The following is a 144,179-nucleotide window of genomic DNA, read 5'->3' as shown; positions in this document are numbered from 1 at the left end:
TACAGTAAATGATATTCGCCCCGCAACTCTCTAGCATGAGGTTGAAGAGGGAGTAGCATTGACAAGCGCTCTACACATACACATTTTGAATAGACCTGACCTATTCCACAGTGAGACAGTAATGTAAAGTTGATCCAGTCATTTATAGTAAATTAAATTAACCCAGGGCTGCCAACTGAGCTAGACTACTATCTTGCTTGTTTAAGCCATGTTTAATTGAATCCAAAAGGGACATCCATTTGGATTCACGAGTGTTAAGCACCAATGGTAAATTCCCTCCTCTTCTTCCCAAGGAGACCTTTTCTATTACAAACCATCTTAGATCGGAGACAACATGTCCTTTCTTTTGCCAGTGGTCAACTAAGGGAGCACCAACCACATTGCAGCGTAACCTGCTGGAGTGGGAGGAGATGCGTGACTTAATCTTCTGTTGTGTTTGGCCCACGTATACTTGTCTACAAGGGCATTGGATAATGTAAATTACACAACTAGAGTTGCAGTTGGTGTGATGTTTTAGTTTGTAGGACCGTTCACCATAGTCGAAGGTCTTCAACTGGATGGTGGTTTCACATGCGGTACAGTTACCACATCTGTGGTGTCCCAGTACTGGTGGTAAATTCCAGAGGCTTGCGTTTGATTTCATTGCTCCGTGTGGAGAAGGTGGTGACACAAATAATCCGATCTGCTTCGGATTGGTCCTTCTTGTCTGGTTTTAATAGAGACTCACGTGGATTATACCAAGCCCTTTTCATACGGACTATGAAAAGGGCTTGGTATAATCCATGTGAGTCTCTATTAAAACCAGACAAGAAGGACCAATCCGAAGCAGATCGGATTATTTGTGGCAATGAAATCAAACGCATCATCAACAAAAATTGGTCGATTGTATCAGATGAGATCATGCAGACCCAGCCCCCTCTTCATTCTTTCAAGAGAGCCAAAAACCTCAGGGACATGGTGGTACACTCATACCTGGAACCAGTAACCCAACCTACTCTCACAAGCCTCTGGAATTTACCACCAGTACTGGGACACCACAGATGTGGTAACTGTACCGCATGTGAAACCACCATCCAGTTGAAGACCTTCGACTATGGTGAACGGTCCTACAAACTAAAACATCACACCAACTGCAACTCTAGTTGTGTAATTTACATTATCCAATGCCCTTGTAGACAAGTATACGTGGGCCAAACACAACAGAAGATTAAGTCACGCATCTCCTCCCACTCCAGCAGGTTACGCTGCAATGTGGTTGGTGCTCCCTTAGTTGACCACTGGCAAAAGAAAGGACATGTTGTCTCCGATCTAAGATGGTTTGTAATAGAAAAGGTCTCCTTGGGAAGAAGAGGAGGGAATTTACCATCGGTGCTTAACACTCGTGAATCCAAATGGATGTCCCTTTTGGATTCAATTAAACATGGCTTAAACGAGCAAGATAGTAGTCTAGCTCAGTTGGCAGCCCTGGGTTAATTTAATTTACTATAAATGACTGGATCAACTTTACATTACTGTCTCACTGTGGAATAGGTCAGGTCTATTCAAAATGTGTATGTGTAGAGCGCTTGTCAATGCTACTCCCTCTTCAACCTCATGCTAGAGAGTTGCGGGGCGAATATCATTTACTGTATCTAATGAGCGTACTCCTGTTTTCAGCACATGAGCATAATGGTAATGTTTTTTCCCCATTCAGCACCTATGTGCGCCTTTCAGCCAAATAGACTTATGGACCCAGTGTTTCCAGCACATGAGCATAATTGTAATGTCATTCTTCATTTAGTACCTATGTGTGTTTATTAGCCATATAGACTAATGGACCCGCCTTCAACCTCTTGTTAGAGAGTTGCGCGGTAAGCCTTAAATTCCAGGAGCTATACTGTTACCTAATTGGTCCACCAATCCGCCTTCAACCTAATGTGAGAGAGTTGCGCGGAAGGGATTAACAGACTAATGCAATCCTCTTTATAATTGTTCCCAACTTTCCACTAAGATGCTTACAAATGTATATCGATCTACTGTGCGTTAACAAACCAAATATTTGAGTTCGAGTCATGATCCGTTCTGTTTGTCAACTTTGCCGTGAAGTAGCTCTCCTGTTTCCATGATCGGGTTGACACTATGTAGCGAGGCCCCGCCCACCCGAACTCCGCGTAGCAGTGCTTGCGGAGTTTTGGACCTGACAGCAGCATAAACGGTACGTGACCACAATGCGGCAACCCCTTTTTAGCATTTGGGTTATTTAATCGGCCCTTCCAGCCCCTTACCAGGTCTTGCACACTTAAATCTCTTTCAGACTATTGATCGAGCTCGTCGCCTCAGCCAACGAGCCCAATGGGCGTCTGACATAGAACGCGTGTACCGTGTACCTGAAACGGACCGGCTTTGGTTTTTGCCTAAATAAACACAAAATAGGTATGAGATGCAGCCGATGCGCTGCTTGTTTTCATAACAGTCATTTTGTCTTATTGAGTAAGTCCCATTATATTGCGCTGTACGTACCTACAACGATTCTTCATTTTTTCCCCTTTAAGACTCTTGATCCGGGTTACCGACCTAACCCCGACCTAACATACAGAGTATTCAGCTGCTGACGACTAATATTCAAAATTGTGGGCCATTACCCATCTGCTGCAATTCTTAATGCACAGGTATGCTTTTATCTCTTGAGAAAGTGTATGACGCCTACCAAGACTTCGCGTCTGGGCTTGACAACCTTTATAGACACATGTGATACATTACCGAGTTCTCCACCCCCATAGCTCTTATTACCTTAGTTTAATTTTAATTGTAAATGGCTTCCACCCCCACCCCTATGTATATATGAGGCTCTCTATTGCATACTCCCGCAGTGGAGTTATCCTTAGAGATCATCTTTTACATGGTTCCATTGGCTCCCAATTTAGTTTGGTTTTTTAATAAATGTGACAGAAGTATAGGACCAAGTCTCATCTGACTGGTTTTCCTCCATTTCTTTTTCTCCTCTGTAGCTCGTGTTAAGATTCACTCTCCTGGCGAGTGACCTGTGACCCAACCACAGTCCTTCGCTGTTCCACATCGCGAGCCAAGTAGGCCACGATTCCATGGTAACCCTTTTTTCATTAGCATTCCTACTCCCAACATAGTCTGAATGTACTGACTATGCTGTACTACTTTTAAATTCTTTCAATTTATTGTTACCAATTTATCCAACAGGACTGCCCCACACTCCCCCCACCTTCTTAGTCCTGATGAAGACCCCACTTAAGGACTGAACTGAGCCTACTTATAGGGGTCGAAACGTCGACGGTGTTTTCTACTCAACTTCCCGCACTTGCCCTTTACAGTTTAGTACTGACTTGGTGTCCGTCGAAAGTTTTGCTGTGAAAATCATTTATCATTTCATGCCTTTATTAACTAATTGGCTCATGTTTTTGTAATTGTTTTTGATCCTGTCCATATTGTTTGTACTTATCACCCACAACTGTGTTCATTCATTTCCCACTAACCCTTCCCTCGAGCACTCCTTTTCACCTCTCCCCCCTTTTCTATCGGGGCACAAATTTGTGACAATCGTATGAAATTCCTATGAAGTATCATTTCAAGGTATTGTGAATAAATTACAATACACACTTCTAAAAGTGAAGAATATTTTCTAGTTTTCCTTTCTAAAGTGTTTGAATTATTAATTGTTGGTTTTGCAACACAACCTTCTCTCCCTGACGGGGACCCCCTTTACAGGTACCATAGCACGGCCTCTTTCCGCAGTCAAATTATCTCGATGGTCGGTCAATACAGCAGGCTCCACCAGGTCAGGTTGCACCTTCCGGCAATGGATGGAATGTATCCAGTTCTTCTGGTTGGTGACTCGGACAGCTGTTCTTGTGGCGAGAAGAACCTGCTCGGGACCACACCATCTCGGCTCCAGACTGCTCGCCCTCTCAAAGGACTTCACAAGGACGAAGTCACCAGGCCGGAGATTATGGCCTTCTCCTGTGGACCGGTCCGGGAGTGCTTCTCGAACCTGTTGATGAATGGAAACCAAACTATCAGTTAATTGTGCCAAATAGTCATTCATTAATACACAAGGTACATTGTACACTGAGCTTGGTTTGGGCACCCCCCATATGTTAATGGGGCGTCCGAAAACAATCTCATAGGGGGTTAGGCCCGTCCGAGAATGCAGTACTGATCTGATAGACAATAATGCCAAAGGCAAAGCATCTGGCCAAGTCAGAGAGGTAGAAGCCTGTATTTTCGCTATTTTGAGCTTCAACGTACCTATTATACTTTTCCGCCACTCCTGCTGACTGCGGATGGAACACTGCATGGAACTTTTGCGTTACTCCTAATCCTGTTAGGACATACTTAACAACGTCCGCCACAAAATGGGGCCCGTTTTCACTCCACAACAATCTACAAACACCATAGCGAGGAAAAAATTCCTTCAACAGCACCTTAGCAGTAGTCATTGCAGTATTGTCGTTCGTAGGGTATGCTTCAAAACATTTACTGAATGCACAAACCACAACCAGAACATACTTTAGATTATTGCAGGGTTCCTGTTCGTGTCCCTTTTGCTGGATTGTATTAAAGACAAATCACGCAGGTCTGTACTAATCTCTTAGCCGTGCTAGCAATCTCCGGATGCTCCCAAACTTGCGTAAGCAATTACACAATTGCCGAAGCTCCAACATGTGCTAGCCCATGTGCCATCTGAACCATAGGTTGTACAAAGGCTGTGGGTAACTTCCATTTATCCATCCGTTTATTCCTCCAAAAACCTTCATCATCCAATTCTCCGTCTTTGGACCATTGCTCTCGTTCTTTGTCAGTAGCTGTCTTTTGTATATCTAACACCTCTTCCCTAGCATCGTGCCACCGCTCAGCTTGTGACTTCACAACATACATCGGAGTGGAGCCAGGCTGCATCGCAGTTTCACGTGCTACTCGGTCTACAAAAGCATTTCCTTGTCCCACTTTATCTGTCACTTTCTTGTGTGCGCTACTTTTCACAATAGCTATCTTGTTCGGATAGGTCAATGTAGTCAAGAGGTTATGTACTAATTCTCCATACATTATCTGTGCTCCATGTGATGTAAAAAAACCCCTTTCCTGCCAGAGCAGGCCGAAATCGTGCGCTACTCCGAAAGCATAGCGGCTATCCGTATAGACATTCACGCATAACCCTGCACTAAGCTCACACGCTCGTGTCAACGCTATCAGTTCTGCTGCTTGTGCTGATTTCTGCGGTATGCGTGCTGTCTCCACTATTGTGTGTAGCGTAGTAATTGCATATGCTGCTGAGGTAGTTCCATCTGGTAACTTCAAACAAGACCCATCCACCCACAGCTCTCCATCCACATCTGTAAAGGGCGTATCTTGCAAGTCAATATGACCCTTTGTATGTTCCTCAGTCACAAAGACACAGTCATGCGTCTCTTGTGCCTCAGGCCGAGTCACCGGAAAGGGCAATAACATAGCTTGGTTTAGTGTTGCACATCTCTTTAATGTAATATGAGGAGCCAACAGTGTCAGCTCATATCCTGTTAGACGAGCACTAGTGCTGCGTCTTCATTTGATTCAAAAGGGCATCGACAGCATGGGGGGCTAACACCAACAGCTTATGAGATAACACAATCCCTTCACTCTGGCGTATTGACACAGCTGTTGCTGCAACTGAGCGAAGACAACCAGGCAGGGCTCGAGCAACAGGATCAAGCATTGCCGAAAAGTATGCACAAGGTCACTGTTTGTCGCTGTGCATCTACACTAACACTGATAATGCACACCCATCTCTCTCATGTACGTACAATGTAAAAGGCGTTGTGTAATCAGGGGTGCCTAACACTGGTGCTGAACAAAGGGCCTGACGTAATTGTTGAAAAGCATTCTCACATTCATCTGTCCAAGGAAGGGGAATGGGAGTATCCTTTGTCAAAAGTGCTAACAGTGGTTTAACTATGTATGAAAACCCTAATATCCACTGTCTACAAAAGGAAGTGACACCCAGGAAAGCTCGAACATCTTTCTGCGTAGAGGGTGCTGGTGTATCCAAAATTGCTTGGATGCGATCTGGTGTAAGTGCACGCCCCTCCTTAGACAAAAGGTGACCTAAGTAGGTTACCTTTGGTCTACAATATTGCAATTTCTTTTTCAAGACTTTGTGATTGTGCGATGCCAAGAAAGTAAGTAAAGACACTCCTCACATTGTTCGGGGGTGTCGGCTGCCAACAAGATATCCTGAACATATTGTATAAGCGCCACACCTTCAGGTAAAATAAAAGAATCCAATTGTTGTTTCAATGCTTGACTATAAATGCTGGGACTCTCAGTATAGCCTTGAGGAACTCTACAAAATCTGTACGATCTATTATTCAAAGTGAATCCGAAAAGATATCGGCTGTCAGGATGAATAGGGATAGAAAAGAAAGCGTTCTTCTAGTCTATAACAGAGAACGTCGTTGCAGTTGGCGGGACCAGAGTAAGAAGTGTTGTAATGTCAGAAACCACTGGGTATTGAGGTATCACTATCTTATTGACCTCCCTCAAATCGATAATAAATCGATAAATCCTAGTGTCAGAGTCTTTCTTTAAAATCGGTAGTATAGGACTGTTACACACATTGTATGGAACTTCTTCAACAACCCCTACTTTAAACAGATCCTGCACTATCTGTATAAGCGCCTCCTCCCCCTCCTGTGAGATTTGATACTGAGGCAGGCGCGGCAACCCAGCTCCCTCCTTTACACTAATGTGTACCGGGGGGATGATCATCTGTCCCACATCAGTATCCGAAGTAGCCCACAGGGTATGAGGTAAAGAAGCCAATGCAGTATCTTCTTTAATCGTACACACCCTCTCCATTGTCGGATAGTTGTCATTCAAGATAACACGTACTCCTTCAGGGGAGCATCGTATCGTAGCCCGAAAATGCTTAAGCATATCCAGGCCCACAATGTTATTAGGCGTGTTCGGGGAGAGCAAAAATGGACATGGTGCAACAAACTTATCTACAATAAGTGCAAGAGGTTGTGATAGTGGGCTAAGAGAAGGCGTTCCATCGAACCCTATAGATGTGATTGTTAAGCCAGACAGGGGAGCCCTCGGAACCAATTCTTTAGACAAAGCGCTACGAGTAGCTCCTGTATCAACCAGGAGCAGATCAGTAGAACCCAAAACATGTGCTGTAACATAAGGACCCCTCTGATCTACTGGCATTTCGACTGATTCCTTACCCCATCCTACGCAATCCTATGCATACTGTGAATCGTGCTGCTCAGGAGGTACATACTCAGACATTTGATATTGATTCCGTCGATCAAAGACATTAGGCCCATCCTGCGGTCACATACCAGCGTCAAACCTAGCTCGATCATTCGTGTTGCACCTTGGGCCCGAAGAACCTCCCCTACTCCTCATTGGTCCCTGCCCACGCTATTGCCGCTGTGGCGCAACAATGGACACTCATTCGCCCAATGGCCTCTCTGCCTACAATATGCACATTGATCAGTGCGGCCCGAAGAAAAACCAGGGAAATTGCGACCGCCCCTTTCATTACCTCTACGAGGCGGTCTATACACTTGTGCTACCATAACCTTCGTTTTTAAATCTTTAGATTTCTTTTCATCATTATTCTTTGCTTCTAATTCCTGACGCTCATAATACTGAGCCATCGTCAGGAGGGATGCCGGCGACAAAGTCATCCGAGAGCTTTCACTCGCTTTCAATCGAGTTGCTACTCCCGGCAATAAATTCGAAACATAATTATCAACGAAAAGATGCCGACCTGTGTCGTCTGTAAGCGACTGGCCGCTGAAATCATTTAAAGTTTCCTCAAATCGTGTAAAGAAATCTGAGACTGATTCATCTACCTTCTGTTTACATGACGCTAACATAGTCCAATCAATCTTTTTAGGAGGAATGATCATTTTTAATTTAGTCAAAATGGCAGCAGGAAGATCTAGAATGGACTGAGATGGTTTCTGTGCAGGCTTCCTATCTCTATCCTCATCTTCAAGATCCGCCGATCTAACCTTAAATGTTACAAGATCGTCCACCCTCCGTACAGATCTCCACATATCTGGGGGTAATATGAGCCCGAAAAATAGATCAATATCGGCCAGGGTCATAGTGCTGGAATTTTGGGCCCCCTCAACTTCCTCATAAAAGGCGGCAGGATTCTTTCGTGGATCAGGTAATGCAGCCTTTAACGCCATAACATCTGCTCTATTCCAAGGAGTATAAACCCAGTTATAGATTAAATACCCTTTACCATCAGGAGACTCTTTATCCAAACTAGTACCCGCTCCTTTAGGAGGAACGTACAAAGGCGCTGCCTCCCGCATTGGTTTAACATGCACTGCATCAATCTTATCTGAATAAAAGATGGATGACTGCTTCCCATCGCCATTCGGATTTGTTTTCTCCTCGCCAGCTTTCCTTTTCCGCGCTTCGTCCCGTAGCCGAAACATCTTTTCCCGCAACGCAAATAGCCGTCGAACCTCATCAGGCACCTGAGAAGGAAGAAGAAAACCTTTACGCAGATCTTTGGAATCAGCTATTACATCGTCAGGTTCAAGAACATCGGAATATTTCAGAAAAGCTGTCACTGCTTCATTAGAAACGAACTCAGTAAAGTATAATTTCTCTCTATCCTCCCATACTTCAAGCTCTTTCAATAACTCTGCAAGGGAGACAGTATCCTTGTTGACCCAATAAGCAATCTTTCGGAGATCAGCCATACGGTCGGCCAATAACATGGACCGCGTATCCACTTTCTGTGCGGGTGGTCCAGAATCCTGATCTCCTCCTCTCGGAGCAGACAAGCCAGCGTACGGGGGCGGAGAGCGATCTAATAACGAAAAATCATCATCATGTTTATTAAGGACAGGATAAAGAGGCTGTCGAACAGGATACTGGCCAGATACTTGCAACCAACGTTCTTTCTCCTGTTTCTTTTCTAATTCCTTTGCTTCACACTTTTTCGACTCTTGCGCTCTCTCACGCTCACTCTTTCGTTGCTCTTTCTCAATCAGTACCTGCTCACGCTTCTCACGCTCTCGCACTTCCTTCACCCACATACGTATACACTCAAACATGTCTGGCCTCACTCGCCGCTTACACATACACTGCTCTACATACTCAATTTTCCGCAAACCAAACGGTCCATACAGAGGCCATCGTAAATCAAGATCTTTTTTGGTATATTTCCTCCATAACGTGCTGTACATTATAGGGGAAAGACCAAACTTTACATACATATCCCTATTCGGTGTCCCTTCCGGGGGAGCCGGCTGCGATTCTTCAAGTATCAACCGGTTATTTCCAAAGCAGCAGCACCACTTACGGAGTGTGCTAAAAACAGGCATGTCAAAAATAGTGCAAACTATGCAATATTATAATTAAAATGGCACTTAAAACGTTGCGCCGCTCAAATCCGAAGTTCAGGAGAAATATCTCCACATTGCCTGCCTATATGTGTTGCAACGCATATATATACAAATTCAAACCAAACAATATGACTAGTCACCTCAAACAAACAAACAAATTAGTCGTGGCAAGCGTATCCTAAAACTGCCTTGCCAATCAAGACTACCAAAGGCTCACGGCAAGTACCGTACAACGATTCTTACAAATCAAGAGCTTCCAGATTCCAACTGCCAAGTTCCAAATTCGCCCAAACGGCCACTACACGGCAAACCGACAGAAGAGGTCTCAGTCAAGGACCGGCGCCACCCAGATGGTCAGATTGGAAGGGAAGGAAGAATATCTCGGGATGCCAGGACTAAAGGCTCCGCTGGCAGTGATCACGTCCCCGGCAAGGTTCCAATCCTTCGTCACGACCAATCCTTCGAGCATCCGAGTTGCCGATGAGCCCCACGTGACGGGCGCCAATTGACGAATACAGGCCTCAGCCAGGCTTGTGAATGCAAAGGGTTTGCCCTTCTGTGCACGGAGTCCTCAGGCTACACAAAGAAATTGGCACGGAAACTGGAAATACAAAGACATAGTTCTATAAACCTTTAAAGGTGGTACTACAGCCCACACAACACTCTACAGTATTGTACAAGGTAGCACAAAGAACTCCGACATGCGGTCCCCTTTTATACACAAAGAAGGGGCTCATAAGTAGGCGGTTACAGCTCAAAACATGATTTACGACCATATATGGACATTTCTTGAACATGATCGATACATGGGTGGACTTAACGGCTCTTGAGACCGGCCGAAATGCACATTCCAATCTACGCTAATCAGAGACAGATGTGACTCCTACTGAGCATGCGCTAGACGCACAAGGAACTATTTATAGCCTGTTGCCAGGCAAACTCCAGAGGTGATAATCAACGAGGTAGGACTCGCCTCGTGGCGAGCACATGGCAATGTATGGCACACAAGATGGACGCCAGAAAACAAAATGGAGTCTGGCCGTATTTCAAGTATGAGCGGGAAAACTAGAATGAAGACATGATAGCATGTCTTCAGCGAATGCTTAATACTATCGCTGTTTTATTTACAACAGAGTGAGCTAAAGAATGATGATGGATTAAACCCAGATCAGTTGACTGGGGGTGAGTGTTTAATTTGCTCAAGCACTCCGTCCATCATCCCCTTTGGTATTGCTTTGTTCGCCGTAATTTGGCAGGGTATGCCCAGACGTGGATCCCTTGCTCACTTTGCCACTGGATTCAAGCTAACCTGGCTGATGACGGCTGATTAGCCAGAAACCAGTCCCAGGATGCTTGCTTCCGGTCCAGGGAAGACATGGCTTGGCAGTTCGGCTGAACTGTTCCCATGAGGCACAGGGTCAGACTGATTTGCATATGGCCATGTCTAAACTGGGGTGGTGGAGTGAGCTAAAGAATGATGGTGGATTAAACCCAGATCAGTTGACTGGGGTGAGTGTTTGATTTGCTCAAGCGTCCGTCCATCATCCCCTTTAGTATCGCAAATAGGAAGGGGCGTTCCAAGAGCGTCCCTTCCTAAGTGCGCCTCGCTACCCTATGTAAGAATGTTTTGCGACCGCAATTGCGGTTGCAAAACACTTTCAATTTACCGCCCTCTTCAAGAGGGTAGTAAGGCATTCGCAAATGGAAAGGCTTCCCCAGGAGACCCCTTCCCCTTTGCAAATTGCCGGGGGAAATATTTTTTAAGTGCAGGCAGTGGTCCCAGGGACTGTTACCTACCCTCAAAAAAATGAAATGAAAACTTTTTTTTTTTAAATGCCTCTCATTTTCTTTTAAGGCTTCATTTAAAAAAAAATGGTTTATTGAAAAATTGTCCCAGACATGGAGGTCTCCTGAGCCCATCAGGCCACCATACCTGGGAGGGCCAGCCATTCCTAATAGGATCATAAATTGCGAGTGCCTCATAAATATTGATGAGGCATGCAATTTGCTACCCCATTGGGAATCGCAAACAGTGTCTCTGACTCTGTTGTACATGGCATTTAGCGACTCGCAAATTGCGACTCACAATTGAGCACAATATTCGAGTCGCTAAATGCCCCGTTGTAGATCTGGTCCTTTGTTATTTAAGCAGCACTGTACACTCCTCAGGTAATATCTAAAAAAAAACAGACAACATTGCAGTTACAGCACACTCTATAAATCAATTCATCATTATCATCTTCACTGGGGCAGAGTTCTCCATACAATTTGGATAAGGGAAGACGAGGGGAGGTGAAAATCTCTGATCCTAGATTTCTTAATTGCAATTTTTAGTACATAAAATAATACCTGAATGCCACTTTGTGGACTTCAAAATGCCTTTTGTTACTCGGGCACATATGTCTTGGAGAACAAGTGCATGTATAAAGCTTCACAGTTGGTAAATTGTTTGTAAGTACTCTTGGATATTTTGTTAAGGTATTGAGTAGGCATAAACCTTCACATTGTTTAGGCGTACGCCACGCTTTCCAGTATTTACTACTTTTTTATGAATGTGGACTATGCAGCTATATAACATAATACAAATGGAGGGGTTTACACATTGGACGTTTTATGAGTGAAAGGGGAGGACACTACGTTTTTCCCCATAGTTTAAAGGATACAGATGTCATAATGTGTGTTTCCTAGCATTTTAGCAATTCCACCTGTGTGTTTTTGTGCAATGATAGAAAGTAGCAGGAGATGGCAGCAAAAGACTGGAAATCATTCGGAAATAGTAATCAGAGTGTTTAAATGCAACAACCACCACATTTTAAGAAACGTGATTGTATAACCGAACAGGAATGAATAGCACTGCAGCTGCCTGATGTTTGTTTTCTTTCTCTAATTGCTAGCACTAACCTTTCTTTGTAAAATGTTTCATGGCCTCACAGACCCATTACGGGAACGTGCAAAGCTCGCGCTTTAGCATTTAGCAAGTCCCTAATATGTGACATTTATGCAGTTTAAAACTGACATGCGTGTGTTTGTAAACACGGATACATTCCGTGATATCTGTCTGTGCTGAGTTTCTCATATTAACTTTTAATTCTGTCCTTGCGAGATTGTAATTCTATATTACGCTTAAATCAATAATTACAAAGTGATATTTGCTTGTGACAAGTGCAGGTCCCCTTGGAAAAATCCTCTAGAAGCGGTAATTGCAGTAACTGCAGCCAGCCACCTTCGATCAAAAATAATTCGCCTTATCAAAATGCATTTAGCTGGCGTATTTATGAAACCGCTACCAACCACCCTGTGGTGACCTAGAGTGCTGTTGGGGAAGACAACTAAAATAACTGGAAATTCATTAACATTTACGAGTATCTGTAAATATTACCACATACACTGTTATAAAATTTATAAGAAAGCAAACTATCGTGCTAAATATATGAAATTGTCTCGAGGTGTGAACAATATACCTTGACACAGTACTCCTAACAAGAGGTAGGTTATTGCTAAACTCTCTCACTCTAGAAGGAACAATAATATTTGAGTAAACCTGGATTGACCAAATATAGCTGTCACATATGTTGTGTGTTAAAAATCCCCTGGCTTCTGGTTTACATGGAATGTTTGTATCTGGATAGGTCCTGAGGAAGGTCCACCGAAACGCGCGTCGACCTTGCATTGAACCAAATTTAACAACTTATGGTTCAAAGTCAGGCAGAGAACCTTTCTGCCTTATGAATCAAGATTTGTTCAGATACTGCATATGTATGGTGTGTGTGGATGGTTATATATTGGAATGAATGACATTGAATGAGTGGAATTGGGTTAATATTGATGTGTTTTTATAGCCAAGGGGACATTTATTATGAAATTGTAATTGTATCTGTTGGAATATGAGTTTGCACAAAATAATGTATGTATCATAGATAAAAAAGATAAAAATATTTTATAAGAAAATAATTGAAAATGAAAAACAAAGAATGATGAAATAAAAGTGTTGTAATCTGCCCATACCTTTATGTATAATTACAGTGGTACATTCCTTCCCCCCCTGTCCCCTTCCTGATGGTATGTTCAACTGGAGTCTGCTGTAGAATGTTGACAGCCACCCAGCAGTCTTGGAGAGTGGGTGACAGAATAAAGACAAGTTCATACCTTTCTGCTGTGTCAAGAGTCCTCTTTACAACACTGGCGACGAGGGTCAAGAACGTGGCGCAGGGGGCCCTGCTGTCACCTCCCCTTTCAGTGCTCTATCTATTTTATGCGAGTTCCTGGTGAAGGTGTGAAGGAGATATCGTTCTGCCAAGGTTACAAGGACATGTGATTGGTCACTGGTGACGGGTACTTAATTGATAAACATACTAATTCAAGAGTTAGAGAAAATGGAAGAAAGTACTCAACTTTGCCTCAAGGAGGGGGCTGGCATCTTGAAACCGGTGTCGTCTCCTGTCTGAACCGGCCCTGGTGGTGCCATCCTTTTAGCATGTAAAAGGCATGGATTGCTGATTGGTTTCCAGTGCCTGAAAGGGATTGAGGACGCACTTGCTTATCTGTCCGTAGCGCACCTGGTCCGGACTGAACCTGTCGGGAGTAGTGAGTGAGGCGCAGACCTTTGGTGTGAAAAGGGAGTCAGTGTCTGCACCGGAGGAGCTGCATCTGCGCTCGCGGTTGCTGACTCCGCTGCGCTGACGAGAGCTGTCAGCGAGGAACCTGTGAGTTGCGGGACCTAGTTCGGTTCCCGTAGTCCTGTGGTGTAAAGTGTGGGGCAGTGTCCGGCGCTGGAGGAGGCATTTTGAGTTTACTGTGGTTACCGTTGTCGTGCTGTGGAGAACTGTCAGTGTGGAACCTATGAGTTGCGGCAGTTTGGTCAGGTTCCCGTAATTAAGTCTTACGCTGCCCTAGTCGCCTGCTCCGGTGGTGCTGCCCACTGTGGGGGCTTCATGCCTCGTAAATTACAACCTCACGTTTGGTCTTCATGTTCTGCGGCGGCGTTTTCCTTGACTGCGCTGAAGTGTTCCCTCAGACGGGGTCAGCGGGGGATCGCTGTCGCAGCCAGGAATGGTTTCCTCAGAGTGCCTCTCAGCCAGTGCCGACATTCAGAGTGCCGGGAGATCAGAGCGCCAAAATCGCTGTCAGGAATTTCTCCCTCAGCGTGCCTCTCATTTGGGTCTGTGAGCACAGGCGGTGCGCACCGGATGCTCCAGGGGCAGCTTTTGGCTCGCAAGGGCTCCTGTCAGAATCCATGAGTTAATTCTCTTCAGGGCACATCTTGTCAGCTTTCCGGCGCACCAGCCGCCTCAGCACCGGTCCTGCCTTCCAGCCATCAACATCCTCTGTTCAACCACACCGTGCTCGTCTATTTTGAGGGAACAATCGTAAGAGGCCTCCACTTCTTCAGGAACCATCCCCTGTGCTGGTACAATAGCCCCATCTTCTGAGTCTGCGGTGTACTTCAAGCAAGATGGTTCGGGAGTCAAGGAAAAGTCAGCTGGTTTTTCCCATATTTACAATTAACTTTTCTTGTGCTGCGTTGTGCAAGGACAGATTGTTTTTTGTGCCTGCGCAGAGTTTTCTATATATAGAGTTCCCTCCTCAAGTTCCCACTATGCCTTCTCTGTGAACAACTCAGCCGTGCACATATTCTCCAGAGAACCACGAGGAAATCTACTCTGGTCCTGACGTGCTCCGTCCACCGTTAATCAATACTCCTCAGCAGTGTGTCACTGCGTTATGTCGGTGATACACACACTATACTACTTGCCCCTTTATAGATTTACGTCAAATAAAAAAAATAAAAAAACTCCACACCCCCAGGCTAGAGTTGACTTCTAAGCGGTATCCTATTCTCTGGGACCCATTGTATGGTTATGTCATTGTTCAAAGGAGAGAAGTTTATCCTGTTTCCCTGTATTGTGTAAGGGGCAATTTTTCCTGCAGGGAGGGTGATGTTTTGGTGTTAGATGATAGTGTGCATTTGTGACTAAGTATAATACATTTACGGCCCAGCTGTTCCTTATACAGAGTGATTTCATGCTTTTAGGAGTCCGGATTTATGTTTTAACGTGCATTGGGGACAGGTCCCCTCCCCCAGTAAGGTGCATTTTACCTTATCCAGCCGATTGTATGTTCCTAGGGTGACATATCCTCAATAGGGCCTGGTATACGTCTGAGGTATTTTCTAGAGGGTCCTCCACTGTTCATTCTCCTTATCCCTCCACGTGCTCCATCCATAACTTTTTCCCCCTCCCAGGTGTGTCACAGCGTCCTCACGGAGATCCTCACTCCAGTCTACTTTACTCTCTTTTCAGGTCCTTCAACTGTATATATCCTGTTCCTACAGGGACACGCCACTCATACGTTTAGTGTATTTCAGCTATTCTTTGACCTTCAGTTCACCCTGTACTGAGCCATCTAGCTGTGCTTTAATGTATTACTGGGAATGGATTTCAAGTGTGTGCATTCTTCATGTTATCAGGATCTGCAGTGATATCGTACAATTTGTGACAGCTAGTTCCGAAAGCTTTTGCATTTTAACCTTATGCTTCACAAACATTGTGTTGTTCTGTTACTACATACAGTGTACTTAATAGTGTGCAATTGAAGTTGGCACCTCCCGCAGGAAAGGTACATATCTCAATCCATCCCTTCCCCTGCAGCCTGGGTTAGGCGCGTAAGGACCTACCACCTCTGGGTGCTTCTGTACCTCTTTCAATTTAGATAGTGAGCACTTTTATTGTACCCCTGCACCATCCTTAGAATTTAGGGAGACTTCCTGCTCCTTTCTCCATGGATGCTTCGTCCAATCCCCTCATCAGAGAGAAACTTAATGAGGTGATTTGTCGGGTTAGCCTTTCCATTCTTAATGTATCCAAACCCAAGGTATCCCTGACTAGCTATGCTGGCGGGTCCATACACCTTATGGGCATGGTGAAGATAAAGGCCTAACTCGTTTAAGGGAGTTTAGTGAGTGTTCGACTCTCTTTTCAGGGAACTCTGGTAAAAGGTACTGTCCATCCCCCATTAAGAGTAGCTATCAGTAGGGCAGTCTATTATTACACTGCTAGAGTTTGTTGGAGATGTATCCACCTGAAGAACCTGTCAGTAGGGTAAGCCATGCTAAAGGTACATTTAGGATAACCATAACAAGATTTTGCCTGCATAACAAGAACTTATGGAATGTTCTTTTCTTCAAACATTATGTATTTAGCCATGTGTCCTCTAGGGTATATATATATGATGCATTTGTGTTCGCTATTCTGTTGCGTGATCTCTGTTAACTTTATGATGGTATTACTTTTTGCATCTGTCCTCTATCCCGACTTTGCTATCCTAACTGGCATCCTGTCCGGGATGCTTCCTTAGTTTTCCTCCCTTCTGCACCCTTTCCTCTCTCCTTCTCCGAGGCTTATCTCTTTTATAGCCTAGGGGAGGTGTTGTAATCTGTTTTTACTTTTGTCTGACATAGATGTAAGGTCTCTCCCTCTTACTTCGTTCTTTCCTTCCTTCCTTCATTCTTACCTTCCTTCCTTCCTTCCTTCTTTCCTCTTTGTTCCTTCAATTACAGAGGGAGATGTGTTGTAATCAGCTTATACTGAAATGTTTAGTTATAGTGGTACATTGGGAGATGTGTTGTAATCTGCCCATACCTTTATGTATAATTACAGTGGTACATTCCTTCCCCCCCCCCCCCCCCCCTGTCCCCTTCCTGATGGTATGTTCCAGCAGTCTTGGAGAGTGGGTGACAGAATAAAGACAAGTTCATACCTTTCTGCTGTGTCAAGAGTCCTCTTTACAACAAAAAGTATTCTGAAGAAATGTCATATACTAGTCCTGATGCTGTTGTGTGTGAATAAATTGCAATATACAAACAATGTTGGTAACTAAAATTAGATAGGTCATGAGGGAACTTTTTTAGTATTATAAACTCCCTCACTCTCCACAAGTTAGTCCATCCTCACCCTACGTCTCTTCACTCTCATTATTGCTTCCAGTATTCTTCAGCCTCGCCTCTTTTCCCTTCAGCCCTTTTCTCTCCTCCACTTTTCCTCACCACTCGTTTAACCAATGTTGCTTCTTTCAACTCCTTCACCCTTCCTCTGCCTTCAATCTTGTCCCTTCGTCCCTTCTTGCTTCTCTACTTCACGTATTCTCCCCCAGTCACCACTTCTCCCTCCTCAACTTCCCTTTTTATTCTCTCTTCACCCTCTTCCCTTGATCTCTACTAGCGCATTCCCTTCTGCCAGTCTTTGCCACTTACATCTCATTTTCGTCTTCTCAAGCTCATGTAGTGCATTTTGTAAAGCACACAGCTGCCCCAACGGGGCGTCCGGGCGCTGTATAACGCTGTGGAACCCTTCCTGGCTCTCCCTGTGAGAAGCCCCTCCTGGGCACCCTCAAGGTGAAGCCAGGCATCCCAGTGTTGTAGAGACCGTTGTGGAGATTAAGCAAGCTATTGCCCAGAGTTACAGCGTGGGACCCATGATTAGAGTAGGCACCGAGGCAAGAATTATCGAGTCCGCGGACATTGAGATCAAGGCCCTGCCGCGTCAGGACTTGGCAGTTCCGAGGAGTGGCCTGGCTGTGATGTGAGGTTCTGCACCGAGGACTGTCCTACCAGGCAATGCCATATTTCCCTATTGGCCAGTCCTACACTGCTCACAGGCACTAATGTGCAGAAAGCCCACAGAGTAGAAGGAAAAGAATCTTAAGAATCCTAACCCATGGATTACAAGAGTCACCCATCCGAAAAATTAATAGCAAAATGCTTAAAAGACTGAAACTGCTTTTTGAGAACAATAGTCAAAAACACATTGTTGTTATCGCTTGTGCTGTTTAACAAAGTTTATTTGTTCTTGAAATGAATTTGTACTTGTATAGTGCACTTATACCCTGAGGTGTGTTGGCACTGTTCGCATACCGCTGTGGAACCCTTCCTGGCTTTTCCCTGTGAGAAGCCCCTCCTGGGCACCCCCAAGGTAAAGCCAGGCATCCCAGTGTTGTAGAGACCGTTGTGGAGATTAAGCAAGCTATTGCCCAGAGTTGCAGCGTGGGACCTAGGCACTGAGGCAAGAATTATCGAGTCCACGGACATTGAGATCAAGACCCTGCCGCATTGGGACTTGAACCCTGGTCCCGGGCCTGGTCTCTGGTTCAGAGTCTGCCACTCTAACCAGTGAGCCACACTTCTCCTCATGAATTTGAAGCCCAGCACGGCATGGTCAGCAGTGGGTAGCTGGACCTTTTGCCGCCCGCCGGTGGCGGTCCCATTGTCTGCCACCCTGTAACAGCCGTAGGTAAGAGGGAGGGGGTGTAATGAGGTTTGTTTACCGTTTATTCATTCTAGTCTGTTTTTTATGTTTATTGCTCTATGCTTGTCACTCATGGAAGCTTACTTTAAGATTCCAGGTTCCACGTGTTTATAAAGTTGTTGAGAGTGTATCTTCAAACATGATTATGTTTGAAGATGCATCTCTCGTGGTACGGTTCTCCAGTTGAGTTCACAGCTGTTGGTAGTTCATTCAGCAGTTGGACTTACTGGAGAACAGCAGCACTCCCGTGTTATGCTGATTTGAAGATTACACCTTAAATTTGGAATATCTCCTGTTCTTGCCTTCTTCTTCATTTGGATTACAAATACAATTGCTATACTTTACAAGGGGTGGCGGCGGTCCCTGCGTTTGCTGCCCCGCGAAGGCCTCAGGTACGCCACTGAAGCTCAGTCATTCATTCTTATGTAGTTGAGGCATCAAGTATCCCTAAACTGGGAAGCAATAGCCCCTGTCAATTACAAGTCTACCGCAGCCTTGGTGTTTGCCAGTTCACAGATATGGAATATCCTAAACAGTGCTCTACTTTCTAAGTCCATGTAAGTTGTGAAGGGATGCCCTATTTCTAGCTTGGGCAGTTTATAGTAATGTCAATCTAGGTATTTCCCTCCTGGCTCTTATTAATGCTTATGTTTTTATGTATTAAATCTTGATGGATTACTTAAAATCTTTACATGTAAACACCTTTAAAACAAATTTAGCAATGTATCATTATAAAACTAATCTAAGGTAGTAAAAAAAGGTTTAAAAACGATAATGGTTGCTTTTTGTTTTATTATTGAAGTCGGATTGATATGTTGCTTTGCTGCTCTTTCAGTCATTGTCGTTTAGGCTTTGTGGCCAGCTAGTTGCTGTTAATAACTATAACAGTTTGTGGCAGTGCGGCCCCGCTTGTGTCAATACATTCCCTAGTCTGGCCAGGATTTGTGTTGTGTTGGCAAAAAAACACAGATTTGAGACTTCTCTTCAGTGTCTAAGATGCTGCAGAGCCGATGGCTTGTCGAGCGCCTCTCTCTACCTCGAATGGAGCCTTAATGAGGTGGCTGGCTGCTTCCTTGAACACAAATGATGGTGAATTTGGAATGCGTGTTCGGCTGTGATCTTTAACACCTTAGGAGCGTTGAACATTCAGCGCCCAGAGCTGAACGTTTGAATAATGGGTGTGGCCCCGACGGCCAACGGTCGTGCGCAGCACTGGCAAGGTAGTGCTTGCGACGACCGTTGGCCGACGGCAGCACTTAAAGGGTTAAAGCATTCCTGCTTCGGAACATAAAGGAATACACAAAATGGCGGATCGCAAGTGTCCCCACACCAGACCTCCAAGCCCGCTGGTATGCTGCTAAAGTTCTGGGATTGCAACTGTTTGGATACCTACGGTCCTTGTTCTGTCTGCAGCAAGGTGTTTACATCGTGAAATCAAATCCTTTGCGGAAGCGGAGCTTTTTCTCGCAAACCCTGCCTGACTTTAAAATGGTGGTTCAGGCGCTCTGTTAATATCATGCCTCATGTACGTCTGCAACTGCATAGCGTATCTTTTCTTCTTTTTTGATGTTAGCTTCTCTGAACCCCATCTGGGTCCCAGCATTTATTGGAGTGTCGTTACTGCGCCCTTTATGTATGGGTTGACCCAGACTTGGTTGATGCCTGACACTGTGATGGTGGCGCTTGTTATCATGCGCTGATCGTTATTCTGATGGAACTATGCAACGCAAGGAAAGGAGGTCACGAGAATCCTGCTGAGCGCCCTAGATGCAAGCAATATGAGGATCCTAAAGACTGGATTTCTTGGTCTGTTTTTGCGGTTGTCCGTTTGACTGACCACAATCTGCTTTCTTTCATCATGGCCGCTTGGAGCTGAGGCTCCGTGTCGACCCTTCCCCTCGGCTTCCCAAGCAGGCATCCCACAGTGCTTTTTTCACACCTAGAATGGCGATCTTGCTGCCGGAATGCAATCAGATTACTGGAAGATCCTTGCCGCCTTTATCCGATCTGGCATCATGGAGAATTGAACCTTGATGTTTTCACCTGTGAAGAGGCTAAGATGGCACCTGTAGAACGGAGTGATCTTGCCCTTTGCCAGGGCATCAGCACCTGTGAGGCCGCCGGCCTCCGTTTCGTCCAGCTAATCAACTCCCCCTCCCCGGGGCCACATCTTAAGTTGGGGGCCACTTACTTTGGCGACTAGCAGCAGGAAGGGCGGGGCACCGAGAGTGATCACCGGGTTGTACAGTGATGAGAGCTCCGCCTGATCCGAAAATGGCGGCTGTCTCTCTCCCTTGTTGCCACCACGCAACAATATTCTCCTCCATAAGAGACTAGCGAACACTGACCCTGGCCTCTACCTGCTCCATTGCTCTTCAATCTCCTCCCCTTGAACAACAGATAATATTGGAGATGGCTGAATGTAACACTACAGTCAATTGTCCCCTGCTTGACCCCAAGATGGCTGCCATAGTGGTCCCCTCCATGTTGTTTTACTTCCCTGGGACAATATTTGGACATTGACCAGACCTTGAACCTATCCCCTAACCTGCTTACACATCAGGACTTGGAACCTGCAGAACCTACCCCTGACTGTGGAGACCAAGCGATTTGGCTGATGCCCGGTGGAGGTACCTGATAGCTAAAGAGGAGATTGGATGTGGACTCCCCCCCGCCATCACCTACCCAGCCGGACCTTGGTCAGATTTTCCCCTCGTCTCTACATCCTATCTACCTCCTACCCCTTCACCCTACCCCCTTACCCTTACTTATGTAATTTTTAACTGATATAAATTGCAACATTATTGCTCCTCATGTAAAGCGCTCTGATTCCTTCGAGTCTAGCCAGCGCTATATAATAACTCATTAATTAAGTATGTTCCCATTCAGTACTTTTTCTCTCTTTGTCTACTTCCCTAGTTCCTATCCCCTCTCCCCTGAATCTCTCCCCTAGATTGCTACTCTGCCTAGCCCACTGATCTTTGTGCCCTTTGACTAAGCACTCCTTCTCCCCTTTTTGGGGAAAGATCCAATATTTATACTCTGGAGTCTCAGCGAACCTGATGAGAGAGTCCACTGCGCCAAGGGAGCCACTCACAGCTGAGGTATGGTATGGCACCCCTTGCCAAAGCACTCCCGCTCACCTTTTTGGGGAAGGATCCAGTATGTAGGCCTTCGAGTCTCAGAGACCCCTCTGAGAGAGTCCATTGCATAAAGGGAGCCTCTCGCAACAGAGATAGGGAAGTGATACCACTTCCCCCGGGATCACAGCTTACTGGACTTTGGACGTTGCTTTGACTCGTCTACCGGTTTCTGTCCCCGTCGCCCTTCTGCTCCTTATTCCATGCTTTGTCTCTCACCCTCCCCTCCTCTTTCCCGCCTTTATTATCTGTCTACTTCCCCTGCTCCTACCCCTGTTCCCCATGAATCTCTCCCCTTGCCTGTTCTTCCCCTTACGTATTTGTGCTTATTGTTTATCTCGACCTTACAACACTATGCTGCCATGCTATAATAACTGTGTAACCTTTGTAACGATGTAACCTGTAACTATGATCTGATACTCATGTAAAGCGCTTTGATACCTTCGGGTCTAGCCAGCGCTATATAAAACCTTTAAAATAAATGATAGGCAGTGCAAGCAATCTCATGTAGGTGAGTTTCTACAATGCCTGGACTGCCAGTGCTTGCTCGAAATATGGCTGAGCTTTGCCCAAGGTGTAGAGGCATCAAATGCGGAAAGGTTTGATGTATGGCATAGACTTTCCATGCCCCTTTCAAATGACAATTTCTTAACCAGAGAGCTCACAATTGTTTTGCATGCTGTCACCAGAATGTCCCGGTTTTGCAGATTGCAAATTTCAATTTCAAGAACGCTTGTGGCCATTTCCAGCTGTACCTGCCGCTGGGAGCCTACCTCTTGGAAGATAGTTTTGATTTGTGCTTTCAGTGAGGATGCTGTTGCATGCAGGGTGCTGATGTAATTCCCAGAGCATATAATATCCAGACAAGCGAGTCCCAGCTCCAGCCTCACTCTGGCTCTCCTGGGCTGCTGAGGAAGCATTACAATTGTCTTGTAAGAAGAGATTTCGAAAATCATAAGCTACTTTTCACTGCTCTGGAGAAGCCTAGGTGACTGTAATTGAGGGAGTGGACTAGTTTTGCTCTCAAAACGTTAAGAACGGGTTCAGCGGTTGGACTGTATAGCTGCTGATTTAAATGTTTCGAGCTGTAAATTATACCGACTCCCTTGCAGTTTTCATACTTCCCAAAGATGACTATCGTGGTCTTCTTCTGGTTCACCAAAAGTTTGTTTATTTGATAGTCCCTATAGAGTACATTGAAAGCTCAATTAAAACTAATTTCATAAAACTCAGAGACTGGACAGTTGATTGTAGTTCATACAGGATGCATTATAATTCACTTATAATGCTTGACCCTCTTACACTCATAGAAGGCAAAACTGCTATTGGTCTTGTCCACTACCTAGTACTATACGAACTCACATCAATAAACCACCCATTACCAACTATACAGAATAAAGAGTAAATCTGGATTAGCAAGGGGTTTGTTAAAAAAAAACACAAGTAAAGTCAGAAAGGGAGTGAGAGAGTACAATATTGTGTTAAATGGGAGGTTATCTGAAGGGTCATACAAGGCAGGGAAGAGGGTCTTAAAAAAGAAGTACAGGAAGTTAGGGGGACCTTTCCCACCACATAAAGCCACAAAACAAAAATCAATCAGGAAGGAATATCATTTCCTTAAAGACTTGCTTTAAGTAGGTCGGAAAAATTCTTCAACAATGGATCGTCAAAGTAAATTTTCTTCATGTTTGATTTTAATCACAATCACATACAGCTGACAGCGTTACCCTGAAATTTCTGATGTAATTATAGGAGATTGCACATAGGGGACCTTGTAAATAAAAAATACTTCTATGCCTCTTTAATCAAGTGACATGAGTAGTCAATTAATATCTGCTAACAGACCTAAGACTTCTGGCATTATGGTGAAGAGCAACATTTTTTGGCAGGGCATTAGGTAATTGGTAATGAAACCTATTATATTGTCGTTTTTCTTTCTTTTACTAGCAGTTACTGAGGGTTTCAGGGCCAGTGCACTTTGTGGCTATGCAGTTTTCAAATAAATTACAGATGGACAACAGAGTTTTTTACTCTCTGGAGTTTAGTGGGAGTTTGCTGGGGAGGCATGCGCATAGGCTTTTGCAGTAATACAGGGGGAATATGATCATTGTATCTATGGGAACATTTTCTAAGGTGAGTGGAGCAATGGCAGAATCCTTTTAGAAGCCAATGGTGGAATCCAGGTTTTGAGACCACATTGAATTAAGGGGTGGTCAGGGGTCAATGATAGATCACTATAAAACAATGCTCTCAGGTTGGAGACATTGTCTGAGGGGATTAGAAAATAATCCAATTTGTCAGGCCACAATAAAAGGGAGGCTGTGTGGTTAATAGGGCTCGTGATCAGTTTTTCAGCTTTGACCCCTAAGTTTTTCTGCATTTAAGGATGGACCTGTAAAAAACAGCGAGACTCGTTGTGGCAGCTGCCACATTTCTCAAGTTTAATGTAGAACTGTGAATCATCTACATATGTGTGATGATCTATTTTATAGGAGTTACAGGTGGCAGCAGATGGAGGCATACCCATATTGACCTGGGATAGCATTGGTGACAGAGTTGAGCCAAGTGGGAAGCTGCACTTTATGTTTGTGTCAGAAAAGGTATCCTGGCTTGGACCTGAGAACTATCCTTTTTGCCCATCTAAGGTATTGTTTCAGCTGTTTCCCTAAGCTCACTTTACAATGATAGCATAGCCACATCAGTAGTACTTGTAGGGGGTATAAGGACTATGTAGACCAGAAAATGCATGGCACTTATCGAATGTAGTATGCAGATGACATTTTCTAGGCTACAGCCATCTGAAAGTCACTAATTTTAGATGTATTGGAATATTTCATAATATGTTCTCACACCACTCAAATAGGCCCCCACCAGGGCAGTTAGGAACAGGGAAAACAGGGCAATGTCCTCTTCAGAGTGGGTCACAGGAACCTGAGACAGCATACAAAGCTCACATGCATATTCAGGCAGGCTCTGGCAATAGCATGTGTAGGTGGGATTTACTTGCTTAAAGTTTAGTTTGCAACCAGCATATTCCCCCATTGGGTCCCTTTGGTGTTTTCTTTGCTTTCTTCTCTTTGGTTCCCATTTCTTTAGGGGTTTTCCTCCTCTTTTTCTTTACATCATTTTGACCTCAGACTGTGGTTGAACTAGCACTTTCTTTAGCCACACTATGGGGACACGAAAGGCTATTTAAATATAAACTTACATATAGCCGTACTTCAATACCATGTCTAACTTTGTGGCACGATCAATCATTGTCACGCAACGTCGAGAAACGACTACAGATGCTTAAATGTACCCTATGATTCAGACTGCCTTTAGTATCTCTAACCATGCGAGAACGCATTGGAGGCACTGTCCTTCCGCTTCTCACGTGTAAGCAGCAATAGGGCCTAGCCTACACACCATATTTACTCTGTGTGAGGTGTAAAAGTTTTGATTATGATTTGGATCATTTGAATTCACTTAATAGCAATTGAATTTCTGATATCATACCTTCTACAGCTATCTTGGATCCTGAGATTGATACCACAGGTTCCCCCACCATAAAGATTCAATACTTTTGTGGCCTGGATATTTGGACATAACTACCGGGCAGACTCGAAGCTTCCTTAAGGTAAATAGGTCTCCTTACTAATGGGGATACTTGCAACAATACACTTTGTTATCTGTCAGCTCACTCGTGGCTTTTTTCCACTTTCTACAGGCAATGAACTTTTAATTTCTGCTTGAGCTCACCAATAGTTTGGTCTTATACACTATATAAGTAAGTGTATTTGCTTCTTACGTTCCAAGTAAACCTTGCTAGTTAACTCTCTGGTCACCACACTGACTAGTCTGTTAGACTTTTGTAATGTGAATAATGTATAATTCACTGAACTTGCACAATGTGAATAATGTAAATACATGTTTAAATTGTCCATATATGCTTGCAACACGTTTTAGGATCAATTGTTAATTTTATTAAATATGTTTCTTGTAGGGGTCATCCTTATTGCATTATCTCCTTGTCCTGATGATGGTCTCTGGATTACACCACTGAGACCGAAACGTCGACACACCAATCCAAGTCTCTTTTTTTCGCATTTGGCTTTCTATTTATCATCTTTTAAAAGAAGTCAATTTTACTTATTTTGTCATAGACTGGATTGTTTTCTTCTGTATTTATGGATTGTTTTGTCAGCTCCATTTACATAAGACACACATGCAATTGTCAATAACTGTACACCCTTGATTTTCTTTGATGATTTATCCCCGTATGAATATAAAAAATAATAATTTTTTCTAAGAACAAACCTTTCCGTGTTGCTTCACCTTTATTCTTGTGTTCAATATTTCATTTACTGTTTGGAACCACAAGATTTTTGCTGAATCTGTTTAAGTCATTGTATTTCTATGGGGCTAGTGTGGTAGTTTCTATAGATTTTGGTTAACAGATTCAGAATACGTTGAACAGTTGCTGTTCCATTCAGCTGCTAAGTCTAATTAATACAGACTTCACTACACTATTAAACTCAGACTACCAAACAAATCCCTTGCTGGTAACTTTCTCCTTAAAACACTTTGACTGCCCAAGCCCGCAAGGGTATATTGGGTTACCCACCCCTACTACTAGTGCCTAACCAAAGAGCAGGGCCAGGAGAGTATGCTCTTAAGCGTTGCTGCTGTCCTGTTGCGAGGAATGCATGTTGGGCACACCCAGGTTTCAGCTCGGGCCAAGACCAGGCCCGTCTGCGCTCCTTCACACCTGATCAAGACCAGGCCAGGCCGGTATCCTCTTGGTTGCCATCTTTGCCTTCATTACTACCATGAGTAAGATACATTTTCTCTGGCACTCATCTCTCATAAGAGTGTCAGCAATAGACTAAAAACCTTGACTTTGTTCATCTCTGTGGTGGGAGCCATTACTGTGGAGATCACCACAGTGGAGGAGGAACTCAGGCTGGCCACCAGTCCTACTGTGTGTGTCGTCTACTGACCCGCATCCCAAGGATCTTATTAACTCATCAACAGTTCCTATCTTTGAAACTTTTAGTGCCCCTTCCACTCTCACTAGGGTTACCACTGATGTAATTGTCCACAAGCAGTGTGATATTACTAATGTAGACCCTGGTGGCCTACCTAAAAAAAAGATTACATCAAATTCAACTTGCAAGATTCCATTTCATAGCATTAGGGCTAATAGTGATTCCTGTATTTCATGTAATTCTCACCTTGGTTGCATAGTAAAGAACATAGAACATCTTATCACAACATCTTTTATTGAATGTCACAATAGACTTTACAGTATTGAAAGGGTCCTCAATGGCCTTCTGTCATTCTATCCACATCTCCTGTTAGCAATTTATTGCCTAAAATTCCAGTAATTTCTTTTCTGATCTATGACCTATATCTACCCTAGCCTGGCATCTAAGGAGCCTGTTTCTGAAGAATAGAGTGAGGACCCGAATGCCAAAGCTTGTATCCAACGTCTGACCCTCTCAATGTGTAATCATCTGGCCCTTCTAGTGTAGATCACTTGGCCCACCTAACGTGCGGGTGTCTGGAGAGTTTATTCAGGTTTCATTATTTTAGTATCATTACATATCGGCAACTGGGCTATACAATTACACACAATTACAATGACCAGTACTTATTGATGAAAACTTATGAGAAGATGTCAATATTGTTTCTGAAAAAAAGGTTATTGCCCTGTAGACAATGTTTAAAATTATTTTTAAATGAAGTCATAAAGATGAATCCATATGCTATTAACAGTTTTGTGCCATGGAGAGTAATATGGGGCTCTGGGAAAAGGGAGAAAAGTGCAGGCTAGTTGATCCTAGTACAGTTGGAAAACTAAAGGTGCTTTACAAATGAGTGCGTCAGGATGTTAGTTAGGCTAGATTGATGTCATGGCCTCACTGGGATGGTTAAGGATTAAACCAAGTATGGGGAAGTCCTCTTGTGGTGCCCTAAGCCGCAGTCACTAAGAGGATTTAACATGTATCACTTGCAGTATGGATTTCCTTTGTCAGAATCAGTTAGTCAGGCTTTTATTTTTTTCAGCAGGAGCCTCAGTATTCTTAGTTGCATTCCGCCCAGTAGGCTGGGCTGTTTGCCGTGCAACTCGGATAGTATTGATACATTTCCCTAACCTTGAAAGAGACTGTGGGGTGTCATTAGTGAAGCACATGTCAGATGCCTCCCTGCAGCATCTAAGGCCATTGCCTCGACAAAGAGAAATTAGAAGGCTGCATTGGTCATTGGCAAGGAGGGGCCAGCAGCACAGCAAATGCAGTTAAGTCTCAAGATAGTAGTGACATAACCAGCAAGATAATAGCCCATCGCTATGTGCTAAAGTGGATTAAAGTTGGCAATAGGTATTGCTAAGACCCTCATTTATGTGTTTTTTTAAAAAGTCTGAGGACACCTTGGGTATTTGAGGTATCGTTGGGCATTCCCCTTGATGTAGGAAGCGGCAAGTGCTCAAAAGAGTGGCCTGTGTTGAAGCCTTTCAATGTCTCTTTTAAATGAGGTTTGAGTAATTTGCAAATTCACTGTCTTTTTCCACATTGGCAGGAGAGGCTCGGATTGGGAAAATTTGTTTGACGCTGATGGGCTGCAGCAGCTGTGAGTGCCATGTAGAACAATTGTCTGCAAATACTTTTTGTAGTTGATCTTTCAGGGATGGAGCTTGGGCATGTAGGATTTTAATATGATATTTCATTAGATCTCCTAAGTAGTAGAGGTCTGGGCTTGCCAGTCTCAGCTCCAGCCTTATCTTGGCCCTCCTTGCATGCAGAGTATAAGCAAGTATTTTTTTACATGCCATTACTTGAAGATCCATGATCCATGAGAACCGTGTCAAGTTTAATCCTGGGCGTAGTACTTCGCTACGCCCACGGAGTGGACGTAGTGTTGCCTCGCCATTTGCGAAGTAGGCGTAGCAGGCAACACTAAGCCCACTCGTGGGCGTAGCGAAGTTGGACGCTATGCATGCGCGGCCGCCCGCGCATGCGCATTTCTCACAAGAAATGCGCATGCGCGGGCGGCCGCACATGCACATTAGTATCCAAGATGGCGGCGCGGTTACCAGAGGGAGCCCCGGAGACGCAGCCGACAAGGTAAGTGGTGTTTATTCTTTTTAAAAACATTATTTAAGTATTTAGGGAGGGCGGGAGGGAGGCGGCTAGTATTTAGCAAGGGCGGGAGGGATGCGGGTGGCGCGTAGTGGGGCTACGCGAAGTGCGTAGGTGGACGTAGTTTCTGTCCCACTTCGCGTAGCTTCGCGTAGCCCCACTACGCCTACTACGCCCAGGCTTAGTCAAGTTTCCATGGCGAAGCTAAAAGTCCATAGTTCAAAACAAGCACCAGCTTGCCTCGTAAAACATTTAGTACACGGTCTACTTTTGGACTGTGTAGCCTATAGTTTAAATGTCTCAAGCTGTGGATAACCCCGGTGTCCTTTGACCTATGGTGTTTAAGGTGGGCTCCTGAGTTAGCCCTTTCACTGAACCAGACACTCAGGTAGTTATAACTGTGTGTCCCTTCTCCCCCGGTGTACCTGCGAAGTCAAGGGATCTTGCTGGGAGTCTCCGTGGGCTGTGTGAGTCTCTTTGAACTGCTCGCCCGTGGGAGGACCCACCAACGCGGACCCGACTGTGCCTGGTTGTCGGCTCCCGAGGGAGATCATCAACTGAGGAGGCTACAGGGGTAAGCGCAGCAGGGACTCGCTATCCCAGGAGTCCCTGCATGACCACGAGTCATCGGTCAGCGCGCCCCTGCGTGCCCCGCCCCCACCGGCAAGCAGCCAAAAGCAAAGCGGAAATTAACCTGCCTGTGTCCCTTCTCCCCCGGTGTACCTGCGAAGTCAAGGGATCTTGCTGGGAGTCTCCGTTGGCTGTGTGAGTCTCTTTGAACTGCTCGCCGCTCCCGCTGCGCGGGAGCCGCTTCGCCCGTGGGAGGACCCACCAACGTGGACCCGACTGTGCCTGGTTGCTGGCTGCCGAGGGAGATCATCAACTGAGGAGGCTACAGGGGTAAGCGCAGCAGGGACTCGCTATCCCAGGAGTCCCTGCATGACCACGAGTCATCGGTCAGCGCCCCCCTGCGTGCCCCGCCCCCACCGCCACTCTACAAGACCAGAGTAGAGCCCGTCTTGCGGGACGCAAGCGGGACGCCGGGCGAAGCCCGGGCAAAGGGCGGGCCGTCTGTGGCCGTCCGAGGCCGGCAGAGGCTGGGCTGGGCCACCTCCCTTTCATCGACTCCTCCGGCCCCATTCCCTCTGAGCCCAACTGCAGCTCCTGAATCCATTATGTCCACCAGATCCGGTAAAGCGCTGAGGGGCGGTGGAGCAAGTGCTCTAGGGGGCCCCACGATGATTGGCACAATGGACAAATTTATCACCCGGGTGGCCAACGTCATTGAAAAGGAGATCGCAATGACGGAACGCCGCCTCTCACTTGACCTTTTACCATCTAAACGCTCATCCTTGGGAGCTGCGGCACATGCATTGTCGCCGCCGACTTCCATCTCCAACCTTCCTCCGCCCGGGCCCCTATCTGACGAGCAACACTTTGTAGCACTAGAGGCAGGACTAGATAGGATAGAAAGCCTCATATCACTCCCTTCCCCAGGCAGTCGTGGTACTGAGGCTATAGCTGCTGGACAACCCAACTGCTTAGCCAGCTTTCCCGATAACAGGTCTCATTCGGATCCTACTGTCCCCTCACCTGATCCACAACCACTTCCCCAGATTAAACCTTCACGGGCACTTAGGAAAAGGAAAAGAGGGGTTAACATTCGGAGGGGAAATCACTCCATGCTCTACAAGCGCTCTAGGACACAGCTCCATAGGGGTACCTTACACCTAGACGCTGGAGAGCTGGAATTACTCAGGACTCCTAGCTCCCCCCAGCACGCAGCTGAGTCCCAGACACCGTTCCCCCCCCCCCTAGCAACACCGGCCTTACCAATACAGGGTACCTCTCTCGAGTCTCTCGAGAAACTGGTAAAGTCTCTGTTTAACCCACTACTCGTCCAAGTTAAGAGCCTGGGGGTTAGACTGGATAATTTTGAACAAGCCACTAGGGACAACTTTTTCTCCCTGAAAACCCTGCTGAAAGTGCATCCTAAGCCTAGTGAGATCAACCCAGATAGGAATGCTCCTAATGAGGTCCCAGTAAGCCAAACAACCAGAGTCCAGTCGCCACTGCCGGCCAAATCACTGGCTACAGGGAAAGCTCCTACCCCAGCCCTTCTAGCCAGTGCGAAGCAGGCAGTGCCGAGTAACTCCACTCACGCAGTTCAGGTGCACGGCTCTCCCCCCACAGTAGCGACGGCACTTGCGCCGAACCCTGCCCAAAAGATCTCCCAGAAGAAAGGGGCTGGTCCAAATGCGCATTCGGCTTCCGCTGCGCCTGCTAAAACCAATGGAGCAGCGCCAATCTCTAGGGTTACCCATTCCACCTCTTTGCCCAAAAATCCCCCTCTGTCAAAAAATTCCTCCTTGTCAAAAAATCCTCCCCCAGTGGCCATCCAGCAGATTCCGTCACGCAAGTGCCCCCCGGTAAATCTCCCTCCCGAATGCCACCCGTATGCTGTTGTCCTCACCAAAGTCCCCCCCCTAAAAGAATCACAGCAGGAAACACATCAGGCGCTAAAAAACAAAGTCATCCACTGGATGAAAACCAATAGACCACTTCCATTGGGTGTAGATGGCCTGATCCTTGGGGTGCGTAGGGTGGGTTGGATCGGACATGGGAAGAAACCTTTTGAGGGAGATTGCGTGGTGGTCAATTTTCAAGATATAAGAGCCGCCCACTCAATATGTTCCCATGGCCAAACGGCCGGCACGGGGGTCGATGCTGTCGACCTAACTTTCTTTTACCCGAGGCCGGTCCTGACCACCCCGCTATGCCCTGTCGGGCCCCCTCCTCAAAACATCGTCCATGGTCTTCCTTCCCCGGGAGTCTTCTCACAGCAGTCGTACCCAGCTCCAGTGATGCAGAACTGGGGTTCCTGGGGTTGCTGACTCTGTGACGCTCCCGGGGAGGCCTTTGTGGTTTTGAGTCCCGCTGCCGAACCTACCCCCTTCCTTAAAACCCGTAGCCCCTCGACTATACCACAAAGCCAGGCTACTGCTGAGTTTGTAAAAGAGCAAGGGGAGACCAGGGCATCTTCTGACCCACTGGTTAGCCTCCCTGCTGTGGGTGTTGTGGACACGCTGCCCCCTGTCGAGGACTGTAGCATTGCGGCTGTGACGGACCCCACGTTTAGGGTTTTCAGCTGGAATGTGGCAGGCCTCGAGAGGAAGCTAGCGCTGCCGGACTGGAACGCGCTAGTGGAGCAATACTCCATATGCCTGTTCCAGGAAACCTGGAGCGGGGTGCGCCAGCACAAGGCAGGATATTCCACCCACTTTTTGCCGGCAGTTCATAGTGTAACTGGCAGGGGCCGCCCTTCGGGTGGCCTCTTAATTTGGGTGGCTTCAGAACTCAACTGCAGGGTGGTGGAGCGGGATACCAAATGCCCGGATCTCCTTAACATATTGCTGAAAAATCCTCAGGGCCGAGTCATCCTAAATATTTTTAACATTTACGCCCGAGGCACAAAGGGGGGCAGAGAATCCCCAGTAATAGCCTGTCTAGAAGCCCAGCTTCGCTCGTCACCTCACAGGTCTTGTACCTTGGTGGCGGGCGATCTCAATTGTACCTTTGAGCCCCTGGACCTCGAAATCCTAACTGATCAAGAGGAACACGACACCAGGTGGGGGATCCCGTCCCTTGAACTCAGTCCCATTAAAAAGTGGACAGAAGTGGCCCTCCAGATCAACTCAATAGCTATGGAGTTTGGTCTGAGGGCTGCCAATGGTAGAACTAGGTCCGACAAAGCAGGGGCCCATACCTACAACAGGCTAGGGCATACGTCACGGATTGATTACTTTCTCCTTGACGTACACCTGTGGAGTATGGTGGAGGACATGGTGATTATACCATCTGTCGAGAGTGACCACAATCTCCTCTCTCTCACCTTGTCCCACAGGTGGTTAACTAGCACTGTGACCAGAACTTCTCGTAACCCCGCCCCAGACCGGTCGGTAGTCGCCAACTGTGGACGGCGGCTAAAGTGGGCGAAGTTGGCACTTTCAGAGGAGAAAACTTCTGCCATTAGGCAGCTTCTTGCCTCAGCCCTAGTCAATCTTGACCCCCAAGTGGATGGGTGGCTAGAGGTGGCCCCAAGGTTTTGCACCATAACCCAGGCTATTAGTGACCTCTTTGTAGTTCCAGCTAATACGAACAGAAGGAAACCAAGCTCACGAGCTAGACAGGGCTGGTACAATCAGAAGTGCAGGGAGGCAAAGGCACTTCTCATTGAAGCAGTCAAGTCCAAACTACCATCCAGGACTAGAGTGGCCAGGAGACACTATGCACTCTGCCAAAAAAACGCCAAGATGGAGTGGGAGGACAACTTCTGGCAGGACCTCCTGGCTGCGAGTCATGGGAAAGATGCTAAAGGTTTTTGGGACTTGGTGGGCAATAGGAACCGTCCCGATGACACCCTGAGGACCTGTACCATCAATGCCCAGACATGGTTCTCCCACTTCCAAAAACTCTACTCTGCCGCTGAAGGCACACTAAACGACCCTTTTAACCCCCCGCCCTTTACTCTAGCTCAAGACCTGGAACTTTTTTCTGTTTTGGATGTCACAAAGCAGATTAAAACCCTGGTACCATTAAAAGCAGCTGGTCCGGATGGACTACCAGGCGATATCCTCCGAGCATATCCGGAAGAATGGGGGGTATTAATCTCTGCACTCCTCAACGCAATCGTTGTGGGAGGCCCTGTGCCAGAATCCTGGAGAGGCGCCGAGGTCGTCCCCATCTACAAAAAGGGCAGCCGGGATTTACCTGGGAACTACAGGCCCATAAGCCTAATAGACTCGAGCCAGAAACTAGCGGGGAAAGTCATTTTGGGGAGGATCTCACAATGGGTGGACGATAACCACATCCTGTCCGATATGCAAGCCGGGTTCCGGTCAGGAACCGGAACTATCAAACAGGTCTTTAGGCTCCTGCTACTACACTGGAAGGTGGTGGAGCTAGGCAAAGGCAGTCTCTACTTGGCCTTTATTGACCTAAAGACTGCCTTTGACCTGGTTCCTAGGGAGGAACTTTGGAGGGTGCTACACGGTCTAGGGATGCCCCCGTATTTACTAAACCTCCTTATCAAATTGCATAACAACACCTATGCCCAGGTCAGATGGGGGTTGAATGGGGAAAAGACCGACAAGATCAGGGTCGAGAGGGGAGTAAGGCAGGGTTGTGTCCTGGCCCCCACCCTATTTTCCCTCTATATCAATGGGGTGGTAGATCACCTACTCGGCGAACCAGCAGACGCTCCCACTTTGGGAGGCGTAAAAATTCCAACTTTGCTGTTCGCCGACGACACCCTCCTCATCTCTAAAACCCCCCAGGGTCTCCAGACACTACTGAATCGCTTCCAGGACTTTTGCACCACCAAGGGACTTGTCATCAACGTGGAAAAAACTAAGTACCTAGTTATGCATCCACCTCGCAAACTTGGCCGCCCTCCCACTCTGAACTCTATACCCCTTGAAAGAGTGGCAGAATTCGATTACTTGGGAATTCGACTTAATGACGCGTTGAGTTGGACCGCCCACATCAATAAAATGACAATGGCCCACAAAAGGGTGGGGGGGGCCCTCCTTAAGGAGTTCAACAACTCAACAAAACACTGTGTTGCCCCTCTACTTGACATATATAAAGCACGTGCGGTCCCTGCGTCTCTTTATGGAGCCGAACTGTGGGGCCTGGGCAAAGTGGATCTACTGAGCAAGGCCGAAAACAAATTCATCAAAGATCTCCTTGCCATTCCATCGAGTAGTCCGACTATCCCAGTGCTCATGGATACTGGCTGTAAAGCTATAAGGGATCAGGCCCGTCTTCGACCCCTCTTGCTCTGGGCTCGCCTGTGGAGGGTACCGGAGCTAAAATCTTATGCCGATGGCCTAGCTGAGGTGATGCACTCCGACGGTTGGCACAGGATTAAATGGCTGAAGGACATTAAACAGCTTTTAGGGGACCTAGGCCTGGATTCCTGCTGGCATAGCCACTCCGCCCCCCCGAAGGAGACCTTAAAAAAACTTTTTTGGGAGTGGGTTCGTGTGAAGCGCATCAGTAATCAGCAGCACTGCAAAACCACCGCAGCTTTTCTGCTGATAAAAGATGTCGTCGCCTACGAGCCGTACATGGACATAATAACAATCGCCATGGACCGGTCCTTGTACATCAAATTCCGCTTAGGAACCCTACCCTTGGCCGACCTCTGCTCCAGGTGGAATAAATCCCAGTCCTCATCACGCTATTGTGCTCTTTGTCCCGATAAACCAGAGACGGTGCCTCACTTTCTCTTCGAAAGCCCGGACTATGGTCGCCCCAGATCACGTTGGCTTGGACCTATCTGCAGAGAATTAGGTACCCGCCAGTACTCTGTTGCCCTTCGGATTCTTTTAACCAACACAGCCCCTCCTATTGTTTGTGCTGTTGCCAAGTTTTTAAAATGGGCTTGGTTGATTAGACTTAGAAGACTGTCCATATCTATTTAATTCTTTTTTTAACTAATTTATGCTGATCAAATGTGTTTTACTCTTTTATCTAATGTACAGTCATACTCTTTTTTTGATATGCTGTTTTTATCTTTTGTACCGCTTTTATGATATATGCATATCGAAATAAAGCAATCAATCAACCAATCAGATATAACTGGTGCAGGAGGTTATTCACTGTTCTCATATTTGCTATTGCGTAAATTTCTTATGGGGTTGTTTACCGAACATCATTACATTGGTCATTGACTGGTTCACCTTAAGTTTGTTCACTGTGTTGTACCTGTAGAGGACATTAAGAGCTCTCTGTAGTCTCATTCTTGTATGGTCCATGATGATGATATCATCTGGATATTGCAAAATATGTAGGCAAAAGCTCCCTAGTCTTGATGTGATTAGACTTGCGCCTTCCAGGATTTTTTGCAGATCAGAGGTGCAGAGATTAAAAAGTAGCGGGGCCAACACACAGCCATTGTTTGATGGAATCTTTGTGATCACTGTCGTAGCACTAGTTCCAATCCTGGCCTGTGTCCCTTGGTACAATAACATTATGGCTTTAAGAAGTTGGGGGGTATCCCCCAGGGATTTAATTTGTGCCATAGGAAGCCCCAGTCTACTCTAATGAATCCTGCACTGTAGTCCACAATGCAACAGATTAGAGATGGTTGCTTATCTCGTGTGGCTCTTCTGGACAGATTGGCCAGTGATAGTATGTTGTTGTTTATTGAGCAGTCTGGTCCAAATCCTGACTGGGTGTTGGGGAGGATGCTGTTTTCAACTGCCCAGTTTTCCAGTTCACCCAGTAAAATACGAATGTAGTCTTTGGCTTCGAGGTACAGTAAAGCTATCAGTTGATAACTGCCCGGGTTTGTACAATGTCCCTTTTTGTATATTGGATGGAGGATTGATCCTCGAACATGTTTGCGGGATTGTGGCTGTAATGAAAGCCTGTTTAAATAGCGATGTGACGACCCCTGCCCAAAAGGTTTTGGCTGATTTAAACAATGCTGCTGGCATTCCATTGGGTCCCGAAGTACCGTTGTTTCTCATTTGTTTGAAGGTTTTAATGACTGGGCCTCTGAATTGTGCAAATCCTGCATGTCCGGGAGATTTGATATCATTGTGGAGCTCTGTGTTCTTACTTCACCTGGCTCTGAGCAGTAGAGCTGTTTGGTGTAATTAACCTATATGCTATCTGCTACTCTATTCTCCTTTGACTGGCCATGGTTGCTGAGTTTGTTAATATGCTTTCAGAACAGGGCATGGTTCTTCTCTTTAAGAAGGGAAATGTTGCTTTAGCCATTCAGCTTCTATATGCTTGGTATATTGCTGCCAGGCTCTTTTCTTTTGCTCCACTTTGAGGGCTGTGAGGTCTTGGCCCTGGGATGTGTTGTCAGGTGTCTGTCTTTCCTTTAGGGCCTTTCGGAGCTTCCACTTGCTTGCCAAACGTCACCTTAGCTTCATAGGACAGAGCTGGGTTGATTGAATTTGCTTCTGCTATGTGCAGGTATTAGGGTGCCCTTCAATGCCAGTTGTAAGTTGGCTAGGAGATCGTCCCAGTATTCTAGGAGGGCCTCAGGCCTTTGTGATTGGACAAGTTGTTCAGTAGCTGTTATCCAGGCAGTTAGTTCAAGGCCTAGGTTTGCAGACCATTTTATTCTGCCGAGAACTTTGTGGCTTTCCTCTCCTGCTGGTTCTCCATTTAATGTTAGCTGAAATGCTGCTTTTGTAGTAAGCCTGAGAGTCCCTCTGAGGTGTCTGTGGTCACTTTCATCCTGATAGTCAATGTCAAAATGGCAGAGGTCAGACACCAGCAATCCACTTATAAAAATGTAATTAAATGTTCCTGAAGGTGGGAAGTGGGAGCCATGATGTATCTTGGGTCTGTTTGATATCATGAGCGGAGAGTTATCAGTGATTATCTAGAAGAGTTGCAGTTGGACGACCACTTTTGGTGGTCTGTGATGTTTTGATGTTTTGCCAAGTGATCTGTCATCTCTGGTGATGTTAGCAAAGTGGTCTAGGGCCTGGCTCTTTAGATGCAATGCAGGATTGATGTAGCATTTGACTATGTGCAGTCGGGGCAACTGTCTTTTATTTTTAAGTCCAATGATAAGTAGAACTTGTATCACAGCTAAGGTTGTTGGAATTACTGTGACATCAACCCTTCAGGCGTGTTTGATGAAGGTGGCAAGTCCCCCAGATGGTTGCCCAAATATATTGTCCCTGGTGGCCATACTGTGTATTTCAAAGTACCCTGGTGATATTGTTTCATTCATTGCTTAAGTCTCCAACCTGCAAATTATGTTTCTGTTATTAGGATACTCAAGAACTGAATTTGCCTTGATAAGGTTCTGAATGCCAGTCACATTCCCGGAGGTGATAGATAAGTATGTGTTTGAGCTGGTCTGAGAGCTGCCAAGATTATGCCTAGGTGGTTTGGAGATGCCGCTGAGAGGTGTGGTTGCCCGACAGTGCGTGGTGTCCAAGTTGTTTGCCAGAGAGAATTGTCATTTGATCTAAAGAACATGTAATTCTTGGAGCGCCATGCTGGTGGACCTTGTCAGAGTTGTAAGGACCTGAGTGAATGCCCTCTGTGCCTTTTAAAATGGAAAAGGTCCCCAGCTTTTGGGCATCAATTCGTAGGACATAGGGGTATCTATCTTGAAGATGATGCTTGACCTTAGCCCCCCTGTCCGCCAGTGTATTGGCTTTGTGTTGCATTGCAGTCTGATGGGACTGCTGGAACAGCCCTACCAAGGTGGACTCGCCATGAGTGTCCCCTGGTAGGCACTGTAATTTGACCCTGGTGTGGTCCGCTGATGTTATATGGGCCAAGGAAGATATGAGATTCAGTAGGCAAATTATGTTGCCCCTTTTCAAAATGTTGTGACAGCCTTTGATGTGGTATCTTGGGGAGAGGGCCACTTCCCAAATGCCTTGCTCTGATTTTTGGGGGCTGTTGCTCTGCAGGTTGGTGGCTAGGGTGTGTGTTTACTACTACCTTTACTGGGAGAGGCACCTTTCATGCTAGACTTTCATTTTGTTTCTACTGTCCAGGTGTTGTTACTGATGAAATATCATCCATTTGGGGACACTAGAAGTGATCATAATCTATCAACAACTACCTTACACTGGAGGCATTATTTGGACCCTGCCAACAACTTAACTCATGTGCAAATTTACCATACACAACCAAGGTTGCAGACTTAGATGGATGGGCATTGATCCTGACTATTTTTATCGTAATTTGTTTGTCCTTTGCCTTGATGCATTTATTTCTTGATTTGATCCTCAATGCACAAAAAAGACCATCATTGACTCATTTGAGATCATTTTATGGCACATGGTGGTCCTCCTTACTTTCTCTCGGCCTACTTCTGTTAAATGGTTTGATCATTACTGTACTAAGGCTCATTTTGCTCTAATGACAGTTGTTAAGGAAAAGCCTAGGAATAGATGTAAAGTTGCTTTCTTTAAAACCATGTATAAAGACACTTTATAGAGCAGGAAGTACTCATTGAAACAGAAGGCTTGGTAGGATCTCATCACTGCATGTGCCTCTAGATCTAACACACACCTTTGGGTGGTTGTTCTGACTTGGGAAGCCCACTGTCGCAAAACATCTCTTTTTAGAATCAATCATTTTTATTATGCGGATAAGATACCTGAGAACACAGCCCATCTGCCTACATTGACTCGCCGGCAGGGCGGATTCGTACAATAAAGGAACACAGCGTCTGGGTCTATACCCCGGAGTTCGACCCCGCGTAACTGAAGAATCACCACCGCCCCACCTGAGGCACAGCTTTCGCTTTTATAAGGAAAGAGTCAAATGGAACAGGAAAAACAGGACCCCACTCCCTCCCCAGCCCTACACCCGTCCGAAACCCCCCTGCCCTCCCTCCCACACCCACCCCGCTCCGCATCAGCTTCTCCAAGCGCAAGTTGTTCCTAGGGAACCACTCCCTCTGCCTGGCTGCAGTTAACGGGTCTTCAAGTGCGCGGTGTGGTGCCTACAGGTTCCAGGGGTATAAGTTGTAAGATTTGCAAGTACTTTGGGCACATCACCACCTGTAGGTTCTTGGACAAGAGCTGCAGAAACGGAGCCCAGAGTTTAGCATACTCCGAACACTTCCCGTCTTTATGCTAAAGAACCGAGCGTTATGGGCCTGGCGGCGCAGGGCACGCCTTAAATCTCTGAGTTCACCTGCCTTGTCGGACAGAGACACAAGACACTCTGTTGGGCATAGAAAACCAGGTTTATTAGCTGCAGCTAAGCACAGTTGTCCCAGAAGTACAGAGTAGGTTCTTAGGAGACTGCCACTTTACTCCGTGGCGCACAATCTTTTATGTTACATATAGATACGGGGTCCCCGCAAGAAGGGGTATTGTACTAGATATACTGGCACATTAAACAGAATTCAAAAATAAAGTACACATATTTATGAAACTTACTCAGTATTGTAATTTATTAGCAACACTGAGCACCTAAACTGGTGACAAATACTTAATATTAATTGATCTATTAAGAAACCCCAAGGAGAGGGGAGAAAGGAAAAGGAAGGAGGGTGCTTAAAGATGTGAAGTACAAAAAGAAATAGTCATATTCAGTCAGATCAATCAGATAATGACAAACATTTCATTTCATTTCATAAATCTTTATTTCGGTAAAATTTTTCACCATAAAAGACATTTATAACATTCATAAAATTAATAAAAAGTAAGAATATATGCTTTATAAAATCATCCATTGTCAATAAAAACAGAGTTTCTTGGTACAATATCTGTCCTTGACAAACAAAAATCAAACATTTCAGATGCAACAAACCGAAATTTGTGGCCAAAATTGATACAACTTAGAAAGACATTCTACGGTCACAACCTACCAATAGGAATGTCATGGACTTAAACCGGATGTCAAAACAAACAACACAAGCCGTCGACGTTTCGACTCCTGTATTATAGGTCAAGTTAGGTCCTTAGGCGGGGTCTTCATCAGGACAAAACGGGGAAGGAGGTGATGGGGTAAAGATATCTGAAATTTAAAAGCAAAGGATCAAACATTCAAAGGGGTACAGCTAATGTTACAAATTAACTTGAGACGTCGTATTAACGGCGTCAGAATTATTTTTAATAACAATTACCATGGACAACAGGCCCCAGAAGGCTCTGCTATGGGAACTCGGGTACACCGCTCAGTCGTAGTGGATAGCCGCTGTGAAAGCAAATTCGCAACTACAGAGGAATTAAAATCAGAAAAGGGGGTCCATTATTAGACACACTGTGGTCTTAAAAATGCCTAACTAAATGGATCAGGTCATAGAAGATAACCTCTTACATCATATGGTTAAGATTATCTCTAGGCATAGTGGCCCGTGGTTATTTGAGAAAAAGGGGGGGGGGGAGGGTTCACAAAATACATTTGGTATGGTTACTAACATCATAGTAAAAGTTGTCTCATGATCTAATACAGATGGAGATATATATCATCATGGTCACCAGGCTAAATACAGGATGGTTAAATAAAACAACTTCTAGGAAGCATTCATGTCCGTTATTCTCACCCTTGTTTAAAAAGAGAACGGGACATCTAGGGAACCGAACTGGTTTATAGAATAACAAATATTCTACGCGCGGTCCTCAAGGGTCATGTATACCAATGACACATCATTTACAAGGAGATATCACTTCAGGCGAACCACGCTGTGGGCAGAAAAATGGTGAGACTGATCAATGGATTAGTATCATGCTAAAGTATCGCACCACCCCCTTGTTATGAAAGGTATAGGCACTTACTCTTGTGGGCTGCGAATGTTAGGCAACAAAGCAAACAGGTTTTCAAAGGGTCAATTTCGTGCGGCACTACAGACAGGATAAAGGAGTTTTGTTACTTATTACAAAAGCTCATTTGAAATATGGTCTAAACTAAGCCACGAGAAATACGGGGAATCACTTACATAATCCTAAAGCCGGGGGCCGGATGGGTTAGAACTGCTTAACACGTCTTAAACGGTAGTCGCTGTTTGGAGAATAAACAAACAAACGGAAAATCGATCCGTTACTCGTTGCGGAAAAAGGCTTGAAATACCTAGCCAGACCGTGCTTTCTATTCAGGAAGAGGGGTTAAGAGTAACCTTACGGTCAGTCGAACTCGGAACGCCATCCAGCGGATTAGCGAACGCCAAGGCAGAGCTCCCTTGACACTACGCGCAGTTTTGGATTGTCGGGTCACGTGTCCAAAACATGATAGAAAGTGAAGAAATACTTCACCGTTCGGGCAGGTCGTGTGTTTATGCCCGTATGAACCTGCGTACATCCATGGATTCTGAACCATTCGAAATTAATTATTGGAAATTTTAGAAGTGTAAAATTATTATTAGGGGAAAAATTGACAAAAAACTCTGTATGTTCAACCAAATTACTAATGAAAAGTAAAATTTGGGGAAAGGGTGAATGGTATTAATCAATCCTTCTCTAAGCCGTGATCGTGCAACTCTCAACCATGAGGTTGTAGACGATTTATAAAATGCGCAATTGTCATCAGATTTACAATGTATTTCTGTCACTCATTACATAACACATTTAATTTGAAAATATATGAGAGGCCATCTAAAAGCTCAATATAGTTTTAAATCAAACGGGATCGGATCACCTTAACAAATTCATCGGAAATTACCCGTGCAATTCTCCAAACATGAGATTGTAAACGGATTGTATCCAAAGATTGGGTTGCAACAACACAGAATATCTGACAAATGACATAATCCTGGTATCGGTTTCTTATCTGTTAACAGTAAGTGATATGTTAGAAAGAAAGGTCAATCATAACGACTCGGGCACTTCTCTGGCACGAGAGTGAAGCCGAGTATTGTTATCTCAAACCATACGATTCATACATAACAGTCTTATTAGAAAATGCTACAAATGTCCCACTATTTAGCCAAGTGCTGCCAATTGGGACAGGCTACTGTCCTGTTCATTGAGGCCATTTTTAATGGTATCCAAAAGGGACATCCATTTTGCTTCACGTGTGTTTAGTATAGTCATTATATTGCCCCCTCTCCTACCCAGGGTTACTTTTTCAACAACCAGCCACCTGAGGAAATATAAATTTTATGGTCAAGTTGTGTTCCCTAGCGCGTACCCCACCGTCTCCATGTACCAGCTTAAAGTGCATGTAACTTCCCTCCTGTGCCAGTTATGAAGACGCAAATACATTTGCGTCCAACGTTATCATGTCCTCTTTCAGATCCACCCTGAATGGGTTAAATAGTCCGTTCCTAAGTATGCTATGCCAACGTCTTTTTGTAGTGTACTTTACACGTTTTTCCAGCTCTGGCAAAGTAGGCCCTGAATTTCTGCCATCGAGCCTTTTTTCTGGCTTCTGACTCTGAAGTCCTCAGCCCAGGCTGCCTCTGTACCCGTGAACTCTGACTTACTCCCAGCGCGGCCCTCCGCGCTTAGCTCAGCCTGCTGCCTGCCAAGACTGACTACAACCTTCGAATTATCTGTTCCGCTCCTCGAAAATACATTCCTGCCTACTAGTTCAAGTAAACATTCCCCAGCTGCAGAGCCAAAGGGCCGGCCTGTCACCATGCAAGTAATTCATAGCCTCTGTTACCATGCTCCCCTGGAAGGCCCATGCCCCCACGCTTCTCATGCAGACACTTAGGTGCTTATACACGCATTCATAGTCAGTATAGAATAGCTTCTGCCCCAGAGACCTTTTCCGTTCAGATAATATGGTTCCCAAACATCAAGATATCAGATATGATAGAAGTACAAGTTGATCTGACATGCCAGACTTCTGTCTCTTTCCGTCAGTGTAAATGTCAAGTCCCCTGCACCCTCCAGTCTCCGTGTCAATCACACGTCATGCAGCTGCGCGCGCATCCAAGCTTCCGATTTCTGCTGACATTGCAACATTTCTGTTTAGTGCCACCCCTTTGTGACACCTACCTATGACGTTTCTAGCACACACCTCTAGTTCACGCCTAGTCCACGCCTTCTGATTACGTACTAGTAACACGTGGATACTGTTATCTTGTCTTCTCTCAGCTGTTACGCCTACTGCATTGCTTTCTATGATGTAAATTAAGTATATAAGCTATGTATTGTCAATAAAATAACGCTCTATCCCTTCTTCCACCCCTGCGGTGGGAAGAACATGATATCCAGGTCTTGACCATTCCTTTTTAAGGAATAAAACCCCTAAGAACTCTAACACCACGGACTCTGTTTCTTTCTTTCCGATTTGAGTTATTATTGATTAAGTACCTACCTGCATAGAAATTAAGTCGGTAAATTATATATTTACGTCATTTTGGCGCCCGAATAGGGACCCCTCCCCCACCTCACGCGCCGGTTGGTGCGTTGCAAGCTCTGTCCCCTGCCATCAGTTAGAAGGAAACTACGCGTACCGGCAGGATTTCCTGCATCTCCCTCTGGCCCACGGAGGTGACGAAGACTGCGATCAGTACCCAGACGAGGCGGTGAGGAGTGCGGAGGATCCCGACCAGAGCCTAGCCGAAAGAAGCAAGGTCCGAGGTGTCAAGAGGCCCACCAGTTTTCCGAAGTTTTCCGAAGTATCCACGAGTCGAGTCCAGTCCAGTCGAATTTTCAGAGGCCTTCTGTTTTCCGTGCTTCCCGGTGAGTACCATTGCTGGGACGTATCAAGACGGGTTTGGGTACACAAACACGGTCTGCACTGTTTTTAGACAGTGTATCTGTACTGTTTAGCAGTATATCTAGTATTCTGAAGTTCTGCACTGTTTTACCAGTGTATCTGTACTGTCTAGCAGTACATCCAGTATAGGGGGTAGTGATATATGTTTCAAAATGTCTTTTCATGTGATTAATGTCGTGGTATGAATGTGACCGTTTTTAACTGTGCATTATTGTGTTCTTGTATAACTAGCTGTATTCAGTATTAAGTAGTTAGGGTTGAGCACTCAGTATTAAGTAAACAAGATGCCGTTTTTCGACAAATTAAAGCAGATAGGAACTAGGAAAGGGATACTAGAGGAAGCAATTCCTATCCCCCCTAGGGACACTCCTGGAAATTTTATGTACCATAAGCATGGCATAGATGCCATATTGTATCTAGATTTATGGGCCGACTATACTAAGCATCTAGACGAAAGACACAGATGGCCTGTTACCGGAACATGGGATGCCGAGTGCATCATGAAGGTAGAGGAAGCACTATGGAAAAAGAAAGCCAGACAATCTCAGAAAGACGCCATAGAGTTTTGGCGTAAGGAATCACATAAGCGTGCTGAAAAAGCCCTACGTAGAGAAGACAGACTTAAAGAATCAGACAAGGCCCAAGAAAACGAGTTAGTTACCGAGGGGATCCGAGTAAAATCAGAGCAAGTAGACCGCGCACGAAATAACCTCTTAAACAGTATGTATCTCGCGGCCGAGGGTTCGCCTGAGGCCATTTCAGAAATACCGAAAAATCTGCCGCCACCATTGGTTCCAACTAAAGTAACTCATAGGACCACTAAAGACATATTCCTGAATTCCTATCTAGAGGATGTAGCACCCGCTTACACCAATCTGCCTGTCCGCACACTGCCTAACGACAGGGACGGGGGTGGTAACCCGCCCCAAGATCATATTCCACCAGTACCACAACAGAATCCTCCTGTTCCACCACCCCCACCACTTCCCGTACCTAAAGTTGATCTACCGAAACCACTTCTACCTGATCCTACTAAAAGACAAATTCAAGTTCAGGTACAGACTCCACAGAGAGATAATGTTCAAGCTTCCGCCTCAGGGGGTGCGACGGGGGGTCTTCACACCCCGCCATTAACACGCAGGTTACAGCTCGGGGATTTGCGGAATCCCTTTACGTTCAAGTCACCCCGCCTTGACATATTCAAAGAAAACCTTTCAGTTTGCAGATATGATCCAGTACCCGGCAAAGACGATATAATGATGATGGCATCACTACGGTTAAGATCTGCTACTGATTTCCTGCTGTGCTATGCAGGAATGAAGGAGCGCCTAGATAGAATATATGAGTTTGTTCAGACTGGGAAAGACCCTGACAGTATTCAGGATGCCATGGAGCGTCAGAAAGTTGACGTACAAGCACAGATACTACGTTTTTTCATAAATTGCCTAATAAGAGAACGAGACAGGCCTGGGACAGATCAGAGTGAATTAGATGCACTAAACAAGTGGGGTCAAAATATATCTGAAGGAAAACACGACAAGGGGACTTGCATAGCCAGTATGTACAAGAAAATTAGAAAAGCAGTGATAGAAATACACCAAAAAGAGAAAGAAAAGGCTTCCTCCGAGGAGGAAGAGGAACTTGAAGAACCAGAAAAGTCTACAGATACTATAGCGTATGTAGGTAAGGGAACTTACCTTAGGAAAGGTATCCGTCCGGAAAACAAGAGAGTTTTCCTCTCTGCCTTAACAAACCCGAATTCTTCTGAACATCAGTTCCAGGAAACTGATAAAAGACTCCGAGAGAGAATGGGGTACCACGTACTCAATTCTATGGATGAACAAGAACTAGCCCGGTCAGCCATATTATGGACCGAAAATCCAGACATATATAATGATGACACCGTAGCGCAGACATTTCTGAACCTCTCCCCAGACGAGCAGAAATTAGCAGGTGTATACATGATTCAGCACCTCCTCACGAAGTACGGAAACCAACATTCTGATCCAGGTCCCTTACCCGAAATATTAGAAGCACTACTCATGGATAGATGGAGAGGTCTCAGTACCAAGTTAATACAAATAATTCTAGAACAACGACATAGATATAACACTTTTGTAAGCTCCGAATATGTCCCGGCTCCACACACAGAAAGAAAAATGTATCATATGGAACGCCTGAGTGGCATTGAAAGTCAGAACCCCTTACGAGAAGTACATCCAGTTATGGGTGAAGATCGTACCCTGAAACGCGTGTATGTACACACGCCACTGACTAAGTTAGAACTGTTAGAAATGAAGAAACTAGTACCCTGCCATGATAAAGACCCTGCAGGTTTTCACAGAGAACTTAAAGACATGTTACTGATGGGAGATTACACATATGACGATATCATGAACATGTTAAAGGTACTGTTGCCCACGGGCATCTACGAGAAATTAAAGGAAAAAGAATGGGAGGTTGGAGACAAAAAGATTGCATGGGCAGAAATAGAAGATGAAGAGAACAAACGTGTCCCAGGGGTAGGCCTTGGGGAGAAAACTAAAGCATTACCAGGTTTGATAGTACAGGTTCTGCCAAGATTATTGACAACTAGAAAAGAAGACTGGGATGCAATCTCAGCATGTAAACAGAAACCCGACGAAGATACTAGTGACTTTTATTCAAGATTCGAGAAATGTTTTATTATTAATAGTGGTCTTAAACCAAGTAGCGAGTCGTACCCGCATCTTTTTGTATCCAAGTTAGTTGAGAATTCCCTGTTACCAGTCAAGAATCGTGTATACAAGGTTGAGAGTACATGGCAAGCAAATACGCCATCACAAATGTTACAAATGTTACAATACCATCAGAACAGAATTAGAGAAGAACAGGATCAGGAACAGAAACGTATGAAAGATACGAAAATGAAAATGCTAGTAGCCCAGTCGGTCCATACCGACGGAAACAGAAAGGGTACGACCCAGACAGGACACACCGCAGCTCCCGTTAAAGGGACATGCAATTATTGTAAGCAGCCAGGTCACTACGTACATGAATGTCCAGTCCTGAAACATAACATATCCACAGGTAAAACTAAAGAAAGACCGCATCCACCAAGACAAGATCAGGTTCAGCAACAGACCTCACAGAATGTACAACCTATGCAGAACACACAGCCTATGCATGCTTCATCTCATACAGCACAGACAGTAGCGGTACCACAGCCCACTGCCTCGACTCAACAAGTTTCCCAACAGATGTACCAGTATGCCCAATCTGCTTACCCTGAGTATCAACGATACACATGAAACAGCCTAGAGAGGGAGTGTGGCTTGCCTCTTATTGAAATTCCTGTAGATCAAGAAGGTCCTTATGTACACAGTCAAGTATTGGGAAAAGACAGAAAGTTTTTAATTGACACAGGGGCAAGCCGCACAACAATCAGTCATAATGAAGTCCCGGGGGCACCCCTCTCAGGCTCACAGAATGTTTCCCTTGGTTTTTCAGGACAGCCCATTGTAAATGAAGTATCTGAACCAGTCCCCCTGGCTGTGGGTCCATTATCACGAGTTACAGACTTGTTACTTACGAAATCATGCCCAGAAAATCTGTTAGGAATTAAAACATTGAAGGCTCTAGGAGCCATAATTTGCTGTTCCCCGGAGGGGGTTAGACTCTTTCTGCGGGATTTCAAGGGTCATTATGTGTTGCGAGAATTCGATGTCAGATTGAAAAATGTACCAGATCACTTGTGGGCAAAGGGCCCAACTGATGTAGGATGTATGCATATCACACCATATCGTGTTACACTCAAGACAGGAGTTGTTCTACCACGAATCAGACAATACAAGTTACCGCCCGATGCTGTAGTGGCTTTACTGGAAATCATTGAAGAGCTCATTGCCCAGGGAGTGGTCGTAGAGACCGACTCCAATATCTGTAATTCGCCAATAATTCCGATTCTTAAACGTACTGATCCCAATGCACCGCCAGTATATCGGCTGGTGATTGATCTAAGAGAGCTGAATAAATGCATTGTTCCACAGTACCCTGTGGTCCCCGATATCTCTTCCCTATTGACTGCTATTGATTCAGAAGCAACGTTCTTTACTGTAATTGATCTCAAGAACGCCTTCTTTAGTGTACCTATTGATCCAGAGAGCCAATACCTTTTCGGTTTCAGTTTAAATGGACGAAGTTTCAAATTTTCCCGCGCACCTCAAGGATTCACAGAAAGCCCCAGCATCTATAGTCAAGCACTGAAAAGACAACTAGATTGTATTCAAATGCCAGTTAACACCGCTTTACTGCAATACGTCGATGATCTGCTGATCACCGCACGAAGTGAGCCCGAATGTGAACAAGCATCACTGACAGTTTTACATTTCCTGGCAGACAAGGGACACAAGGTGTCTCCTTCGAAGCTACAATTCTGTGTTCAGCAAGTTGTGTACTTGGGTCACTTGCTGTCCAAAGTGGGGAGACAGCTCACTCCCGATCGCATTCAGTTAATTGTAAATATGCCACGACCCCAGACACAAAAGGAAGTGCGGGCCTTCATAGGCCTCACCTCGTACTGCAGACAATGGATTCCTCAATATGCATTTCTAGCTAAACCACTCATCCAGTTAACGACGCAGGAGGCAGCGACTTCGACTGTCCTTCCTTGGACTCAGGAACATACACAAGCCTTTGAGGAATTAAAGAAAGCATTATGTCAAGCACCAGTTTTAGCGACACCATGTTACAGCAAACCGTTTACACTTTTTGTTACAGAACGTGATGGTACAGCATTGTCTGTCCTCACTCAAGACCAAGCAGGTTCACATAAGCCTTGCGCTTATTTTTCAAGTACATTGGATTCAGTAGCCCAGGCACTCCCTGCGTGCTTAAAGTCAGTAGCAGCAACAGCGTTAGCAATAAGACAGAGCGATTCAATTGTTTTAGGACATCAGTTAACAGTACAAGTTCCACACTCTGTAGAGGTTCTGTTAAACAGAACCCAGACTCAACACTTGACTATAGCACGACTGACAGGTTACGAATTAACGCTATTCCAGCCACACATAGAAATCAGACGCTGCAGCATTCTGAACCCCGCAACACTGTTACCTACAATTATGACAGATCCAGCCCCGCATGATTGTATAGAAATCATTAATGCAGTAACAAAGCCACGACGAGACTTAACAGATGTCCCACTGACAAATCCAGACCTGACACTTTATGTGGATGGTTCATGTATGCGAACAAGTACAGGAGAATTAGTGGCCGCATATGCAGTGACCACTGAAACCGAAGTTAAAGAAACACACCGTATAGACACATTGTCCGCTCAGGCGGCAGAGCTTATTGCTCTGACCAGAGCCTGTATTCTAGCCAAGAACAGAAATGTTAATATATACACTGATTCCCGTTATGCGTTCGGAGTTGTACACGACTTCGGAATGTTATGGCAAGAACGAGGTTTTCTGACCTCTCATGGTGCCAAGATCCAACACGGTCCCCTCATTCAAGCACTGTTAGAAGCAATACATCTGCCTTCAGGAATATCTGTCATGAAGTGCAAAGCACATACTAAAGTTACAGATTCTGTTTCCCAGGGTAACGACCTGGCAGACCAGACAGCAAAACATACAGCACTGACTCACACTCAGACAACTGATGTGACAAAGACAATAGGACCGACAAATTGTATGACAGTCAGGGATCCCACACTAGATGTAATCGATATTCAGGCACATGCTACCACAGATGAAATAAAGAAATGGACTGAACTAGGAGGGATCCAGACAGATCAAGGTTGGATGACGAAGGGAAAATCTACATGGTTTCTCCCTGATTCTATGGTTCAAGTCATGATCAATACAGCACATAGTCCAGCACATCTAGGAGAAAAAGCGATGTTAGACAGTTTACAAAATCTTTGGAGCAATAAACACTTACGAGCAGCAGCAAAACAGAAAGTGCGTACTTGCATGATCTGTTGTCAGTTCAATCCAGGTAAAAGCGTCCCTGTAGAGCAAGGTGGATTTCATCTTCCCGATCACCCTTTTGAAGTCCTCCAGATGGATTATATCCAGATGGACCGTTGTCGAGGATTTAAATATGTCCTTGTAATTGTTTGTGCACTTTCCCGTTGGACCGAAGCATACCCAGTCCCAGATTACACTGCTCCGACCACTGCCAGGCAGTTGGTTCGTGAATTCTTCCCACGGTACGGCATGCCTCGTGTCGTGTACTCAGATAACGGTCAGCCATTCTCATCCGAATTAATGAAGCAGGTTTCCTTGCTGCTAGGATATCAATGGAAATTCCATTGTGTCCGACATCCCGAAGCCGCAGGCCTTGTAGAAAGGCATAATCAGACACTAAAGACACGCCTTGCTAAAATATGTCAAGAGAAAGGGGTCGACTGGATAGTCGCCCTGCCAGTGGCACTGTTTTATATGAGAATGGTCGCCCATTCGAGATCAGGACTATCCCCGTACGAAGTGATCTTTGGTAGACCACCGAATATGTGGGGGACGCCCATTCCTAAGAAAATTACTGATGTCGATTGTAATATGTTGACAGATTACCTTGCCTCCTTGATGTCTGCACTCCAATCATGTCGTTCACAGGTTGCCGCAGCCTTTCCCGACAACACTGATGTAAAGCCGCATGATGTCCGTCCAGGCGACCTGATTCTCATAAGGAACTTTGACAGGAAAAGTCCGCTGGAGCCCCGCTGGAAAGAGCCGAAGACCGTTTTACTTACTACGAGGACAGCGGTGAAAGTGGAGGGCCGAAAGGGGTGGATCCACACGAGCCATGTTAAACTATGCAATGAACTGAAATCCGACCCAGGCTCGTCCACCCCTTCCAAAGACTGTATCAAGCCTAGAGACTTTAAAGTTTCCGAACGAGAGAAAACTCCCCAAGAGGAGTATAAACTCAAGCTTCGATCTAGCAAGTCAGACAGTTTAATTGTTTAAGTCCTCCCCTAGGTGAATCGGTTAAATAGTTTCTGACATGTATCCCCTAGATCGAGATAGAGAGAGAGAGAGAGAACTCAAGAAACGTACTTATTGCAAATCACTGCGTAGTCACTGTATAGTGACATTATTAATCATGTTTTTTCTAAGTCTTCTAATTATTGTTGCAAGCATACTTCTCCCTATCTATTACCCTATTTTCAAGCGTGAACAATCTGCTTACAATGTTTCTACTGAACACTCTTTTAGCGAGTTACCTCCACATGAACTCTCTTACAGACTTGCGCTGCGCAACAACACATTCATTAGTATGCTACATCATTCCCATCAGACTAATAATGCTACAAATTGCTGGATATGTGGCCGACTCCCTCCCTACCAGAATTACAAGGGAGCTCTGCCCCTCTTTCCGTATCCGTTCACTCACAACGGCTCCTGTGGTGCATGGTTTAAAATAATTAATTCCTTGGATCCTGATATTGCTGTTCTCGACGGGAGCTGGGTTTGGGGAAACCTGAACTTGGTCCTGCTCGACGTCTGTTACCCTGATAAGGAGGGACTCCCCATTAGAATAGGAACTGATCTAGAAAATGAAGTATATGGATTAAGCAATTACACAATTAACCTTATGATTCTTACTGTTGAATCCGAAGCTGCACCAGTTCTGCCCGCTATATCAGTATTACCAGTCACTGGCGAATTATGTGTCAGGAAGAAAGGTTCAGTACACTTGGGTCATAGTAAATGTACTACTGTGGTCGAATTCAGTGATCAGGGTAAATCGTCCTTTAAAGCTACCAGTCATTCCTATTTTGTTTGTGGTCATACCGCATACATACGTTTACCTCCAGATTGGGATGGTACCTGTTACATTGCATTCCTTCTGCCACCTGTTTTCCTAGCTCCTCCTGATTATCACAGAAATACAAATCTAGTAAAGAATAGACTCAGAAGAGATATCCCACTCGTCGACTACACAGAAACGGCATGGGAACAGTACACCGATTTTAATAAAGGATTCTTTTTCTTTTTAGGCCCTGTCCAAAATAGTAAACTAATACGCAGATTAACTAGAACACTTGAAGCAGTAGTGAACGAAACTGCCTCCGCCCTAGGTAACTTAACAGAAGAGCAGTCCGCCATGCGGGTTGTTGTTCTTCAGAATCGTCTTGTTATTGACGTCATCTTGGCAGATAGAGGTGGAGCCTGTAAGGTCATCGGGTCAAGTTGCTGTGTTTTCATTCCACAAAACGCGCCATCTGTATATCAAGCCATTACACGTCTCCATAAAATTGCAAATCAGATACATCAGAATCCAGGCACCTGGACTTGGTCCGGTTGGTTCTGGACAACGTTAACCGCTTGGGGATGGAAGATCCTATCCTTCCTAGGCATTGGCCTAGTTCTAGTATTCAGTTGCTGCCTGTGCTTACAGTGTGGGCCAGCGATTTGTGGACTGTGTGCCACTTCATGCATTGAACATTCCAGTTTCCTCTCAAAACGTGAGAGGAAGAAAGAAGAACAAATGATGTTACAAGAACAAACTGATCGATTCATGAGGATCGATATATCATGAAGGGTCCGTAGGGAACAAGGAGGGAATGAGGAAATATAAATTTTATGGTCAAGTTGTGTTCCCTAGCGCGTACCCCACTGTCTCCATGTACCAGCTTAAAGTGCATGTAACTTCCCTCCTGTGCCAGTTATGAAGACGCAAATACATTTGCGTCCAACGTTAACATGTCCTCTTTCAGATCCACCCTGAATGGGTTAAATAGTCCGTTCCTAAGTATGCTATGCCAACGTCTTTTTGTAGTGTACTTTACACGTTTTTCCAGCTCTGGCAAAGTAGGCCCTGAATTTCTGCCATCGAGCCTTTTTTCTGGCTTCTGACTCTGAAGTCCTCAGCCCAGGCTGCCTCTGTACCCGTGAACTCTGACTTACTCCCAGCGCGGCCCTCCGCGCTTAGCTCAGCCTGCTGCCTGCCAAGACTGACTACAACCTTCGAATTATCTGTTCCGCTCCTCGAAAATACATTCCTGCCTACTAGTTCAAGTAAACATTCCCCAGCTGCAGAGCCAAAGGGCCGGCCTGTCACCATGCAAGTAATTCATAGCCTCTGTTACCATGCTCCCCTGGAAGGCCCATGCCCCCACGCTTCTCATGCAGACACTTAGGCGCTTATACACGCATTCATAGTCAGTATAGAATAGCTTCTGCCCCAGAGACCTTTTCCGTTCAGATAATATGGTTCCCAAACATCAAGATATCAGATATGATAGAAGTACAAGTTGATCTGACATGCCAGACTTCTGTCTCTTTCCGTCAGTGTAAATGTCAAGTCCCCTGCACCCTCCAGTCTCCGTGTCAATCACACGTCATGCAGCTGCGCGCGCATCCAAGCTTCCGATTTCTGCTGACATTGCAACATTTCTGTTTAGTGCCACCCCTTTGTGACACCTACCTATGACATTTCTAGCACACACCTCTAGTTCACGCCTAGTCCACGCCTTCTGATTACGTACTAGTAACACGTGGATACTGTTATCTTGTCTTCTCTCAGCTGTTACGCCTACTGCATTGCTTTCTATGATGTAAATTAAGTATATAAGCTATGTATTGTCAATAAAATAACGCTCTATCCCTTCTTCCACCCCTGCGGTGGGAAGAACATGATATCCAGGTCTTGACCATTCCTTTTTAAGGAATAAAACCCCTAAGAACTCTAACACCACGGACTCTGTTTCTTTCTTTCCGATTTGAGTTATTATTGATTAAGTACCTACCTGCATAGAAATTAAGTCGGTAAATTATATATTTACGTCACACCTCAGATCACTTACTAGGTGGCCACTTTTTTGCCAGTGGTCCACCAAGGGTGCCCCTGTCACCTTACATCTTATCCTGCTGCTATGGGATGAGATCCTCGCTTTCACCTTTTGCTGAGTCTGGCCAACATAGATCTGTTTGCATGGGCACAGAATGATGTAAATTACACAGGCCGTATTACAGTTAGTGTGATGTTTCAGGTGAAATGTGCATTGCCCATGTTCAAAACTTTTTGTCTGAATGGTAGTGTCACAAGCGGTACATGTCCCACATCTATAGTGCCCCAATAGATGGGGTAGGTTCCATAGGGTAGTGATGGTGGGTTGACTTGCAGGTTCCAGATAAGAATGGACTACCATATCCCGTATATTCTTGGCCCTCTTAAAGGAATGTAGAGGTGGGTTCATGTGTTCGATTTCTTCTGCCACAAGGTGCCAGTTCCTGTTAATGATTTGCTTGATTTCATTACTGCGGGTCGAGAAAGTGGTGACGTAGACTATGCGGTCCATCGCCCCTTTGTTGGTTATTTCTGGATTAAGCAGGATGTCCTGTGGATTGTACCAGGCACGTTTCCTCGCTCGTTTAACCATCCGAGCTGAGTAATAAGGCGATTGCACAAAACCTCAGATTCTTGGATATAGTTGCTTCTAGTGTGGTATTGGGTTCCCAAGGCCTACATGCTCCACGAAAATACCCACTTACACCGAAAGAACTGTTGGCACGGAAACTGAAAAGTACAAGAGACAAGTTTATTAAGACCCCATGGGGTGGTGGTACATTCCTACAGCACCCTTCGGCAATGCAAGAAGTATCACACCGAACGTTGGTGTGAGTCCTTCTTTTATACACTTTACAGGTAATAAAAAGATAGGCGGTACAAGGTTACAGAGTTTATGTACTTATATGGTCATTTTTGGAGCACAGCCAACTCATGGGAGGGGTTACAACTCCACTGGTCAGTTTGGCGGAACATTCCTGAGGGGTGACTGGTCAGTTGGAACTGCGCATGTACAGGCTTGACCGTTACTAAAAATAGCCTGTTGCTGGGCAAACTCGAGTGGTCAGCGGTACGGACAACGGACTAAAGGGCATGCTGACCACGAGGCCGCTCATTCCCTAAAATGGCCGCCATAACATACAAAATGGCGTTTTTCGAGTAAGGCCAAGTTAAGGGAAAACGTGTAGCAAAGCTAAGCGCTAACCCGGCCATTGTCAAATTACGACAGACAACCCTTTTAGCGTTTAGCTGAAGCTACCTCATAGTGGACGTAGTCAGGATACTCATCTTCAATATCAATTGACATTATTTGAGCTACTTCTGTATGAAGCATCATTTCTTTTTGGGCAAGAGCTCGTCTAGATGGAATACAGGCTGATAAACACATGGAACATAAGGCAGGGCCACATTGTATACATAAATATACAAAGAATAGTATCCCAACTATAATACATAAAATTGTCAGCAGCTTCCAACCCCAAGTACTAAGCATCGACCAGAACCACCCCGAAAGAGTCCATGTACCATTGTCCGGGTGTATTTCAGCAGCGATTTTGTGAAGTTTGGATATTGCATCATAAACAGATGGCGAATTATCTGGTACGTATACACAGCAGCTACTTCCGATGATTCTACATGCCCCCCCTCGATCAGCTAGAACCACATCAAGAACCATGCGATTTTGGAGCATAACAATTCTAGAAATTTGCAGTTCTTCCGTGATATTCCCTAGTGCAATAGCAGTGTCATTAGCTACAGCCTCAACTACACGAGTCAATCGTCGTATTTTCCGACTGTTCAAAGCAGCCCCCACAAAGGAAAACAATCCCAGATTAAAGTCTACATACTGTTGTAAGGCAGTATCGGTCTGGTCAATATCGTCCAAGACCACAGCACGTTTAACTCGATTTAACACAAAGTCGTGATAGAGCACATAGTCATTATGATACATTGGTGGGGCAATGAATACAGGGGGCAATACAAAAGATACATAACATGTGCCTAACCATCCTAGAGGGAGCTGATGATAACCTTTATTACCGCAAATAAAATATGTATTTCGAGATGCCAGAAATGATATGCCATTCGGACTGTCAAATGTAAGTGTGGTGTTACATTCACTTTTTCCAACCGGGATTGTACCTTTATTACGTATGCAGAGATCAGCTTTGGTATTTATAACATTGATGACATGTGAACTGGACATATTAATGTTCCTTTGGTTGCTGTAAAAGCGGGGTGCAGACGCATTATCGGGGCGGTACTCTTCCCATTCAAATCGAGTACCCTCAGCTCGTGGATAACCATCCCGGTCATGATAGCATATCTTATTTAAACGGAAAAGCACCCCTCCTTTTGTCGGCCATCGTAAAGTGAATAGGAGAGTGTACCAGGCGTTACAGGAACCATTGTGAGAGAATGGGAGTGGGATGAGCGGGGTGCCCCCTTTTTTCTGATGACCAGGCAACATGCCACACACCCAACAGTTGGAAGTGTTCGTCATATTATGAGTATGATGTAAAATCTGAATAAAGCTATTGTTCAAGTAAGTCTGTCGGTGCCGTTCTTCATGGTAGGGTAAGGTGAAGTGAAAATGTTCAGACGGTGCCGGGGTAGTCGGCATCAAATGTTCTCGTACAGGCGCCACAAGTTCTACTACCCAGGCTATTACTGCTATCACCACAATTGTCAATACGAACAAAATGGCACCAAGAATTCTCTTGTCTCGTGATGCAGAAGAAGCCATAGTTCAAAGTTCACAATGTCTCAAATAGTCTCAAATATACAACTACAAAAATTAAAAACAAAAACAGTGGTGCTGAGCTCCGAGGTAGCCGTTGTTTTCTTCTCCGGGGTCAAGACGGGTGTCGCTACTCTTGGCAGAACTGATCCCCCCTCCTTGAGATTCCCGGCTTCCGTTTCACAAACCCCAGAGCGGTAACCAACCAGTCTCGCACAAAAATCTTCTTCCTATCTTGGCCGCAGATCGTAGCGCTGTCGTCCAGAAACAGTGTGGTCCGGGAAGGCTCCCTCAGATTCGGCCGATGTCACAGCTGGGCTCTTTTCTTTATCCAAAATCTCTTTGTAGTCGGACAGCACGGTAGGATTCACCAGGTCCGGAGAGACGCGACGGCAGTGAGTTGAATGCACCCACCGCTTTCTGTTAGTCACTCGCACAGCCGTTTGAGTTGCCAAAAGGACCTGCTCGGGGCCACGCCACCTCGGTTCCAAGCTATTTGCCCTCTCGAACGACTTCACCATTACATAGTCCCCAGGACGGAGACTATGGGCCTCTCCAATGGAATTGTCAGGGAGCGCTTCTCGAACCTGTTGATGAATAGAAAGCAAATCATTTGTTAATCGTGCCAAATAATCGTTCATCATTATACAAGGCACATCATGTAACAATCGCGGCTTAGGAACTCCCCATATGTTCATAGGCCTTCCAAACACCACTTCATAAGGTGTGAGGCCAGTTCGAGAGTGGGGCACTGATCTAAGAGAAAGCAATGCTAGCGGCAAGGCATCCGGCCACTTCAATGACGTGGACGCCACAATCTTAGCCAGTTTCAACTTCAACGTGGCATTGTACCGCTCGACAAGACCTGCTGACTGAGGGTGGAACACAGCATGAAACTTCTGCTGGATCCCCAGTCCCTTTAGTACATACTCCACAATTTTCCCAACAAAATGAGGACCATTATCGCTCCACAAAAATTTACAAACTCCAAATCGAGGGAAGTACTCTTTGAGCAAAACCTTAGCCGTTGTCAAAGCTGTATTATCTTTCGTGGGGAAGGCCTCGACCCATTTGCTAAAGGCACACACCACCACTAAGACATACTTAAGGTTATTGCAGCGCTCAAGCTGGATATAATCCATTTGAAGTACCTCGAATGGTGCAGAAGGTGGAACGAAACCTCCTTTCGGAGTATGCGTCCCTTTCGCAGGATTGTGCTGTAAACATATCAAACAGGTCTGCACTACTCTCTTAGCAGTATTAGCAATCTCAGGATGCTCCCAAACTCGCGTTAACAATTGAGTAATTGCAAGAGCTCCCACATGCGCTAACCTGTGTGTCATCTGGACCATCGCCTGCAAGTAAGCTGCCGGCAATTTCCATCTCTCCATGTCCTTACTTCTCCAACAACCCTCGTCATCCAGTATCCCTTCGGCTGCCCATGTTACAAGTTCTGCTTCAGTCGCTGTTTTTTGGATATCTAGTATCTCTGCTCTAGCATCATGCCATCGCTTGGCCTGCGACTTCACTACATACATGGGGGAGTAATTTCGAGACATAGCTGTTTGTCTTGCTATACTGTCTGCAAAAGTATTGCCTTGTCCTACTTCATCAGTGATCTTTTTATGTGCACTGCATTTAATTATCGCTACTTTCTTTGGGCAAAGCAACACATTTAGGAGATCACGCACCAGTTCTCCGTGCATAATGTGTACTCCATGAGAGGTCAAAAACCCACGTTCTCTCCAGAGTAGCCCGAAGTCATGCGCTACTCCGAAGGCGTACCGGCTGTCTGTGTAGATGTTCACACATAGGCCAGCACTCAGTTTGCAGGCTCTTGTCAAGGCAATCAGCTCTGCTGCTTGAGCCGATTTCTGTGGTATTCGTGCTGTTTCTACCACTGTCTTAAGTGTCGTGATCGCATATGCTGCGGAAGTCGTGCCATCTGGCACCCTCAAACACGATCCATCAACCCACAGTTCCCCATCTGGAAGTGGCATATCCTGTAAGTCGACACGACCCTTTGTCTGTTCCTCAGTCAGGAAAACACAATCATGATGTTTTTCTTCCTGACCCTCTTCAACCGGATAAGGCAATAAAGTGGCAGGGTTCAGGGTAGCACATCTTTTCAGTGTGATATGTGGCGCCAAAAGTGTGAGCTCATATCCTGTTAAACGTGCACTGGTAAGATATTGAGTCTTTGCTTGATTTAACAGGGCATCTACTGCATGGGGAACTAGCACCAACAGTTTGTGCGATAACACTATTCCCTCACTCTGCCGTATAGCTACTGCTGTTGCTGCAACTGCTCGAAAACACCCAGGTAACCCTCGTGCTACAGGATCGAGAATGGCTGAAAAATACGCGCATGGCCTCTGTTTGTCGCCGTGTGCTTGCACTAACACTGATAACGCGCACCCATCTTTCTCGTGAACATACAATGTGAAAATCTTTGAGTAGTCTGGTGTACCTAGCACGGGTGCAGAGCAAAGGGCCTGTCTCAATTGTTCAAAAGCATTTTGACATTCATCTGTCCATTCAAGGGGCATTGGTGTAGTTTTGGACAATAACGCTAACAAAGGTTTTATAATGTGCGAAAACCCCATGATCCACTGTCTACAAAAGGACGTTAATCCTATGAAGGCGCGTACATCTCTCTGAGTGCGGGGGACTGGTGTATCTAAAATCTCCTGAATTCGATCTGATGTTAATGCACGCCCCTCCTTAGACAAAAGATGACCGAGGTAGGTCACCTTGGGTCTACATTATTGAAGCTTTTTCTTAGAGACTTTATGGTTGTTCTGAGCCAAAAAGGAAAGCAAAGCAAGTGTACTCTCTTCACATTGTGCATAAGAGTCTGCAGCCAACAGGAGGTCGTCAACATACTGTATAAGGGCTACTCCGGATTGCAGTTCAAAAGAATCAAGCTGTCTTTTTAAAGCCTGGCTATAGATGCTAGGACTTTCAGTGTAACCTTGAGGAACACGACAAAATCTATACGATTTATTATTTAACGTGAAGCCAAATAGGTATCTGCTGTCAGGATGGATGGGAATGGAAAAGAATGCATTTTTGAGATCTATGACAGTAAATGTCGTCGCTGTTGGAGGGACCAATGTAAGCAATGTCGTGATATCAGACACCACTGGGTATTGAGGAATGACAATTTTGTTAATTTCTCTCAAATCAATAATAAATCGATAGACTTTGTCGTCAGTGTCTTTCTTAAGAATCGGGAGAATAGGGCTGTTACAAACATTGTAAGGAACTTCCTCCACTACTCCTGCAATGATCAAATCCTGAACGATGTGCGTCAGGGCAATTTCACCTTCCCTAGAAATCTTATACTGTGGTACACGTGGCAAAAGTACTCCCTCCTTGACAGTAATTCGAATAGGTGGAATAAGCATCTGTCCCACATCCGTATCTGAGGTCGCCCACAACGTATGAGGGAGAGAGGCTAATGCTTCTATTTCCTGTATGGTACAAAATCTGTCTGAATCTGGGTAATTATCATTCAAAATAACCCGCACTCCTTCGGGAGCGCAGCGTATCGTTGCTCGAAAATATTTGAACAAATCAATGCCCATAATGTTATCTGAAGTGTGAAGTGTGAGGTGACAACAAAAATGGACCAAAACTAAAAAATTTGTCAATGCAAAGTGCAAGAGGTTGTGATAATGGGCTAGGAGAGGGTGTGCCATCAAACCCTATATATGTTATCGTTTCGCCAGACAGGGGAGCCCTTGGAACCAAGTTTTTGGACAAAGCACTACGAGTAGCTCCTGTGTCAACTAAAAACTGATCAGTAGAACCCAAAATGCCCGCTGATACATATGGACCTCTTTGATCTACTGGCACTTCAACTGATTCCGTACCCCATCCTACGCAATCCTATACATGCACATAATCCTGATGCTCCACATTCTCTCCCTCCTAGATCTGATATTGATTTCGTCTATCAAAAGTATTTCGTTCATCCTGACCAGGGCCCCTCGTTTCAAACCCACCACGATCACTTCCGCCACCTCTCGCTCCTGAATAATTATTCCTCGCCCTACCACCTCCTCGACCACGCTGACTACGCTGTTCACGAAGTACCGGACAATCGTCAGCCCAATGCCCAAACTCTTTACAATATGCACATTGGTCCTCCGCTATGTCAGTACGACCGTACGACGCATTACTCCCTCCTCGTCTACCTCTCTCATTCCCTCTAGTTTGCGTCCCATGAACCTGCGCCAACATCACCTTCGTTTTCAATTCCTTCGTTTTCTTATCTGCACTTTCTTTAGCCTCTAATTCCTGCCGCTCGTAATACTGAGCCATTATTAACAAAGACGCAGGGGTCGCCGTGGTCCAGGAACTTTCACTCGCTTTTAACCGCTTTGCAATCTCCGGTAGGAGATTGGCCACATACTTATCAACAAACAGATGCCTACCCGTATCATCTGTTAACGATTGACCACTGTAATCATGAAACGCTTCTTCGAAACGTGTAAGGAAATCTGATACCGATTCATCTAACTTTTGTTTGCACGAAGCTAACATAGTCCAATCGATCTTTTTAGAAGGAACAAGCGTTTTTAGTTTAGTTAAAATAGCCACTGGGAGGTCTAAAATCAAATCACACGGTTTACATGCAGGCTCCCTGTCTAAGTCAGCCTGGTTTATGTCTTTCCAAGTTCCCCCGAGCATCGCTTGATCATTAGTTTTTCGAATCGACCTCCACATATCAGGCGGAGGAATTAACCCAAAAAAGAGATCTATATCAACAAGAGTCATAACACAAGAGGAAATGGCCCCCTCCACCCCTTCATAGAATGCGGCTGGATTTTTTCGAAGATCAGGCAAGGAATTTTTTAATGCCATAACATCTGCTCTATTCCAAGGCGTATACACCCAATTATATATAAAGTACCCCTTCGCATCCTTCGACGTTTTATCCTCATCTGTACCATCCCCCTTAGGGGGAACATACAAAGGTGCAGCTTCACGCATAGGCATAACATGCACTTTAGAATTCTTATCTGAACCCCGGAGAGAACACTCCTTAGACTGCTCAGTGGACCCCGGCACGGACTCCTTATCCTTTTTCTTTTCTTCCCGCAACCTGGACGTCTCATCCCGCAGCTGGATCAGTTGCTTGAAAAAGGTATCAACATCTGCAATAACAAATAAACCTTTATCCAAATTCTCACGATGAAACCAACACAGCCTTAGGTTCTAAAGTCTCTGAATATTTACGAAATCGAGTAACAACTTCATCTGCAAAAGTATTCAAAAAACACATCAATTCTCGTTCTGTCCATTTACTCCTTTCGGCAACAACTTCTGACACAGTTATATGATTTAAATTCAATTTTCGAGCGTGACTATGCAATTCCGCGGATCTCTCCGCAGATAACCTGACACTTGACTTATCCGCCTTATCCAACTTATCCTGCTCTTCATCACCGGAATCCTCAGTCGGAGCCGTAGGAGGAACGTACGGAGGCGGAGATCGATCTAATAACGAAAAATCATCAATTTCATTATTAAGGACAGGATAAAGCGGTCGTCGAATAGGAAATTGACCAGTCGTTTGCAAATTTCGTTCCCGTGCCTCCCTCTCTTTCTTTTCCTGCGCCTCCTTTTCCTCAAGCTGTAAAGCTTTATCTCGAGCAGCCTTGCGCTGCTCCTTGTCCGCCAAGGCAACTTCACGCTTCATACGTTCACGCACCGCTTTCTCCCACATTCGCACACAATCAAACATATCCTGTCTAGACCTGCTGAAACAAACATTGCTCCACAAATTGAACCTTTCGCAAATCAAACGACCCATGTAGTGGCCATTGCAACTTGGGATCAGTTCTAGTGTATTTGTGCCATAATTTACTGTACAGTATAGGGGGAAGGCCAAATTTGACATACATCTCACGTTTTGGAGTTCCCTCTGGGGTAGCCGGCTGAGATTCCGCTAACCTAATTGTGGTACAATTTCCAAGACAGCACATCCCTCGGAGTGTGCTGAAAACAGGCATGTTCAAAAAGTATCACGAAAGCGCGATACCATATAAATGGCACTTACAGTACTTCACACAAATGTGCCGCTCAGAATGCAAAACAAAGTTAGAGAAACATCTCTACATGCCTGCCTATGTGAAGTGCACTACACATATATTCAAAGTTCACAAATTCAAAATGTTAGCTAACTCAAATCATAGTCACAATCATAGAACTTCAGTAAGCGTCCGTAGACTACCTTACCGATCACAAATCTTACCCAATCTCAAATATCCAGATTCCAACTGCCAAGGTCTTTAATCGAATCAGCCAAACAGGCACTGTACAGCAACGCAGACGATCAGGATCTCAGTCGGAGACCGGCGCCACCTGGAAGGTCAGATCAGAAGGAAAGGAAGAAAACACCGTGGGTGCCAAGACTCGGGTCACTCAGTGGCAGCGTACGCATCCATGGCGAGTTTCCAATCCTTAGTCACGACCTCTCCTTCGGGCATCCGAGTCGCCGATGAGTCCCTTCGTGGTCGCCAATTTGTGGTATTGGGTTCCCAAGGCCTACATGCTCCACGAATATATTCCCACTTACACCGAAAGAACTGTTGGCACGGAAACTGAAAAGTACAAGAGACAAGTTTATTAAGACCCCATGGGGTGGTGGTACATTCCTACAGCACCGAACGTTGGTGTGAGTCCTTCTTTTATACACTTTACAGGTAATAAAAAGATAGGCGGTACAAGGTTACAGAGTTTATGTACATATATGGTCATTTTTGGAGCACAGCCAACTCATGGGAGGGGTTACAACTCCACTGGTCAGTTTGGCGGAACATTCCTGAGGGGTGACTGGTCAGTTGGAACTGCGCATGTACAGGCTTGACCGTTACTAAAAATAGCCTGTTGCTGGGCAAACTCGAGTGGTCAGCGGTACGGACAACGGACTAAAGGGCATGCTGACCACGAGGCCGCTCATTCCCTAAAATGGCCGCCGTAACATACAAAATGGCGTTTTTCGAGTAAGGCCAAGTTAAGGGAAAACGTGTAGCAAAGCTAAGCGCTAACCCGGCCATTGTCAAATTACCACACTAGTCGAGCAATTTCTCCTGAACCTAAGGAATTGGCCAATTGGTAAATTGTCTTTTAGTCCCCTAGGGTGGTGGCTACCATATTGTAGTAGGGAGTTGGGCTCAGTAGGCTTCCTGTACAAGGTTGTCTGTAGTCGATCTTCATTGGCATATATGGTAATGTCTAAGTTGGGGATGCTCACATTGCTGTATTCCAGGGTAAATTGAATGTTGGGATTGCATGAAATCAACCATACATGGAAAGCACGCAACTATTCTTTATTCCCATCCCAGATACATAGGACGTCATCAATGTATCTTACCCGGAGAGTAAGATTGCTCTAGAATGGGTTTTTACGGCAAAGATAAATTGTTGCTCAAAGTGGTCCATGAAGATAATTGCCAGGTTCGGGGCAAAAGTGGCCCCCATAGCCACTCCCTTTGTTTGTAGGAAGAATTCATCCTGGAAAATAAAGACATTTTTCATCATAGCAATGCTCAACAGTTCAATGATGAAGTCAGTAGGCACCGCAACAGGGGCTGGTCTTTTATCCAACGCTTGTCGCATCACTTCTAATGCGTCCATTTGAGGTATGCTGGTATACAGCGACACTATATCACACGTTACCAGAAGTTCTTTTGCTGGATTGAATGGTCTCTCATCTATGAGGTTGATGGTTTGAGTCGTGTCTCGCAGGTAAGTTCTAGTTTGAAGTGCAATAGGCTTCAAAAAGAAGTCAACATACTTGCACAACGGTTCGAGCATTGACCCACAGCCTGACACGATCGGCCGACCCAGGGGATTTTCTAGGTTTTTGTGCACTTTTGGTAGTGTATATATCGTCGCTAATCTAGGAAATTTCTGGTTCAGAAATCTAAATTCTTGTTCGCTTAGGAAGCCAGACTCCAGACCTTTCTGTGTGATGGATAGGATATTATTGGCAAGTTCACATGAAGGATCACTTGTGAGTTTACAATAGCTTACTCCATCAGTCAATTGCCTGTATATTTCCTGTTTATATTGGACGAGGTTTTGTATAACAATTGCCCCGCCCTTATCGGCGGGTTTGATGACAACCTCCTTGTTGGTACTGAGTCCGGTTAGGGCCCTTTTCTCCCCTTGGCTTAGATTAAATTTGGAAAATTTGCGCAAGTCCAATGCTTTATCTACTGCAGAGGTGACAATCTCTTACAAAGCCAAACTTTTGTGGCTCATCGCGTAGGTGGGGGGGGGAAGAAAGTAGAGGGTTCCCTTAGTCCAGTGGTGGAACTGGGCTGTCGAGTAGTTTGATTACGGAAGAAGAACTTGAGTCTAATCTTCCTGAAGAAACGGTATAGTTCCGTCTAGGTGGAAATGTTGATCACAGGGTTGGCTGCAGGCAGGCTGGGATGTGGTCCATCTAATCCTGGGATTCTATCTGGCGAGGCACCAGGGTTCACCATACGAAGTGTTCCTCCGGGTTGATATCTCCCCATGTACTTCGGGACGGAATGTCACCCGTTTCTGGGACTTCCCTCTGTTGCCCTCCCAGCCTCCGGGATTCTGTTGTTGTCCCCTGGCTTGTCCTCTCGTTCAATTGCCTCGTCCTCGAGGAGGCCGCCATTGACCGTGGCGCTGTTCTAAAAAATGAGGTGGGTATTGTGGAGGATACTGTTGGTAAACGGGCTCTTGTGGAGGATAATTGTAAGATGTACTAGCTCCTGGTTCACTGTCACTGCCTGAGCTATATGAGGAGTCTGAGAAGGTCGTGAAATTTCGTCTGTCACGGTAACCCCCGCGATTACGGTTGATGAAACGGCCCTGATTGTCTTGCTTGTAATAATCAGGCTGCAAGTATGGGTATACACTCTTTTTGTCAAAATTTCTCAGATCCCTAGCTAGTTTCTCCAATTTCTTAGTTTGGGCTGTGAGATCAAAGTCTTTGATCGTGGCTTCCAGAGTGTCCAAGGCCTCTTTGGCTTTAGTGAGGGTACTGTCTCCCAGAATTTCAGCCTTTAGATCTGCAATTTTTTTGCTAAGAGTGACAACTTGTTCTGCAGCAGTCTCAACCCCCAGCACCATCCAGTGCCGGGAGCAATTATTGGCCACGTAACTGAACCCTTCTTTGAATTTCGGCACGTCCACAAAAATAGCAGGTTCTATCTTAATTTGTAGACCGACCGGTATGATATTTTCTTGGAGATACCTTGTAAAAATCTCTCTAATCTGGATATCTTATCATTTAGGGAGAAATCAATAGAAACCTCTTTGTTGAATTAAGTTCCAACAGACCATGGCGGAACAAGAATTATTATCATATACAGAGGAATATATTAATCAGCTGACCAAAGATCTATCCACAACCTTTTTATCCACCTCGGTTCCAACTATTGATTTCTCCCTAAATGATAAGATATCCAGATTAGAGAGATTAGAGAAAAAATTAATTAGAACACGCTTGCATGGACACCTTTTTAAAAGATATTCTGGGAGACATAACCCTCACTAAAGCCAAAGAGGCCTTGGACACTCTGGAAGCCACGCTCAAAGACTTTGATCTCACAGCCCAAACTAAGAAATTGGAGAAACTAGCTAGGGATCTGAGAAATTTTGACAAAAAGAGTGTGCAAGACAATCAGGGCCGTTTCATCAACCGTAATTGCGGGGGTTACCGTGACAGACAACATTTCACGACCTTCTCAGACTCCTCATATAGCTCAGGCAGTGACAGTGAACCAGGAGCTAGTACATCTTACAATTATCCTCCACAAGAGCCCGTTTACCAACAGCATCCTCCACAATACCCACCTCATTTTGTAGAACAGGGCCGCGGTCAATGGCGGCCTCCTCGAGGACGAGGCAATTGGACGAGAGGACAAGCCAGGGGACAACAACAGAATCCCGGAGGCTGGGAGGGCAACAGAGGGAAGTCCCAGAAATGGGTGACATTCCGCCCTGAAGTACATGGGGAGATATCAACCCGGAGGAACACTTACAGATGGTGAACCCTGGTGCCTCGCCAGATAGAATCCCAGGATTAGATGGACCACATCCCAGCCTGCCTGCAGCCAACCCTGTGATCAACATTTCCACCTATGACTTACAAAAAGCGGAAGAGAAAGTTCTAGGTAGAGGCCTTTCTTTTGTCCCGACAGCACCAGTAAAAAAATTTCTATTGAAAACGGAACTATACCGTTTCTTCAGGAAGATTAGACTCAAGTTCTTCTTCCGTAATCAAACTACTCGACAGCCCAGTTCCACCACTGGACTAAGGGAACCCTCTACTTTCTTCCCCCCCACCTCCGCAATGAGCCACAAAATGTTGGCTTTTGAAGAGATTGTCACCTCTGCAGTATATAAAGCATTGGACTTGTGCAAATTTTCCAAATTTAATCTAAGCCAAGGGGAGAAAAGGGCCCTAACCGGACTCAGTACCAACAAGGAGGTTGTCATCAAACCCGCTGATAAGGGCGGGGCAATTGTTATACAAAACCTCGTCCAATATAAACAGGAAATATACAGGCAATTGACTGATGGAGTAAGCTATCACAAACTCACAAGCGATCCTTCACGTGAACTTGCCAATAATATCCTATCCATCACACAGAAAGGTCTGGAGTCTGGCTTCCTAATCGAACAAGAAATTAGATTTCTGAACCAGAAATTTCCTAGATTAGCAACGATATATACACTACCAAAAGTGCACAAAAACCTAGAAAATCCCCCGGGTCGGCCGATCGTGTCAGGCTGTGGGTCAATGCTCGAACCGTTGTGCAAGTATGTTGACTTCTTTTTGAATCCTATTGCACTTCAAACTAGAACTTACCTGCGAGACACGACTCAAACCATCAACCTCATAGATGAGAGACCATTCAATCCAGCAAAAGAACTTCTGGTAACGTGTGATATAGTGTCGCTGTATACCAGCATACCTCAAATGGATGCATTAGAAGTGATGCGACAAGCGTTGGATAAAAGACCAGCCCCTGTTGCGGTGCCTACTGACTTCATCATTGAACTGTTGAGCATTGCTATGATGAAAAATTTCTTTTTTTTCCAGGATGAATTCTTCCTACAAACAAAGGGAGTGGCTATGGGGGCCACTTTTGCCCCGAACCTGGCAATTATCTTCATGGACCACTTTGAGCAACAATTTATCTTTGCCAGTAATAACCCATTCCAGAGCAATCTTACTCTCTGGGTAAGATACATTGATGACGTCCTATGTATCTGGGATGGGAATAAAGAACAGTTGTGTGTTTTCCATGTATGGTTGAATTCATGCAATCCCAACATTCTATTTACCCTGGAATCCAGCAATGTGAGCATCCCCTACTTAGACATTACCATATATGCCAATGAAGATCGACTACAGACAACCTTATACAGGAAGCCTACTGAGCGCAACTCCCTACTACAATATGGTAGCCACCACCCTAGGGGCCTAAAAGACAATTTGCCAATTGGCCAATTCCTTAGGGTCAGGAGAAATTGCTCGACTAGAAGCAACTATACCCAAGAATCTGAGGTTTTGTGCGATCGCCTTATTACTCGCGGATACCCAGCTCGGATGGTTAAACGAGCGAGGAAACGTACCTGGTACAATCCACAGGACATCCTGCTTAATACAGAAATAACCAACAAAGGGGAGATGGACCGCATAGTCTGCGTCACCACTTTCTCGACCCGCAGTAATGAAATCAAGCAAATCATTAACAGGAACTGGCACCTTGTGGCAGAAGAAATCGAACACATGAACCCACCTCTTCATTCCTTTAAGAGGGCCAAGAATATACGGGATATGGTAGTCCATTCTTATCTGGAACCTGCAAGTCAACCCACCATCACTACCCTATGGAACTTACCCCATCTGTTGGGGCACTATAGATGTGGGACATGTACCGCTTGTGACACTACCATTCAGACAAAAAGTTTTGAACATGGGCAACGCACATTTCACCTGAAACATCACACTAACTGTAATACGGCCTGTGCAATTTACATCATTCTGTGCCCATGCAAACAGATCTATGTTGGCCAGACTCAGCAAAAGGTGAAAGCGAGGATCTCATCACATAGCAGCAGGATAAGATGTAAGGTGACAGGGGCACCCTTGGTGGACCACTGGCAAAAAAGTGGCCACCTAGTAAGTGATCAGAGGTGGCTGGTTGTTGAAAAAGTAACCCTGGGTAGGAGAGGGGGCAATGTAATGACTATACTAAACACACGTGAAGCAAAATGGATGTCCCTTTTGGATACCATTAAAAATGGCCTCAATGAACAGGACAGTAGCCTGTCCCAATTGGCAGCACATGGCTAAATAGTGGGACATCTCTAGCATTTTCCAATAAGACTGTTATGTATGAATCGTATGGTTTGAGATAACAATACTCGGCTTCACTCTCGTGCCAGAGAAGTGCCCGAGTCGTTATGATTGACCTTTCTTTTTAACAGATCACTTACTGTTAACAGATAAGAAACCGATACCAGGATTATGTAATTTGTCAGATATTCTGTGTTGTTGCAACCCAATCTTTGGATACAATCCGTTTACAATCTCATGTTTGGAGAATTGCACGGGTAATTTCCGATTAATTTGTTAAGGTGATCCGATCCCGTTTGATTTAAAACTATATTGAGCTTTTAGATGGCCTCTCATATATTTTCAAATTAAATGTGTTATGTAATGAGTGACAGAAATACATTGTAAATCTGATGACAATTGCGCATTTTATAAATCGTCTACAACCTCATGGTTGAAAGTTGCACGATCACGGCTTAGAGAAGGACTGATTAATACCATTCACCCTTTCCCCAAATTTTACTTTTCATTAGTAATTTGGTTGAACATACAGAGTTTTTTGTCAATTTTTCCCCTAATAATAATTTTACACTTCTAAAATTTCCAATAATTAATTTCGAATGGTTCAGAATCCATGGATGTACGCGGGTTCATACGGGCATAAACACACGACTTGCCCGAACGGTGAAATATTTCTTCACTTTCTATCATGTTTTGGACACATGACCCGACAATCCAAAACTACGCATAGTGTCAAGGGAGCTCTGCCTTGGCGTTCGCTAATCCGCTGGATGGCGTTCCGAGTTCGACTGACCGTAAGTTTACTCTTAACCCCTCTTCCTGAATAGAAAGCACGGTCTGGCTAGGTTTTTCAAGCCTTTTTCCGCAACGAGTAATGGATCGATTTTCCGTTTGTTTATTCTGCAAACAGCGACTACCGTTTGGGACGTGTTAAGCAGTTCTAACCCATTCAGCCCCCGGCTTTAGGATTATGTAAGTGATTCCGATTATTTCTCGTGGCTTAGCTTAGACCATATTTCAAATGAGCTTTTGTAATAAGTAACAAAACTCCTTTATCCTGTCTGTAGTGCCGCACGAAATTGACCCTTTGAAAACCAGTTTGCTTTGTTGCCTAACATTCGCAGCCCACAAGAGTAAGTGCCTATACCTTTCATAACAAGGGGGTGGTGCGATACTTTAGCATGATACTAATCCACTGATCAGTCTCACCATTTTTCTGCCCACAGCGTGGTTCGCCTGAAGTGATATCTCCTTGTAAATGATGTGTCATTGGTATACATGACCCTTGAGGACCGCGCGTAGAATATTTGTTATTCGATAAACCAGTTTGGTTCCCTAGATGTCCCGTTCTCTTTTTAAACAAGGGTGAGCATAACGGACATGAATGCTTCCTAGAAGTTGTTTTATTTAACCATCCTGTATTTAGCCTGGTGACCATGATGATATATATCTCCATCTGTATTAGATCATGAGACAACTTTTACTATGATGTTAGTAACCATACCAAATGTATTTTGTGAACCCCCCCCCTTTTTTCTCAACTGACCACGGGCCACTATGCCTAGAGATAATCTTAACCATCTGATGTAAGAGGTTATCTTCTATGACCTGATCCATTTAGTTATACATCTTTAAGACCACAGTGTGTCTAATAATGGACCCCCTTTTCTGATTTTAATTCCTCTGTAGTTGCGAATTTGCTTTCGCGGCGGCTATCCACTACGACTGAGCGGTGTCCCCGAGTTCCCATAGCAGAGCCTTCTGGGGCCTGTTGTCCATGGTAATTGTTATTAAAAATAATTCTGACGCCGTTAATACGACGTCTCAAGTTAATTTGTAACATTAGCTGTACTCTTTGAATGTTTGATCCTTTGCTTTTAAATTTCAGATATCTTTGCCCCATCACCTCCTTCCCCGTTTTGTCCTGATGAAGACCCGCCTAAGGACCTAACTTGACCTATAATACAGGGGTCGAAACGTCGACGGCTTGTGTTGTTTATTTTGACATTCCGGTTTAAGTCCATGACGTTCCTATTGATAGGTTGTGACCGTAGAATGTCTTTCTAAGTTGTATCAATTTTGGCCACAAATTTCGGTTTGTTGCATCTGAAATGTTTGATTTTTGTTTGTCATTATCTGATTGATCTGACTGAATATGACTATTTCTTTTTGTACTTCACATCTTTAAGCACCCTCCTTCCTTTTCCTTTCTCCCCTCTCCTTGGGGTTTCTTAATAGAACAATTAATATTAAGTATTTGTCACCAGTTTAGGTGCTCAGTGTTGCTAATAAATTACAAAACTGTGTAAGTTTCATAAATATGTGTACTTTGTTTTTGAATTCTGTTTAATGTGCCAGTATATCTAGTACAATATACCTTCTTGCGGGGACCCCGTATCTATATGTACCACATAGCGCCCAGGTCCCCGTGACTGCATGGGTTAAACCCCCTTTAGTGTAATGGCACAATCTTTTATAGCACACACATTTACAACATATACTCCCAATACATACAAGGCTAGCCAATAAGAAAATTCGGAAAATAAACTATCAAGTGTCCCAAATACGTCCTTCTTTCAGACCCTGTGTGTCACCCCTCCCCACAAGTTAATCAGTGCTTCTGCCTACAATCCAATTTGCAGGTGGCAGGACGTATTTGTGTGCCTCAAAGGATAGTTGTGTAACAAGAGAATACAAGGAGGGAATAGCGAAGGCCAGTCGGATAAGATAAAGTAAGGAAAGAATAGGGAAAGCTAAACAGTCAGTCGAGACAGGGATCAAACAACCTAGACATGGATTAGTGGACTAGGCCAGACCCTGACATCAGTTTCGTAAACAAGGGCAGGGGGTTACTTTTTAACAGAAGAGGCACGTAGCAGCTGGAAAAGGCAAAAACACTCCGTTTGCCGTGCTGCCTGAGTGAGGGCGACGGGACACAAAATGGCGGGCGAATACGGGACGAAGTCGAAAACCGAAGAACCTCAGACCCTCCTTTTGCCATTACTCAGGCAAAACACAAAGGACTCAAGTTAGTCTGAGTCAGTGTCAATGGCCATGAGGTCGTCGAGCTGTTGCTGCAACATCATTTTAATGTTCTCTGTTTTCTGTGACACAGGCCTTGGGACACACATGGTGGCACAAAGACCGCAGATGGCAGGGCCACACTGTAAACAAAGACAACAAGAGAAAATGATGGCCACAACCATTTCAAGGAAGGTTAATACCTTCCATCTCCATGTGGACAGTAGTCCCCAAAACCATCCCATCACAGACCAATCTCCTGTGTCCTGGTGAATCGACTCGGAAATTATGTGCAATTTAGAGATGGCTTGGTATACCGTAGGGGCATTATCAGGAATATAGATGCAGCAACTAGACCCGATCAATTTACAGACTCCTCCGCGATCTGCAAGAACAATATCTAAAAGTCATAAGGCGGTCCGCCTGAAGTTCGGCTGTTTGATTAATCAAGGCTCCAGAAGTCACATTTATGGTAGCCTCAACAACACAAATTAACTGTCTAATGTTTCTGCTATTGGCCATTGGGCCCCAGAAAGGAAGGAACCCTTTGAAAAAGTCCCCTCCCTCTTGTCCTGCTGTGTCTTTGGAATCAATAACCCCTCTGCCATATCTATTTCTGGGATGACCTAAAGGAGCAGTGTATGTCGGAGGGAGAAGAAAAGCCACATAACACGTTCCTGAAAAGTTGGTGGGGAGCCACGTGTAGGCTCTGTCGTGGCAGACAAAGTATGTGCCCTGAGATGGCACTAACGGTGAAGAAATCTGAGATGAATAGATGTATGTATGGGAACAAACACTCTTTTCCTGTTGGTTTTTAATATTTTGACCATTTATCTGTAAACACAAATTGCCTCGATGAGGTATGGTCCAAATTGGTGGGGATCTCCTTCGTCTAGCCTTATCTGTGAGGCTAGTAACATAATGAGTCACATTCCAACCATCATACGCCCGTTTCTCATCAACGGAGATCTTACCACTTTCGGCAACTCTAGCCATAGCCACTATTCCCTTTATCAAAGAACTATGACTAAAATCTGCTCCTCCACCTTATGGACCAACAAGAGGATGTCAACGTTGAATCTGTAATGCATTGGAAAACATGACCAAATAGGCCCAAGTGGAACCCTGTAAGAAAACGGAAGGACTAAATATGGCATCCCTTTCTTAAGTTTTAACAAAAACGTTAAATCAGTCCCTACTTCACTCTTCAGTTCCACAACATCGGAAGGAAGCAGTTATTAGACCAATCTTAAAAAAAAGCCTCTGCAGATCCAAAATTACATCCCAATTACCGGCCCATCTCGCTCCTTCCCCTGTTTGGTAAGATCATGGAATCATTAATAAATAAACACCTCAAACTACATCTGGAGACAAACAAGCTCCTGGACCCTTCACAATCAGGTTTTAGGGAATTTCACAGCACCGAGACTGCCCTCCTTGAAGTTGTGGATAACATAAGACTGACACTAGACTCCAACCAGTCAGCCATACTGGTCTTGCTTGACCTGTCTGCGGCCTTCGACACCATCTCACCCCACATTCTTTTAGAACGTCTGGTGGAGATTGGTGTCGAAGGCTCCTCACTCTGCTGGATAAAAAACTAGCTGTCCAACAGACGGTCTATGGTCCAAATTGGTGTCCACTCCTCCAAACACTATGACAACGATAAGGGCGTCCCTCAGGGATCCATATTGAGCCCTACGCTCTTTAACCTGTATGTATCCCCTCTTGCTAAAGTCATCCGAGCACATGGCTTTGGAACCGTGTCCTACGTGGATGATACACAAATACTGATCACTATCAAACAGAATCTGGACGTAACCAAAATGAGTTTCAAAAACTGTATGCTAGACATCCAGGATTGGATGACCAGAAACTTCCTGATGATGAATGCAGGAAAGACGGAGGTCCTGCTGTTTGGAAAGGCAGCTAATTTCTGGTCCGACGACTGGTGGCCAACTTCCCTTGGCACTTGCCCCACGCCTAAATCCTCAGTAAGAAATCTAGGGGTTACCATAGACAATAAACTATCCATGTCTGAGCATATTAATAAAGTCGTTGGCACCAGCTACGGCATCATGCGTAGTCTGAGAAAAATCTTTAAATGGCTCCCCCTCTCAGCTCGCATGACCCTAGTTCAGGGACTCATTATGAGTAGAATTGACTACAGGAATGCACTCCTGGCCTCAACAAATACCACCCTGCTGACCCGCTTACAGGTCCTACAAAACACCGCTGCCAGACTGGTGCTTGGCCTTCCCCCTCGCACCCCCTCATCACCCTGCCTAAGAACCTTGCACTGGCTCCCAATACTAAAACGTATTAAATTCAAACTATGCTGCCTGGTCCACAAATGCATAAATGGGCATGGCCCAGCCTACCTAGAACAAAAACGTAAGGTTTACCACCCAGTGAGAACACTTAGATAATCTACCAAGTACCTCCTAAGTGTCCCCAGAGTGCGTACCGCCAGAAATGGAGATAGAGCCTTCAGTAAAACAGCTCCTGAAGCATGGAACTCTCTGCCCCTCCAGATTAGGTTGGAACCTGACTATCTGAGATTCCGCAGACAGTTAAAAACATGGCTCTTCTAGCTCTTGTCTATGGCCTGCTCTGGTTTTCTGTAGGACTTTCTCTGCAAGCGCTCTGAGACCTTCGGGTGATTTATGCGCTATACAAATGAAATAAAAGTAAAAAGTAAAGTTTCTCTGTGTTATGGGGCATAAGTCCACCAACCCATCAGTCAGTAGTATTGACTGCCAGTTGATACTGATGAAACAGCAGGAAGAATGAATCCTTAAAATATTCTGTTCTCCTAATTTGTTCATGATCTGGGAGTGTATGGAACTGATGCGGGGAGACAGTAGTGGAAAAAGGCAAAGAAACAGAAGTATGAACAGGTGCTTGCTGCATAGTGTGAACAACCCAACCCACACAAGCTAATAAAATACAGGAACATATTAAAATGCACAAGGTTACACCACATGGACTAAACAACAGTTTCTTATATTTACTTTTCATTTCTTGCTTTTCATCATTCTTTTCCAATTTAATATCCATCCTCTAAAGCGTTGCTCGTGGTAATCTTCCTATATCACTTAGTTGTGATTATTAGCCGTCCTATGACACTGCAAGTCCTGCAGTCCTATTTCCACTACTCAGGTCACTGCCTAAGACTCCCACCGTGACCCCGCAACTTGACGGATGGTAAAAAAATGTTTCTAAAGTGTAACCAGAAAAAGGAAAAGAAAAAAAGTACAATTTTTCTTAATCAATCTAGGTCTCAGGTTGTACCAGGTCTTGTCAGGTACCGTTTGCTCTCGAAACAAAGTCTCTGAGTCTGTTGTGTTCAATCGCAGATGTGATGGTACAGCTTCTTGCAACACGTCGTCATCTTCTTTTTCAGACTGTGTCCGATCCAGACGTACACTACTGAAAGGTACCAACCGAGGGACCCTTTCGCCCTCACTATCACCTACACCCTTGCAGACCCACTGGTCAAAAGGCAAAGGCAAAGGTACCCTTTTTCCTTGCACGCCATGGATCCAGTTCTTCTTTTCCGCGACCTTTACTGCTGTACGTGTCACCAGAAGAACTTGTCGAGGTGGCCCCCAACGGCGTTCCAGATTCTTTTTTCGCTGAAAATTCTTCAGGCAGACCCAGTCTCTGGGTTGGATGGAGTACCCTGGGTCTGCGGAGGCCTCCGGCAAAGTGTTTTGATCCTGTTGGTGAAGAACACGCAATTTAGTGGTGAGGTCATGTAAGTAGTCAATCAACATAGGATACGGAATATCGGAGTACTTTTTAGGTCGAGGGACTCCCCAGACGTTAGCTGGGCACCCAAAACCAACCTCGTACGGGCTGAGTCCCAAGCGAGAGTGTGCAGCTGTTCTCGTAGATAGGAGTGCCAAAGGTAAAGCATCGGGCCAAGCAAGACCCGGGCTGGCCTGAATCTTTGCCAGTTTGAGCTGAGAGTGCCATTATAGCACTCTACGAAGCCTGCTGACTGGCATAGAATTTCTGCCTAATACCAAGACCTGCACACACCTTCTGCATAATTTGGCCTACAAATTCACTTCCATTGTCACTCCAGGCAATTCGCAGCAATCCAAACCTCTGGAAGAATTTCTTCAAGAAGGCTTTGGCAGTGGACAAAGCAGTATTATCCTTTAGGGGGTAGTCCTCTATCCATCTGGAAAAGGCACACACCACCACCAGAACATACTTAAGATTGTTGCAACGTTCCATATGAATGTAATCGATTTGTAATACCTCAAAAGGATGCGTAGGGGGAGCAAAATGACCTCCTGGAGTCGGTGTTCCCTTTTCTGGATTATGTATCAAACAAACGATACAATGTTTCACCACATTTTCCGCACATTTAGGGATTCCTTCATTCTGCCATACTAGAGCCAGAAGTTTGCATATCCCTTTCGCACTGATGTGGGCTGGACCATGCGCCATAGTAACTACAGGCAGTACATAGGCGTCTGGTAACAGCCAATGCTGGTGTTCTGACAATTCCATCCAACACCCTGTTGCGTCCAACATTCCCGTACTTTCTCTCCACTTACTCAATTCCTTCTCTGTAGCCTCTTCTTGAATCATTCTCACACTTTCTATTGCGTCCTCACACATTCCTCCTTCTCTGACCCATCTTGCAGGGCCTGCAACATACATGCGACTTGTAGCATCTCTCGCTGTTTCTTTTGCTACCTCGTCTGCAAAAGCATTCCCGCAACCCACATCATCAGTGATCCTTTTATGTGCACTACACTTTACAATTGCTATCTGGGTAGGCAAAGCAAGTGATTGGAGAAGGTCAGTTATCAACTGACCATGCTGTATTTTAGTCTCATGGGAAGTAAAGAATCCTCGTTCTTTCCACAGACGGCCAAAACTGTGATGCACACCAAAGGCGTACTGGCTATCGGTGTAAACATTTACTCTCTTTCCCTTAGCTGACACACACTCTCTCGTCAAGACAATCAGCTCAGCTGCTTGGGCTGAATTCTGTCTAATGCGTGCTGTCTCCACTACTGTATACCATGTGGTAACAGCATAGGCTGAAGTCGTCTCGCCATTGGGAAGGTTGAAACAAGACCCATCCACCCATAGGATCTCATCCGGGTCCACGAGTGGTGTATCTTTTAAGTCTATTCTGCCTTTTGTTTCCTCCTCTGTATGGAAAAAACAATCATGTTGTTCTTGGATGTCTTTCTCTTCTGGAATGGGTAAAGTGTTGCTGGATTCAAAGTATTACATCACTTGATGTGTATATGACTAGCCAAGAGCGTCAGCTCGTACCCAGACAAGCGGGCACCCGTGAGATGTTGTGTTTTCCTTCTGTTCAAAAGAGTATCCACTGCATGTGGTACCATAACAACGAGAGTGTTATCCAGTAACAATCCAGCAGATTGACGAATGGAGATCGCTGCTGCTGCTGTAGCTTTGAGACAACTAGGCAATAGCTTGGCTACTGGATCCAATGTAGCCGTAAAATAGGCACATGGCCGCTGTTTGTCTCCAAATTGTTGCGTTAAAACTGACAACGCACAACCTTCTCTTTTATGAACGTAGAGTGTGAAAGGCTTACTATAATGCGGAGTACCTAACACAGGGACAGAACACAAGGCAGTACGTAAGTTAGAAAAACTCTTTTGACATTCGTAAGTCCAAGGAAGAGGTTGGGGTGTGTCTTTCCGAGTAAGTGCCAGCAGAGGTTTAGCTAACAAAGAAAAATTTGGAATCCACTGCCTACAATAAGAGGTAATGCCCAGAAAGGCACGCACCTCCCTTTGTGTGGATGGTACAGAAATTTGTGAGATTGCTTGAATATGTTCTGGGGTCAATCGCCTTCCCTCCTTCGACAAGAGATGACCTAAGTAGGTAACCTCTTGGCGGCAATATTGTAGTTTAGAGGGTGATACCTTGTAATGCATGTCAGACAAATGACGCAACAGGAAAACAGTCACATTGTTACAAACATCCTCTGAATCAGCAGCAATTAACAAATCATCCACATACTGAATAAGAGTGGCACCTGGGGGCAAAGTGAAAGCATCAAGCTGAGATTTCAAAGCCTGACTATAAATGGAGGGACTCTCACAATAGCCTTGGGGTGCACGTTTGAATCGGAAACTTCGGCCTCCAAGAGAGAAGCCAAATATCCCTACTCTCCTCAGCAATAGGAATGCTGAAGAAAGCATTTTTGAAGTCAATAACTGAGAACCAGGCAGCTGAAGCAGATATCATTGTGAGCAAGGCAGTGATATCTGGGATGACAGGAAACTGGGGTACAACAATCTTGTTAACCACCTGAAAATCAATCACAAAACGATATACAGGAGGCTGAGAAGAATCAGTGTGTTTAAGAACAGGCAGAACATGACTATTGCAAACATTTCCTCTTGTTTCTTCAACCACACCCTTCTGAACTGAATCATAGATGATAGCCAACAGAGCTCTTTCACCATCGCTGGAAATTTTATACTGAGGAATGCGTGGTAATTTAACATTAGGCTTGACAGTAACCACGTAAGGTGGAATTTGGAGCAGACCAACATCATTCGGACCTGTAGCCCAAAGCGTAGCAGGAAGGGAATTCAATTCGGGTGGGAGTTGGTCCTTAGACAAATACATAGGAGAAACCAATTTCTTACCTAAAGTAAGATGTACACCAGAGGGGGAACAATACAATGTTGCATGAAGATGTTTCAATAAGTCCAAACCCAGCAAATTCTCACCACAACCAGTCGTTAAAATGAGCTGGGCCTCCAAATCATAAGGACCAATTGAGATAGGCAAAGGGCAAGAAACTGTGTTACGAACTGGGGTGCCAGAGAATCCTACAGAAACATTTGTTAAGCCAGACAAAAGTGCCCCAGACGTTTGGAGTGAATGATAGAACTTCTCATTGCACCAGTATCCAAAAGAAATGGCTCTGAAACACCCAATGCAACAACTTCAACATAAGGCCTATTCTGATCCACTGGAACTGATACGACTCCCTTGCTTTGTCCATGGCTGTCCTAGCTAGTGTGAAAATCCTGATTCTCACTTTCAACACAAAAGTCATCATTGTAATATTGCGCAGACTGAGTATTCTGCTGGTCCAAATAATTCATAGAATTCTGAGGGGGAAAGGAAAGCTGTCCCTGAGAAAATACACCTCGCCCTCTACCCCTGGGTAGTGACTGAAAACCACCTCGGCCTCGCGGCCCTGGCAATCCACCATTACGCTGCAATAAAACCGGACAGTTATTCTTAAAATGACCTTCCTCTTTACAATAGGCACATTGATTAAGACCTAGCAAAGGTCGCGGAACAAAGGGTTCAGGTTTCTGTAACAACCTCTGAAACTGGGGAGGATGTTGAAATTGGCGCTGGGCAGAACCAGGGGGATAAGCCTGTTGCAAAAGAACCTTCGTTTTTTTAAATTCTTTAGTCTTTTTCTCGAGTTTATTCTTTTCCTCCTTATCCCTATTCTCGTAATACTGAGCAGTGGCTAATATCTGGGCAGCCGAAGAAACAGCCCATAAACTTTCGGAGTCTTTCAATTTATGCGATAATTCTGGAAGTAAATTAAATACAAATTTATCCACGAATAATCTCTGTCCACCCTCAGTACTCATATCTTGACCACTGTGGTCGATGAACGTCTCCTCGAAACAGGTAAAGAAATCAGAGACACTCTCATCTTTCTTCTGTTTACACGCAGCTAACTTATCCCAGTTAACACGTAAGGCAGGCATCATCGTTTTCATTAAAGTGATGATCCTACCGGGCAATTCTGCAATCAAAGCATCGATTTAGCACCACCTACTTGTGCTGCAGCCGCAGCAGTTATAGCAGCCCAATTACCACCTAAAACTTGGTCGTGGTCCTCCCTACGAATCTGAGCCCATAACGCTTGTGGGACTACATTTGCCATCAGCATATCAATATCGGCCAAATTCATGATACACGCATCAACAGTCTGGGACAGCTCTTTATAATACCCAGCGGGATTTTTACGAGGGTCCGGTAAAGACTGTTTAAGCGCAAAAACTTCAGATCGTTTCCAGGGGACATGTGCCCATATATGCTGGAAATGAGCAGGAACACGCAGAATATTGCCTGCCTGTGGAACCTCTTTGCTCCGTACTGGAGGAACTTCTCTCATAGGATAATGTTTCACTTTCTGTCTAACTGCAGGATCAGGTTCAAGAAAAGCCTGAGAAGAAAATAAAGACCTGAAAGTGACAAGTGTCCTTACGGCGTCCTCAACCTCAGAACCCACAATAAGTCCTTTATCAAATTTAGCCTGTACGGCTAACAGACCCCGGGGCGCTAAACCCAAATCCATATCCTCCCATCTTTTGACAAGAGTGTCACACATAACATTAAAAACATATCTCTGCATTGGCGCATCCCTCTGGTGAAAGGTGCTCATGATATCATGCACGCTATACTGTGGACCACTCATGATCCATTTGTGAACCAGAGGGTCCAACACAATTCGCTCGTCGGGTCCTGGGAGTTGACTACGGGATTGCCTTCGAGAAAGAGCAGGAATCAGGTTAAAAGACCCAAAGAGGGGAGAGAAAAGGGCAGAAACAGTATAGACCAATCGTTTACGAGCTGTGGGAGAATCTGAAAGTAGAACGGGAGACAAGGCATTAAGCGAAGCAGGAGAGGGGCTGACAGTTACAAGAGGAACCAAGGGTAAAGGAGACTGAGGTACAGGAGTCCAAGGGACAGGAGTCGGTGGCAAAGGAGGCAGGGGTGGCAATACTGCAAGGGGCAATTGTGGAACGACAGGTGGCTGGACAAGTGGTAACAATGGGAGTGCATTAGCACCTTATACATAAGGCGGACGCAATCTCAACAAATGGGACATTAAGAGATCTTCGTCAAGATCCTTACTCTGTGGAGAAGTAGGCAACACAGGGTAACATCTATCTATTGCCATACAATGCTGTCTTTCTGAGACTTCAATTGCCTGATCAATCTCATTATCTTTAAACTGCTGAGCAGCCTGTATAATCGTCATACCTTTCTCTTTCTTATCTCTTTTTGCCTGCTTAATTTCTCTTTGTTTGGCTTCCTTACGCCAGAGCGGAAAGAGTCAAACATTGCCGGCCGGGCTTTTCTTTTGAACAAAATTGCTTCCAGATTGTCTAATATGTCAGGCTCAAAGCTACCATTTTGTGGCCACTGCAGAACACCATCTTTCTTTGTGTATCGGGTTCCATGCATCGTTAAAGGCAATGGGGCCAACAACATGTTTTGAATAGAGCTCATTAGTGGGAGTTCCAACCGGAGGAATTGGACAAGAGTCCTCTAGCCGGGAATCCCTATTGCAACCAAGACAACAAAGCTTCCTAAACTTGCTAAGAGCAGGCATCTTTAATTCACTGGTCTGCTTACAAACTTCAAGGGGTTAGAGCAAATAACACAGCACAAACGTACTCACCCCTTGGCTTCGTCTATTGCAATGGTCGAACAACAAACCCAAAAAACAAAACAAAGAAGTGGGCGCTACCCACGAATACTTAACTAAGTGTTCTTTCATGCCAACAGAGGTCCGTCTAACATCTTGCAAAACCAGTCATCACCAAAGGGGCCAAGGCAGGGCGGCAGTCAGGGCAGCAGTCGGCAGCAGCCGTCGGAAAGGAGTAGCCGCACTGCAAAAGACCTTCGGTCCACTTCGACATGCAGGGGTCACCTGACGTGGTTCGGGAATCCACCGGAATTTTCTTGCGAGGCTCCTCACGACCCTCGGGCTGAACCGCTACTGCTGAAGCCGCCCCACGTTGGGCGCCAGTTGAAGAACCGGGCCTTATGGGCCTGCCGGCGCAGGGCACTCCTTAAATCTCCGAGTTCACCTGCCTTGTCAGACAGAGACACGAGACACTCTGTTAGGCGTAGAAAAACAGGTTTATTAGCTGCAGCTAAGCACAGTTGTCCCAGAAGTACAGAGTAGATTCTTAGGAGACTGCCACTTTACTCCGTGGCGCACAAGCTTTTATAGCACACATATTTACAACGTATACTCCCAATACATAAAAGGCTAGCCAATAAGAATAGTTGGAAAACAAGCTATCAAGTGTCCTAAATACGCCCTTCTTTCAGACCCTGTGTGTCACCCCTCCCCACAAGTTAATCAGTGCTAGTGTCTACAATCCAATTTGCAGGTGTCAGGACGTATTTGTGTGCCTCAAAGGATAGTTGTGTAACAAGAGAATAATAGGAGGGAATAGTGAAGATCAGTCGGATAGGTTAAAGTAAGGGAAGAATAGGGAAAGCTAAACAGTCAGTCGAGACAACCTCAATCAATCAACCTAGACATGGATTAGTGGACTTGCCCAGACCCTGACATCGGTTTCGTAAACAAGGGCAGGGGGTTACTTTTTAACAGAAGAGACACGTAGCAGCTGGAAAAGGCAAAAACACTCCGTTCTCCGTGCTGACTGAGTGAGGGCAACACAAAATGGCGACGGGACACAAAATGGCGGCCGAATACGGGATGAAGGCGAAAACCGAAGAACCTCAACTCAAGGAAAGTCGCTCCATAGCAAGGGAGTGCCACAATTCCTGAATTAAATCCCAGGCGTCAGGTATCGCCGGAGAGCCACACAGTGCTAAAAGGACTTGCCGCGCAGCCAGTAAAGCCAGCGCAATTTGTCTGCCTCTAAGTGAGCGCAAGGGGAAAAATGTAGGGTGGGGTAACCCTAGTAAGGTGTGTTCAGGTAGCCGGGGAAGTGTAATCTTAAAAGCAGCATCCAGCTCATCAAGGACCGTGGCCCAATAGCGTTCTAACTTCGGGCAGCGCCATAGTAGATGAATCAGATTCCCAGACATCCCACATTCCCTCCAGCAGAGGCCTGATTTCGCCTTGTCCCACATCTTGATGCGCGCTGGGGTATAGTACCAATACGTCGCTGTTTTGTAGGATGACTCAGTCCCTGCAGTGTTAGAGGTCATGTGGTGTGCCTGATAGAACACATTCTCCCATTCTTTCGTCGACAGGGGACGCCCTAACTCCATCTCCCAGCAGACTTGTGCCTTTGTATGTTGTTTCCTGGAGCAGCGCAGAATCGTCGCGTAGAGCTCTGAGATAAGGCTCCGGTCATCTTTTTTGCAAACTAGCCAGCGTTCAAAGGCCGTTAGCTGCCGCGACATGAGGGCTACGTTGGCCGGGAGAGTCACCCAATGCGCCACTTGTGCGTATGCTGAACGGGTTCTCTTTGTGCAGTGGAAAATAGTCTGAGCGCAGTGTGGAAAACGGGATCAGCCCGTCCAGATGGAAGAGCATGCCCACCCGCTTGCAGCTTTCCTCTCGCCAGCGATGGAAGACCGGAGATGCGCAGCCCGGCGGGAAGTCAGGGTTATCTATTATGGGTGTCATTGGGGAGGGGAAGGAGGTCCAACCCTTACGCAGTGCCAACTGGTCCCAAGCTTTTAACAACTGATAATACAATCCCCATGCCCTACGTTTGCGCGGCAGCCAAAGCTCTCGCCAGATATTACGTCCGGCTACCGTCTGGTCCATAAAGTTCCAGTGTTTACTGGACATAGGTCTGTTCCACTCAACTATGTATCTGAGACAGGATGCCTGGAAGTATGCAGAGAGCAGGGGGAAACCCAGTCCACCAGCTGCTTTCGGGGAAGTAGTCACTGTAAATGCAAAGCGCGGCCTCTTGTTGTTCCACAGGAACTTGTTAAGCAGACCCTGAAGTCTCTTAAACATGCCCGGCGGTGGATTCAGGGGCAACATCTGGAAAAGATAGAGTATGCGGGAAAGCACTGTCATCTTGATTGCGGCTAATCTTCAGAACCAAGACAATTTAAGGCGGGGCCAGTCAGATAAGGTCTTAGTAACCTGCTCAGCTAACAGGGCATAGTTTAAGGAAAGGGTTTTGGCTAGGGTCGGGGCTAGTCGTATACCCAAGTATGTGATGTCTGAGCGTACCCATTGAAAGGCAAAGTCCTTCTGCAGGTCCACCACGTCAGTATCCGGGATCGAGATGTTGAGAATTTGTGATTTAGAAAAATGTACTTTAAACTCCGCCACTTTGTGGAAGGCAAGGAGTTCCGCAGACAAATAACGTAGGGAAGCGCAAAAAGTAGCGGGGAGAGGGGGCACCCCTGTCGCATTCCCCTAGTGATGGGAAAGAGGGCAGACCTACACCCATTCACCCGCACTACTGCTGTGGGAGCTGCATAGAGGCACTGAATCTACCGCAAAAAGTTATCACCTATACCAAAGGCTCTCAACACCTCGAACATATAGCTCCAGTTTACATGGTCGAATGCTTTCTCTGCGTCAATAGAAAGCAGGAAGGCCTGAGCCTTAGACCGGTGTACCAAGTCCAGCAGATAGAGCAGTCTCTTAGTGTTATCACCCCCTTGCCTGGTTGGTATAAACCCTGCTTGATCAGGGTTGATCACTCCATCTAATAAAGGGCTAAGCCTCGCCACCAGCACTCCCGCAAATCATTTAGCATCAATGTTGAGAAGCGAGATCGGCCTACAAGAGCCGAAGTACGTAGGGTCCTTCCCTAGTTTGAGAATGACCGTTATGGCCGCTTCAGTTATGGAGGGAGTGACCACCTCAGTGTCGAGGAAGGAATTGAAGAGACTAGTCAGAAAAGGAGCTAGCTCCTTACAGTACGTCTTATAAAATATAGCTGGGAACCCGTCAGGTCCATGTGATTTAGCCAACTTTAGCCCTGCAATGGCCGATATGACCTCTTCCATTTGGATCTCTGAGTCCAGCGCTTCGGCCGAATCCTGATACTGGGGTGTGATACCGTACGATGCAAGATACTCCGTTATGCTCTCATGTGTTGTGCCCTCCCTCCTATATAGTGATTGATAAAAGTGGCGAAAGGTGCCAACAATGTCAGCGTCCGTGGTGTGGGCCTTTGTCTGGTGATCTTTGATCTCTTGGATAGCGTATAACTGTGCACGCGCGCGGAATCTATGTGCATGCATCCTACCCCCTTTATCACCACATAAGTAGAATTTGTGTCGCAAGCGCAATAAGGCATGTGCCGCTCTATCAAGATCCAGGTGTTTGAGCATACGTTTTTTCATCTCTAGATCTCTCCACACCCTTGGGGCCCCCGTTCTCTTGTGAATTGCCTCCAGTCCACAAACATCCCCCTCCAGTTCCGTACGTTTCTCCCTGCGCAACCTAGCATATGTAGCTGCAAGCGCTATGAAATATCGCCTGACCACTGACTTCTGGGCTTCCCAAATCGAAGCTAGCGGGGTGTCCTCTACCATATTTATCTCCAGATAAAGAGTGATGGTGTCACAAATCTTTGTCACCACGGAGTCAGAGTGCAACATGGAGTCTCTAAGCCGCCAACCAGCCGAAGGCGGTCGGGCGCCACTGAATGAAACCCTTACTGATATGAGTGCATGGTCAGAAAGGGAGCGTGGTGTGATGTCCGCATCAGATAAGTTAGGTAGAAAGGCAGATGTGGACAGGAAATGATTAAGGCGCGCGTATGTCTTGTGAGCAGCTGAATAATAAGTGAAGTTGCACTATTGGGGGTGCTGAATGCACCACACATCGTGCAACCCGCCCTCTGAAAGCCACTGTTTCTCATCCTGCGACCAGGCGCCAGTTTGGTTCTATCGGTGTTCCGATCTATCTATCCCGACCTCCATCATAAGATTGAAATCCCCCCCACCAAAATCAATGCATCTGGGGACGCCAGGACCTGTGCAAGGGCTGCACGTAGGAAGGGTTCTTGCCGGGTATTTGGAGCATAAATAGACCCTACCTTGAAAGTCGACTTGCCCCATTGAACCCGCACAGCCAGAAATCCCTCTAATGTGTACCACTTGGGACAGCACCTTACAACGCATACGGCCGCTAAACAGCAGCACAACTCCATGTTTATTATTCGGGCCCGAGGAAAGAAGCTGTAAGTGATAACGCTTATCCTGCATGCGCTGGACATCTTTAGAGAGGAGATGTGTTTCTTGTAAGAGGCACACATCCCTATCTGCGTTCCCCAAGAGGGACAATATCGCAGCACGCTTCACTGGACTATCCAGCCCTCGAACACTAAGGCTCACCCCTTTCAGATCTCTAGTCATCCCACACCAGTCAGGGAAATAGAGCTAATACCCATGCTGCGCCTAGGCCAATAATGCATAGCAAAATCAATACAAGCTTCTGGTAACCACCCCTAGTACCTTTAAGCATCAATTTGGAGCCCTCCAGACCCTCTCATGTCCCCCCTTAGCTGATGCGGAGCCCCCATACCCACCCCCGAGCCCCCACCCCCCCTAGTCCCCCCCCCCTCAAACAAAGAAAACCCCCAAGACACAGGACTAAAAAGGAACAAACGATAGTCCATTAAACAGGCCATAAAAAGCAGAAGAACATGGCCCCAACCAACCCTGTACCCAGTTCCTGATACAGGACATCTCCCCAGACAAGGACACACACATGTAACTCATCTGTTCCTCTAGGGCAGTCTCCTCCGGTGCCAGCTACAGGTCCTGGAAGGGCCCAGCAAATGATCCGAGTCTCATGTGCCCCCTGGAGCGTCCGTCACCAATTCCACGGAAGCCACCCCAGCTCCCCTCTCTCTCAAGCTCACCGACAGGTCAGGTTTCGTCACTGGCGCCGTCTTGCCGACCCTCTGCCACTCCGTGGAGTGCCGCCGTCATCTGTTGGGAAAGTCGCCGGACCTGGATCAGCTTGGATTTCCATTTGAAGATAAGCCTGAACGGATGCCCCCACGAGTAGGGAACGCCCTGCTCCCTCAGATAGATAGCGACAGGCTTAAAGTCTCTTCATTTAATCAAGGTACAGGCCGCCAGGTCTTGAAACATAGGGCAGTGATCTCGAAATTGAAGGGGAGTAAGGTCGCGTGCCTTCCTCAGAATCCTTTCCTTAAGCTGAAAGTCATGCACACACACTAATATGTCGGGAGGCCTTAGGCCCGCGTGGCAGGCCCACCCGGTGCACTCGGTCTATTTTAATCTCCTGCAGGCCCTCCTCGTTTAAGATGTGCCTAAAGAGAGCCTCCACATTCTCCCTTAGGTTCGCACCCTCGCCGTTCCATGGAACCGCCCTAATCCGAATGCTATTTCGCCGAGATCTGTTCTCCAAATCCTCGGTGTGGGCTTGTAGGTCCAGGTTCTGCTCCGTAAGGCGGATTACATCCTGTTGAAGCCTATGAACATCCTCCACCGTCCCCAGATCGTGCTCCTCCAATGTCGCGGCTCGCTCCCCCACACCGTCCATGTCCCGCCGCAACTCCCTCAGGTCAGACGCTGGGAGCGTAGTTCCATGATGTCCTCTTTAATGGCTGTAAACAACTCCAGCATGAAGGCCTTGGTTGCGGGTGCATCGTTGTCATCTCGTCTCGGGGACTTGTCAACAGTCAGCGAGACTGGCTGCAGAGAGGCCTTCTGGTTGCTGTCCTTCGTCGGCTTATCTTTCTTGAGGCTGGTTGCCGCCATTTTACCTCCTTAAGGGGTCCACAGCCAGGGCAACAACAGAGGGAGTGCTAGTCAAAGATCAGTCTCCCCCTACACACTGTGCGACACTGCAGGCCCGCACTCTAAGGCTCTAGTGCAGGCCAGGGTGTCACGTCCGAGGGCCCAGGCATCTATGGCCCCAAACGTTCTTGCGCCACACCAGGCCAGCCGGGGGTTTCTGTACTCTTGCAGCCCCCAATTCGCTAAATCCAGCTAGGGAGGAAGAGGCTCACTCCCGCCGGTGTCCCACTGTCTGCCAGATGTTTGATTAGGGCCACTAGGCCGGCCCAGAGCCCCCCCACAGCCACGACCTCAAGCCCAAATGAGCAAGGGCCACACCGATCTCCACTGGGCTCCATCCAGGATAGGCCTCTACTCCAGGCGGGAAGCGTTTCTCTCCAGGCGTTTCACGCAGCTGCGGACCGTGCCAGGGATGGGCGAATTGACCCGTCGCCACCCCTAGGGCTTCTCCATGCTCCCCAGTCCAGGGGCCCAACAGGATTCTCGGTGCCAAAATAACCGCCTCACAGCTCCTCTCCGGGTCGGAATGAGCACTCCGCCATGTACTGCTGTCTGCAGCCGTTCGCCGGTCTGCGGACCGTATAGCAGGCGACCCGTGAGGTCTCTTCCCCACTCCTCACCTCTGGGGGCCATGCTGGCTTAGGAAAGAGGGAGTCCGCGCCTCCGGCGGGCGGCGGGCAGCTCCGGAACCCGCGTTTGCCACTGAGCCGGCCGCTCATCTCTGCTCTCTCTGCCTCAGCATCCCAGCGGGGCTCCTCCGCCACACCGGTCACCGCTGCCACTCTCCCCGCTCTGTGCCAAGGACTCCCTGATGGCAGCTCCAATGCCCAGCGACCGCCGCTCCAATCACACCAGGGGCACAGAGCAGGCCGTTCCGGTCGTGGGCTTACCGGCCGCCCTCCACCTCTGGCCACACGGCTCTCCCGGCTCGCCGCTCCCCCGGGCCGCACCGTGGCTCGGCTCCGCTCCGCTCCCCAGCTCCGATTTGGGAAATGAAGCCACACAGCTCTGCTGGACAGCTTCAGAGCACAGGGCACCGTTGTTCCTCGCGTGGCTGGGCACCTTTCAGGGCAATACACAAGGCTGTAAAAGGTGCGGCAGCGGAGGGACTCAAAAACATGTCCTACTCCGCCGCCATCTTGGCCACGCCCCCCAAAACATCTCTTTTTTAAAAATCTTCTGATATTTATTCTCTATGTCGTGTGTCCGTTTAAATGTGTTAAAATTTAGCATGGTCTAATTGGATTCTCCTTTATAACTTTTTAAAACAATTTTTTGCCTTTTTATCGCATAAAAATTGAATTGTTTTTTATATACCTATGCCTTTTCTGAGACTTTTTTTTAAATATTGAACTGTCCAGCATTTTATTTCATTTTGCACAACCAAATTGTATGAAATGTGTTTTACTTTTAAATGTACTTTTATGGCCAGCATGGCCGAAATAAAGGAATTTTGAATTGAATTGAATTAAAAAAAATATCTTTCTTAAAGCTTTATAAATCCAATTTTCCAATTTTACAAAACCCCCCCACCCTACCCCGCATAGAAGTATAACAAACAAAAGTAAAAGTGAAAACTGGGATCCGATGGTGTAGAACTTTACAATACATCTAAAATTAGATCTAGAAGAAAAAAGGAAGAAATACATCCATACATACACTTTTCAATAAATTACAGATCATTTAAATAAATTGCAGATGCTGTTTTAACCTTCCTTTTGCTCCATCCAAGTATAAAGTTCCTTCTATAAATTCTGAAATACATCTAAAACTAGATCTAAAAGGTAAAAAATACAAGAATAACTTTTTCAATAAATTACAGCCACTGAAAAGGCTTGTTGAAACACGCTATCATAAATATCTAGCTTGATTTGCCACTTTTCAGAGCACTTTGCCATATCATCCTTCATTAGATTACTAAGAAAGTGATATATAATACCTATAAGGGGGAATCTCATTCATTAAATTCTCTATGAGTTCATTTTTAATCATTACCACTGGCCCTACCCCCTTCTTCAGTAACAAATCCCCTATTTGGAGAAATTAAAACAATTCTCTTTGGGTGAGATTGAACTTTGTTTTAAGTTAATCAAAGAAAATAAGCCCCAAAATAAAACTCCGCCAATTGATCATAGATAATCATTAAAAATCTCCAGAAGGTTCCTGTTTCCTTGAAGGGGAATATAAACGTTGAACCTGCCTAATCCTAATAGCTGACGAATAGGAACCCACATTTTACAGGCAGTCCCAATTTGGACCCAGCAATATGCAAATCGGTGCTGACCCTGTTCCTTATGGGAACAGTCCAGCCTGAACTGCCGATCCAGGTTCTTCCTGGACCAGAAACAACCATCCTGGGACTGGTTTCAGGGAATCACCCTTCATCAGCCTGGCAGCTTGAATCCAGTAGTGAGCAAGGGACCCACATCTGGATATACCCTTCCCCCTTAGGGCAACATTTGCAAAATAAACAATTGATGGACAGAATGCTGGACAATGCAAACATTCCCCCCCAGACACATGTATCTGGGTTTAGTCCATCAATCTTTTGGTCACCACAGCACCCCAGTTTGGACCCAGCCATATGCAAATCAGTCTTGACCCTGTTCCTTATGGGAACAGTCCAGCCGAACTTGCAAGCCAGGTCCTCCCAGGACCCGAAACAAGTGTCCTGGGACCGGTTTCAGGGCATCACCCTTCATCAGCCAGGCTAGCTTGAATACAGTGGTGTACTGAGCACGGGACCCACGTCTGGGCATCCCATTCCTACCTGGTGCGACGTATGCAAAAGAATCAATTGATGGACAGACTGCTGGACGATGCAAACATTCACCCCTAGTCATAAGGATCTCCTGACCTGCTTCAGAAGAGGTTGCTCCCCCCCACGCTCCCAAGGCTTGGTGGCTTTCGAGACAATAGAGCGCCTGATAGCTGACTGCTGCCCAGCGGTATCGTAGCGCCTTGAAGCTGAATCCACAGCGCTACCTTCCCCCGCATTACTGGCACTGCCTGCACTGCTCGTTTCTGTCATATCGTGTGAAATTTATGCATTGTGCATTTTGACATCTCTGTATTGCGCTGTTAAGGCTGCGCATTGTTGGTTGAAGAGTAATTGAATGTTTTACCCGATTGTGCTTCTGTTTACCCCCAGGCTCACCCAGTTTCATTTTCCCCTACCTGCAGCCATTTTGTTGTTTGTTGTGCTTACTAGGCCGTAGCTCCACCCCGCGTCCGCCTCCGAGCTGACCCTGCCTCCCACAGATAGCTACAGACCTGCCTCTCCATTCCCTCGCCGTGACTCTCCTGACCTGCTTCAGAAGAGGTCGCTCCCCCCCACGCTCCCAAGGCTTGGTGGCTTTCGAGACAAAAGAGCGCCTGATAGCTGACTGCTGCCCAGCGGTATCGTAGCGCCTTGAAGCTGAATCCACAGCGCAACCTTCCCCCGCATTACTGGCGCTGCCTGCACTGCTCGTTTCTGTCATATCGTGTGAAATTTATGCATTGTGCATTTTGACATCTCTGTATTGCGCTGTTAAGGCTGCGCATTGTTGGTTGAAGAGTAATTGAATTTTTTACCCGATTGTGCCTCTGTTTACCCCCAGGCTCACCAAGTTTCATTTTCCCCTACTTGCAGCCATTTTGTTGTTTGTTGTGCTTACTAGGCCGTAGCTCCACCCCGCGCCCTCCTCCCAGCTGACCCTGCCTCCCACAGATAGCTACAGACCTGCCTCTCCATTCCCTCGCCGTGACTCGCCTGACCTGCTTCAGAAGAGGTCGCTCCCCCCCCACGCTCCCAAGGCTTGGTGGCTTTCGAGACAATAGAGCGCCTGATAGCTGACTGCTGCCCAGCGGTATCGTAGCGCCTTGAAGCTGAATCCACAGCGCGACCTTCCCCCGCATTACTGGCGCTGCCTGCACTGCTCGTTTCTGTCATATCTTGTGAAATGTATGCATTGTGCATTTTGACATCTCTGTATTGCGCTGTTAAGGCTGCGCATTGTTGGTTGAAGAGTAATTGAATTTTTTACCCGATCGTGCCTCTGTTTACCCCCAGGCTCACCCAGTTTCATTTTCCCCTACCTGCAGCCATTTTGTTGTTTGTTGTGCTTACTAGGCCGTAGCTCCACCCCGCGCCCGCCTCCCAGCTGACCCTGCCTCGCCCCTCCCCCCTGCCACCATCCGCATATGAGAGATGCATATCCGCGCAGCGTTCACGCGCAGCGGTCATGCCCCATGCGCGCCGAAGGTGCGCCAAAGGTAAGCCCGTCTACGCCCGTCCGCGCCTGGACCGCACCCAGTGCCAGACCCCCTGGCCCCCGCAAACCGCACTCATCCCGCATAACATATGACGCCGCCACCCTCCTAGCCCTTAACCCCGGAGGCACACCTCAATGCTACGAAGCTGCCCCGGGACGTACCCACGGTCCTTTCGCCTGCCGCTCCTGCAAATTTACCAGCATCAAGACCCATACCACTATCACTAACCCCAAACACAGCTCCGACTCCAACCACCTGAAGTGCATCCTGCTGAGCACCCGCTTGATCCACAGACACGCCACCGAACTCTGGGATCTACTCGACACTACATCACCGGACGTCGCCTTCCTTACTGAAACATGGATGAACGCTTCATCAACACCCGACATCGCCATAGCCATCCCGGACAATTACAAGATCATCCGAAAAGACCGCACCGTCCAAACAGGAGGAGGCATCGCCATCGTCCATAAGAACACCATCAAAATCACGACCAACTCCGACGATAACCTTACAACCGCCGAACACCTCCACTTCCAGATCCACACCGACCCTAGAACCACACTCAGAGGCACCCTCATCTACAGGCCTCCAGGAACCCGTAAACAATTCAGCGAAGACATCACCGACTTCATCAGCCCACATGCCCTCGCTTCCGGAAACTACATTCTACTAGGAGACATCAACTTCCACCTGGAAAAGAAAAACGACTGCAACACCACCACCCTTCTCGACAACCTAGCCAATCTCGGTCTCAAACAACTTGTTGACACCCCCACCCATGTTGCCGGACATACGCTCGACCCAATCTTCACCTCCAGCAAACACATCTCCTTTGATCGCACCACAGCTCTCCATTGGACGGACCACGTTGTGTTCACTTCAGCTACAAAACCACCTCGACCCAAAACCCCCCACAACCTATCCCCTGAAGAAAATGGAACAAAATCACCACAGACCAACTCCTCACATCACTCAACCAAAACCCACCCGCCCTCTCATCGGACCCAAACGAAGCTGCCATCACATTCAAACAATGGATCACTCACAGCGCTGACGAATTAGCAACCTTGAAAAACTATCACACCAAACAAAACAGCAAAAAAGCCCCCTGGTTCAACGATGACCTTAAGAAATCCAAAAAGCTATGCCGTACTCTCGAGAAAAAATGGAGAAAAAACCCAACCACCGACAACATGACCAATCTCAAGACAGCCACCCGCAAACACCACCAGCTGATTCGATCCACCAAGAAATCAGCATTCCAGACTCGACTCGACAACAACGCCCATAACAGCAAGGAACTATTCAACATTGTCAAAGAATTCACCAACCCCACCGCAGCCTCAAACGACATCACTCCCTCCCAATACCTCTGCGATTCGTTATCCTCCTTCTTCTAGAACAAAATTGCCGACATACATAACAGCTTCAAAAACAGTCCCAAAGAACAAGCCTCTCCACCCCCCTCAGAACCTAAACCGCCCTCTAACAACCTCAGCGCATGGAACCCAATCACCACTGAAGACACCATCCGCCTAATGAATTCCATCCACTCTGGCTCGCCAACCGACCCATGTCCCCACCACATCTTCAACAAAGCAGACTCCATCATTGCACCCCAGCTCCATGATGTCATCAACTGCTCCTTCATCTCTGCTACCTTCCCAGAAAGCTGGAAACATGCCAAAGTCAGCGCCCTCCTGAAGAAACCCACAGCAGACCCCTCTGAACTTAAAAACTACCGCCCCATATCCCTCCTCCCTTTCCCGGCCAAAGTCATTGAGAAAGCCGTCAATAGCCAACTCGCTGCCTTCCTCGAATCCAACAACTCCCTCAATCCCTCACAGTCCGGTTTTCAAACCAAACACAGCACCGAAACCACCCACATCGCAGCTACGGACGACATCCAAACACTACTGGACAACGGAGAAACAGTGGCCCTCATCCTACTGGAACTCTCCGCCGCCTTCGACACTGTCTGTCACAACACCCTCATACAACGCCTCAGCAACATCGGCATAAAAGGAAAAGCCTTGGACTGGATCATCTCGTTCCTAGCTGGAAGAACTCAGAGAGTGCGACTTCCCCCATTCAAATCAGAAGCCACCGAAGTCATCTGCGGTGTACCACAAGGATCTTCACTCAGTCCCACCCTCTTCAACGTTTACATGAGTCCACTCGCTTCCATTGCGCGTCAACACAACCTTAACATCATTTCCTACGCTGACGACACCCAGCTGATCCTTTCCCTCACCAAAGACCCCAAAACCGCCAAAACCAATCTTCATGAAGGCATGAAAGAAGTAGCCGTATGGATGAAAAACAGCCGCCTTAAACTTAACTCAGACAAAACGGAAGTGCTCATCCTAGGATCATCCCCCTCTGCCTGGGACGACTCTTGGTGGCCTACGGACCTGGGCTCAGCACCCACTCCCACAGACCACGCACGTAACCTTGGCTTCATCCTAGACTCCTCACTCTCGATGACTAAACAAGTCAACGCCGTCTCATCCTCCTGCTTCAACGTACTTCGTATGCTCAAAAAAATCTTCCATTGGATCCCCGCCGAAACAAGAAAGACTGTCACCCACGCACTGTTTACGAGTCGACTAGACTACGGAAACACCCTATACGCCGGAATTACAGCCAAACTACAGAAAAAACTCCAACGCATCCAAAATGCCTCAGCGAGACTCATTTTGGACATCCCTCGCCATGATCATATTACCGGCTACCTGAAAGACCTCCACTGGCTTCCCGTCAACAAGAGAATAACATTCCGTCTCCTCACCCACGCACACAAGGCCCTCTACAAACTAGGGCCCGAATGCCTCAACACTCGACTATCCTTCTACACACCCACCCGCCAACTAAGATCCTCCAATCAAGGCCTCGCCGCAGTTCCGCGTATCCAAAGATCCACCATGGTAGGTAGATCCTTCTCCTACTTGCCGGCCAAGACTAGGAACTCACTCCCCACTCACCTCCGCCTTACTCAAAACCACATCTCCTTCAGAAAAAAAACTTAAAACCTGGCTATTTGATAAATAATGAACCCCTCCCCAAGCGCCTTGAGACCCTCTGGGTGAGTAGTGCGCTATATAAATTCTTGAACTTGAACTTGGTTTAATCCATCATTCTTTTGCTCTCCACACCACCACAGTTTTTTAAACCAATGATTGGGGAATAAAGGAGGAATGGCTCTCATAAGGTATAAAATCTTAGGGAAATAAATCATTGTGATCAAATACATCAGTCCACCAGTGTTAGACTGTTCTAACTTCATTACCAAGACTTTGAAGCTAGATAATGAAAGATAGACTTTTTTTACTCTGAAATGGTCACCTGTCAGCAGATGCATATTTATTTATTTTATTGGAATAAGTTCTTTGAAATTCTCTCCTTTTTTGTAAAGGTTTTTATTAACCATATACAATAAAAAATTTACTTACTTACTTACTTACTTACTCATTACCAATAGCTTCCAGATCAGCCCTAATTCTGATCCCCAGATAGACTGCTCTCTCCGCTACTTAACTATTGCTTATTTTGACATGTTCGTTAATAATATTCTTAGTTTTTCCCTTATTCAGAGAATACCAGGAGAGTGAGCCAAAAGTTACTGCTTCTTCTTCTAATACCTTTATAGCTAACTTAGGGTTAGAGGTGACTACGGCCTCATCGTCGGCATAACCCAAGACTTTAGTGATATGCCCTTGTATGTCAATATTAAGTTGGTGTCTGCGAGTGAGGAAAATCCATCTCTCAGCGAGATTTTTCCTCATTTGCGATCAACATCAAGTTGCTGTGTGTGTGGAAAATAAAACTTTCAGAGAGATTTCTCCATACTGGCGGTCAGATTTCTCATTGTGAGTGATCGCACATGTTCGTGAACGCTCGCATTGAGGAACCGTCCATTTACATTGAGAAAGCTGCCGCTCAAGTAAAAATCTACTCGAGCTGCAGAAAAGAAGCAGCGCCCGCTTGCGCTGTGCATGTTGCTGTTCACGATGATTGGACAGTGCGGACGAGCTCCTGTGACTAAAAATCACCACAAACTGCATTTATCTACCGCACTCTGCTGCTTGCGGAGCTCCGTGTAGCAGTGCAGAGTTTTGTTGCACTTTCTGCAAACTCAACCCAGGTTAAATTTAAATTCAGCCTCTTTAGAAATGGGTCAATGTATAGAGCAAAAAGTAATGGGGAACAGGCCACCCCTGTCTAGTCTCCCTTGCAATCATCAGTTGTTCAGATAATTCCCCATTTGCACACACTCTGGCAATCAGATTTACATATAGTGCTTTGATTGCCCTAATAAAATATGGACCAATCCCCTTTTCAGGCATTATATCCCTGAGAAAGTGCCAGTTCCAGTACTAACGGGTTGTGGTCACATAAGAATCTGGGATATCTATTGATTCAACACTCTTGATGGAATGACAATGACACATAAAAGAATCATCCTATGCGTCCTACATATATTTAACATTGATTGAGATACATTAGGTTTCCTCCCGACATACTTCGATATTAAAATCCCCACAAAGAATAATGGGTAATGGCTAGTGTGCTAGCTCATTAGTCACCCAATTAAAAACCCCTGGATCATCTACTATAGACCTGTATACTGAGCAGAGTTTAAAGGAGAAAGTCCCCATGAGACTGCACTTAGAAATCACCCATCTCCCCATCAAGTGAGTACGAGTTGGAGAAACTGTATCCTATTACATTAGGCTAGAACAGCAATGCCTCATGTATGAGTCCCTTGGGTAGTTCCGCGCTATAAGTCTAAAACCTAAATTTTTTAGGAGACTAATTCTTGATTCTTCTATATGTGTTTCTTGCAGGCAGATAATATCTGCCTACAACACCAGCAACCCCTGAAAAACCCTTATGTCATTTTTTGGCGGACTTTAGCCCACAGATGTTGAAAGTGGCAATTCAGAGTTTCCATGGAACTATCATCTGAGCAGCTATAGTATGCTTTGTCCTCTACACACCCTATACCGCATAACATATACATACTCCTCAAAATACCCAGTACACCCTGCAACCCCAATCCAAATAAAATTCTAGCCCTTCTGAGGGGTCCGTGCACCCCCTTCCCTTCGCCCTACCCCCACAAAACAAGCAATCAGCCAAAGCCTGAGTGACGAGTTCTCAATCCACTACCCACCCCGACTCCCTCTCTAAATCCGTGCAATAAGTAAGAAAAAAAAAACGATATTCTTTTTTATTCTGACACCCCCTCAAATGATACAATACCAACCACCATCCTACAGAGCATATATCCTTGTTTCTACTGGCCCCCTGGCTAAGATCCAACAAATATTCCTGAACTTGTATTTCAGAAGTGAAACTGCAAATCGGTCCTTTAAAAATAATCTTTAATTTGGCTGGATTTTGAGGATAAACTTCTGTCAAAGGCACCATCTTCACTCCACGGTGGCAGGGGCAAAATCTGGTTTGGCGAAAAATGTCACCACTTCAAATGTCTTTTTAAGATTTGGGTAAGCCATGTCATATATAAATTGCCTCAGTAAACAAATTACCAAAGTAAACTAGAATTGCCCTGTGCCTTTCAGACTTAGTCTGTGGATATTTCTTGTCATAAGTGGAATCCTGTGGGCACATTGGATTTCAGAGTCCAAGTCCCTTTTAGCCTGATCCAGGAAGGTACCTCTCAAGAGTTTCACCATAAAATCCCTGGGATTACCTCCCTCCATCCCCTACAGGGATCCCCAGAAAGAGTAAATTATTCAGCGATTTTCCTGGTCCTTCATCTTGAGCATAACATCAGCTAGTGCTGCACCCTGGTATACATTATCTCCCTTCAAGGTTTCATCTCTGCTTCCAGGGACTCCATTTGGCCCTCCACTGTTGTTAACCGATCAACGATCTCTCCACAAGTTGTATTTAATTTCTGCATCCCCCCTTGCAATTACTTTGAAGTGATCCTAGCATACTGGCTTTCGTTCTGATTTTCTTCTTGCATTTGTTTTAGGGATAAAAAAATAGTATGGAGTGATGGTTATTGGCATCCCATAGGTTTTCCTATGCCTGCATTATCAATATCACTAGGACCTGGTTCTTGAAATAATAATTGGGCATTAGAACAGTCCCATTTCAGTTGTTGCCTGCTACTCCCTGAAATGCTCTCTCTCTTTTTTTTAGTTTTCTTCTTTGAGGCTTTCTTTCTTTGGGTTAGCTGGAGATCATCCAACACGATAATGCTATTTTAGTCCCAGGTACCCTCATTACTTAGTGAGGAGCTCTCTTGCGTGGAGGAGTCCGAGTCAGCAGTTAGCGAGAAAAACAGTCCCTCCCCCCGCAAATCATGGGATTGGGCTCCCAACTGCCTATAGCTTGTTTTCCCTGACTCTACCCAAATTACTCCTTTAGCTTTTGTTGTGCTTGTGATCTCCTCCTCCTCTCTGTTTGCTCCTGACTTTACTGTAGTAATGGTGTCCTCCACAATCAAATTTGGGGTCACTCCACTTTGATCATACCCTTTATCAACTATTACAGATTGCATTACACTGCCTTTCGCAATGTTCTTCTGCCATCCCCAACTGTCTGTCCCTTCAAAAGTTCCATGAATTAAACTGCCCTCTTTGACAAAACTCAGAGGGCTATTAATTATTTCTGGAGGGAGGTCGCTTTTTTCTTCAACTTCTCCTAGGATGGCGGGCGCAACTAGCGACACAATTGTAGGTTGCAATGACCCACCTTCCATCTGCCCCGAACTGTGGAGAGACCTCAGTGATAGTTTTTTGCCTCCTCCAGCCTCTTGTTTCGGCTTGCTGGTACAGTCCCTCTGTTGTGCTTCCCTGCATGACTCAGAAGCAGCCATCAGTGGACCACACGATGTTACTCTGCCCGCTGCAGCTCTGGCAGATCTCGGGCTGGCTGCCCGTGCCTTCCCTGCCTATCCTCTCACCCCGTCATACTCTCCACCAAGAATGCTCCACCACTCAGACACGGCTGTCCCCTGGCAGCTGGAAAAGCCTGAAACAAGCTGCCAACAATCCGATGAGCCAGCCGATGAACCAACTCCGCACACCCCCAGAGCGGAAAATCGAGTCTCCTGCTGAGTGGGCAGGACACCGGTACACGGATCATAGGGAGAGCTGGGTGGCGTGGACTAGATAGGTTAAGTGGACTATATACACGTGTTTAGCCATGCAGCACATTACCCAATCATGTGAAACGGTAAAACAACATTCAGGCAATGGAGGGGGAAGTGAGAGGGCAGTAGTTGAATGAGCATGTAACTTACTCTTATACTCTAAAGATAAACACTCTGTTACTGGACGTACGCTGCTTGCGGATGTTATGGTTTCTGAGCCAGCAGAGCGGTCATCCTTCCTGCAGAAGTACCAGCTAGATGTGCATTTGAACAAAGTAATCTTAAGTGGGAACAAAGAGAAATATATATAGAATAACTGCAATAGGTAAGTATCTCATTACTCTATCAATGAAACCAGAGTAAACGCTACAGGTTGGGCAACTCTGTCTTTCACACCATTGAAGAAAATACTTAAAATAATGCTATAACTGTGCAATTCTGTCCGAGGCTCAGAATCTTGTATATAACCAGTTGCGCTATAAACCAAATCAATGTTTTCTCACTACCGAATAAGTAAACAGTATAAAACAAATTGACATTATGCAGAGGAAGACTGCAGTATCTTACTGATATTAAAGTCTTAAACTTAATGATCAACACAGAATTCTGCAGCCGGTATATTGTAGTTTTTAGCTTTTTACCAGCTTACAGTGGTTCTCAGGGTCATCTGGACAGTGTCAACCCCCCAGTAGCCCTATAAACACTTCCCAGTATCGAGGATGTTTCCCATACATTCTCTTCCAAATAGTCTGAAAACCGCAGCCCTTTTGAGTCCTGACAGAGTACATCTTTTTTGGCACAACAAGTAGGCAGCAACATAGCAATAAAAGAGGGAAAGGAAGGCTCAGGTCTGAGCTTAATTTTGAATTACGTTGTTAATGTACGTAGTCTAATCTGTGGGGAAAATGCCCAAAGTGCTATCGCGTCTCAAATGAAACTTATGATTAAACAAACACCTACAGACGGACTAAAAAAACCTTGTATTTCAATTAAACTTTGAGTAATTTCACATGATCTGGTTAACATCTGAAGATTCACCAATCATTCTCACTGCACAAGGCCCTATAGTGAGATGAACACAAAGCACTAGTCCAAAAAAAAACCAAAAGTTGACAACTGGGTCCCGTTTCTCCTTGGTTGAGCTAAACCCACCACTCCGGGGGTCTGAGAGGAGGAGGAGTTACTAACATCGTTAGTCATTCTTCAGGAGAAAAGCTCCAATTAAAGGAAGCTGCCAGATGAAACTCACATACAAAATCGAACAACCACTGGGTCTAATAGTAGACCCAAAAATCAGAAGCCACTGGACAACTGCATTAGCTACTTGCCAAAAAATACAGTATTTATTTTTAAAGTTATTCACATTGAGATTTACCTTCCTGTGGAAGTGACTTGCAATCATGTTAAGAAGACCAGTCGCTGAACATTCACTGCCACATTTCATTATTTACAAGAAGTTTGACAGAAATGGCCAGTGCCTCGTGTCTTATGCCCAGAGCAGTGGTAGAGTAAATGGACTATGGATGGAAGAAGTAAACTGCCTGCTTTAGGTGGAGACCAGGAAGTGGATACATGCAAAGGGCCCCCTGAGTGTCTCAGCTAAAGTCACTTTCCCAGAACTATGCTTCAACACAAGAACTCTGCTTAAAAAAAATTGAAAGAGGGTTTCTCGCATTTTTACCGAGACTAGACAGACACCTTCGAGGTAGGTCACCTATTGCAATGAGGTGCCCAACATCTGTGCGATTTACTGTATCTTTACAAATAAATGAAGTAAGTGCAGTGCAACCTCTTACGCTACACTTACATTTTACTTCGACTTAGTGGCACTGAAGCCTGGGTAGTTTCAGTGAAGAATTGTGCATGAAAATGTTTAGACCATACTAATCGAAAGAACAGATAGCATTTGGACTAATAATTGTGTGCTGTTGCCAGGATATTTTACTGCTTACCTAATTCACATGGACAAAATGTTCTAATAAAAAAAAAAACGTAAAAAGAGAGGTTATCCTGTACCGTTGTCATCAAATCAAACCACAAAATAAAAAGACACTCAGCCTGATTCATCAAAGACCCGTTTTGCGAGTCTATAATAGCGATTCATAAGGAATCGCTATTACAGACTCGCAAAACGGGATTCATGTAGGAATCGCAAAAAGAATTGCGATTCCTACACATTCCTTATTTGCGATTAGCAAATTGCTAATCACAAATAAGGAATAACTCCCCATTCATTCCTATGGGCCAAAAGGCCCATAGGAATGAATGGGGAGTATTCCTTATTTGCGATTAGCAATTAGCTCATTGCAAATAAGATAGCTATTTTAAGGGTGCCAGGGGTGTCCAAAGGACACCCTGTAGCACCCCTTAAATGCAAATTGAAACAGGTGTTGCGCACACACATGTCCAAAGGACATGTGTGTGTGCAACATGCAACTTAGAAAAATGCTTTTAAAAGCATTTTTCTAAGTTTTCGCTATTTACCACGAGGTTTGACTTTGTGGTAAATAGCGGGCCGAAATTGCGAATTCGCAATTTTTAAATGGATGATGAATTGCATTTAAGGAATCTCAAATAGAGATTCCTTAAATGTAATTCCTTGCAAAATTGCGAAATCGCTATTACCGATTTTTGCATTTGGGATGATGAATCCCAAATGCAAAAATAGCGCTCGCAAAGGGCCAGATTCTCAGAATCTGGCCCTTTGCGAGCCGATTTCGGCTTGATGAATCAGGCTGACTGTCTGAACATTTTGCGATTAAACGCAGATTTGGCAGTGAGCTCAATTGCGCAGCGTAAATACTCCTCCCTTCTCACCCCGAAGGACACTAGCGTACCTTCGAAAACATAGAGCTCACGATAGGCCAAGCAGGGGCCACTTTCCAAGCCCAGTCAGGTGTCTGCAATGTCAGCCACTGTCCCCGGCGCTTGAACAAGACAGCAGCTACTATTAATTAAATGTAATGAATTTGGGCAGACTCCTGTATCACGTGGAGGTGGACAAACCAAACCTGCGGGAGAGTGGGGCTAAAGCTATGTTCCGGAGAGCTAACAAGCTCTATTTGTTGGTTAGTGAGTGGGACTATCACCCCAATATTCACTGAAACTTTATAATGAGACAAATGGCATTATTTCGAATGCATGTTAAAAAGATATTTTTAACTTATTGGAAAATATAAAACAATATTGATGGAACGTCATTAAAATTCGACTATGTTTAACAGTTTTCTATTGTTTATAAATATACCATTAGTGATTCTGTAACTTATAAGTATACAATTGAAATATTTTTCATCTTTCACATGGTGGCCGCCATAACATGCACGTTGCTTTGAAGAAAAAATATCTTGTGTTACATTCCGGATAGAAGACAGGTGGCTGCAAGAGGAAGCTGGCTGGGGCAGTCTCCATGGCTTTGTGGACAGTCGCCCACAAAGCCCTCTGCTAGTGCCAATGTCTTAGCCCTCTGCTAGTGCCAATGTCTTCCTTACGGCGACACCAGATAGATGCAGTGCTCAAGTTTTCATCAGCAACTGGAATTAGTCACATGAGCGGGTCACATTGCTTTGATATATAGACTGCCTTAGGGACGGTGTTCACGTCCCTGCTCACTCCCCCGCCAATACTCTGTGGGAGTATACTTGCAAGAAAAGGTGGGTCATCCACCCACCAGTAGCCATTTGCAGGATACGATTTTTAAAAGACACACACCAAAGCCAATCCAGAACGTTGGGAGGAGTAAGACTCCGCAAAGTACAGACAACAGATCGCCTACAGTGCAAGCCTGTTTAGGCTCGACCTAAAAAGGAACTAAACCCTTTTCAATATTGTGCCCACAGTAGGCAGGAGTCAGGCACCTCCTGAAATTGGTACTAAGCCTACAAGGAAAGTAAAAGAGGCTATCAATCAGCCTGAGAAGCGGAGCTGTGCTCTTTAGAAATAAAAGCATCAATAAAAGGAAGAGGACCTTTCAGATAGAAAACACCCCTTTGCTGGAGTAGCAAAGCTACAGTTTAAATAAGTTGTGGCTGCCTTGGAACAAGGGTGTTGGGGTGGGGGGGAAGGAGACTGGATAAAACAAACTAAAAAAAAATAAACTTACCTTCACCTTCGCATGCCTCTCCTCTGTCATCTTCATCTGCTGGTAGCACTGGAAGCACCAGGATCCTGTACTCTCCCAGCCAATCACGATGCTGCATGAGCACCATCTTGATTGGTCTGAGCGGGTTGTTTGGCCACTATGGCAGTGCCTGGGAGTCTCGGCATGTTCTCCACAGGGCTGTGCAACACAGCCCAGTGGAAAACATACTAAGTGCGCAAGAGGGGGGGGGGGCAAACCGTCATGCGTATTTACAGGAGTATCACGTTTTAACTGCAGAAAAACGGGACTTGTGGGAGAGGTTCTTAAGTACCCTGAAGACGTTTGGAAGAGGCATCCAAGAGAGCTTTAATGAAATAGCAGAAGGAATACTTTTTTTGGTTATGTTGTTTGTACCATAGGCTTTTAGCAAAGAATTCAACTGCACTCTCGTTTATGGTTCATTAAATGTTTGGTTTATCCAATACGAACTTTATTTTTTATTGGATTTGAGCAGACAATGCAGCATTTAGCCAGGTTTAAACACCCTAGCTTAAAACTATACGTGGTCAGACCGAGAATGAGAATATCACTGAAAAGGTTAACACCCTGTCTGGTTTGTTTGACTTTTCGAGAAAGGTTAGGCGAAAGCAATCACCTTCCTTCTTATTTAACAGCCCTGAGATTGATTAATCCTGCCGCGGGGGCTGCAACAACGATTGTTAATGGCATGCCTGCTCATCCAGAGAGAAGAGAAGGCGCTCTCTGAAGCGATAAAAAAGGGAGAGAATATATGCATACGTACACAAAACGCAAACGGAGTGAATTACACTCAGAGGGACGAGCGGGGTTTAAAAAATGCCTTTTGGGGATGAAATGCGCTCCAAACACATTTATATTAACACACAGATGTTGTAGTAGTTACTCTTAAAGAACTCTCTTTCTGTTGCTCCACATATCTATCGGCTCAATAAAATGCCCGCTATCTTCAATTGTAGTGCGAAAAAAACACAGTGGTCTTGTTAAGTTATGAAAATTCTTTCATTTTCTATTTGCTTTTACCTCCAAAACGATTCACAAATAACTTACACTTTAGCAGTGAGTAATCAATTAAATTGTCAGTATTGGTTTGTCAGTGGTTGGTAGGGTGGTGCCCCAGGAAAACCAGTCTGCTCCGTCTAAAGGAGTACTAGAGCCCGTTGGCCCTTTGCATGCTGTAGTAACCTCTCTGTTGCAAAGTAGAAATGGGATTGTGAGCTCTATTGTTCAAGGCTTGTGGTTATACATTGATTACCTCCTCTTCACATTATTCGTCCGATTCATTACTAAATGAGCAATGTGCCACCATCACCACCATTCACTCACCCATTACAGAGTGCTTTTTCACTTGAAATGCCACAGGGAGAACTACTGGGTCGAAACAGGACAGAAAACAGGGGCGTGCAACAAAATTAATGTGCCCCCCACTAGTGAAATAGATACCTAAAAAAGTCACCATGTTTGCAAGTTGGGGTGTTTGGAAATAGTAAAGGCAGCTGTATAAGTGTTTTGGAAGGTATGGAGGACTTCATGGATTTAAGCTTGCTGCAGGCAAAGTTTATTTTAATATCGGGAAACTCAACATTATAAACCAGCCCAGCAGACCTTAAAATGTGCCCACAAATCCGGCCCACCAACTGATCTGTCAGACTAGCCTGTTGTGATCTGCCAAATTGCTATATAGGCCACTGGATAAAACACCCCCGGCTTTACCTTGTTTCCTCTTTTAGGTGACCTACCATTGCAAGGCTGTCAGGAAGGTTTTCAGGGGTGCTTAATTTTATCTTGTGGAATGCTGGGCCCCCTTATTTTCCTACATATCAAGTGAGCTTACAGCTATGTTCTGTTAAAGCAGGAGGTGCTCATTTCAAAATGTTTATGCTTTTCCCCTTAGGAGGTGGAGTAGGGGTGCAAAGGCGTGAACGTCAATTCACCAAAATGCCTGGGGTAGCAAATGACACCACACACCCTTAGACCTTCAATTCATTCCCAAACACACATGCTTACACATGCACGCATATTCACACATACATGGACACTCTTATGTAAACTCACACTCACCTGCAAGCTCGCACACAACATACATTTCAAAAGCCTTATTTTTAACTTACCTCAACTGTCAGGGAATATCATACTCCAGCTAATTGTACTCCATTTGTTATTGCACTGATAGTAAATGATATTTCATTATTCTCTTTTAGGGTGATAAAAAATTGAGAGAAAACAAAGCAAGAAAAACCCCAACAGATGTCTATACTGACGAGCTGCCCCTGTGCACTGATTTTGTTCACTTTGAGGCCAGGTGTCTCAAACGCAGTGCCAGTGGTCACAAAGGGCAAGCTGGGTGTTGGAACTGCGACCCCTAAATGATTTCCATGTGCAACAGCCAACCAGTTTTGCTGCTCAAGAGTGCTAAGGAGATGGTTTTGGTGGTGAGGCACATGGGCTCGGGAGAGAGAACGCAAGCATTATGGGCCCCCAAGCAAAGCAGTGCATTGGGCCCTGGCTACACAACCACTCCTAGGAATAAAAATGTTTAACGGAAAATTAGTGTTAAATTCTGGTCTGCATGGGGTCTCTATGATCGTTGGGACCCGAGGGAACTGCCCAGTGTGCCCATGTGTTAAGACAACACTGCTGCCTTCTACTTTTTTATACAGGCAATGTTCGGACCTGCATTTTCTCCCTCAACCAGTTTTCTTTTGAAAAACGTGCATCATATTAGCTTGTGTCTTCATTTCTGTGAGGGGGCATTGGCTGGCTGATAGGGTGAACAACATATGGTTCTTTTGCCCGCATAAAATAAATGCTTTTCAAGAAAGGGGATAGCTGCCTCACTGTTCTTCCTCTCTGTAGTCTCTGGTTACAGAGGCTGGATAGGGCCTGTGAATTGATGTTATTGCAGGCTGCAGGCATGTTGCGCTACTTTTTGAAGAGTCAAGTGATTCAAGTCTTTAACTCTCACTGTTAAGTTTAATTGGTTTGAGGCTTGGTATATTTCAAGGTCATGTACACTCTACAAGTACACTTATTTACCTTGCTACATCTATTTTCAAAATAATGGAGGATATTGCGGGGGCTATTCAGGCAGACTGTTGGCAGCCTCAGGGTTAGGACCCATGCACTATTAAAGAAGGGACCGGGTCTGACGTGGTTTTACGCTCTAGTAAACTTTCACTATTGGACAGCACTATCAGAAGAGACATCATAATTCGCCATCTTCCCCCAATAACAGATGCATGGAGTTGAATATAGGGGTGGAAGATATAAATGCCCCTTATACTCAGAGACGTGAGGAAATATAAATCTTATGGTCAAGTTGTGTTCCCTAGCGTGTACCCCACCGTCTCCATGTACCAGCTTAAAGTGCATGTAACTTCCCTCCTGTGCCAGCTATGAAGACGCAAATACATTTGCGTCCAACGTTAACATGTCCTCTTTCAAACCCACCCTGAATGGGTTGAATAGTCCGTTCCTAAGTATGCTATGCCAACGTCTTTTTATAGTGTACTTTACACGTTTTTCAGCTCTGGCAAAGTAGGCCCTGAATTTCTGCCATCGAGCCTTTTTCTGGCTTCTGACTCTGAAAGCCTCAGCCCAGGCTGTCTCTGTACCCGTGAACTCTGACTTACTTCCAGCGCGGCCCACCGCGCTTAGCTCAGCCTGCTGCCTGCTGCCTGCCAAGACTGACTACAACCTTCGAATTATCTGCTCCGCTCCTCGAAAATACATTCCTGCCTACTAGTTTCAGTAAACATTCCCCAGCTGCAGAGCAGAAGGGCCGGCCTGTCTCCGTGCAAGTAATTCATAGCCTCTGTTACCATGCTCCCATGGAAGGCCCATGCCCCCACGTTTCTCATGCAGACACTTAGGCGCTTATACACGCACTCACAGTCAGTATAGAATAGCTTCTGCCCCAGAGACCTTTTCCGTTCAGATAATATGGTTCCCAAACATCAGATATCAGATATGATAGAAGTACGAGTTGATCTGACATGCCAGACTTCTGTCTCTTTCCGCTAGTGTAAATGTCAAGTCCCCTGCACCCTCCAGTTTCACGTCAATCACACGTCATGCAGCTGCGCGCGCATCCAAGTCTCTGATTTCCGCTGACATTGCAACATTTCTGTTTAGTGCCACCCCCATGTGACACCTACCTGTGACGTTTCTAGCGCACACCTCTAGTCCACGCCTTCTGATTACGTACTAGTAACACGTGGATGCTGTTATCTTGTCTTCTCTCAGCTGTTACGCCTCCTATATTGGTTTCTATGGTGTAAATTAAGTATATAAGCTATGTATTGTCAATAAAATATTGCTCTATCCCTTCCTGAACCCTTTGTGGTTGCAGGAACCTGATATCCAGTTCCGGAACGATTCCTTTTTAAGGAATAAAACCCCTAAGAACTCTAACACCACGGACTCTGTTTCTTTCTTTCCGATTGAGTTATTATTGATTAAGTACTTACCCGCATAGAAATTAAGATGGTAAATTAAATATTTACGACATTTTGGCGCCCGAACAGGGACCCCTCCCCCACCCCACGCGCCGGTTGGTGCGTTGCAAGCTCTGTCCCCTGCCATCAGTTAGAAGGAAACTACGCGTACCGGCAGGATTTCCTGTATCTCCCTCTGGCCCACGGAGGTGATGAAGACTGCGGTCAGCACCCAGACGAGGCGGTGAGGAGTGCGGAGGATCCCGACCAGAGCCTAGCCGAAAGAAGCAAGGTCCGAGGTGTCAAGAGGCCCACCAGTTTTCCGAAGTTTTCCGAAGTATCCACGTGTCGAGTCGAGTCCGGTCCAGTCCAGTCGAGTTTTCCGAGGCCTTCTGTTTTCCGTGCTTCCCGGTGAGTACCATTGCTGGGACGTATCTAGACGGGTTTGGGTACACAAGTCCGGTCTGCACTGTTTTTAGACAGTGTATCTGTACTGTTTAGCAGTACTTCTGTTATTTGAAGTTTTTGCACTGTTCTTAGCAGTGTATCTGTGCTGTTTAGCAGTACATCCGGTATAGGGGGTAGTCATATATGTCTCAAATGTCTTTTAATGTGATTAATGTCGTGGTATGAGTGTGACTGTTTTTAATGTGCATTATTGTGTTCTTGTATAACTAACTGTATTCAGTATTAAGTAGCAAGGATTGAGCATTCAGTACTAAGTAAACAAGATGCCGTTTTTCAACAAGTTAAAGCAGATAGGAACTAGGAAAGGGATACTAGAGGAAGAAATTCCTATCCCCCCTAGGGACACTCCTGGAAATTTTATGTACCATAAGCATGGCTTAGATGCCATATTGTATCTAGATTTATGGGCCGATTATACTAAGCATCTAGACGAGAGACACAGATGGCCTGTTACTGGAACATGGGATGCCGAGTGCATCATGAAGGTAGAAGAAGCATTATGGAAAAAGAAAGCCAGACAATCTCAGAAAGACGCCATAGAGTTTTGGCGTAAGGAATCACATAAGCGTGCCGAAAAAGAACTACGTAGAGAAGACAGACTTAAAGAATCAGATAAAGCCCAAGAAAACGAATTAGTTACTGAAGGGATCCGAGTAAAATCAGAGCAAGTAGACCGTGCACGAAATAATCTCGTAAACGGTATGTATCTCGCGGCCGAGGGTTCGCATGAGGCCATTTCAGAAATACCGAAAAATCTGCCGCCACCATTGGTTCCAACCAAAGTAACTCACAGGACCACTAAAGACATATTCCTGAATTCCTATCTAGAGGATGTAGCACCCGCTTACACCAATCTGCCTGTTCGCGCCCCGCCTACTGACAGGGACGGGGGTGTCAACCCGCCTCCAGACCAAATTCTGCCACAACTGCAACCAGGTTTCCCCGTTCGATCGACCATTCCTCCACCTCCACCACTTCCCGCACCTAAAGTTGATCTACCGAAACCACGTCTACCTGACCCTACTAAAAGACAAATTCAAGTACAGATACAGACTCCACGGAGAGATAGTGTCCAAGCTTCCGCCTCAGGAGGTGCGATGGGGGGTCTTCGGACCCCGCCATTAACACACAGAGTAAACCTTAAGGATATGCAGAGTCCTTTCACGTTCAAATCACCCCGCCTCGACATACTCAAAGAAAACCTTACAGTTTGCAGATATGATCCAGTACCCGGCAAAGACGATAGAATGATGATGGCATCACTACGGTTACGATCTGCTACTGATTTCCTGCTGTTATTTGCAGGAATGAAGGAGCGCCTAGATAGGATATATCAGTTTGTTCAGACTGGGAAAGACCCTGACAGTATTAAGGATGCCATGGAGCATCAGAAAGTTGACATTCAAGGACAGATACTACGTTTTTTCATAAATTGCCTAATAAGAGAACGAGACAGGCCTGAGACAGATCAGGATGAATTAGATGGACTCAACAGGTGGGGTCAAAATATATCTGAAGGAAAACACGACAAGGGGACTTGCATAGCCAGTATGTACAAGAAAATAAGAAAAGCAGTGATAGAAATACACAAAAAAGAGAAAGAAAAGGCTTCCTCGGAGGGGGAAGAAGAACCTGAAGAACCAGAAAAGACTACAGATACTATAGCGTATGTAGGTAAGGGAACTTACCTTAGGAAAGGTATTCGCCCAGACGGCAAGAGAGTTTTTCTCTCTGCCTTAACAAACCCGAATTCTCCTGAACATCAGTTCCAGGAGACTGATAAAAGGCTCCGAGAACGAATGGGGTACCATGTACTCAATTCTATGGATGAACAAGAACTAGCCCGGTCAGCCATATTGTGGACTGACAATCCGGATATATACAATGATGACACCGTAGCGCAGACATTCCTGAACCTTTCCCCAGACGAGCAGAAATTAGCAGGTGTATACATGATTCAGCACCTCCTCACGAAATACAGAAACCAACATTCTGATCCAGGTCCCTTACACGAAACATTAGAAGCACTACTCATGGATAGATGGAGAGGTCTAAGTACCAAGTTAATACAAATAATTCTAGAACAACGACATAGATATAACACTTTCATAAGCTCCGAATATGTTCCCGCTCCGCCCCCAGAAAGAAAAATGTATCATATGGAATGTCTGAATGGCATTGAAAGTCAGAACCCCTTACGAGAAGTACACCCAGTTATGGGTGAGGATCATACCTTGAAACGTGTGTATGTACACACGCCTCTGACCAAGTTAGAACTGTTAGAAATGAAGAAACTAGTCCCGTGCCATGATAAAGCCCCTGCAGGTTTTCACAGAGAACTTAAAGACATGTTACTAATGGGGGATTACACGTATGAAGATATCATGAAAATGTTAAAAGTACTGCTGCCCACGGGCATCTACGAGAAACTCAAGGAAAAGGAATGGGAGGTGGGAGAGAAAAAGATTGTATGGGCAGAAATAGAAGACGAAGAGAACAAACGTGTCCCAGGGGTAGGCCTTGGGGAGAAAACTAAAGCATTACCAGGTTTGATAGTACAGGTTCTGCCAAGATTACTGACAACAAGAAAGGAAGACTGGGATGCAATCTCAGCATGTAAACAGAAACCCGACGAAGATACTAGTGACTTCTATTCAAGATTCGAGAAATGTTTTATTATTAATAGTGGTCTTAAACCAAGTAGCGAGTCGTACCCGCATCTTTTTGTATCAAAGTTAGTCGAGAATTCCCTGTTAGCAGTTAAAAACCGTGTATACAAGGTTGAGAGTACATGGCAAGCAAATACGCCATCACAGATGTTACAAATGTTACAATACCACCAGAACAGAATTAGAGAAGAACAGGATCAGGAACAGAAACGTATGAAAGACACGAAAATGAAAATGTTAGTAGCCCAGTCGGTCCCAACCGACGGCCACAGAAAGGGTACGACCCAGACAGGTCACACCGCAGCTCCCGTTAAAGGGACATGCAACTATTGCAAGCAGCCACGTCACTACGTACATGAATGTCCAGTTCTGAAACATAACATATCAACAGGTAAAACTAAAGAGAGACCGCATCCACCAAGACAAGATCAGGCCCAGCAACAGACCTCACAGAACGGACAGCCCATGCAGAACACGCAGCCTATGCATGCTTCATCTCATACAGCACAGACAGTAGCGGTATCACAGCCACAGCCCATTGCCGCGACTCAACAAGTTTCCCAACAGATGTACCAGTATGCCCAAGCTGCTTACCCCGATTACCAACGATACGCATGAAACAGCCTAGAGAGGGAGTTGGGTTTGCCTCTTATTGAAATTCCCGTAGATCAAGAAGGTCCTTATGTACATAGTCAAGTATTGGGAAAAGACAGAAAGTTTTTAATTGACACAGGGGCAAGCCGCACCACAATAAGCCATGACGAAGTCCCAGGGGCACCCCTCTCAGGCTCACAGAATGTTTCCCTTGGTTTTTCAGGACTGCCCATTGTAAATGAGGTATCAGAACCAGTCCCCCTGGCTGTGGGTCCATTATCACGTGTTACAGACTTGTTACTTACGAAATCATGTCCAGAAAATCTGTTAGGAATAAAAACATTGAAGGCTCTAGGAGCCATACTATGCTGTTCCCCGGAGGGAGTTAGACTCTTTCTGCGGGACTTCAAGGGTCATTATGTATTACGAGAGTTTGATGTCAGATTGAGAAATGTACCAGATCACTTGTGGGCAAAAGGCCCAACTGATGTAGGTTGTATGCATATCACACCATACCGTGTTACACTCAAGACAGGGGTTGTTTTACCCCGAATCAGACAATACAAGTTACCACCTGATGCTGTAGCGGCTTCACTGGAAATCCTTGAAGAGCTCATTGCCCAAGGAGTGGTCGTAGAGACCGACTCCAATATCTGTAATTCACCCATCATTCCAATTCTTAAACGTACCGATCCCAATGCACCGCCAGTATATCGGCTGGTGATTGATCTGCGAGAGCTGAATAAATGCATTGTACCACAGTACCCTGTGGTCCCTGATATCTCTTCCCTATTGACTGCTATTGATTCTGAAGCAACGTTCTTTACAGTAATTGACCTCAAGAACGCTTTCTTTAGTGTACCCATTGATCCAGAGAGCCAATACCTCTTCGGATTCAGTTTAAATGGACGAAGTTTCAAATTTTCCCGCGCACCTCAAGGATTCACAGAAAGCCCCAGCATCTATAGTCAAGCACTGAACAGACAACTAGATTGTATTCAAATGCCAGTTAACACCGCTTTACTGCAATACGTCGATGATCTACTGATCACCGCACGAAGTGAGCCCGAATGTGAACAAGCATCACTGACAGTTTTACATTTCCTGGCCGACAAGGGACACAAGGTGTCTCCTTCGAAGCTACAATTCTGTGTTCAGCAAGTTGTGTACTTGGGTCACTTGCTGTCCAAAGTGGGGAGACAGCTCACTCCCGATCGCATTCAGTTAATTGTAAATATGCCACAACCCCAGACACAAAAGGAAGTGCGGGCCTTCATAGGCCTCACCTCGTACTGTAGACAATGGATTCCTCAATATGCATTTCTAGCTAAACCACTCATCCAGTTAACGACACAGGAGGCAGCGACTTCGACTGTCCTTCCTTGGACTCAGGAACACACACAAGCCTTTGAGGAATTAAAGAAAGCTTTATGTCAAGCACCAGTTTTAGCGACACCATGTTACAGCAAACCGTTTACACTTTTTGTTACAGAACGTGATGGCACAGCATTGTCTGTCCTCACTCAAGACCAAGCAGGTTCACATAAGCCTTGCGCTTATTTTTCAAGTACATTGGATTCAGTAGCCCAGGCACTCCCTGCGTGCTTAAAGTCCGTAGCAGCAACAGCATTAGCAATCAGACAGAGCGACTCAATTGTTTTAGGCCATCAGTTAACAGTACAAGTTCCACATTCTGTAGAGGTTCTTTTAAACAGAACCCAGACTCAGCACTTGACTATAGCACGACTGACAGGTTACGAATTAACGCTATTCCAGCCACACATAGAAATCAGACGCTGCAGCATTCTGAACCCCGCAACACTGTTACCTACAAGTATGACAGATCCAGCCCCGCATGATTGTATAGAGATCATTAATGCAGTAACAAAGCCCCGACGAGACTTAACAGATGTTCCACTGACAAATCCAGACCTGACACTTTATGTGGATGGTTCATGTATGAGAACAAGTACAGGAGAATTAGTAGCCGCGTATGCAGTGACCACTGAAACTGAAGTTAAAGAAACACATCGTATTGACACACTGTCTGCTCAAGCGGCAGAGCTCATCGCTCTGACCCGAGCCTGTATACTAGCCAAGAACAGAAATGTCAACATATACACGGATTCCCGTTATGCGTTCGGAGTTGTACACGACTTCGGAATGTTATGGCAAGAACGAGGTTTTTTGACCTCTCATGGTGCCAAGATCCAACACGGTCCCCTCATTCAAGCACTGTTAGAAGCCATACATCTGCCTTCAGGCATATCCGTCATGAAGTGTAAAGCACATACTAAAGTTACAGATTCTGTTTCCCAGGGTAACGACCTGGCAGACCAGACAGCAAAACATACAGCATTGACTCACACTCAGACAACTGACATGACAAAGACAATAGGACCGACAAATTGTATGACAGTCAGGGATCCCACACTAGATGTAATCGATATTCAGACACATGCTACCCCAGATGAAATAAAGAAATGGACTGAACTAGGAGGGATCCAGACAGATCAAGGTTGGATGACGAAGGGAAAATCTACATGGTTTCTCCCTGACTCTATGGTTCAAGTCATAATAAATACAGCACATAGTCCAGCACATCTAGGAGAAAAAGCGATGTTAGACAGTTTACAAAATCTTTGGAGCAATAAACACTTACGAGCAGCAGCAAAACAGAAAGTGCGTACTTGCATGATCTGTTGTCAGTTCAATCCAGGTAAAAGCGTTCCTGTAGAGCAAGGTGGATTTCATCCTCCCGATCACCCTTTTGAAGTCCTCCAGATGGATTATATCCAGATGGACCGTTGTCGAGGATTCAAATATGTCCTCGTAATTGTTTGTGCACTTTCCCGTTGGACCGAAGCATATCCAGTCCCAGATTATACTGCTCCGACCACTGCCAGGCAGCTGGTTCGTGAATTCTTCCCACGGTACGGCATGCCTCGTGTCGTGTACTCAGATAACGGACAGCCATTCTCATCCGAATTAATGAAGCAAGTTTCCTTGCTGCTAGGATATCAATGGAAATTCCATTGTGTCCGACATCCCGAAGCCGCAGGCCTTCTAGAAAGGCATAACCAGACATTAAAGATCCGCCTTGGAAAAATATGTCAAGAGAAAGGGGTCGACTGGATAGTCGCCCTGCCAGTTGCACTGTTCTACATGAGAATGGTTGCCCACTCGTGATCAGGACTATCCCCGTACGAAGTGGTTTTTGGTAGACCACCGAATATGTGGGGGACGCCCATTCCTAAGAAAATTACTGATGTTGATTGCAATATGTTGACAGATTACCTTGCCTCCTTGATGTCTGCACTCCAATCATGTCGTTCACAGGTTGCCGCAGCCTTCCCTGACAACACTGATGTAAAGCCGCATGACGTCCGCCCTGGGGACCTGGTTTTAATAAGGAACTTCGACAGGAAAAGTCCGCTGGAGCCCCGCTGGAAAGCGCCGAAGACCGTCCTTCTTACTACACGGACAGCAGTGAAGGTGGAGGGCAGAAAGGGGTGGATCCACACAAGCCATATTAAACTATGCAATGAACTGAAACCAGACCCAGGCTCGTCCACCCCTTCCAAAGACTGTATCGAGCCTAGTGACTTTAAAGTTTCCGAACGAGAGAAAACTCCACAAGAAGAGTATAGATTAAAGCTCCGATCTAGCAAGTCAGACAGTTTAATTGTTTAAGTCCTCCCCTAGGTGAATCGGTTAAATAGTTTCTGACATGTATCCCCTAGATCGAGATAGAGAGAGAGAGAGACAATTCAAGAAACGTACATATTGCAAATCCCTGCGTAGTCACTGTATAGTGACATTGTTAATCATGTTTTTTCTAAGTCTTCTGATTATTGTTGCAAGTATACTACTTCCTATCTATTGCCCTATTTTCAAGCGTGAACAATCTGCTTACAATGTTTCTGCTGAACATTCTTTTAGCGAGTTACCTCCACATGAACTTTCTTACAGACTTGCGCTGCGCAACAACACATTCATTAGTATGCTACATCATTCCCATCAGACTAATAATGCTACAAATTGCTGGATATGTGGCCGACTCCCTCCCTACCAGAATTACAAGGGAGCTCTGCCCCTCTTTCCGTACCCGTTCACTCACAACGGCTCCTGTGGTGCATGGTTTAAAATAATTAATTCCTTAGATCCCGATATTGCTGTTTTCGAAGGGAGCTGGGTTTGGGGAAACTTGAACTTAGTCCTGCTCGACGTCTGTTACCCTGATAAGGAGGGACTCCCCACTAGAATAGGAACTGATCTAGAAAATGAAGTATATGGATTAGGTAATTACACAATTAACCTTATGATTCTTACTGTTGAATCCGAAGCTGCACCAGTTCTGTCCGCTATGTCAGTATTACCAGTCATTGGTGAATTATGTGTCAGGAAGAAAGGTTCAGTACACTTAGGTCATAGTAAATGTACTACTGTGGTCGAATTCAGTGATCATGGTAAATCGTCCTTTAAAGCTATCCGTCATTCTTATTTTGTTTGTGGTCATACCGCATACATACGTTTACCTCCAGATTGGGATGGTACCTGTTATATTGCATTCCTTCTGCCACCTGTTTTTCTAGCCCCTCCTGATTATCACAGAAATACAAATCTAGTAAAGAGTAGACTCAGAAGAGATCTCCCGCTTGTCGACTACACAGAAACGGCATGGGAACAATACACCGATTTCAATAAAGGATTCTTTTTCTTTTTAGGCCCTGTCCAAAATAGTAAACTAATACGCAGATTAACTAGAACACTTGAAGCAGTAGTGAATGAAACTGCCTCCGCCCTAGGTAACTTAACAGAGGAGCAGTCCGCCATGCGGGTTGTTGTCCTTCAGAATCGTCTTGTTATTGACGTCATCTTGGCAGATAGAGGTGGAGCCTGTAAGGTCATCGGGTCAAGTTGCTGTGTTTTCATTCCAGAAAACGCGCCATCTGTATACAAAGCTATTACACGTCTTCATAAGATTGCCAATCTGATACATCAGAATCCAGGCACCTGGACTTGGTCCGGTTGGTTCTGGACAACGTTAACCGCTTGGGGATGGAAGATCCTATCCTTCCTAGGCATTGGCCTAGTCCTAGTATTCAGTTGCTGCCTGTGCTTACAATGTGGGCCAGCGATTTGTGGACTGTGTGCCACATCATGCATTGAACATTCCAGTTTCCTTTCAAGACGTGAAAGGAAGAAAGAAGAGCAAATGATGTTACAAGAACAAACTGATCGATTCATGAGGATCGATATATCATGAAGGGTCCGTAGGGAACAAGGAGGGAATGAGGAAATATAAATTTTATGGTCAAGTTGTGTTCCCTAGCGTGTACCCCACAGTCTCCATGTACCAGCTTAAAGTGCATGTAACTTCCCTCCTGTGCCAGCTATGAAGACGCAAATACATTTGCGTCCAACGTTAACATGTCCTCTTTCAAACCCACCCTGAATGGGTTGAATAGTCCGTTCCTAAGTATGCTATGCCAACGTCTTTTTGTAGTGTACTTTACACGTTTTTCAGCTCTGGCAAAGTAGGCCCTGAATTTCTGCCATCGAGCCTTTTTCTGGCTTCTGACTCTGAAAACCTCAGCCCAGGCTGTCTCTGTACCCGTGAACTCTGACTTACTTCCAGCGCGGCCCACCGCGCTTAGCTCAGCCTGCTGCCTGCCAAGACTGACTACAACCTTCGAATTATCTGCTCCGCTCCTCGAAAATACATTCCTGCCTACTAGTTTCAGTAAACATTCCCCAGCTGCAGAGCAGAAGGGCCGGCCTGTCTCCGTGCAAGTAATTCATAGCCTCTGTTACCATGCTCCCATGGAAGGCCCATGCCCCCACGTTTCTCATGCAGACACTTAGGCGCTTATACACGCACTCACAGTCAGTATAGAATAGCTTCTGCCCCAGAGACCTTTTCCGTTCAGATAATATGGTTCCCAAACATCAGATATCAGATATGATAGAAGTACGAGTTGATCTGACATGCCAGACTTCTGTCTCTTTCCGCTAGTGTAAATGTCAAGTCCCCTGCACCCTCCAGTTTCACGTCAATCACACGTCATGCAGCTGCGCGCGCATCCAAGTCTCTGATTTCCGCTGACATTGCAACATTTCTGTTTAGTGCCACCCCCATGTGACACCTACCTGTGACGTTTCTAGCGCACACCTCTAGTCCACGCCTTCTGATTACGTACTAGTAACACGTGGATGCTGTTATCTTGTCTTCTCTCAGCTGTTACGCCTCCTATATTGGTTTCTATGGTGTAAATTAAGTATATAAGCTATGTATTGTCAATAAAATATTGCTCTATCCCTTCCTGAACCCTTTGTGGTTGCAGGAACCTGAAATCCAGTTCCGGAACGATTCCTTTTTAAGGAATAAAACCCCTAAGAACTCTAACACCACGGACTCTGTTTCTTTCTTTCCGTTTGAGTTATTATTGATTAAGTACTTACCCGCATAGAAATTAAGATGGTAAATTAAATATTTACGACAGACGGAGCTGCAAAATATGGTTGAATCGAGGTCTGATGCTTGCAACTGTCTGAGAGAGACAGATATTCTCCTCCTCCTGTGTCATCTCCTTCAGGTAATTCATTTTCTTAAGTCTCCTCACAATCCTCTGTTTCTTCTTGTTCATATAAACACAACAGTGGTCCCTGGCAGGGAGAGGAATGCTGATTGAAAATGAATATAGACCCAGTCAGTTCTATATTACTGAAGACATACCCAGCCGGGCAGAGGTCTTCAAGGTTTATATTTAAATCAAAAAATACACAAAACAAAATAACACCTTCAACAATTCACGTGCGTGGGGCACAAGCCTGTACCCAACCACGACCGTGCACAAACAAGGACATACACAAAGGGCTTGCAAGGCAAAATCAACAGTCTCTGTAGAGTTCAAATTTTAGACAGAGAATTACTTGTAGGTACCATTACATAGTTTTGTATTGTAAATTTCACAGGTATATGGTACACAGTGGGTCGACGACGTTTCGGACCCCCTTGCTAAATGATGGGTTCCATCATCAGGACAAAGCAATGGTTGCCTTTTTTAGTTACTAGCCTCTTTAGCCTAAGGGGGGGACAAAAAAGTACATTAAATTCGCTCACATGCATCATGGGCGTGACATGGTTATAGATCTGTATCCTGATGGAAACAGCGAGTGACTTATTTGGTGTTTGACAAGCATGTGACTGGGTGCGGTTGCACATGCTGTAGGTGACAGTTTAAGTGCTAAAGTGTAGGTGGTTCATAGAGCTAAGTGTAGCATCAGGGTGAAGAACGGCGCAGTGATACTAGAGATATCAGGTGGAATAGATACTACAGTGGTTGTTGGTGCTGGGGTACATTAACTTGCATCGTGATCAAGTGAAAAACGGCGCGGAAAAAGCCGAAGAATCGTATATAGTATCTCATAGTCAGGTTAAGAATACATTGACATCTAAATCAAGTGAATAAACGGCGCAGTGGTGAAGGGTGTGGAAAAGAATACATTAATGATTGCATCTAGGGAGGGGCGCTCACCAGAACAGCAGTGTGCAGGCTCATGTAAGAGCGTGCAGGCGATGGGAACAGTAGGATACTCTGTTCCGGGATTTTGGATTCATCTAAGGGAGAAAGGGATTGTGTATCGGTAAAACCGGGAACAATCGGGTAATTAATATCAGGATGAGGCAGGGCATGAGACAGCCTTTGGATTAGTAGGCTTACCAGTAATTCAGTTTACGAGGGACCAGGGCGGGAGAGGTTAGTTCCTCGTGTCCGCGTTTGCCTGTACAAAAAATAGCGTATTAGAACAGGCATCTTAGGGAATTGGTCAGGGCGCAAGTCAGAAGGACCACGGTGGTGCTAATCAAGGAGGGGGGCTTACCAGTAAAATAGTTTCCGAGGGTCCAATGGCGGGAATTGGTTTGTATCTCGGGTCCGCTCGTGCCTGTTTGTAAAATAAAGGTATTAAGGCAAGAATCTCAAAAGATCGGTCAGAGGCGCATTTCTGAGAGACCGAGGCGGGGCTTACCTTAAAAGCGGGATAATACCGGGAGCGCCGTGTCGCGCTTGGGTCCTGGAACCAGGGGGGCCTGCCGGTAAAGAAGGAATTATCAGAAGGGGCACTTGGGCAGGGCTGCAATGATAACAAGGCGAGCGAGGGAGGAGTAAGGAGCTTACCGGGTCAGTCGGCGAGGCTTGCTTTCCTGGTTCAGCGGGTCAACTGAGCACAACACTTTTAATGTGCTCAGCTATTGGCTGACAAGGGGCCATAAGCATAGAGAAAGGACGATGCTCGCGGTCAATTGCGATGGGAGGGCGATAATGGCGGCCATTTTGGGTGAGGGAAGTGAACGTTGTGTACAGATAGACAACCACAGTGGAAAAGGATACGGCGCAGTGACATTTGTGAAATAAACACATGTGAATCATTACACAGGCAATATTATAAATTAAAATTAGAGTACATTAATTATACATAGCAATATCTGCGAAGGCCACAGTGCTTGAAGATCATAAACTTAAGTCTTTGCAATAGGGGTAATAGGTCAGATAAGTCTTTGCAGTAGGAGTAATATGTCAGATAAGTGTAGTCCAGTCCTCTTGCTGGTTAAGACCAGAATTCAGGCTATCTGTCCTTATTATCCATTTCAGTTCCTCTCTGTTGAGAAGGAGACTCAAATCGCCTCCTCTTGGTGGTAGTGTCACTTGGTTAATGATGGTCCAGCGGATGTCATTTTCCGTGTGTTCTTTTGAAATGAAATGTTCAACCAACGGAGCGTTGGGAGTCTTGCATCGTATTCTGCTTCTGTGCTGGGAAATCCGCAACTTAACCTTTTGCTTGGTTTGACTAACATACAGTAGGTCACATGGACATAGAATTGCATATACAACGTTACAACTATTGCAGTTTGTAAAAGTCTTCAACACATTTTTTGATTCCTTATAAACAAATTCTTTACTCTCAATAGTGTATTCGCATACTACACATGTTCCACATTTCGCATGGCCTCTAAGGGGTGTTGTAGTCCAATGGTCATTGATCGTTCTTTTGAGTGGGGTAGGGGACGGTAATGCAGCCCTTACTAAGTGATCTTTGATATTTTTGTTTTTTTTAAAAGCGAACAATGGGCGTTCCCAGTTAAGTTGGCCTGAATTCAAAATGTGCCAGTTTTGTTTAATACTTTTCGTGACTTTATTGGACACGCTGGAGAAAGTTGTGACACACACCAATTTGTTCGAAGTGGGTTTCGGTCTGTTTGTCAGAAGAGTCTCACGTGGACAATACCACGCTCGCTTCATGGAGTTTTTTATGAGGCGGCGAGGGTAGCCTCTTTGACTCAATTTGATGGCTAAGAGACCAGCTTCATGGAAAAAATCCTTTTTATGGAAATTGTTCCTTCGCAACCGAAGGAACTGTGAGTAGGGCAAGCTATCTTTTAAGGCCCTAGGGTGGCAACTATCATAACTTAAGAGCGTATTTTTCTCAGTAGGTTTATGATATAGAGAAGTATAGAGTAGGCCATTTTCATGTTGGATAGTCAGGTCCAAAAAAGGAATAGAGGTCTTGCTGTGAGTTAATGTGAATGTTAGGCCACTGCAATTGTTGTTCAGCCAATGTAGTAGGGCTGGGAAGGCATTGATGTCGTTACCCCATATCATGAAGATATCGTCTATATAGCGTCTCCACGTTAGGATGCCCTGTTGGAATGGGTTGCTATCAGCAAGAATTGTGTTACACTCCAACCAGTCCATGTAAAGGATAGCCAGAGTGGGAGCAAAAATGGCTCCCATGGAGGTTCCGCGAACCTGCTGGAAATATTGGTTATCATACACAAAAAAGTTTTGTGTAAGGCAGATTTCAAGAAGCTGGATGATGAACAGTGTGGGGACCCTATGGGGACGGGTTCTTTGGTCAAGAATGGTTTCCATTACATACAGTGATTCTCTTTGGGGAATGTTCGTGTACAATGATTCAACATCCAGAGTACAGAGGGTCTCAGTATTAGGGTTAAATGGAAAGTTTTCAACAAGGTTGATCATATGAGTACTGTCTTTTATATAACATCGGGTTGTTGGGACAAAGTCCTTTAAAAAGAAATTCACAAAATGGCCCAAGGGTTCCAGAACCGAACCACAGCCCGACACAATGGGGCGGCCTGGTGGTTGGTCGAGACTCTTGTGCACCTTGGGCAGAGTGTAAATTACTGGTGTTCTGGGATTTGGAGTGTTCAGGAAGTCATATTCATGTTTACTCAAGTATCCATTATCCATAGCCTCAGTAGTAATGGTTCTGATTAGGGCTTGGATTTCTTTGGTGGGGTTCGTGGAAAGTCTACAGTAGTGATCTGTATTGGATGCTTGACGGAGTAACTCACTTTTATAGTTATCAATGTCTTGCAATACAATTCCTCCACCCTTATCAGCTGGCTTAATGATTAGACTGGAATTATTCTTAAGGGTAGAAATGGCTGATTTCTCTTCTGTAGAGATGTTATATGGTACAAAAATGTGAGATTTTGCCAGATCGGTAGTTTCTTTGAGAATCACCTTCTCAAATGTTAGGATTTCCTTGGGGATCATGCCTGCCATGGATGAGAATTTGGAGGGTGGTCTAAATGGTGTCGACACTGGTTTTGGGTCAGTTGGGTTGAGCTCAAAGAAAGCGCGTAGCCTAATTTTCCTGAAAAATGTCATTAGTTCAGACTGTAGGTCAAGGAAATTTGGGTAGGTAGTAGGGACAAAAGATAAGCCCTTACTAAGGACAGAAATTTCATGAGAAGATAATATATGGCTTGAAAGATTGAACAAAGGAATAGTAAGTTCTGTGTTTACAGCCTCTGTCACCATTGGTAGAATCTGTTCCGGGTCTGTCGTTCTCCCGGAGGATTTTGCCATCGTGTTGGTTGTTTCACACGGCCATTTTTGCTCCCACTCTGGCTATCCTTTACATGGACTGGTTGGAGTGTAACACAATTCTTGCTGATAGCAACCCATTCCAACAGGGCATCCTAACGTGGAGACGCTATATAGACGATATCTTCATAATATGGGGTAACGACATCAATGCCTTCCCAGCCCTACTACATTGGCTGAACAACAATTGCAGTGGCCTAACATTCACATTAACTCACAGCAAGACCTCTATTCCTTTTTTGGACCTGACTATCCAACATGAAAATGGCCTACTCTATACTTCTCTATATCATAAACCTACTGAGAAAAATACGCTCTTAAGTTATGATAGTTGCCACCCTAGGGCCTTAAAAGATAGCTTGCCCTACTCACAGTTCCTTCGGTTGCGAAGGAACAATTTCCATAAAAAGGATTTTTTCCATGAAGCTGGTCTCTTAGCCATCAAATTGAGTCAAAGAGGCTACCCTCGCCGCCTCATAAAAAACTCCATGAAGCGAGCGTGGTATTGTCCACGTGAGACTCTTCTGACAAACAGACCGAAACCCACTTCGAACAAATTGGTGTGTGTCACAACTTTCTCCAGCGTGTCCAATAAAGTCACGAAAAGTATTAAACAAAACTGGCACATTTTGAATTCAGGCCAACTTAACTGGGAACGCCCATTGTTCGCTTTTAAAAAAAACAAAAATATCAAAGATCACTTAGTAAGGGCTGCATTACCGTCCCCTACCCCACTCAAAAGAACGATCAATGACCATTGGACTACAACACCCCTTAGAGGCCATGCGAAATGTGGAACATGTGTAGTATGCGAATACACTATTGAGAGTAAAGAATTTGTTTATAAGGAATCAAAAAATGTGTTGAAGACTTTTACAAACTGCAATAGTTGTAACGTTGTATATGCAATTCTATGTCCATGTGACCTACTGTATGTTGGTCAAACCAAGCAAAAGGTTAAGTTGCGGATTTCCCAGCACAGAAGCAGAATACGATGCAAGACTCCCAACGCTCCGTTGGTTGAACATTTCATTTCAAAAGAACACACGGAAAATGACATCCGCTGGACCATCATTAACCAAGTGACACTACCACCAAGAGGAGGCGATTTGAGTCTCCTTCTCAACAGAGAGGAACTGAAATGGATAATAAGGACAGATAGCCTGAATTCTGGTCTTAACCAGCAAGAGGACTGGACTACACTTATCTGACATATTACTCCTACTGCAAAGACTTATCTGACCTATTACCCCTATTGCAAAGACTTAAGTTTATGATCTTCAAGCACTGTGGCCTTCGCAGATATTGCTATGTATAATTATTGTACTCTCATTTTAATTTATAATATTGCCTGTGTAATGATTCACATGTGTTTATTTCACAAATGTCACTGCGCCGTATCCTTTTCCACTGTGGTTGTCTATCTGTACACAACCTTCACTTCCCTCACCCAAAATGGCCGCCATTATCGCCCTCCCATCGCAATTGACCGCGAGCATCGTCCTTTCTCTATGCTTATGGCCCCTTGTCAGCCAATAGCTGAGCACATTAAAAGTGTTGTGCTCAGTTGACCAGCTGAACCAGGAAAGCAAGCCTCGCCGACTGACCCGGTAAGCTCCTTACTCCTCCCTCGCTCGCCTTGTTATCATTGCAGCCCTGCCCAAGTGCCCCTTCTGATAATTCCTTCTTTACCGGCAGGCCCCCCTGGTTCCAGGACCCAAGCGCGACACGGCGCTCCCGGTATTATCCAGCTTTTAAGGTAAGCCCCGCCTCGGTCTCTCAGAAATGCGCCTCTGACCGATCTTTTGAGATTCTTGCCTTAATACGTTATTTTACAAACAGGCACGAGCGGACCCGAGATACAAACCAATTCCCGCCATTGGACCCTCGGAAACTATTTTACTGGTAAGCCCCCCTCCTTGATTAGCACCACCGTGGTCCTTCTGACTTGCGCCCTGACCAATTCCCTAAGATGCCTGTTCTAATACGCTATTTTTTGTACAGGCAAACGCGGACACGAGGAACTAACCTCTCCCGCCCTGGTCCCTCGTAAACTGAATTACTGGTAAGCCTACTAATCCAAAGGCTGTCTCATGCCCTGCCTCATCCTGATATTAATTACCCGATTGTTCCCGGTTTTACCGATACACAATCCCTTTCTCCCTTAGATGAATCCAAAATCCCGGAACAGAGTATCCTACTGTTCCCATCGCCTGCACGCTCTTACATGAGCCTGCACACTGCTGTTCTGGTGAGCGCCCCTCCCTAGATGCAATCATTAATGTATTCTTTTCCACACCCTTCACCACTGCGCCGTTTATTCACTTGATTTAGATGTCAATGTATTCTTAACCTGACTATGAGATATTATATACGATTCTTCGGCTTTTTCCGCGCCGTTTTTCACTTGATCACGATGCAATTTAATGTACCCCAGCACCAACAACCACTGTAGTATCTATTCCACCTGATATCTCTAGTATCACTGAGCCGTTCTTCACCCTGATGCTACACTTAGCTCTATGAACCACCTACACTTTAGCACTTAAACTGTCACCTACAGCATGTGCAACCGCACCCAGTCACATGCTTGTCAAACACCAAATAAGTCACTCGCTGTTTCCATCAGGATACAGATCTATAACCATGTCACTCCCATGATGCATGTGAGCGAATTTAATGTACTTTTTTGTCCCCCCCTTAGGCTAAAGAGGCTAGTAACTAAAAAAGGCAACCATTGCTTTGTCCTGATGATGGACCCCATCATTTAGCAAGGGGGTCCGAAACGTCGTCGACCCACTGTGTACCATATACCTGTGAAATTTACAATACAAAACTATGTAATGGTACCTACAAGTAATTCTCTGTCTAAAATTTGAACTCTACAGAGACTGTTGATTTTGCCTTGCAAGCCCTTTGTGTATGTCCTTGTTTGTGCACGGTCGTGGTTGGGTACAGGCTTGTGCCCCAAGCACGTGAATTGTTGAAGGTGTTATTTTGTTTTGTGTATTTTTTGATTTAAATATAAACCTTGAAGACCTCTGCCCGGCTGGGTATGTCTTCAGTATAGAACTGACTGGGTCTATATTCATTTTCAATCAGCATTCCTCTCCCTGCCAGGGACCACTGTTGTGTTTATATGATTAAGCTCCCCGAGGTCCCTCGCTGATACCAATTGGGGTCCCCTTGTTGTTTAAAATAGATTCTGTTTCTTCTTGGGCATCTCCAGAACATGGTGATGAACAGACTGGCATTGTTTCCGATTCTGCCACTCCCAATAGAAAGTTGATTGAAAGGAGGACCTTAAAGCAATAATATCATATCTCTTTTCAAACCTTCAATCACCTGTTGAAGATGATCAACTAGGAATTAGCATTGATTGGTCCCATCAGCTCCATAAATCTCTACTTCCGAAGCTTCCTATTATTCTAGCACAATGAGTCTTTTAAAAAGGGAGTGGAAAGCCCCTTGTAGGTTTTTACTACCAAGGTTCATGGGGACACTATATCCCTTAGACAAGGGGGGAACTGAACTGCCTCGGATTCTCTTTTTGCTGGCCTCACCAGGAAACCTCCCCCGTTGTTGAAGGATGCAATGTTATTGGACCAGTTAGACAAGAAGGTCAGGGGTCACATAACAGGCCACATGTTGGCTCTGGTGAATGGTAACTAGGTAATATTTATATCTCAGTTGCAGCTCGGTAATATTTATATCTCAGTTGCAGCTAGGCAATATGTATATCTCAGTTGCAGCTAGGCAATATGTATATCTCAGTTGCAGCTAGGCAATATTTATATCTCAGAAGCTGGAAGACTGAGGCCCCTCAGAATGTTTTTGGAGGATGTCATATTCAGGGAAAATACTTTTTGGTGAGAGTTAGAAGTAGTTGTTTGCAGACATCCTTTAAATCACAGTTGAACACTAAATCTTTTTCCTAAAAACATAAGTCTGTTGGCAATAATCAAAGTACATATTAGCGTTAAATGAGAAGAAAGTCTGATATTTAAACTCATAAGTCGAGATTTCAGTCCAATGGAACCAGATCTGATACCGCCTCTTGCCAATCAGGAGGAAAGAGAGAGCAGAAACAGGGCTCCTGACTTTGCACGGATCCTTGAGAGCCCAACTGGAGGCCGAATTTTTCTTTTACAGCACAGATAGAGGAAGCTAATATCAGATTGATGGATTCTCCAGATCATTTCAGAGGCTTTCTCTATCATATTATCTCCTTAATTTCCAGAGCCTCGTTTTGTGAAAACGGACGGTTTGGCAACCAGAGAGACAAAAGAGGAGGTCACTATGCGACAACATCGCCATGCTAATCAAAAAGACGGCCATCATTCCTGTTCCACTCAGGAGAGAGAGAAGGGATCTTATTCCTGCGTATTTATGGTGAGGAAGGCATCTAGGGAATTCAGAATGATAATAGATCTCCGATTTCTCAACACTGTTATTTCCAGACTACTTTTCAAGATAAACTCTCTTTAGCGTGTGAGTCCACTGATTTCTACAGGGTACGTTTTGACAAAACAGAGCTGCAGGATGAATACCTGCACATTCCAATCGCACCTAACAAACAGAGATATATCAGTTTCGCCATTGGCAATCAGCATTAGCAGTTCTAGGTTGTCTGATCTGGCTTTGAAGACCTCCCCCTGAGTCTTCACAAAAAGTGGTGGTTCCAGTCCTCGTGTGTTACTGTCCCAGAAGATTATGTTTCATCCTTATTCTTGTGCAAAATAGTTGTCAAGACAGGAGACTCCAGGATTTTAGTTGTTGCATATCCAGGGGAAATTGGCAAGCACATGAGTTCTTTTTTTTAGTTTTTTCTTATTTTATTTGTAGACAGACAGGAGATTTGGTTCCTCACATCCTTGAACATTGAGACCCCTCAACAGGAGGGCTACAAGGACCTAATACCTATAACTCAGATGGTGATCCAGCGGTAAACCAGCCTCAGATACTCTAATGCTACACATACTCACATTGGGCCCATAAACACACAAACTCACATACAGGCCAGTTAGATCTGCTGGGGTCAATTTTTATAATTTGTCCTTCTTAGGTTAGTTATCTGATATTGCTAACCTATCTTTCACTGATCAAAACATTCTTTCCTCTGGTCAATGGACCATTTGTTGAACTAGTTGATGATAAAATGACATGAAATAATGTTTTCTTTCTCTGCCATGAAATAACCACAGACTCGGGAAAAGTTTAAATGTTTATCCAAATGAAATTCATATGAGCCAAATTCAAAGTACAGAACAGTCCCTGTCACCCATGGAAGGAAAAGATTCCAATTAATAAGACTTTCAAAAATGATACCTGTACGGGAGAGGATAGAGAAAGCAGGAGTTGGGGAGGGTCTCCCAGGAAAGGAAAGGAGACAGAGGCCTCAGGTTTCAGGACAGGATAAGGTGACCTCTTCTAGATCCGACACCTGCGTTGCACCCCTCTCTGACACTATCTTCCTCCCCGATTCTTCCACAATCTTCTTCTGATTATTTGGCTTAATTTCTAAGTCTGCAATTTGATACTTTGTTAGCATTCGCTCGTTACTCCGACAGCATCCTGAGCTCTGCAGCATTCCGATCTCTCTGTTCTAACTAACTAACTAAACTATCTAAATTATACCTTTCTAACGCCATGTACCACCCATTAATGTTTCAATTTCATAAAACTCCTCATTCTGGTTGGACAGTCAAAGGGGATGATCATCACACCATACCAGATTTTCATAATTTTTCTTTAGTTCATTGTCAAATGTTCTGCCCCTTAATTTTTATTCATTAATCTTTATTCCCAACGTATCCACATTTTTATCATTCACAAAGTATACATTTGGTACATTATTTTTTCTTTTCACAGGACATTAGGATGGTTTCCAGGGTATGTTGCCCTTTCTTCTCTTGGATGACATTCAAGTATGACAGTGCGGCTTCTGGCTTATTTAGACTGTGCATGTGTAATGGGTCACATGGGATATAGACTTTGGTTTTTGACAGAGGCCTGAATATGAACTAATAAGAAAGTCAAAAAGAAGTATATTAATTTAAAAATAAAATGATTTCACTGTATAGCATCTATCTCTACTCTAAACCCATTTACTTTAAATTGCTCTTCCCGCATTAGCATTTAGTAAAATAGCTTCATTTAATTTCAGCAAAGCAGATGTCTAGCATGTGAGCTTTCAAGCAGCCATTTTGGAGGTGTCTGCGCAAGTGCAGGAGTTTCCCTCCAAGCCAAAGCTCGTCGTTACTACCTAGGTGCAATTGACGCATGAGCAATACAATTTTCCATGTTAACTGCCATTTTAGATTTTACTCGAGTTGCTTGTTAATAAGACACATACGCAAGCTTCTCTAGTCTTGATGTTTGAAATGTGGTGCATATTAACTACACAATACACAATTAGTATGACATTATGAGTTATATGAGAAGATTGCCTTTGAGAAAGTCTCTTTTCTACGAGCCCTTGCTCCATCAATGGCCCAGGAGAACCTAAGATGGTGGTTAGATTTTCATCTATAATATTGAAGTATGATATTTACTTTCCCAAGACAATGATTTTGACAACGTATGTGTGGAAAGATGGTTGGTTAATGACTGTAATGGAATGTGGAATATGTCATGACTTGTCATGCATTTGTCAATGTTGGAATGTGGGCTATATAATTTCGAATGTATTGGGAGAAGCAAGTGATATCAGGAGACGGCTGGATGTGTTTGTGTCCTAGGCACCAGTGGGTCCTATTATAGGCACTTAAATAAACTCTGTCGCTATCGGCTGACTTATTCGCTTCATTTCAAGATGCCAATACTTTAGCCTGAGGGGGTGCAGTACCAATTATAGAACACCAGACATCTCAAGGTCTTTCAAGTACGGAGGAGGAGAGGCGATCCTCAATGTGGTGAGATCTCATGATGGTCTGTAGAGCATTTCAAGCTTTCTCACACATCCTGCAGAGGCTATTGATAAGAACACACAACAGGGTGACCATGTCATACTAAAATCACCAGTTTTGGAAGGGCTTCTTCTCTCTTAGGGCCAGATGTACGACGTGCAAAATAGCGCCTCGCAAATTGTGAGTTTTTTTAGACTGGCAATTTGCGAGGTGTTATTTTGGATGTACACCAGTGTGTATCACATTGTTTGCGATTCCCAATTGGGTAGCAAGTTGAGAGACTCATGAATATTAATGAGCCTCTCACAATTTGTGACCCCATTGGTAATGGCATGCCCTACCATGTATGGTGGCCTGCTGGACTCAGCAGACCACCTTGTCAGGGACTTCTTTTAAATAAAGCAGTTTTTTAATGCAGACCATTTTCCTTCTTAAGGGAAGGTAGTGGTCACTGGGACCACTGTCTGCCCTAAAAAACATTTTCCCCTTCATTTGCAAAGGGGAAGGGGTCCCCTGGGGACCCCTTCCCTTTTGCAAGTGCATTTCCACCCTCTTGAAGGGAGGTAATTTTCGAGTGTTTTGTGAGCGCAATTGCGGTTGCGAAACATTCATGCATTGGCATGTGCTCGCTATTATGAAGGGAATTCACCTTCCTAATAGCGAGTCGCCAAACCTATTTAATGAGTCACAAATAAATTGCGATTAGATAAATAGGATTTGTACAGGGTCCATGCTGTTTTTGCATGCGTAAACGGGTTAGCAAACCCATTTGTGCATGCAAAAACGATCGTACATCTAGCCATAAGTCGACCATCAGATTTGTCTTTGAGGCAAACACAAACTACTACAGCTAACAGAAGTCTCCATTAGGTGAACTCTAAATTCAGACATCAGTTTGGAAGACAATTACTCCATCACATTTCAACAGAGTACCCTGTCTTCCAAACTATAAATTAGCCTCACAATCTTATTAAACCTAACTCTTGCAGTTCACATGATCCTGAGAAAAGCTAATCAGGTACTTTGCTACTGGTATCTTTGTTGTTTTTACCATAAAATGTCCATAACGTTATTCAGGTTACTCATGCTCCTTGTCATGATTCCAATATTTGTAAATATTTTTGGGGGTGTTCCCATGCGGCATAAATCACTTACTCAATTAATAAACACCAGCCCATCTCGAGGGCTTATGTCTTCATAGAGCGGATAATCTGGCTCCCCCAATCTCGCACACTATCTCTTCTGCCTACCAGTACTAGAGTTATGTTGAGGGACAGATGTTTATAGTTTGGTACTGTTAGGTCTTTCCTAATGCCTAGCAACCAGATAATGTGCCTGTAGATTGAAGGGTTTTCCTAATATTGTGGCAGACAGGCCCTTGATATTATTCAAAATGCTTGTATTTCAGGACATTCTCAGATAGTATGGAAAAAAATCTCCTGATCTATTCACAGTATTGAAGTCAGGTAACATAGTCAGCCATCCCAAACCTCATCATATATAGTCTTGTGTAAAATGTACAGTGTTGGATCTTCGATTGGAGTAGTCAAAAGCCCAATCTGATTGCCAATTGACTTTTGTGTCTAGCTGCATCTGCCCAATTGTCCCCATCCAATGTCCCAATGTCTCGTTCCAATTTACCTCTGGGGTCTATGAGTACCCCCTTGGACATTAACTAGGGTTCTGTACACTTGTTATATGCTATGTTTATGGAAGTGAGCGGCCTGTATTCTGTACTAAGGGGGGAGTCATCTTGAATGTATTATACATTTTGTGTGCATTTCCTTAAAACATGTCTGACATGGATGTGTTTGAGTATTGGGTGTTTGCAAGTTCAACTTCTTTATACAGGTCTTTGTAGGAAAGTGTCTCTTTTGACATGGTTAGCTCCAACTTTTTGCTTGATGCCTGATGTGATTACGAACAGTATGTGCACTGGGTCCCTGCTAATCAGGTTCCCATTGCCAGAACTCTTTCCTAAAATGGTACCACGATTGGCACACTGTTAACCACCCTTGTAAGTCCATAGCAAATGATTCATTTGGAGCCTAGGGTATGGGTACTGAAGAGGGTCTACTGGGGCTGCAGCATCAATTAGTTTACCCCAGCGACCCCTCACTAAGACCATGCAAACTGCCACTGCAGGCTGCATGTCGTGACATACAGAAAACCGAAGAGTTGACATGGCACACAGCCCTGTGGGCCATGCCTTCCCACACTGCATAAGATATAGGTAAGTTACCTCTTCTGCAGGCCTTGCTGCCCTAAGGCAGGGTGCAGTATGTGAGGTCATATCTGTATCAGCACTCTCATTGGTCAGGAACAGAGCCTGCTCTGTGCAAAGGTTCATCACACCTCCTCCAGGCTGGAATAGCCTTCCAGAGCGGGAATCTTCAAAGGTATTTCCACCTTTGAAGTTCAGCCCAGGCTTCCCAAGATGGAGAGGGATGCCAACCCCCCCTACCTAGCTGCACATTTGGGAGTAGGACAGGCAGGAAATTAGTTAGATTAGGAGGAGGGTCAACACTCAGCCAGCACCACCCCTATGGTAGGGCAGGAAATGTGAACTCCCCCCCTGAAATACACCATCTTAGGATCATGGAGAAACAAAGTATCAGGGCTACAGTAGGGCCCCTTGCCATAGAAAGTGGTCATTTTGAGGGTTTAGTCACTCTAAAGGTAGCTAGCTAATTGACTACTACATATTTCACCCATAATGATCGTAAATTCAGTATTTAGATGGCATGCCCAGACTTGGAACCTAGATAAAAGGGGCAAGAAGAAGACCAGGACAAAGAAGACTTGATACCTCAGAACTGAAGCCTTGATGCATAATAAAATTTGCACCAAACTCTGTTGCCCTGAACCTGTGAAGTCTCCAAACGCCTCTCTTGAAGTGAAGGTATTACTCGTCTGTCACCATAGACTACTGATCCAGCTGAGTCAGGCTAGTGGCCATGCTGCTCCAGGATGACTGCGATACTGCACCCACACCAAAAAAGGTTTATCCAGCTAGGGAAGGTCAGATCTGCCTCCCCACCAAGTTTGGATAGAACAGGACAAACCTGAGCTGCACCATACTAATACTCAGGGTAAACCAGACCCCCTATAGCATACATTGAGACAAAAAGTCTGTGCTGGACTCCAACGATACCAGAAGCAAGCACCCATTGAAGTAAATCAAGACCCCTGAAACTCTCATCCTGAGTTGCCCACATGTCCCAAAATCGCCTCTCCAAGTTGCCTGCTCCTGACCGCGAGGACTTCTCAATGCATGACGCCCAGCTGACCTATCTGCTCAGCGCCCGGCCTCACCAGCCCCAGTATTAACAAACCAGCCATGCTGCTATGGTCCTGTGGCCCGTGCGACCTCCTCCCTCCAGTGCGACCCACCAGACTTAACTCTAAGTTCTCCCGTGTATAGTCTTTCCAGGTGGCCCCCATCGTCGTAGCTCACCAGTTACCAACACCTCTACTCCCTGCTCCCAGCCAGATTCAGGATGCCCATGATCTTCTACTGCTGGAACTTTGGACCTGGTCCTGCTATCAACCTAAAACGAGACGGTGAACTTTGTAAAGCAATGCCCGATTTTAAATGCATTTTCTGCTTTTTCCCATTAACGTCATTGGTTTGTAATTGAGCACAAAAGTGATGTATTTACAGAACTCTCAAAAAATCATAACTCCTAAGTACTTACTGTATATCAAAGTTCTTTGCACCAGATGTACGACAATTTTTTGCATCGCAAACTGGAAATCGGCCCATTTGCGACCATAAAAATGGGTCCTGGCATCAATGTTCCCTCTAATTTTTTTCATCTGTGTGCAGCAGTATAAGGTCTCTGTGCGCTGCAACTAAGGCTATGTGCGACGGGAACCAGACTGCCCGCGTATGTGGTGCAGCACCAAATTTCACTCCAAACCTTTGCTTAGAAAAGAGAGTGCATTTCCACACATGTAGCGCCACATGAAGTGTCTTAAGGCAGGTTTTCAATTTAGATATACACGCAATGGCTGGAATTGGTTACACAAGCAAGTACACTTTGGGTTTAGAAAAGCACAGGACTCCAATGGTAGTATCATAATAGGATTTTACTGAAGATCCTCACCTCAAGGACTGTTCATAGGGTGGGGAATGTTGGGAGCCTATACAAGTTCACATATATGCACAATTACATAACATATTTACAATTAGACATGCAAGCTACAGAGTAATGTATCCCGTCAGAGATAGTTTGTCACCAGTCCAAAAACGAGTCCCCTACAGCAAGTTGTCGTAACAACTTTTGGGTTAAAGTAACTTGTGGTAAAGTCGCAGTCGGGGTAGTGAATGCTTTGCAAAGGCTGGTCATTGTTGAGACTGCGAGGTAAAGGAGGTTTCCCGTGATTAATATTTCTGCTGGAGAGAGATGTTTGTCTGGTTGCAGTTTTGACTCATCATAAAGTAGTACAGAGGGTTAATATGCCGGTTACAAAAATGTGTACCATACACATAACAGAACTGTATTTTATGTGGATAGCTCAGTAGGTTACTGCTTTTGTTGTAGAGAATCTTTTGTTACTTGCAGTTCATAAGTTACAATTATGATATAGGACAGTAACCTATGAAGTGTCGAAGAGCTGCTTGCAAACTGCATGGTATAGGTTAAAGGGTTATGTTTTTTTCCTTATCTTTCACTATACGAATGATGGTAAAAAGGGTTTGTCTGGGTTGAAATATATTCATATCAGTAAAGACAACAGTATGTGGGGTCTTTATTTTCCTAATTGCGTTCAACGAAGGGCCATCAAATGTATTTCCGTTGATGTCTTCTGGCTGTGGCAGAGTTAATGTTACTTGGTCGCTAAATGCAGACTTATGTTCATTAATTACCTCTTCTTGGGTTAATTGCTCAGATGAATCTGAGATTTAAGTAGCAGATTGCTCATGCCATACAGGATAATCAACCAGATTGATGGTCTTAACTTTCCATTGCCGGTACTAGATCTATATGGTTTGCTAGTAAAATTGAGCGCAGCCAGGAGTTCTCCGCTTCCTCTACGGAGTCGATGATGGAGTTTGTATGTGGATAGCACTTGTTTGGGCCAGGTCTTGGTGTTGAATAGGAATAGCTTAGTGCGTGAACCTGGGCCTGTATCATGATAACTTTATCTACTGACATTTCACTGTTTCCAGGTGCTGTTACTTTTAAATTCATAGATGGACTTATGCTAGACCGTTGATCTGGATTCAATAGTGAATCTGACTTTTGAGGAATGAGTGGATTGGCCGCTCTGCAATATTTTCTGTCGTTGAATAAATGACTGCTGCTGAGTCTTTTAAAAACATAAATTTACCGCGATGGTTTTTTTCCCCAAATGTCTGTGTTGGCGATATCAATGGATTGCCATGGCGTTCACTTGCTTTAGTCGTGTTTTTTTTTTTTTTTTTTTTTTGTCCTCATTAGCCATAAAGTCGATCCAACTATGCTCTTAGCCTCTCAGACACGAGGACCGTCCCCCCCATAGCACCAAGGAGCCCAATGCTGAGCTCCAGGTGCCCAGAGAGCCGGCCCCCATGCTTCCAGCAGAGCTTGAATAGACGTACTCCCTTCAGACCAGTTCGGCCAGTTGTCCAGTTGCTGTACGATACCACCCTTTTGGACAGAGAGATTTTAGGCCTAATCATCGGACCCGGGGGAAAAAAAAAAAAAAAAAAAAACCCCGGGTAGGCTAACTATCCCTCCTCCAATCGATCAAACGGTGCCAAAATGTAAGAGATCGAGGGCTGCATGTTCTCATTAAGTCCAGCTTTGAAGTTGCATATAATGAAGACAGCCACTCTGCATGCATGGGGGATTTATGTTAATCCAGTTTTTACAGATCTCTCTTCTAGCCAGTAAGATGGCATAAAACAGAAAATCTCTCTCTGATCCCTTGATGTTATGATTTAATCCGAAGATGACCAAAGACCATGACCACGGGATAGTGACACTAAGAATAGATTCGAGTGTTGTTCTAACTTCATGCCAAAAGGTGGCAATACTCGGACAGTCACAGAACATAATCAGGTCTGATGCTGCTGGTAAGGAACATTTACTACAGCACTTCCCTGTTTGGAATTTCGACAACCGTTTAGGAGAGTAATATGCTCTATGAAGTGTGAAGAAATGATTGCGCCTCAGCCATGCTGGCTTGACGATTTTATAGAGGAGGATAAAAGATTCCTCCCAAATATCTCCCCTATCTGGTTCTCCCTCAGCACCCCAAAGTTTTTCCGGGAGGTTAAAGTCTCGCTCTCCATCCTCTATAATATGCCAATAGAAGAGTGCAACTTCTTTTTTCCCCGCCGGTCTTTCCACTAGGATATTCTCTAGAGGGCTCTCCTGTCCCATCATTCCTTTCTTCTTAATTTGAGTCCGAATCCAACTTCCTATTTGTAGATATACTATCCAGGAGAGTGGTGATGTTACTTTAAGCTTGAAGATATCCCAGCCCAAGATTGTTCCTTCCATCAGCAGATCCCCCCACTTTGTGATCCCTGCGTCCAGCAGGATTCTTTTGACTGTGTTGGCTTCCTGTGGTGCTAGTCCAGGTAGGTCCCAAATTGGGGCATGTTCGGATAAATGTCCTATCCCGATCTTAGATTTTATTTGGGACCATTCTTTTAAGCTACTCAATAGTGTCTTTAATCTAATTTTTTTTTTTAACTTCTGGTGGCCGAACTTGAAGAGAAAACCATTCACTGGAAGGTCCGAACCCAATAACATTGCCTTGTACATAAGCCCATTTGCATTTTCCCAGGGGAGCCTAAGTAACATCCTAGAGTGGGTCAGATGAAATGCCCAGGCATAATATTCCAGGTCTGGCAAAGCGAGTCCCCCTTTTTCTCTTCTCCTTCTCAGCTTTTTCCAAGCTAATCTGCTGGATTTATATCCCCAAATGAATGAGTTAATGTTTTGCTGGCATTTTGCAAGCTGCTTGGTGTCAAAAATTAGTGGAATGGAATTAAAAATAAAAGTGAATTTCGGGAGAATACTCATTTTTATCAGGCTAGTTCTCCCATAAATGTTGAGCTGGAGAAAAGACCAGGCTTTCATAAGACTTTGGGATTCTCGGGAAATACGGGCTAAGTTGTTTTGAGCCAAGTGATCCAGATCTTTAGTTATTGTGATGCCAAGGTACCTCATTGAGGATTTTGTCGGAAGTTGAGGATTGTGAATATTCCAGACCATAATTTCGGTTTTTCCTGCGTTGATTTCGTAACCAGAGAATTTCCCAAAATTTTCCGCTTTCTTTATAATGATGGGAAATGCCAATGTAGGATCAGTTGTGTATATGAGAATGTCATCGGCATAGAGGCCAATCTTCTTTTCCCAGCCCGAAAAATTAAAATGTGGGATGTTGGTATCCTTCCTAATGGATTGTGCAAACGGTTCTACATATAAATTAAAGAGAAGGGGGGACAGGGGGCAACCCTGTCTTGTTCCTCGGCTGATTTTAAAAGGAACTGTTCGTGTACCGTTTATTAGTAGAGATGCTCTGGGGTTGCTATATAGTAAGCCTATAGTCCTACAAAATTTGGATCCCAAGTGAAATTTAGTCATTATTAAATTTAAGTATGCCCAATTTACCCTATCGAACGCTTTAGTGGCGTCGAGGGTCATGATGGCCAGGGGTAGGCCGAAAGTTGAGGCAATATCCGAGGCTCCCACCAAATCATAGGTTAAATCAGCCAATTGCCGACCTCTGATAAACCCCTTTTGATCAGGGTGAATGATCGAACCAATCTCGCTTCCCAATCTCGCAGCCAAAATTGAAGTAAAAATCTTGTAGTCATTATTGAGAAGCGAGATTGGGCGGTATGATCCACATTCGGCTGGGTCCTTGCCAGTTTTTAATATTAGAGCTATATTGGCTTCCCCCCAGGAGCTTGGTGGTGTCTGCCTTCTGATCATTATGTCGTTAAAAAGATTCGTAAGGACAGGGGTAAGGGTGGAATTGAGTGTCCTATATAATTCCCCAGGGAGGCCATCTGGTCCCGCGGCTTTGCCCTGTGATAATTGCTTAATGGTGTTATAGACTTCTAATTCAGTGATCTCCTTATCTATATTCTCTGTTTGGGAACTTTCCAGTTCCGGGAGGATTATATTATTCAGCCATTCGTTCCTTTCATCTTCATTGACATTCAAATCCTCTGTGTATATGTTCTGGAAGAACTCCCTAAAAGCTTCTCCTATGGCCGTGGTTGTTGACCTACTATTAGCTTCCCCGGTGACCCTCACTTCTTTAATGCAATTTCTTGATTGGTCCGCTTTAATTTTCCAGGCCAACAGTTTTCCTGCAGATTCCCCATATTCAAAGTGGGCAAGTTTACTTGCCTGCCATCTTTTATTAATTCTCTCCTGCAATAGTGTGTCTAGCTTGGCTTTTAATTCGGCTTTCTCCTCTTGATTATCTGAGGGGAGCTGTTCTAGTGATTCTAAAAGAATTAATTCTTGCTCAATATGTCTTATTCCTTCTTCATATTTCTTTCTCCTGTATGAGGCCCTGCCTGTAATGCACCCCCTGATGAAGGCCTTCCAAGCCTCCCATACTATAACCACGGAGGTAGAACCTAAATTTTGGTCTAGGAAGGAGACTGTTTCCTGCGTCAGATAATCTTTCTCCTCCTCCTCCAGTAGAATTGTACGGTCGAAAGACCAAGAATGGTGGGTAGGTTTCTGATCTAATTTTACAGAGAAAAAGATGGCAGGGTGGTCTGACAAGTGTAGAGGGAGGTATGTTATACTTTTAACCAGGTCTTTGATAGATCGACTAAATAGAGCATAATCAATTCGTGATTTATGTCTGTATTTATAGTTGTGGTAAGAGACTCCCAAAACCTTGCCGGACCTTTGTCTCCATAGATCTATTAGGCCAAGGTTCGACATACATCTGAGCAATGTATCCCTCATATTACTATGAACGACCGCTCTAGAAGTGGGAGATTTGTCTAGCTTTGGATCTAGGACAAGATTAAAATCTCCCACCCATATTATGGGATCAGAACAAGTAATCAAGTGGTTCTGCAGGATGTTTAAGTAAGAAGGGTCGTCCTGGTTAGGTCCGTAATAGCTGACGATGGTAACATCCTTCGAATGTAATTGAGCCTTAACTATCAACCACCTGCTGCTTGAATCTGTTTCCCAGCTCGTGATCTGGGCCCTTGCTGCTTTTTTAAAAATGATGGCTATACCACGAATGCTAGTGTTGTGATCTGTAGTTATAAATATGTCAACCCATTTGAGCTTCTTAAGTATGTCTGTGATCTCTTGTTTGTTCAAGTGCGTTTCCTGGATCGCAATGATCTGCGCGGGTGAGTCCCGTAGGTACTGTAAAATTCTATTTCTTCTAGCCCTGACCCGCAGACCATTTACGTTCCAGGATAAAAATTTGATGTCCGACATTAATATATAAGGGAGTTGCCCTCCCCTCTCCTCTGATACTTTTTTTTGCAAAAATGCCTGTTGTTAATTGTAACTCTTGCTATTTTGACCAAGCAGCCGCTTTGGAATACTGATGGATCTATATCCTTTATGATTTTAAAATTCGGTTTATGAGGACTTTTATATTTTGCCTTCCCACCCCCCCCCCCTCCCCTGGAACCCCCCCCCAACTTACTCTGGCTTGATGTGTTGCCAGCTTGTCGTCTCTGACGTTTTCCTGCTCCATGCCCTATTATCTATATTATTGGTCACTATGTTTAAGATGAAGGCAGTAATGACTCATAAAGCCCTATTTTAGGTCTTTTATAAGGTGATTATACTATTTAAGATACTTAGGTGGCCAAGGGTGATTTAGAGCTGTAGTGTAGGAGCTAGAAGTAAGACCCAGCACGCTTTTACCACCAGACTATTGAGGATAAGTATGCCAGGGGTATAAGTTCTGTGTGAAATTCCATGTTTAATAAACTTATATTTAATTGTCTCGTCCTACTGTTTAGTTTTCTTATGTTTTTAATAACGAAACTATATAACGTCCCATAAGTATACACATACTTTTGTGTATTCCGTCTTTAAAAAAAAAAAAAAAGAAAAAAAAAAATCCTTTTTTCTTTTTTTTTTTCTCTGTATCTTCTTCCCTCTTTCTTTTCTCTTTTCTCTTACTTTCTTTTTTCCTTACTTTTCCCCTTCTTCCCTTTTTTTCTCTTTTTTTTCTCCCTTTTTCCTTTCCTTTCCCCTTTCTTTCCTTTCTTTACCCCTTTCCTCATTTTTCCTTATTTCTTTTTTTTTGCTTTAGTCGTGTTATCTGGCACAATGTCTGTCTGAGGTTTCCATGCGATCTTTTTTTGATTCAATCATTTCTGCGCAGCCTGTTGTCCGATCTTACCAGATTTAATTTTTCCTGTAGACGCCTTGGTTCCCTTGTTTAGTCAAGCCTGTATTGCAATCTTGACAATAACAAGAGGCTTAAATGTTTTTGGTATGTTTGATGTGTCATGGGGGAGCAAGCAGGAGCTCACTAACCTTGTGGGGCCGTCTCAACGAGGTAGCGCTCAACTCAGTATGGCTACACTAGCATCCACCCTACCGCAGCCCCTTTTCAGGATTCTTGAGTTCCGAACTTCAATTTGGTTCAAGACTGGGCACTGGGGCACAAGCAACAAGCATCTCAGGACATTTCATGGCAGAACGCTTCAGTAATTCAGCCTCAAGCGATTCAGGGTTGAGCACCGTGCTCCAACCCTGAGCAATCCCCGGCTTCCCACAGATGTAGACCTCCGTACCTCTGTGCCTTCACCCACTGCATGCCGCTCTCCCGAAATAAACCCAACAAAAGCAGGCGAGGGTTGGAGGTTTAGGAGGAGAACTTTATGGCTTCACAGGCCCTGTAAAAATGTCACTGTCTGCCTCTGTTCTCTCCACTTGATGAAGCTCTCTGGGGTTGATACGATCGGGGACTGGGCATAAATGGGAGACCCAGAAGATCAGAGGGAGAGCTTAGCCTGCTGAAAGACCTCTGAGGACTGCTGAGAATCGCTGTATAGCTCTGCTCTGTTGCCGAACCACACCCACAGTCTCCAAGATTAAAAAAAACTTTGTTTTCACTTTTCCCATTTGCAAGAGTATCATTTGCAACAAAAATGTTTAATAAATTGGCCCAAATGTTTTTTTTCAGAAAAGGAAATAATTTTCATTGATTCATGGAATCTTACAGAGTGTTTGCATACTTTCAAAGCCTACGATGTCCAAATTTCTGACTTTGCATAAATTATTGCATTGTATGTCATGCTATTTATGTTTTATTATACATGTTTATGTCAGATTTTTAACCTTTATATGAATAAAAGGATAAATTTTTAACTGTTCTGTGTGGTACACTGAGCCTATGCAGTTATTATCTTTTCATGTATAGGACTTGATTTTCATATGGTACCGAGTTGCCTAGGAATGTTACTTTAGTTATAATTGTTTCCCTGTCCTAGGAACTCCTCGAGTTTTCAGGGGGTCCCTTATTTTTTAAACAAAACCACATTCACAACACTGAAAAGGCATGTGCAAAACAAAATTCACAACACTGACAAGGCAGTACAAGTCACAAACTGATTTCTGATTGGCAATGTTCACATCATCACCCATTCCTTGCGATCTGCAATGACAGGTATCAATGATTTGTGAAAACCACTGTGGTACAAATCATTGATTGCAAACCAACACAAGAAGTGACCTTTATCCCTGCTTCTGTATTGCCTCAAGCACAGAAGACACCGGTTGCGCATACAGGCACTTCTTTTGTGCTCCTTACCACAGGCCTAGTGCAAGCTGTGGCAGGGTGACCTGTGTCTATTCAAGTTCAATGCACCTACATGAAATCTGTGATACCCAGCCATCCATACAGTGGTCGGTTGCAATGCCCAAACTCCCCCACAGGTATCCAAATGAGCATTTCACAGAACACTAGATGCACAGTGAAAAATCACATTGATTTTGTTCTTTTTCTGGGTGTCATTGTGGAGCAGGGGGATCGTGAATGAGGATGCAGACACTGTGAAATCTTAAAAGAAGGAGATAGCAGATGTATGAGAGTGATGTATGAGCATGAAATGTAGAATTATGCCGGTAAGGATAGGAAAGACAATGGGGCAGCACATGACCATTGAGTTGTATTTAGCAGAGAGGCAATTGGTTGCCTTTCCTGTGATGTAGGAGTGGCAGGGGCTAAAGTAGAAAACGAGAAGAAAATGTGTTGCCCTTGCCGACGAGTGGGGAAGAAAACCCCTTGTAGATATGCCACCAAGCTAGCTTCAAAAAATGAAAACTGCAAACACTCAGAAAACATGATTGCTGCTGTTTAGGGAAGAAAGATCGAGGGGTAAGAGGACTGCTCAACAAAGAACCAAATATGGGCATCAGTTTTCATTTTGTGATGATTTTATCCTTCACAACAGATGCACAGTCATCGCCAAGGCCCTGATTATAACTAGGGGTTTAAATTCCTGCACAAACATGAGCTTGGCAGGGACTGAAATTGTGGGGGATAAGATAATGATTGCACCCCAAGTAATGCTCCCTGGCAGATTTTACTAGCTAAAGCCTGGAAAAATTGATCAGGGGAAAAGGCCTTGTAAAAAAGTGATAACATGCTGATTTTTGTGCTTTAAATACCGAATCCGCATGTTATACTTCATTTTCAGGGTCAAAACTTGAAATAGGAGGAATTTATTGCACCCAGTAAAATATTTACTAGGGTGTTATAATACAACATATGTGGAAAGCTTACCCCGGTCAATTGGTGAAGGGCAAACCCAAAATAATCTTCCTTTCCTATGGTGGGAATTGACGAACGATAACCGCTGCTCTTTATAATGTTTGTGTACATTAGATATATAGGTGCACCATTGTTTAGTGTTTAGCATTGATATTTTTCTCGACGCCAACACCTCTGTGCCTATTGATTCCCGCGCTGCTAAAAGGGGCCATCTGCTAATGTGCTGCAAATAGTAAAGAACCCTATCTTCTAATCTCCGCCATTTCCCTCGGTGTGTCAGCCTGACGATAGTGTCAGCGGCATATGAGACATACGTAGGATTCCCCCCACTGCCTCTCGTTTCGCAGTTCTTCAAAGTCTGTGTCAGAAGAGAGATTAAGTAAATTCCTTCCCTGCTTTGCTGCCACAGACGTGAAGTCAATGCATAATAAAATGCTGCACAAGCACAGTGCTTCATAGCACACAACGGCGGCTGACCCTCATTTGTGACGTACTTTACAGTTGATGAGGACCCATGTGAGAAACCATGCAATGCAGCCACTTTTACTTACTAACTGAGCTAGTCAGACAATGCGATACGACGATTAAAGTGGTGTGTTTTTCTGGAGTGTGTTTGCAGGTTCCCTATGCCTTTTGGTGATGAAACAACAAAGCTCATTAACATGCAAATTGTCGTTTAAAGAGCCGTGAAGTACTCGGTGGCTGTTGGGTACCCGGGAAGCTTTCTTAGCCGGGCTGACACACGACGGGGGTGTGGGGGGCTGAAACTGAAGCCCTTTAAGCACAAAGGGCTTTAAGTGCCTGCAAGCACCATGTCTCTTCCTCTGTCTCCCGCCTGGATTTCGCGCCGCTCGCGTTTAAAAAGGGGCGACGCGAACGATCTTGTAGGGATGTCTCGGACAGTGTGCGCGCTAAATCTAGGACACTGCGCGCTCCGGGTGACCATCGTGGGCGCGCGCTCACGCGCGCAGGTTAGTGGGAACGGTGCCTGGCATGTACAAATGCTATTTTGCGAGTTGCGGACTCGCAAAATAGCTTTTACGACTTGCTATCAGGAAAGGGCATCCCTACTAATAGCGTGTCACAATGGAATGTACCATTGTTTTGCGACTGCGTTTGAGGACGCAAAACAAATGCGGTTTGCCACCTACTTCAAGTAGGTGGGAAGCCACTTCCCTTTGTGAATGGATCCAAAAATATTTTTTAAGAGATGTTAGTGGTCCTAGGGACCACTGCCTGCCCTTAAGAAATGAAACATTTCGTTTTTTTTTTTAAATGCATCTCATTTTCCTGTAAGAAAAATGGGCCGCATAAAAAAAAAAAACAGCTTTATTTAAAAAACAGTCACAGATATTGTGGTCTGCTGACCCTAGCAGGCCACCATCCCTGGGAGTGCTAGACATTCCGAATGGGGTCGCTAATTGCTCTTGCCTCATGAATATTAATGAGTCATGCAATTTGAGACCCCATTAGGAATCGCAAACAGTGTCTGAGACATTGTTGTAAATTTCAATTTGCGAGTTGCAAACTGCGAGCCACAAAAAAGCACAATTTGTGACTTGCAGAATGGAAGGGTCGTACATCTGGCCCTTGGTTTGAAAATATACATAAAAATCGATGCTATTTTTATAAATTGATCTCGAATATATTCTTGAGTGTGTCTCATTTATTGCCTCTGTGAGTACAACGAATGCTTAGCACTACCATCTGATAATCCTAACAACTCACCCACACTACCACAAAAAAAGCACTAGTATTATTTACTTTAACCTCTGTGTACCAGTGAGGGATAAATTGGACTCTGTGTACAGTGTATTTCATTTTAGTACGCTATATAGAGAGCCAGCTTCCTACAGTCTTCAAGTGTTTTAAAATCATCTGATCCCCAATCCAGCAATGACATTGAGTCTCACAAGTGTTTTTTCTAGTGTGTTCCGAAACACCATCCAATATTGCAGTTAACTACCTGACAGGATTTAATCACTGTTCTGGACTACACAGTGTTATGAAGAGTCGTAGACAAATATAGATTAAAGGTAGTTTATTCCTTAATAAGGCAGCATCACGAACTGGCATCCGTCAGAGCAGAACAGGCTTTGCAACTAACCAGAACTGACACGGCACGGACTCGGACTCGGTCTCTAGAACACCTGTGGAGAACTGAGGTCCAAGGTCCGTGCCATGAGTATATTGAAAGTAAACAAAGTAAACACCAAACACATGCACTAATGATAAATAACACATATTCCCTCTGTCAAGAAAACAACAAAACAAAAAAAACATAATAAAAATAAAATAAAAAATAAAAGTCTCTACTTAAAACTTACTTTGAATTAGGGGTATAAAATCAGATAACCAAGAAGGTTTTTTACGTGAACGTTTTCAAACTTCTGATCCCTCACTTTCATGAAT

This window comes from Lissotriton vulgaris, chromosome 6 (genome assembly GCF_964263255.1).
Source record: "Lissotriton vulgaris chromosome 6, aLisVul1.2, whole genome shotgun sequence".
NCBI classification, from domain to species: Eukaryota; Metazoa; Chordata; class Amphibia; order Caudata; family Salamandridae; genus Lissotriton; species Lissotriton vulgaris.
Note: the sequence above shows the minus strand (reverse complement) of the source record.